Source organism: Punica granatum, chromosome 3, assembly GCF_007655135.1.
Source record: "Punica granatum isolate Tunisia-2019 chromosome 3, ASM765513v2, whole genome shotgun sequence".
Classification (NCBI taxonomy): Eukaryota; Viridiplantae; Streptophyta; class Magnoliopsida; order Myrtales; family Lythraceae; genus Punica; species Punica granatum.
Genome location: NC_045129.1, coordinates 21,182,527 through 21,326,705, shown reverse-complemented (window position 1 = coordinate 21,326,705; position 144,179 = coordinate 21,182,527).

Genomic DNA, 144,179 nt, shown 5'->3' with positions numbered 1-144,179 from the left:
TGCGAGCCTTACAACACGCAGAAGTGCACATAGGCGTCAGAAGCGGACAACTTCGCTCCGATCATCCAAACGGAGCAAAACCGGCTTTCGAGCCCCCGAGTCACCCGAGCAATTGCTTTCAAGAAACATGTCAATATTAGGCTCATTAAAACCGTATTCGCGAGCACATCGATAATTCGTCGTTCAAGTGAACCACGAAAATCGAACGCGCAACCAATCGAGCCTCGAGCTTCTTCCGGCTTTTCTCCTAGTTAAGTGGGACCCTTGAGCTAGCCAAGCCAAGCCGAGCCAAGCCAAGCCACAAGCCATGGCTCCTCTCTAGAAGCAAGCCAAATGAGCCTCCACCACACATTTTCAAAATATCTTCTTACACCCATCACTTCCCTTCTCCCATCCATCACCTCCCATCAACTTTTCAAGACAACTTCCCCTCCTTAATCCCTCTTAAGAAATTCGGATGCCCTAAGCACCATTTAATTACACTTAACTTCACTCAATCTTGTCATTAAGCTTGCATTATAAGTCCATTGGGTCATTAACTTAATCACAACTCAACTTCCATCATCTCTCTAGCTTTCTCACTCTAGGAAACCCTCTCCAAGCCCTCTCAACTTCAGCACATTTCAGCAATTCGTCCAGCCTCCCCTCAGCCCGAAACCAAGGCATAATTGCCGGAAAACTCAACCGTTTTCCTGCGACCGCCACCCAACCCGAACCAAACTTGACCAAACTTCATATCCCACATGTATTCGACCTCCCGAGTCCATTTCCGGTGTTAGTTTCAGCATTTGAAGCTCCCAGCATGCAGATCTAGAACATTTCAGAATCGGGCCTCTAGGTACTTTCCTGGTTTCTAGGCGAGTCCCGCCCCCCCAACTTTGCTCGAGCCTTGACCAAACTTCTTACCCCACATGTTTTCGACCTTCTAAATCCATTTCCGAACCTAGTTTTAGCATTTGAAGCCTCCAACACACCGTTTCAGCAGGTAGCAGAAACAGTGCAGAAACGGGTTTCCACGGCCACCCCGGGATCCTTGGCACGCCATTTCTTCCCACGACCATGGCGAGTCGTGCCATCACTTCATAGGGGTTCCTCACAACCCTCACTCTTCCTCGTGACAAGGTGGTCGCGTGCCGAGAGCAGTTCAACCGTGCACCACCGCCTTTTCTCTCCTTTCTCTCTTCACAGATTTTTCCAGTTTTTTACCGGTTTTCTTTGCATCTTTCAGGAAAATAGACATGTCTAATCCTCATGAAACCACTGCAGGTATGATCCTCACTCAGTTAGAAGTCCAATGCCACCGATCTCGCACCAAAAGACCACCGGGAGCCTCCCGTAGAGTCGTTTCTTCATCGGGTGCCAGTCAGGTTTTTTTTCCTCTGGTCGTCTTTTCTAACCCGAACTTTGCAGGGACGCACAGGGCAGCTCGGGTTGAATCTCGCTACGAGCCACCTATCACCATGATCTTCAGTCAGTTAGGAGTCCAATGCCACAAACCTTGCAGCAAAATACCACCGACAGCCTCCGTGACAGCCATTTCTTTCCGATCTGCCCAGTCGGGTCAGTTCCGCCCAGTTGGTTCTGTTTTCCGCTATCTAACCCGAATTTGTTTTTGATTTCCAGAAAATCTACATGTCCAATCCTCATGAAACCACCGCAGGCATGATCCTCAGGCAGTTAGGAGTCCAATGCCACCGACCTCGCATCAAAAGACCACCGGGACCCTCCTATGGACCCATTTCTTCATCGCGTGCCAGTTGGGTCTGTTTTGACCCGACTGGGTCTGTCTTTTTGTTACTGACCCTACTTCGTTTTTGATTTCCGGAAAATCTACGCGTGCTCTCCTCCCGAAACCACCGCGGACGCGATCCTTGGTCTCTTGGGAATCCAATGCAACTGGCCCCGCACGAAAATTCCATCCCGATCAACTGGTACAGCCCCGACAAGCCAGACTGCCAGTCGGGTCTGCCGCCGACCCGACTTCACTGATTCGGGTCTGTTCGTTCCAGCCGAGTCTCCCGACTCCCTTTGCTTCCGACTCTTTCCCGCATCCCGGGGCTAGGTATAATCACTCCCGACTCAGAGAAGTTAGGACTTTTACGTTTTCTTTGTGTTTGTGGGGCGATAAGGCGGTCCATGACCGATTCACATGCAAGTTTATGTTTTTATGTGTTTTTACATCGTATTATGCAAGTCTTCATCGTTTATAGTGCTAGCATGTCGGGAAATAGCTTGAATCGGAGTCGAGGAGACATCGTTGGCTCGAGCGAACCAAGGGAGCCTCTCGGCCTCGCCCCAAGGGAGGTGGCCGAGAGCCCCTCTTGGCTTCCTCGGGCCATGGATGGCCTCCTTTTCCCGACTCAAGTCATTTCCCGAGTTTTTACATTTTTTGCTTCCCATGAGTCGGTGTCGTTTTATCGATTCCTCTAAATATCGTGCTTGTGCTTGTTTGTATGTTTAATTGCGTTCCTAAGATCATGGCGGCACCGGCTATGTAAAAATGCACGTTGTCATCGTGTTTGATGTTTTATGCATGCAAGAAACGGTCAAAACCGATTCTTGGAATTGATTGTAATCACAATTTTCATTTAATCGTTGGTTTCATGTTAATTCGTATGCTAGATACGTTAATATCGAACAATCATTTCATTGATCCATAACAATTGAGGTTTGAGGTCTCAATCATTAAACCACTTCACAAACGAGAAACGGGACGTGCCACTCGATTAATTAAATCACTTGGACTAAATAATTGGGTTAATCGATCTTTAATTCGTAAACGCATCGATGGTTCACAGAACGGCGGGAATGCCCTTTTCTTTAAAAGATCACAATTTCAAAACACCGAGACACGTAACACGAATAGAATTGATGTCTAACGAGTACTCGAGTCCGGGCCCGATTTGAGGCGGCTCGAGTCAAGACGCGTGAGTCCTCGTTAGATTTCTTCGTGTGACGTGATCTCCAATTTACATACGGACATCGCAATTTTATCCAAGGGCATAATCGTCATTCCGTGATTCACCGATACCCTAGGCGTTAGGGAGTTGGAAACACCTCGATCTATGGGCGGGAAAGGGCAACCCGTTCGGGTGCGAGTTTCATTCGCACGGCCCATTCCGTTCACTTCGGTGTTTCTATCTTTCTACTGTAGATTCGGTGGTGAACATTTCATTTCATTTACGAAACACGAAAAACCGGATTAATCATGCATTTGGCTTAATTAAACATTAGATAATGGATAAGCGGAATGATAGATTCCAATCTAGAGTCAAAACACGAGTTTGACTAATTCGGTGAAACCGTAGTGTCACCTCACTGAATAAGAGTCTTAAAACAAACACACACATGTAATTGGCTTAGAACCCTATTCTAATCCACCATCTATGTCTGCCTAGGTTAGATACATTGCTTGCTAATCAACCCCGGTTAATAACTGATTAAATCACGTACATTCGGCCTAATACACAACTCGTCTGTATTCACCGATACTTATCAGTTGTTGTCTGTATTTCATCAGTTTTATCAGTTTTCTTCTGTTTTATTCTTGCTTTTGCTGATTTGTCGCGATTCGGGCCCGAGCCCATAGGTCACGTGTTACACGGGGTCCAATGCCCCAAACCACCAAACACAAGGTCCAACGCCTCCTAATTCACCGAGCATGTGCAACCCGAGCGCGGAATGGGATCTAGCCTCGATTCACCGTTACACTCCGAACACGGCCTATGTGAAAGGCAATTTGGATTGGGCGTGTGAAACGGATCTAGATATCACCCGGGAGCTCGATCGACCCAACGGTTACGGTGGGAATCAACCGATTCTCCTGCAAACCGTTGGATCGATCGGACCCGACCCCCGGCTCCTTGAGCCCGCGTTGCCTTAATTCACTTATCGGTTATTCAAAATACACGGTGAGCCGGAGCGGAATAGTGGCCCAATGCAAACCGATCGGGATCCATTTACTTATTCGGTTATACTTTGTAATTGTTCGAGAGAACATTGTGAGGATTCTATTTGTATGTTCATTCATTTCCTTGTAAGGATCCCTGATCGGTGAGCGAGAGGTCCGAATGCTGGATCGGTTAAGTTGGTCTATCGCCACCAAAGGGTGAGTAAGCTTGGATACTCGTGGTTTCGGTTCACGCAGGGAATCGACCATCACGGTTCGATGAACTGTAACGCTAAGATAGTGAACCGACTCCTCGATGCACAAGTCTACTCATCTTTCGGACTCTTGGCCCAACTTGATCAATTCATCGAATTTACGGTGTCAAAACGGGTGAGTCGAGCGCAACTCTAAACCACGCGGTAAATAAACAAAATGGCAAGCCTAGCAAGCTAGAGTACCGAAAGGGCGTGCGGGATATAGGCCCGCATGTAATAGAACCCCCGAATTCGGAATTTCCGGTTCCGTACGACCATTGCCTTAGCATTTAGGTGTACCCCGTACCCCTAGACCCGGGTAACTTGCCGGCCCTCGACCTTCGGGTCGTAAAATGGCAAGTGGCGACTCCCTCTCACGTGTGTCCGTCGCGCGTCCCCGGGAAGGTGGACACTCTCAAGCCGTGTTTGCTTAGGCGCGTGCATGCGTGCCCTGACGAGATGAAATTCGGGTGCGCACAGTCACCAAGGAGATTCCTTCAGGGGTTCACATCCGCCCGGCGCAGGAAGACGAGGAGCTTAACAACTGGACCTCAGTCCTGCGCTATTCGGCTGTGATCGCCGATGTGTAAGACTTATCTATGTATGAGATGTGTCCCGCGTGTCGGCGTAGCCATAGGCCACACGACGGAAGAGGGAACTCTGTTATGGCTTCATGATCCATACTATCAATGAATTCCCTATATGCATTTTTTGAATCCTTGTCTATTCCACTCTCTCTTCCTTGCTCTTTTGTTCATGTCATTCTAAATTTTTCTAAGACGATTCTTTCAATTCTCCAGGCTCCACTCGAATCCAAATCTTTGACGCGTTGATTCGAACCCATCCGAAGAATGTCTCGGAGAGCCCGGACCCATATACTTCGGGGAAGGGCTCGACGAAGACAGTCTAGTGCCTGAGATAGAAGAGAGTTTGCGCCGCCTCGAGGATCGCCAACTCACCTCGCTCGAGCCGACAGAAGAGATCAACGTGGGTACTCAAGAGGAGCCCGCATCCTAAAGATCGGTACAAGTCTCGACCTAACACAACGGGTCTGAATGATCAATTTCCTAACCAGGTATCAAGAAGTTTTTGGTTGGTCCTACGCCGACATGCCGGGGCTAGACCCGTCAATAGTAAAGCACTTCCTCCCGCTGGACACCGAGAAGTTCCCGCCCAAACGGCAACAATTGCGACGGCAACGGGCAAGCCTCCTTCTCCGCATCAAGGAGGAGGTTGTCAAGCAGATCAACGCAGGCTTCCTCGAGGTCTGCAATTATTCTGAATGGGTTGCAAATATCGTGCCGGTGGAGAAGAAAGATGGAAGGGTTCGAGTCTGCGTCGACTATCGAGACCTCAATAAGGCTAGCCCCAAGGACAATTTTCCCTTGCCCCACATCGACATACTAGTCGATAACACGGCGCGCTACGCCCAGTTTTCTTTCATGGACGGCTTCTCCGGATACAACCAAATTCGGATGGCCGAGGAAGACAAGATCAAGACGACGTTCACTACCATGTGGGGAACCTTTTGTTACCGCGTCATGCCTTTCGGCCTCAAGAACGCCGGAGCAACTTATCAGAGGGCCATGGTCACGTTATTCCATGACTTGATGCACAAGGAAGTCGAGGTCTACGTCGACGACATGATTGCCAAGTTCAAAGAAGGAGAGGACCACCTCGTTAATCTGAAGCGTCTCTTCGATCATTTAAAGGAGTACAAGCCTCGGCTTAATCCGGCGAAATGCACGTTCGGCGCTCGATCGGGAAAATTACTAGGATTCGTGGTCAGCGAGCGCGGCATCGAAGTAGATCCCGATAAAGTCAAGGCGATCAAGGAGCTTCCTCCGCCATCTTCGGTCCGCGAAGTACGAGGCTTCTTGGGGCGGCTGAATTACATCGCGCGATTCATTGCAAACCTGACAGACAAATGCCAACCACTCTTTCGCTTGCTCTGCAAGAATGCGGCGATTGAATGGGACGAAGAATGTCAGAAGGCCTTCGACACCATCAAGGCGTACCTGGTCCAACCGCCGGTATTGGTCCTACCTACACCGGGCCGTCCCCTCGTACTTTACCAAACTGTACGCCGCCAATCATTAGGATGCTTGCTGGGGCAGGAGGAAGAGTCCACACACACAGAGCGCGCGATCTACTATCTGAGCAAAAAGTTCACCGATGGGGAGTCCAATTATCCGGAAATCGAGAAGATGTGTTGTGCTTTGGTGTGGGTCATGCAAAGGCTCCGACAATACACGCTCTATCACACGGTCTGCTTGCTCTCAAAGGCAGACCCCCTGAAGTATTTACTCGACAGCCCCTCCTCCACGCGGAACCTCGCCAAATGGCGTTGTCAATTAACAGAATACGATACCGAGTACGTGTCCCGCACTTCGGTCAAGGGGCAAGCGATCGCGGATCCACACACCGATTAATCCCGACTTCCCGGACGAAGGGATTCTCCAAGTAGACGACGAGGGAGAGAAATCGGGGTGGAAGATGTACTTTGACGGCACCGTCAATTCTACGGGATCAGGTATTGGCGCAGTGCTGATATCCCCGGACGGACACTATTACCCGGTAGCGGCAAAGATCGATTTCCCGTGCACCAATAATGTGGCTGAGTACGAAGCATGTATTCTCGGCCTACAAGCGGCGGTTGATTTCAAGGTAAAAGAGCTCGAAGTGTTCGGTGATTCTATGCTCACTATCTTCCAGACATTGGGGCAATGGAAGACAAAGGACGCAAAGCTAGTGCCATATCACGAGTACCTCGAGAAGTTAACCGAGAATTTCGAGGACATCTCGTTCACCTACACCCCGCGCATGACAAATCAATTCGCGGACGCGCTCGCAACGCTCGCCTCCATGGTAAGCATCACGAAGGAAAACCTTATCGAGCCCCTCGAGATTGAGATAGCCGAAGGACCAGCACACTGCAACTCAGATGAGGCATCCGAGGCAAAGCCGTGGTACGAAGACATCAAGAACCTTCTACGAACTGGCCAATACCCCCCATTCGCAGACCGCCGCGATCGGAAGACTCTCAGGCGCCTCGCGATACATTACTTTTTGAGCGGCGAGATACTCTACCGCCGCTCCTTCGACTCCACACTCCTCCGGTGCATCGATGAACACAAGTCGCGACGCCTCATGGAGGAAGTGCACGGGGGAAACTGTGGACCTCATATGAACGGTCTCATGCTCGCTAAGAAGATCATGTGCCTGGGCTATTATTGGTCCACCATGGAGACTGATTGTGTGAAGCATGTCAGGCATTGTCACCGATATCAGGTTTACACCGATCAGATCAAAGCGCCGCCCAACGAACTGCGCCCCATGACGGCACCATGGCCTTTTTCAATGTGGGGGATGGATGTGATTGGCCCGATCAACCCCAAAGCGTCTAACGGACATATGTTCATTTTGGAGGCGATCAACTACTTCACCAAGTGGATCGAAGCCGTCACTCTTGCGTCAGTCACCGCGAAAGCCGTGGCCCGTTTTCTCAGACGCGACGTCATTGCTCGGTACGGGGTCCCTGCGACAATCATTACAGACAACGCCAAGAACCTGAACAACAAGGTCATCGATGAGCTCTGTGCACAATTCAAAATCCGACACCGCAACTCCACCCCGTACCGTCCCCAAATGAACGGTGCGGTGGAAGCGGCGAATAAGAACATCAAAAAGATCATCGAAAAAATGACGGTGAACTACAAGGATTGGCACGAGATGCTCCCCTATGCACTCTTGGCGTACCGTACATCCATACGGACCTCGACCGGGGCAACCCCGTACTCACTAGTCTACAGCATGGAGGCCGTCCTCCCAATCGAAGTAGAGATCCCTTCCATGAGGATTCTTGCCGAGACCGAACTTGAAGAAGCAGAATGGGCGAAGCAGCGGTACGAACAGTTGAATTTCATTGACGAGAAGAGGCTGAAAGCGCTGTGCCACAGACAGTGCTATCAACAAAGAATGGCTCGAACCTTCAACGCAAGAGTCCGCCATCGCGATTTCAATCCCGGCGACCTCGTTTTGAGGAAAGACCTTCACGTCACGCCGGACTCTCGAGGGAAGTTCTCGTACAATTACGACGGCCCCTTCGTCGTCAAAGAGGTTTTCTCCGGGGGTGCGGTCATTTTGAGCGACATGGACGGCACTGAAAACGCCCTTCCCGTCAATGTTGACGCCATTAAAAAGTATTATCCATAAGCACTCGTATATTCTTTATTCTCCGGGCTCCGTGCTTCTTCGTTGTAAGACATTTCTATTTCCGTGGACGAGCTCCAATTCCCACAACCTGTCCGATACCGAGATTTCTTGAGAGAAAAAAATAAATTTTCCCGCTAGGTCGAAAACCTCTTCGAGGCGGCCTAAGCAAAAGCTAGGGAACGAGCGACACGACTTAAAATCCCGCAAAGGGGGGTCGCGGCAAAAGGAGAGCACAAGTCACTTCCTCGCTAGGTCGAAAACCTCTTTGAGGCGGCCTAGGCAAAAGTTAGAGGACTCGAGGGGTGCGACCTCGCCCAAACATGGGGGATCGTAGCAAAAGGTGAGCATTCATGTGGGAAAAATCAAATAAAATGCCCCGCTAGGCTATTGCGCATCCCGTGGCCTAGGCAAAAGTTAGGGGACAATGTCGGCTCGACCACGAAAGAAAAGCGACACTTTCCCTGTGAAGCTACACCGAGTAGTGGTCCGGCACTCTCCGACGCAAGCAAACTCTCTTCGGCTCTCCAGGCTCGAGACTCGCTTCGAAATGGGGGTCGAATCAATGTATCCTTGACTTGGAGGATCCCATAAGATCCCTCCTTTTACCTTTACACACATATTCTACGGGCTACCCGTTCCAGGAAAAAAGCCATTCTCCGATAGGGACACGACCACCCTGCAATGGTCACCGATATCAAATCCCCGACACGTCTTTACATAGGTCCCTCTTACATATACCCCGTTTCGCCGATTAAGTGCAACTGACATCCTTTGTAGGTCTCCCTGCCTCCATGCAAGGGTGCGATTGGGAATTCCAAGGGGCATCTCCTTCTTGACGAATGCACGATTGGCTTGCGCGACAGATCGGGGTTTCGAACCAAACGAAGGGCATGACAAAGAATCCTCTTGGCTCTAGCTCGAGGGAACGACAAATAACAAGCTCGACTCGGGGCGGGACAATTTGCCTCTGCTAACACCTCCAGTACACCACCTAACGCGGATCCCCACCTCTGCTCCCCCTTTGCACATCGTCAACTTTACCGTTTTCCACGGGATTCGGCCTAGTAACTTTATTGCTTTCCACGGGCTTCGGCCTAGTAACTTTATTGCTTTCCGGACTTCGCATCCACTTTACCGCTTTCCACGGGCTTCGGCCTAGTAACTTTACTGTTTTCCACGGGCTTCGGCCTAGTAACTTTATTGCTTTCCGGACTTCGCGTCCACTTTACCGCTTCCCACGGGCTTCGGCCTAGTAACTTTACTGCTTTCCGCGGGCTTCGACCTAATAACTTTATTGCTTTCCGAACTTCGCATCCACTTTACCGCTTTCCACGGGCTTCGGCCTGGTAACTTTACTGCTTTCCACGGGCCTCGGCCTAGTAACTTTGTTGCTTTCTGGACTTCGCGTCCGTGGACTTCGCGTCCGTGGACTTCGCGTCCGTGGACTTCGCGTCCACTTTACCGTTTTCCACGAGCTTCGGCCTAGTAACTTTACTGCTTTCCACGGGTTTCGGCCTGGTAACTTTATTGCTTTCCGGACTTCGCGTCCACTTTACCGCTTTCCACGGGCTTCGGCCTAGTAACTTTACTGCTTTCCACGGGCTTCGGCCTAGTAACTTTATTGCTTTCCGGACTTCGCGTCCACTTTACCGCTTTCCACGGGCTTCGGCCTAGTAACTTTACTGCTTTCCACGGGCCTCGGCCTAGTAACTTTATTGCTTTCCGGACTTCGCGTCCACTTTACCGCTTCCCACGGGCTTCGGCCTAGTAACTTTACTGCTTTCCGCGGGCTTCGACCTAGTAACTTTATTGCTTTCCGAACTTCGCATCCACTTTACCGCTTTCCACGGGCTTCGGCCTAGTAACTTTACTGCTTTCCACGGGCCTCGGCCTAGTAACTTTGTTGTTTTCTGGACTTCGCGTCCGTCGACTTCGCGTCCACTTTACCGTTTTCCACGAGCTTCGGCCTAGTAACTTTACTGCTTTCCACAGGTTTCGGCCTGGTAACTTTATTGCTTTCCGGACTTCGCGTCCACTTTACCGCTTTCCACGGGCTTCGGCCTAGTAACTTTACTACTTTCCACGGGCTTCGGCCTAGTAACTTTATTGCTTTCCGGACTTCGCGTCCACTTTACCGCATTCCACGGGCTTCGGCCTAGTAACTTTACTGCTTTCCACGGGCTTCGGCCTAGTAACTTTATTGTTTTCCGGACTTCGCGTCCACTTTACCGCTTTCCACGGGCTTCGGCCTAGTAACTTTACTGCTTTCCACGGGCTTCGGCCTAGTAACTTTATTGCTTTCCGGACTTCGCGTCCACTTTACCGCTTTCCACAGGCTTCGGCCTAGTAATTTTACTGCTTTCCACGGGCTTCGGCCTAGTAACTTTATTGCTTTCCGGACTTCGCGTCCAATTTACCGTTTTCCACGGGCTTCGGCCTAGTAACTTTACTGCTTTCCACGGGCTTCGGCCTAGTAACTTTACTGCTTTCCACGGGCTTCGGCCTAGTAACTTTATTGCTTTCCGGACTTCGCGTCCATGGACTTCGCGTCCACTTTACCGCTTTCCACGGGCTTCGGCCTAGTAACTTTACTGCTTTCCACGGGTTTCGGCCTAGTAACTTTACTGCTTTCCACGGGCTTCGGCCTAGTAACTTTACTGCTTTTCACGGGTTTCGGCCTAGTAATTTTATTGCTTTCCGGACTTCGCGTCCATGGACTTCGCGTCCACTTTACCGTTTTCCACGGGCTTCGGCCTAGTAACTTTACTGCTTTCCACGGGCTTCGGCCTAGTAACTTTACTGCTTTCCACGGGTTTCGGCCTAGTAACTTTATTGCTTTCCGGACTTCGCGCCCATGGACTTCGCGTCGACTTTACCGTTTTCCACGGGCTTCGGCCTAGTAACTATATTGCTTTCCACGGGCTTCGGCCTAGTAATTTTACTGCTTTCCACGGGCTTCGGCCTAGTAACTTTACTGCTTTCCATGGGCCTTGGCCCTGCACATGCTGTCGTGCGGGCTTAGACCCCTCTCCTGCATTTCATAATGTTCGCTTCTTAATCAGGTGGCTACCCTACGACAGGTTCGGGCACCTTTGCACATCCCCCTGAGCATCCAACACGAGGGAACAAACTATTACAGAGAATGACGACAAAAACGGTCGCCGGGACCAAAAAGGGTGCCTCTCATGATCTTTGGCTACATCCTCTAAACGAGCATGCAACCAAAGAGGGGCAAGCTGTCAGCACCCCATTTTGGCCCACCGGCTTCCCACGCGAGGATTCCCAACCGAAGCTCGGGGCACTATTCATCACCCGGCAATCAGAGGCAAATAGGCGGGCACGAAGTCATGAACAATAAGAGAATAGCACGGTCCACTGAGAAAGGCGGAAGAGAGCAGTCAGAAGAACGGGCGAACAAGGAATCCCAGAAACGACGGAGCTGGCACCGTGGCACTATTCATCACTGAGTCACCGAAGCACCGAAAGGTGCCCAATATGGGACTCCAAAAATCCCTCTCAGTGCCAAAATGACCAATGACACGTCCGGACGCATTTTCGGGGCAAGCCACATGAGCCGGGACACCCCGATCTCTCATGGACGCCTCTTCTAACAGAGCTCCCGAGGCCCGCTCCACTGACAAGCAGACGGCCCCCCAAAACGGGCCCTCAGGCACCCAGGGACCACCAAAGTCGGGGAACAAGCTTCAGATGACCCTCCGGAACTCGACTCGGTTTCCCGAGGGACGTTTCAGTGGTCATGAACGTCTCCCGGCGAGCCTTCGGGGCACGTCCACGAAGAACAGAGATCACAACGATCCCCGAGCACAATAACGATCCCCTAGCACAACAACGATCCCCGAGCACCTCAAGACATTCAGGGAAAACTGAGAAAATCCCGGTCACAAGTCCCTAGGTCTTCCCGGGCCTACGGTCTTCGTCCGAGGGCGACGAACCAACGATCCCCCACAGGGCATAAGGGCCACCGAAATGAATGTCAAGACGCACAAAGAGCAATCGGGGACCGGGGGACGCTAAACTCCGCTCCGAACGTCCAAACAGGGCAAAACCGACTCTCGAGGCGCCGAGTCGCCCGAACGTTCGTCCACACGACGCATGGCGATATTAGGCTCATTCAAATCCTCGTCATTCAAGCATTCCAAATCTACAAATTAATCAGACATCGGAGATCGGGTGCAAGCTCAATCAAGTTCCAAGCATTTTTCGGCTTTCCTCTCAATCGAACGAGGCCCACAGCTCAGCCAAGCCGAGCCATCAAGCCACGGCTCAACCCCAAGCCGCGACTCAAACCCTTGGCTCCGACGCGACAGCCCAAGCCGCGACTCCTCCCTCCATGGCCGGCGGCTCCAAAGATTCCCCACCACACAATTCAAATTTCCCTCACTTCTTTCACTTCTTCTTACACATCCATCACACCCATCACTCTCCTTTGCCTTCCCCTACACTCAACAAGACCATTTCCTCTCCCTAACCCTCATCAAAATTTCGGCAGCCCTAGTTTAGTTTCCCTAACCGCACTTAACTTCCCCAAATCAAGCCATTAGCACATCCTATAAGTTCCCATTGATCATTAGACTTAATCACTTCTTCATTCTCACTCTCTCTCAAGCCAATCTCTCTCCAAAAACTTCTCAAGCTCCAGCCCTCTCCCCCACTTTCGTTCAGCCGTGCCAAGGCCGAAACCGGCCGAAACCGCCTGAAAATCACTCGGTATCCCGGTAACCACCCGACCCGACCTAAGTCAAAAATCACCAAACTCCCTAGTCTACATATTTTCCAACCCCTAAGTCCATTTCCGGGCTTAGATTCTCGATTTGAAGCTTCCCACACCTCGTTTCAGCAGCACGAAGAATCGGGTCCCTTGACCGATACCGAGTGCACACCGAACCTTCCACGCGTGCCATTTCGTTCCACGACTTTGCCGAGTCGTGCCATCACGTTCAAAGGGTTCCTCACAACCCTCACCCTCTCTCGTGAAGAGGTGGTCACGATCCGAGGGCCGATCAACCGTGCACAACCACCGTTTCACCCGTTTCTCCTTTACCGGGTTCACTCGACTTTTACCGAACTTTATCTCACATTTTCGGGTTTGTTCAGGCCTTGGCACGTTCGGGTCTGCCCATGGTCATCTAGATCCGTCTCTTAGGGGGTCCAACGAGCCCAACCTCGCACCGTGTCGTGACTGGAGCAAGCGTGCCGACCCATTTTCCCGAAACTGCCGCGGCTGCCTCCTCTCGGGTCTCTTCAACCCGTAACACTCAAACCGAGTCTCGCGACTCTCGAGGCCGCGTCCCCGACTCTTTTCCTCGTGCATCGAGGCTAGGTAACGCACATCTACAACTTAGAGAAGTTAGGATCTTCGATCTTCGCTTGCATGAAGTGCTCGTACGTTTCAAAGATCCGAATGCATGAAAGTTCACGTTTTTTTCTTCGGATCCATGCTCCCATGCACACCATACATCGTCACATGTACATCTCCGTTATTCTTCACGTCCATACATCGTGTTAACATGCATATATGATGCTAGAAGGATCGGATCCGAGGAGAGGAGATCGACATAGACTTGAGAAGGCCCAAGAGCCTCTCGGCCGTGCCTCATGGAGGAGAGTCGTGAGCCTCTTCGGCCTCCTAGAGTCCGTGACCCTCTCCTCTTCCTGGATTGAGCCGTCTCTAGGTGTGGAAAGTCCCTAATCTTGACTAAGAAATGATTAGACGAAAGGAAACGACTCGATTCCGAATGGGAGAGACCCTTTGGCCACGGGTTGAGCCATGGGGTCTCACGGCCTAGTCTCTAGGGAGAGACCCGTGAGCTCAAACGGCCCATCCGAGGCTAGGGTGGTCTCCCCTCTTCCGAATAGGTTCCTATGTGGTTTTTATCATTAATCGTAAGTGACATGTTAATGACGAGAAATGTTCCAAATCGGGGCCGGAGAAACCCTCCCGACCCGTGTGAGTCATGGAAGCTCACGGCCATCCTTGATGGGATGTGGCCGAGAGCTTCCTTGGACCACACGAGTTCAGGAAGTTTTCTTCCACTTCGAGATGGATCGTTTCTCGTGTTTTATCCCTCTCGTTATTATTTGAGTCGATGTCGTCTTTGTTGTTTCCGTTCAAGTATCTCGTTCGTGCGTGTTTACATGATTTTACGTGTGATTATGATCATGGTGGTATCGAGACAACTAATATATGTATTGTTATCGTGATTGATGTATTGTGTATGCAAGAAACGATTAGAACCGGTGCGGGAGATCTCTCAAAATCCGAGACGAATCAAGGGCCATTCGGCCCCTACCTTCGGGAAGTGGCCGAGAGTCCCCGGATTCCTCCCGGGTTTAAGATGACCTCCCTAATCGTTTCGGATCGCTCCTTGGAATTGGGTGTCTTAATATTCGGGTCTTATCATTGGCTATATGGCGGTTACGTGATCGACGCATTGGTTTCGGGTAATCACTCACCGAATTCGTAAAGCCCATAATGTAAGGCCACCATCACCGAATAATTTCACAAACGGAAAAATGGGACGCGTCATTTGATTAATTAAACCACTCGGACTAAATAATTGGGTAAATTGGTCATTAATTTGTAAACGCATCGATGATTCACGGAGCGGTGAGAATGCCCTTTTCCATTGAAAATTCACAATTTCAAAATACCAAGCGTGTAATACGAATAGAATTGATGTCTAGGGAGTACTCACGTGCCACGACTCGAGTCCGGGCCCAATTTGAGGCGGCCCGAGTCGGGGCACGAGAGTCCTTCTTAGACTCCTTCGCGTGACACGATCTCCAATTTATACACGAACATTGCAATTTTATTGTCCAAGGGCATAATTGTCGTTCCGTGATTCACCGATACCCTAAGCGCTAGGGAGTCGGAAACGCCTCGATCTATGGACAGAAAAGGGTTACCCGTTCGGGTATGAGTCTCATTCACACGGCCCATTCCGTCCACTTTCGGTGTTTCTATTTTCCTATCGTAGATTTGGTGGGGAGCATTTTATTTCAGTTACGAACACGAAGAACCGGATTAATCGTGCACTCGACTTAAGCAAACATTAGATAATGGATAGGTGGAATATTAGATTCCAATCTAGAGTCAAAACACGAGTTTGGTTAATTCGGTGAAACCGCAATGACACTTAACTGAATAAGAGTCATAAAGCAAACACACACACATGTAATTAGCTTAGAACCTCATCCTAGCCCGCCCTCTATGTTTGCCTAAGGTAGGCGCATTGTTTGCCAATCAACCACGGGTAATAACTGATTAAATCACGTATATTTGATTTAATATGTCACTTGTCTGTATCCACCGATAATTGTCAGTTGCTTTCTATATTGTGTCATTTTTATCAATTTTCTTCTGTTATGTCTTTGTATATGATGATTTATTGCGGTTCGGGCCCGAACTCATAGGCTACGCGTTGCACGGGGTCCAACGCCCCCCCAAACCACCGAACAGGAGGTCCAACGCCTCCTAATTCACCGAGCGCGTGCAACCCGTGTGCGGAATGGGATCTAGCCTCGATTCACCGACACACTCCGAATGCGGCCTATGTGGAAGGCGGATTTGGATTGAGCGCGTGAAACGGGTTTAGATATCACCCGGGAGCTCGATCGGTCCACCGGATACAATGAGAACCGATCTGTTCCCTGAGAACCGTTGGATCGATCGGACTCGACCCCCGGCTCCTCGAGCCCGCGTTGCTTTAATTTGTTTATCGGTTATTCAAAACACACGGTGAGCCGGAGCGGAATATTGGCCCAATGCAAACCGATCGTGAGGATCTTATTTGTATATTCATTCAGATACTTGTAAGGATCCCGATCGGCGAGTGAGAGGTCCGAGTGTCGAGTCGGTTAAGTCGGTCTATCATCACCAACGGATGAGCAAGTTCGAATAATCACGGTCTCGGTTCGCGCAGGGAATCGACCATCACGGTCCGAAGAACTGTAACGCTAAGATAGCAAAATGATTCCTTGACTCACAAGCCTACTCATCCTTCGGATTCTTGGCCCAACTCAATCGATTCATCGATTTTACGGTGTCAAAACGGGCGAGTCAAGTGCGACCCTAAATCACGCGGTAAATAAACAAAACCGTAAGGCTAGCAAGTTAGAGTACCGAAAGGGCGTGTGGGATATAGGCCCACATGTAATAGAACCCTCGAATTCGGAATTTTCGGTTCCGTATGACCATTACCTTAGCATTTAGGTGTACCCCGTACTCCTAGACCCGGGTAACTTGCCGACCCTCGACCTTTGGGTCGTAAAATGGCAAGTGGCGACTCCCTCTCACGTGCGTCCGTCGCGCGTCCCCGGGAAGGTGGACACTCCCAAGCCGCGTTTGCTTAGGCGAGCGCATGCGTGCCCCGACGAGATTAAATTCGGGTGCGCACAGGCACTAAGAGGGATTTTTAGAGTCCCATATTGGGCACCTTTCGGTGCTTCAGTGATCCGATGATGAATAGTGCCGCAGTGCCAGCTCCGCTGTTTTCGGGGTTCCTTGTTTGTCTGTTCTTCCGATGGCTCCCCTCCGCCTTTCTCGGTGGACCATGCTTTTCTTCCGCAATCCATGACTCTGTGCCCGCCTATTTGCCTCCGTTTTCCCGATGGTGAATAGTGTCCCGAGCCTTGGTCGGAAGTCCTCCGTTGGAGCCGGTGGACCAAAATGGGGTGCTGGCAGCTTGCCCCTCTTTGATTGCGTGCTCGACGAGAGGAGGTAACCAAAGATCATGAGAAGCACCCTTTTTGGTCCCGGCGACCGCTTCTGTCGTCATTCTCCGTGGTAGCTCGGCCCTCCTGTCATAAGATAGTAGCCTGATTGGGATTTGGAGGATGCAAAGTAGTGGGTGCGAGGCCGGAGCCCGTGGAAAGCAGTAAAGTGCGAGGCCGGAGCCCGTGGAAAGCAGTAAAGTGCGAGGCCGGAGCCCGTGGAAAGCAGTAAAGTGCGAGGCCGGAGCCCGTGGAAAGCAGTAAAGTGCCAGGCCGGAGCCCGTGGAAAGCAGTAAAGTGCCAGGCCGGGGCCCGTGGAAAGCAGTAAAGTGCGAGGCCGGAGCCCGTGGAAAGCAGTAAAGTGCCAGGCCGGAGCCCGTGGAAAGCAGTAAAGTGCGAGGCCGGAGCCCGTGGAAAGCAGTAAAGTACCAGGCCGAAGCCCGTGGAAAGCATTAAAGTGCGAGGCCGGAGCCCGTGGAAAGCAGTAAAGTGTCAGGCCAGAGCCCGTGAAAAGCAGTAAAGTGCGAGGCCAAAGTCCGTGGAAAGCAATAAAGTGCGAGGCCGGAGCCCGTAGAAAGCAGTAGAGTGCCAGGCCGAAGCCTGGGGAAAGCAATAAAGTGCGAGGCCGGAGCCCGCGGAAAGCAGTAAAGTGCCAGGCCGAAGCTCGCGGAAAGCAGCAAAGCGCCAGGCCGAAGCCCGCGGAAAGCAATAAAGCGCTAGGCCGAAGCCCGCGGAAAGTAGTAAAGTGCGAGGCCGGAGCCCGCGGAAAGCAGTAAAGTGCCAGGCCGCAGCCCGCGGAAAGGAGTAAAGTGCTAGGCCGAAGCCCGCGGAAAGGAGTAAAGTGCCAGGCCGAAGCCCGCGGAAAGCAGTAAAGTGCCAGGCCGAAGCCCGTGGAAAACAGTAAAGTGCCAGGTCGAAGCCCGTGGAAAGCAGTAAAGTGCGAGGCCGAAGCCCGTGGAAAGCAGTAAAGTGCTAGGCCAAAGCCCGTGGAAAGCAGTAAAGTGCCAGGCCGAAACCCGTGGAAAGCAGAGGCGGGGATCTGCGCTAGGTGGTATGTCGAAGGTGCCGGTAGAGGCAAATTGTCCCGTCCCGAGTTGAGCTTATTATTTGTTGTTTCCTCGAGCCAGAGTCAAGAGAATTCTCTATAATGCCCTCCATTCGGTTCGCAGCTCCGATCTGTCGCATGAGCTAATCGCGTGTTCGTCAAGAAGGAGATGCCCCTTGGGATTCCCAATTGCGCCTGTGCACGGAGACAGGGAAACCTACAAAAGATATCAGTTGCGCTTAATCGGCGAGACGGGGTGTATATAAGAAGAATCTATGTAAAGATGTGTCGGGGATTTGGTATTGGTGACCGTTGCAGGGTGGTCGTGTCCCTATCGGAGAATGGCTTTTTCCGGAACGGGTAGCCCGTAGAATATGTGTATAAAGGTAAAAGGAGGGATCTTATGGGATTCTCCAAGTCAAGGATACATTGATTCGACCCCATTTCGAAGCGGGTCTCGAGCTTGGAGAGTCGAAGAGAGTTTTCTTGCGTCGGAGTATGCCGAGCCACTACTTGGTGTAGCTTCACGGGGGAAGTGTCGCTTTTCTTTCGTGGTCAAGCCGACATTGTCCCCTAACTTTTGCCTAGGCCGCGAGATGCGTGATAGACTAGCGGGGTATTTTATTTGATTTTTCTCATACGGATGCTCACCTTTTGCTACGATCCCCCACGTTTGGGTGGGATCGCACCCCTCGGGTCCTCTAATTTTTGCCTAGGCCGCCTCGAAGAGGTTTTCGACCTAGCGAGGAAGTGACTTGTGCTCTCCTTTTACCGCGACTCCCCTTTGATCTGATCGGTGTAAACTTGACATCGGTGGCAATGTCTGACATGCTTCACACAATCAGTCTCCATGGTGGACCAGTAATAGCCTAGGCGCATAATCTTCTTAGCGAGCATGAGACCGTTCATATGAGGTCCACAGTTTCCCCCGTGCACTTCCTCCATGAGATGTCATGATTCGTGTTCATCGATGCACCGGAGGAGTGTGGAGTCGAAGGAGCGGCGGTAGAGTATCTCGCCGCTCAAAAAATAGTGTATCGCGTGGCGTCTGAGAGTCTTTCGATTGCGGCGATCGGCGAATGGGGGGTATTGGCCGGTTCGTAGAAGGTTCTTAATGTCTTCGTACCACGGCTTTGCCTCGGACGCTTCGATTGAATTGCAGTGTGTTGGTCCTTCGGCTATCTCAATCTCGAGGGGCTCGATAAGGTTTTCCTTCGTGATGCTCACCATGGAGGCGAGCGTTGCAAGCGCATCTGCGAATTGATTTGTCACGCGTGGGGTATAGGTGAACGAGATGTCTTCGAAGTTCTCGGTTAACTTCTCGAGATACTCGTGGTATGGCACTAACTTCGCATCTTTTGTCTTCCACTGCCCCAATGTTTGGAAGATGGTGAGCATAGAGTCACCGAACACTTCTAGCTCTTTTACCTTGAAATCGATTGCCGCTTGTAGGCCGAGGATACATGCCTCGTATTCGGCCACATTATTGGTGCACGGGAAGTCGATCTTTGCCGCTACCGGGTAATAGCGTCCGTCCGAGGATATCAGTACTACACCGATGCCTGATCCCGTGGAATTGACGGCACCGTCGAATTACATCTTCCACCCCGGTTTCTCTCCCTCGTCGTCTACTTGGAGAATCCCCTCATCCGGGAAGTCGGGATTAATCGGTGTGCGGTCTTCAATTGGGAATTCTGCCAAATGATCCGCGATCACCTGCCCCTTGACCGAAGTGCGGGACACGTGCTCGATATCATACTCTGTCAACTGACAACGCCATTTGGCGAGGTTCTGCGTGGAGGAGGGGCTGTCGAGTAAATACTTCAAGGGGTCTGCCTTTGACAGCAAGCGGATCGTGTGATAAAGCGTGTATTGTCAGAGTCTCTGCATGACCCACACCAATGCACAACACATCTTCTCGATTTCCAGATAATTGGACTCTCCATTAGTGAACTTTTTGCTCAAATAATAGATCGCGCGCTCCGTGCGTGTGGACTCCTCCTCCTGCCCCAACATGCATCCTAATGATTGTCGGCGTACAGTTAGGTAAAGTACGAGGGGACGGCCTGGTGTAGGCGGGACCAATACCGGCGGTCGGACCAGATATGACTTGATGGTGTCGAAGGCCTTCTGACATTTTTCGTCCCATTCGATCGCCGCGTTCTTGCGGAGCAAGCGAAAGAGTGGTTGACATTTGTCTGTCAGGTTTGCAATGAATCGTGCGGTGTAGTTCAATCGTCCTAGGAAGCCTAGTACTTCGCGGACCGATGACGGCGGAGGAAGCTCTTTGTTCGCCTTGACTTTATCAGGATCTACCTCGATGCCGTGCTCGCTGACCACGAATCCTAGCAGTTTTCCTGATCGAGCGCCGAACGTGCATTTTGCCGGATTAAGCCGAAGTTTGTACTCTTTTAAGCGGTCGAAGAGACGCTTCAAATTAACGAGGTGATCTTCTCCTTCTTTGGACTTGGCAATCATGTCGTCGACATAGACCTCGACTTCTTTGTGCATCATATCGTGGAACAATGTAACCATAGCCCTCTAATAAGTTGCCCCGGCGTTCTTGAGGCCGAAAGGCATGACGCGGTAACAAAAGGTTCCCCACATCGTAGTGAATGTCTTCTTGATCTTGTCTTCCTCGGCCATCCGAATTTGGTTGTACCCGGAGAAGCCATCCATGAAAGAAAACTGGGCGTGACGTGCCGTGTTATCGACTAGTATGTCGATGTGGGGCAAGGGAAAATTGTCTTTGGGGCTAGCCTTATTGAGGTCTCAGTAGTCGATGCAGACTCGAACCCTTCCGTCTTTCTTTTCCACCGGCACAATGTTCGCCACCCACTCGGAATAGTTACAGACTTCGAGAAAGCCTGCGTTGATCTGCTTGACAACCTCCTCCTTGATGCGGAGAAGGAGGCTTGCCCGTTGCCGTCGCAATTGTTGCCGTTTGGGCGGGAACTTCTCAGTGTCTAACTGGAGGAAGTGCTTTACTATTGACGGGTCTAGACCCGGCATGTCGGCATAAGACCAGGCGAAAACTTCTTGATACCTGGTCAGGAAATCGATCATTCGGGCTCGTTGCGTTGGGTCGAGGCTCGTGCCGATCTTTAGGATGCGGGGCTCCTCTTTAGTGCCCACATTAATCTCTTCCGTCGGCTCGAGCAAGGTGAGCTGGCGATCCTCGAGGCGACGCAAACTCTCTTCTATCTCGGGCACTACACTGTCTTCGTCGAGCCCTTCTCCGAAGTATATGGGTCCAGGCTCTCCGAGACATTCTTCGGGTGGGTTCGAATCAACGTGTCGAAGATTTGGATTCGAGTGGAGCCTGAAGAATTGAAAGAATCGTCTTAGAAAATTTAGAACGGTGTGAACAAAAGAGTAGGGAAGAGAGAATGGAATAGACAATGATTTAAAAAAATGCATATAGGGAATTCATTGATAGAGTGGATCGTGAAGCCATAACAGAGTTCCCTCTTCCGTCGTGTGGCCTACGGCTACGCCGACACGCGGAAAACATCTTGTACATAGATAAATCTTACACATCGACGATCACAGCTGAAAAGCGCAGGACTGAGGTCCAGTTGTTAAGCTCCTCGTTTTCCTACGCCGGGCGGATGTGAACCCCTGAAGGAATCTCCTCGGTGACGGCATACACGATTGGCGAAGCGTCTGGCGTGTTATCGGAATCCGAGGAAGGGTCGTCAAAGGTGCTCCCGATGATGAGTGGAGGCCCGGGGAAGAAGTGGGATAGCGGGGGGATTGTAATGCCCCTGTTGAGCCTACCATAGTGCATAGCGACGCGATGGAGACGGTTGCCCCGGCGGGCCTCAATAATTTTGTGGCAGGAGGGGCGAAAGCCGAGTCCCCTCCTATGCTTATACTCTTCAACTTCAATGGGGCGGCTGATTCCTTGCCCGCGCGCCCCAAGACCGGTGCCGGGGATGTAATTGTGGCGCAAAAGGACCTTCCCTATCATGCGGTCGGCGCGGGACGGTCCGACCTCTCCGTAATCCCGAATGACGGATATGGTCTCGAAGGAGTGGAAGGGCAAGTTTTCGTCGTTTCCGACGCTGATGTAGGGAACTGCCGTCTCTTTGTAGATGGCGTAATCTTCCTCCCCTTTGACCGTGATGATCCTCTCCTCGACGATGAATTTCAACTTCTGATGTAGTGAGGATGGAATGGCGCCGGTCGAGTAGATCCAAGGCCTTCCGAGTAGTAGGCTGAAGGCGTTCGGGATATCCAACACTTGGAATGTGACGCTGAAGGAGCATGGGCCGATATCTATGAGGAGGTCGATTTCTCCGTTCACCTCTCTCCGCGAGCCATCAAAAGCTCGGACCGTTGTTTTGCTGGGACGGACGCGGTTGAGATCCACGTTCATCTGTTTCAAAGTGGTCACCGGGCACACGTTGAGCGCAGAGCCGTTATCAATCATGACTCGGCCAACGATATGGTTGTTGCACTTGCAGACAATGTGCAGTGCCTGGGAATGCGCGCATCCTTCAGAGGGGAGCTCATCGTCTGAAAACGAGATGGTATTGGAGAAGATGGAATTGATGGTTTCCTCTATCCGGTCCGGGGGCGTCCCTTTGGGGACTTGCGCAGCCGTCAGGACCCGCAGGAAGGCCTCCCTATGGGGTTCCGAATTGAGGAGGAGGGCTAGCAGTGAGATTTGGGCCGGAGATTTGGCCATCTGCTCCACCACCTTGTATTCACTCACCCTGATGATCTTCATGAAGGCTTCGGCCTCCTCTTCAGTCACTTTCTTGGGCGGAGTAGGCGGGGCCCTGAGCATTGCCTCTACCTCAGTTGCGGGCGCCTTCCCTTTGTCCGTGGTTGCCGAGTTCTCATATAGCCGTCCCGAGCGGGTTACGCCCATGACGTTGAACTGTTGTTCGAGGTTCCCGACACCTTCTTCATAGGTCCAGGGGTCCCTGTCGTCGGAGTATGGCTCCCGGACGGGGATGTTTATAACGAAAGGAGCAGGGGGTGCGCCAATTCCCGCGAACCCGACCGTAGCTTCCGTGGGGACGTATTCAATCACGAAGGGGGAGGGATCACCCCGTTCGCCTTTGCCCTCCCTTGATGTGCATACGGTGATCATGTTGATGGAGGGCCCCTGAGCCGGTCCATGGTCGGGGAGAGGATTAGCCTGTTGTCAGCACCCCATTTTGGCCCACCGGCTTCCCACGCGAGGATTCCCGATTGAAGCCCGGGGCATTATTTATCACCCGGCAATCAGAGGTAAATAGGCGGGCACGAAGTCATGAACAATAAGAGAAGAGCACGGTCCACTGAGAAAGGCGGAAGAGAGCAGTCAGAAGAACGGGCGAACAAGGAATCCCAGAAACGACGGAGCTGGCACTGTGGCACTATTCATCACCGAATCACCGGAGCACCGAAAGGTACCCAATATGGGACTCCAAAAATCCCTCTTAGCGCCAAAATGACCAATGACACGTCCGGACGCATTTTCAGGGCAAGCCACACGAGCCGGGACACCCTGATCTCTCATGGACGCCTTTTCTAACAGAGCTCCCGGGGCCCGCCCCACGGACAAGCAGATGGCCCCCCAAAACGGGCCCACAGGCACCCAGGGACCACCAAAGTCGGGGAACAAGCTTCAGACAACCTTCCGGAACTCGACTCGGTTTCCCGAAGTACGTTTCGGTGGTCACGAACGTTTCCCGGCGAGCCTTCGGGGTACTTCCACAGAAACAGAGATCACAACGATCTCCGAGCACCTCACTACGATCCCCGAGCACCTTGAGACATCCAGGGAACACTGAGAAAACCCCGGTTAAAGTCCCTAGGTCTTCCCGGGCCAACGGTCCCCGACCGAGAACGACGAGCCAACGATTCCCCACGGGGCAAAAGGACCATCAAAACGAATGTTGGGATGCACAAAGAGCAATCGGGGACCAAGGGGCACTAAACTCCGTTCCGAATGTCCAAACAGGGCAAAACCGACTCTCGAGGCGCCGAGTCGCCGAACGTTCGTTCACACGACACATGGCGATATTAGGCTCATTCAAACCCTCGTCATTCGAGCATTCTAAATCTTCAAATTAATTGGACATCGGAGATCGGACGCGCGTTCAATCAAGTTTCAAGCGTTTCCCGGCTTTTCTCTCAACCGAATGGGACCCACAGCTTAGCCAAGCCAAGCCATCAAGCCGCGGCTCAACCCCAAGCCACGGCTCAACCCTCGGCTCCGAATTGACAGCCCAAGCCGCGGCTCAAACTCCCCCATGGCCGGCGGCTCCATCTCCCAAAGCTTCCCCCCACCACAAATTTGAAATATCTCTTACACACCCATCACTTCCTATCATCCATCCATCACTCCATCACTCCCCTTTGCTTCCCCCACACTCTAAGTGACCATTTCCCCTCCCTAATCACTCTTCAAATTTCGGCAGCCCATTTCCCCTCTAAACCACACTTAACTTCATTTAAACAAGCCATTAAGCCTCCCTTTATAAACCCTAAGCCTCATCAACCTAATCACTTCTTCATTCTCACTCTCTCTCAAGCCAACTTCTCTCTAAAATCCTCTCAACCTTCAGCCCTCATCCAAGTTCCGTCCAGCCCCTTACCAAGGCCGAAACCGACCAAAACCGCCGGAAAACCATCCGGTATTCCGGTAACCACCCGACCCGACTTAAGCCAAAAATCATCAAACTTCCTAGCCTACATATTTTCCACCCCCTAAGTCCATTTCCGGGCTTAGATTTCCCATTTGAAGCCTCCAACACCAAGTTCTGGTTGCACGAAGAATCGGGTCTCCTAGGCGATACCCGCGTGCACCGGACACCTCCACGCGTGCCATTTCTTCCCACGACTTCGGAGAGTCGTGCCATCACATTCAAAGGGTTCCTCACAACCCTCACCCTCTCTCGCGAAGAGGTGGTCACGATCCGAGGGCCGATCAACCATGCACAACCACCGTTTCACTCGTTTCTCCTTTACCGGGTTCATTTGACTTCTACCGAACTTTGTTTCACATTTTCGGGTTTGTTCAGGCCTTGGCACGTTCGGGTCTGTCCATGGTCATCTAGATCCGTCCCTTACGAGTCCAACGAATCCGACCTCACACCGTGCCGTGACCGGAGCAAGCGTGCCGACTCGTTTTTCCCCGACTGGCCGCGGCTGTCTTCCACCCGGGTCGCCCACCCGTGACTTCAAGCCGAGTCTAGTGACTCCCACGGCCACGTCCCCGACTCTTTTTCCTCATACACCGAGGCTAGGTAACGTCCCTTTACAACTTAAAGGAGTAAGGATCTTCGATATTCGCCCACATGAAATGTTAACATTGGTTTAAAGAAGTCGAATGTATGAAAGCTTGCGTTTTTCTTCCGGATCTATGTTTCCCATGCCCACACATGCAATGTATGTCCATTATGCCCTTATACGTGACCATGCCGTGCTTGCATGATGTTCGAGCTTGCGTGCCATGACGGGAAACGGCTCGAATCCGGACGGGAGAGGCCCCCCCTTAGCCACGGTTGAGCCTCGGGACTCACGGTCGAGTCTCTAAGGAGAGACCCGTGAGCTCCCTTGGCTTACCCGGGGCAAGGGTGACCTCTTCCTTCCCGAATCGAGTTGGTTCCTATGTATTTTATCGTTGACCGTATACGACGTGATAATATGACGGGAAAGGACTCGGATCGGGGTCGGAGAAATCCTCCCGACTCGTGTGAGCCACGGAAGCTCACGACCACCCTTGGAGGAATGTGGCCGAGAGCTTCCATGGACCATACGGGTCCGGGAGGCTTTCCCTTACCTCGTGATGGGTCGGTTCCCGTGTTTTTACTTATTTCGTTATTATTCGAGTCAAGATCGTCTCGTTATTTCCGTTTGAATACCTCGTTTATGCATATTTATGCGATCTCATGTAATTATGGTCGTGTTGGGATCAAGAAGACTAGAACATGTGTTATTATCGTGATTAACGTATTGCGTATGCAAGGAACGATCCGAAATGGGGTGGGAGATCGCTCAAAACTCGAGACGAGTCAAGGGTCACTCGGGTTCTTCCTTTGGGAAGTGGCCGAGAGCCCCCCGACTCCTCCCGAATTTAAGCCGACCTCCCTAGTCGTTTCGGATAGCTCCTTGGAATTGGATGTCTTAATGATCGGGTCTTATTGTTAGTTACGTGGTAGATACGTGATTGACGTGTTGGCTTTGAATTATTACTCACCGAACCCAATGCCCATAATGTCGGGCCACCATCATCGAATAATTTCACAAACGGGAAAATGGGACGAATCATTCGGTTAACTAAACCACTTGGACTAAACAATTGGGTTAATCGATCCTCAATTTGTAAAACGCATCGGTGGTTTACGGAACGGCAAGAATGCCCTTTTTCACCAAAATTCACAATTTCAAAATACCGAGACATGTAACACGAACAGAACTGACGTCTAGCGAGTACTCACGTGCCTTGACTCGAGTCCGGGCCCAATTTGAGGCGACCCGAGTCGGGGCACGAGAGTCCTTCTTAGACTCCTTCGTGTGACGCAAATCTCCAATTTATACACAAACATTGCAATTTCATCATCCAAGGGCATGACCGTCATTCCTTGATTCACCGATACCCTAGGCGCTAGGAAGTCGGAAACACCTCGATCTATGGACGGAAAAGGGCTACCCGTTCGGGTACGAGTCTCATTCGCACGGCCTATTCCATCCGCTTTCGGTGTTTCTATCTCCCTATCGTAGATTCGGTGGGAAGCATTTTATTTCAGTTGCAAAACACGAACAACCAGATTAATCATACATTCGGCCTAATCGACCCTAGATAATGTATAGGCAGAATAATAGATCCCAATCTAGAGTCAAAACACGAGTTTGGTTAATTCGGTGAAACTGCAGTGACATCTAACTGAATAAGAGTCTTAAAATGAACACATACATGTAATCGGCTTAGAACCCTATTATAATCCACCGTCTATGTTTGCCTAGGTTAGATACATTGTTTGCTAATCAACCCCGGTTAATAACTGATTAAGTCACGTATATTCGGCCTAATACACAATTCGTTTGTATTCACCGACACTTATCAGTAGTTGTCAGTTGCTTTCTGTATTGTGTCAGTTTTATCAGTTTTCTTCCGTTTTATTCTTGCTTTTGTTGATTTATTGCGATTCGGGCCCGAACCCATAGGTCACGTGTTGCACGGGGTCCAACGCCCCAAATCACCGAACACGAGGTCCAACGCCTCTTAACTCACTGAGAGCGTGCAACCCGAGTGCGGAATGGGATCTAGCCTCGATTCACCGTCACACTCCGAATGCGGCCTATGTGGAAGGCAGATTCGGATTGAGCGTGTGAAACGGGTTTAGATATCACCCGGGAGCTCGATCAATCCAACGGTTACAGTGGAAACGAATCGGTTTTCCTGCAAACCGTCGGTTCGATCAGACCCGACCCCCGGCTCTTTGAGCCCTCGTTGCCTTAATTTATTTGTCGGTCATTCAAAACACACGGTGAGCCGGAGCGGAATATTGGCCCAATGCAAACCGATCGGGTCCATTTACTTATTCAGTTGTATTTTGTAATTATTCGAGAGAACATTGTGAGGAGTTCGTTTGTATATTCATTCGTGCACTTGTAAGGATCCCCGATCGGCGAGCGAGAGGTCCGAGTGTCGAGTCGATTAAGTCGGTCTACCGTTATCAAAGGATGAGTAAGCTCGAACAATCGTGGTCTCGGTTCGCGGGGGGAATCGGCCATCACGGTCCGAAGAACTGTAACGCTAAGATAGCAAACCGATTCCTTGACTCACAAGTTTACTCATCTTTTGGATTCTAGGCCCAACTCAATCGATTCATCGAATTTACGGTGTCAAAATGGGCGAGTCGAGTACAACTTTAAATCACGCGATAAATAAACGAAATGGCAAGCCTAGCAAGCTAGAGTACCGAAAGGAGCGTGCGGGATATAGGCCCGCACGTAACAGAACCCCCGAATCCGGAATTTCCGGTTCCGTACGACCATTGCCTTAGCATTTAGGTGTACCCCGTACCCCTAGACCCGGGTAACTTGCCGGCCCCCGACCCTCGGGTCGTAAAATGGCAAGTGGCGACTCCATCTCACGTGCGTCCGTCGCGCGTCCCCGAGAAGGTGGACACTCCCAAGCCGCGTTTGCTTAGGCGCGCGCATGCGTGCCCCTTTACGGACCCGAATGTGGACTCTCGTCGGGGCCCGCATTGCGCGCTTTTGGATCGCGCGGCTTGGGGGTGTCCACCTTCCTGTGGGGACGCGTGACAGACACGCGTGAGAGAAGGAGTCGCCACTTATCATTTTACGACCCGTAGGTCGAGGGCGGATAAGTCACCCGGGTCTAGGGGTATGGAACACCTAGTTTGTTGTTAAGGCATTGATCTGTGCGGAACCGAAAAATCCGTGTTCGGGGGTTCATGTTATGTGCGGGCCTATATCCCGCACACCCTTTCGGTACTCTGGTTTGCTAGGCTTGCATGTTTTATGATTTACCGCATGAATTAAGCTGCACTCGGCTCGCACGTTTTGACACCGGAGATTCGGTGAACCAAACGATGTCGGTTGAGGAGCCGAGAGAGAAGTAAACCCGTATGTCGGGGAGTTGGTTCACAATCATGTGTTACAGTTCATCGAACCATGGAGGTTGAATCCCTGCGTGAACCAGAACCACGAGTTCTTGGATTTACTTGTATCTGGGCAAGCATTAGACCGATTCGATTAATTCGACTCTCGGACCGTTCGCTCACCGACTGGAATTCTTACAGAATAAAAGTACAAAATGAAATCCTTACAATGCTCTCGAAAACAATAAATACAAATTACAAAAGGGTTGAATTCCAGTCGTTTTGCGTTCGGTTATTATTCCACTCTAACTCACCGTGAGTTTAGGGAAAAGACCGAAGAACTGAAATTCAAGGGACGCTCTCACTGAATAGGGCGTTGGACCCTGTGAGGGTTGATTAGGGTGTTGGACCCTGTGCTCGATGATTAGGGCGTTGACCCCAAATATTATTCGGCCTAGGGATCAGGCTCGACCCGCATGGCAAGCAGGTGCGGAAAGATAACACGCAACATATTAATAACAGACAAAGTGTTTGTTATTGTCGTGTTTACGTGAATTAACAGATTATTAACCCAGGGGTGTTTTTGCAAGCAAATGCCATATGCTAAACAATCAAACATGTGCCAATGTTTTAGCATTCGACTTTGTTTTGAGAACTTGACAAAGAGAGTCAAATCTCAGGTGTGTGGATTGCTTTTACAGTTGTTCCGTATTGTGACACTGAATTACCACTGGATTAACCAAACTCGTGTTTTGACTCTAGATTTGGAATCTAGAATTCCTCCTGACCCTTATCTAGTGTTTGGTTAGGTCGAGTGAGAGGTCAATCAGCATTTTTGCATGTTTTCTGACAGAGATAACCGTTCTAGTTACCCGAGTCTATGTTAGGATGACAGAAACTCATCAGTTAGATAGGAAAAGGCTATGCAGATGAACCTGCACCTGAACAGGTAGCCCGTTCTTATCGCGTACTGTAGTGTTTCTGTCATGCTAACCCTAAGAGTGTCGCTGAATTGTGAAAAGACGATTTTTGCCCTTTATTTGAAAATTGTTTTCAGAAAAGGAGAAACATCGTAGTGCGGGCTACCTCGGCCTGTAACCGGTGTCAACCAAATCCCTAAATCGTCCAGGGTTGTGCAAGAACCCCGAAAAAAGCCAAGGAACCGGTCGATCTGCCCGGAAGTGATCTAGAAAGATCTTCTGTATCGTGACCTGAGCTACCTGGAATCAGGTAAAAACTCGAGTTGAGACACAGAAGCCCTTTTCAGACGTCCATGCTACATCGGATCGCGCGTTTCGGGTTTTGAAATTGATAAGTTTGAAAACGGCATCAACGTCATTTGACGACTCGTCGACGCGAGTTATCAGTTAACGGCCAATTTGTGCAAACTTTATCAGTGTGAAGTGGGTTTAATCATGTGGGCGTCCCGATTAACCCATTTGTGGAATTAATGCTTAAGGGTTATAGCCGAATGCATTAATTAGGAAAACGATTCGTGATTCGACGACCAAAATGAACCCATAACGATCAAGGATAATTCAGTTGAGTAACCGACAATATCCTTATAACCGAATGGATCCAAATGAGTCCTCGATACATGAATCCATGTACGTTTATTTTAAAAGAGTCTTTAAACGATACTTTAACATAGGAATCGTAAAGACATTGAAGTTAAAAAAATTCACACCATCCGATAAACGAATTAAACTTGAGATAAGGAAATCATTCTTGACCCAAGGAAGGCCAAGAAGCCCTCGGCTTCATCTTATAAAAGGTGGCCGAAGGTTCTCATGACTCTATCCGAGTCACAAATGATTTCCTAGTCGTGGTTTAATTATTTTTCGCATGCTCAAACATCAACCGTGATAAATAACACTCCTTTTTAACAAAAAGCCGGTGTTATCACGATTTGTTTAGCTCATTCAAACATACAAACATTCACAAACGTGTTAGTTAAGGAAAGGATAAAATAACACCGGCTTCATGCGTGCAATAACGATAAAACAAGCTCGGAAACTAACTTGGATCGGCTAAGGAGGCCGATCTTAACCCGGAAAGAGCAATTTAAGTCTCAACCCTCTCATTTAGAGACTTGGCCGAGAGTTAGTTTGCCATAGTCGGGTCGGGATAGTCTTCTTTACGACGATCCAAGCCCTTTTCCGACATGCTAACAAGTCATGAGGTAGTGCACATGCATAATATAACATAAAATTGCATAAAAATTGAATCTTGCAAGTTAAACATGAATGAAACACCATAATACTCCATAGCCATGCAAAAATTAGAAAAGCCCTAACTCCTCTAGGTCGAGAATGTTTTACCTAGCCTCGGGATATGAGGAAAGAGTCGGGGAAGTGTTTGAGAGTCGGGTGACTCGGTGGAACCCTTGAGAGAGTATTCGGGTGCAAGGGTGGGCGTGCACGAGCACGGTCAGGCACGGTGACGGGCGTCGGGCACGATGACGGTCGTCGGGCACGGTGACAGGCGCTGGCGACGGTGACGGGCGCTGGTGGCGTTGGTGAAGGGTGTTGGTGACAGGCACGGGCGTGCTCGATGACGGACGCTGGGGTGCTCGGTAACGGGCGCTGGTGGTGCTGGTGACGGGCGCTGGCGACGCTGGTGATGGGCGCTGGTGGCGCTGGTGACGCTGGTGACGAGCGCTGGTGGCGCTGGTGACGGGCACGGGCGTGCTCGATGACGGACGCTGGGGTGCTCGGTGACAGGTGCTGGTGACGGGCACGGGCGTGCTCGATGACGGACGCTGGGGTGCTCGGTGACAGGCGCTGGTGACGGGCACGGGCGTGCTCGATGACGGACGCTGGGGTGCTCGGTGACGAGCGTTGGCGACACTGGTGACGAGCGCTGGTGGCGCTGGTGACGCTGGTGACGGGTGCTGGTGACTGGCACGGGCGTGCTCGATGACGGACGCTGGGGTGCTCGGTGATAGGCGCTGGTGACGGGCACGGGCGTGCTCGATGACGGACGCTGGGGTGTTCGGTGACGAGCGCTGGGGACAAGCACGGGCGTGCTCGATGACGGACGCTGGGGTGCTCGGTGACAGGCGCTGGCGACGGGCACGGGCGTGCTCGATGACGGACGCTGGGGTGCTCGGTGACGGGCGCTGGCGACGGGCTGGTGACGGGTGCTGGTGACAGGCACGGGCGTGCTCGATGACGGACGCACGGGCGCTCGGTGACGGGCGCTGGTGGCGCTGGTGACGCTGGTGACGCGTCACTGTTCACCCGAGAGCTCCAACTTTACCCGAAATGATTAAAATGACCCAAAACGATCAGCAAATGACTTCAAACTAAAAAACTGGGTTCAGAAATGGAATCCTTGGGTCCGAAACATGTCGTCCATGAGGTTTGAGGAATTTTGGATATAAGTCGGAATAGTGCCCGCTATGGATCCCGACCTAAACTCTAAGGATATTTGGCTTGGTTTTCGGTTTTCATCAAGTTATTTGCTTGCTGCTGGTTCCTAAGAAGTTGAGAGCATTTTCTAGAGGGAGAAACTAGCAAGATCATGTGTGCTTCATGAATGATTAACTTAATGACAAGTATGCAATATATATGTGAAGCTAATGAGCAATTAAGCAAAACAAAGCACCAGTAAGGGCCTCATTAACAAAAGTCGGTTGCCCTAATGGAGATGAGGATGAATGTCCTCCATGTATCTTGATGAGGAAGAGCCAAGAAGCATTAATGGAGGTGGAGTTAATGGCTTGAGTGTTGACTAGAATGACCAAAGATATTTTGGGCTAGGTGTGGGCAAGAGAGGAAGAGAAAAAGGCCGAAAGTTTGGGGGCAAAGGGTGGTTGCCCTTGGCCAGCCCGTGGGTCCCTCGGGTCGTGAGGAGAAACCGGGAAAAGACTCAGGTCTCGATTGGTTGCGTATTCGAAGTTCGTGGTTCGAATTGAACGTCGAATTGTCGATATACGCGTGAAAACGGAGTTAATGAGCCCGAGATTGACATTTTTCATAGAGAAATGTCCCGGATGTGTGTGAGGCTCGGAAGCCGGTTTCGCTCATTGCAAGTAACCAGGGCGAAGTTGTCCGCTTCTGACAGCATATCTCGTATCTGCATCTCACGTTGGTCATTTTGACATAAGTTGTCAGACAACGTGAACAATGATCCCTTGAGCCCATAATGCTAACGTGGGGCCGGAGACGTCCTAGGAGGCCGAAACTGGATTTCTCAGGATGACTTCTGAGTTGCTTGGGTACCCCGGAGATTACTGTAATCTCTGTTTGTCAAGGTCAGACCTCCAAGGACTTGAAAAGTGTATCTGAGACCTTTAAAGCATTGCTCGGGAGGTCTAGATGAGTCGTGTGGTTTATTCCGACGATTCCACGTTGAGCCTTGAGAAGGCTAACATGATGTAACGTAAGCATTTGGCGTCAAGTTTCCTCAAAGAGGACCTCCGGATATGGATTTCCGCTGAAAATGGCCATTTCCGCTCCATGGAAGTTACTCGGGAAACTGAAAAGGGTTTTGCTGTCTGTTTTGCCCAATTGTGAATGTCTGCTAGAGTTTTCCGGGCAATGCGGTATGAACTTCGTTTGCCGTAATTCCATCAGACCATTCTCCAGCTATGCTCTTCTAAAGAGCGGTATGCTTGTTTTGCCGCTCGGAAGTCATTTGAAGTGTCTGTGTGACTTCCAAGAGACAATCTGAAGCATTGTTCATGCTCTGTGTGCTGGCGGGGCATGGCCGCGTCTGATATTTGGAATTAACTTTTCTCTAGGAAACCGGCATTTTTGGACTTCCACTGAAAAGTTGTCTGTATACAGAAAGTTGTTCTGTATAGAGCAGATGATTTGCAAAATGCCTTTGATGACACTTTTCATCTATTTGGCATTGAAGTGGATTTTTGGAGTCCAACATTGGCTATTTTCCGACGACCGAGCGAACTATCGGAAAATAGTATCTTCGGTGTGATATATTGAAAATGCCGGTTTTGGACATTGTTGAGCTCTCTGGTCGCTCTGTTGCCTTTTGGTGACACCTGGAGTCCTTCTGTCGCATCCATGGGTCATTTGCTCAATTTTGCCGACTTGAGGATGAATAGTAATTTCTTGCTCCGCCGAGCCGTTTTCTGTCTTCTGCTCAAGTTGTGGCTTGGATCATTACTGATATCGTTGTTTGGAATGGTGAGCCAAAATGGGGTGCTGACAGCTTGCCCCTCTTTGATTGCTTGCTCGGGTAGAGGATGCAGCCAAAGATATCAGAAGCACCCCAGTTTGATAGCAATGATCAAGGTGGAATTTCCTATATGGCCCTTCCTTTCTTGCTTTGGATATGTGGGATGTTGTATCTAATAAAAAGGAAATATAGTGAGATGCGCACAATAGACATGTAGAGTTCGGAACAAAGCTTAGATAGGCAATTAAAGTCGGGATTGACCCGACGAGGACTGACCCCAGTGCAGAAAGTAAAGTCGGGATTGACCCGAAGGAGATTGACCCCGGTAAAGTCGGGATTGACCTGAAGGGTTTGCAATATGCACGGGGCGCATACCGAATGAACTGCATGGTTCAAAGGCGCCTACCCGATGGACTTGCGAGGTGCACAAGCGCTTGCTCGGCGGGTTTGCAAGGTGCACTGCGTTCCTGAGAAGGTGCACGCCAATTAAAGTGCATTGCGGAAATAAATGTGCACTGCGATCCTGAGAAGGTGCACGCCAATTAAAGTGCATTGCAGAAATAAAGGCGCACTGCGATCCTGAGAAGGTGCACGCCAATTAAAGTGCATTGCGGAAATAAAGGCGCACTGCGATCCTCAGAAGGTGCACGCCAATTAAAGTGCATTGCCGAAATAAAGGCGCACTGCGATCCTGAGAAGGTGCACGCCAATGAAAGTGCATTGCCGAAATAAAGGCGCACTGCGATCCTGAGAAGGTGCACGCCAATGAAAGTGCATTGCGGAAATAAAGGCCAACTGCGATCCTGAGAAAGTGCACGCCAATGAAAGTGCATTGCGGAAATAAAGGCGCACTGCGATCCTGAAAAGGTGCACGACAATGAAAGTGCATTACGGAAATAAAGGCGCACTGCGATCCTGAGAAGGTTCACGCCAATGAAAGTGCATTGCGGAAATAAAGGCGCACTGCGATCCTGAGAAGGTGCACGCTAATGAAAGTTCATTGCGGAAATAAAGGCGCACTGCGATCCTGAGAAGGTGCACGCCAATGAAAGTGCATTGCGGAAATAAAGGCGCACTGCGATCCTGAGAAGGTGCACGCCAATGAAAGTGCATTGCAAAAATAAAGGCGCACTGCGATCCTGAGAAGGTGCACGCCAATGAAAGTGCATTGCAAAAATAAAGGCGCACTGCGATCCTGAGAAGGTGCACGCCAATGAAAGTGCATTGCAGAAATAAATGTGCGCGATCCTGAGAAAGTGCACGCCAATGAAAGTGCATTGCGGAAATAAAGGCGCACTGCGATCTTGAGAAGGTGCACGCCAATGAAAGTGCATTGCGGAAATAAAGGCGCACTGCGATCCTGAGAAGGTGCACACCAATGAAAGTGCATTGGAAAAAGGCGCACTGCGATCCTGAGAAGGTGCACGCCAATGAAAGTGCATTGCGGAAATAAAGGCGCACTGCGATCCTGAGAAGGCGCACGCCAATGAAAGTGCATTGCGGAAATAAAGGCGCACTGCGATCCTGAGAAGGTGCACGCCAATGAAAGTGCATTGCGGAAATAAAGGCGCACTGCGATCCTGAGAAGGTGCACGCCAATGAAAGTGCATTGCGGAAATAAAGGCGCACTGCGATCCTGAGAAGGTGCACGCCAATGAAAGTGCATTGCGGAAATAAAGGCGCACTGCGATCCTGAGAAGGTGCACGCCAATGAAAGTGCATTGCGGAAATAAAGGCGCACTGCGATCCTGAGAAGGTGCACGCCAATGAAAGTGCATTGCGGAAATAAAGGTGCAAAATAAATGCAAACGCTGATGAGTGGTGTGAGGTGTGGAAGGAATCATTGTGCTTCCTCCATCGCTGAGTTCGTCCATGTCGCAATCGATGCTGTGGTAGGACGCTTCGTTGCTTGCCAACTGATTTTGATGTCACTAAATGCCTAGAGTGCTATCCTGAAGGTCTCTCTTCGGATTTAGACTGTAGTTTTTGGCATAAGGCAGACATGCATTCGTCAAAGAAAAACTCTTTTCGGGGTTCACATCCTGCTTCCTGCATCTAGAATCAAAAGAGCTAATAGTGGTTGTCAATCTTACTCTATAGCCATAATGAAGATGTGTAAAGAAGTCTGAATAATAATGCTTTGGGGATTTGAACATAATGACCATTTAAAAGGGGTGGTCGTCTCCCGCTAAATTGTGACTTGACAAGAAAGGCTTTTACAGAACGGGCTTGACCCGTAGAATTTGCATTAAGGTAAGCGGAGGGATTTTGGGATCCTCCAAGTCAAGGATACGACGATTCGAGTGCATGTCGAAACGTGTCTTGCGCTGTGAGAGTCAAAGAGAGTTTGCTTGCATCGAAGACTGCCAAACTACTACTTGTTGTCGCTTCACACTGAGTGTAGCTGTTATTTCATAGTCGAGCTACCAAAGGCCCCTAACTTTTGCCTAGGTCGCAAGACGCGTGACGACCTAGCGGGGTATTCTTTTAGACTTTTTTCTTATTTAGAGCTCACCTTTTGCTATGACCGTCCTGATTGGATATGGTCATACCTCTCGGTTCCTCTAACTTTTGCCTAGGGTACCCTTTCGGGTTTTCACTCTAGCGAGGATTTTGTTTTGTACTCTCCTTTTCCCACGGCCCCCCTTGGCGGGATTTTAGACCGTGCCCCTCACTCCCTAATTTTTGCCCAGGCCGCCTCAAAGAGGTTTTCAACCTAGCGGGAGATTCATTATTTTTCTCTCATGAAAAGTTCAGAGAAAGGGAAAGAGCAGAAGAGGGGAGTGTATTAATAAGCAAAAATGAAAGTGCTGGGAAATTGTACATGCGAAGAAAGTTAAAATGTAATGTGCATCTGAGAAAAACGTCCACAGTGGAATGAGAGAAACACCATCACGGATAGTATTTCTTAAGTGTATCAGCGTTGACCGGAAGAGCGTTCTCGTTCCCGTCCATATCATTGAGAATGATTGCCCCCCCGTTAAAGACTTCTTTAACGATGAAGGGACCGCCGTATTTGTAAGCAAACTTGCCCCTGGAATCAGGGGCGATATGCAAAACTTTCCGCAGGACGAGGTTACCGGGGCTGAACTCGCGGGGGCGAACTTTCTTATTAAAAGCTCGGGCCATTCTTTGCTGATAGCACTGACCGTGGCAAAGTGCTGTTAGCCGCCTCTCATCAATGAGATTGAGCTGTTCGTAGCGTTGTTTCGCCCATTCTGCTTCCTTGAGCTTGGACTCGGCGAGAACCCTCATAGAGGGAATCTCTACTTCGATTGGAAGAACTGCTTCCATGCCGTAAACAAAAAAATACGGGGTTGCTCCAGTGGACGAGCGGATAGAAGTCCGATACGCCAAGAGTGCGAACGGGAGCATCTCGTGCCAGTCTCTGTAATTCACTGTCATCTTTTCAATGATTTTCTTTATGTTCTTGTTTGCTGCCTCTACCGCGCCGTTCATTTGTGGACGATACGGAGAGGAGTTGCGGTGTAGGATCTTGAACTGTGCACAGAGCTCGTCAATGAGCTTATTATTCAAATTCTTGGTGTTGTCTGTGACAAGTGTCGCAGGGACCCCGTAACGTGCGATAATGTCGCGTTTGAGGAAGCGTGCCACGGTTTTTGCAGTGACCGATGCAAGGGTGATAGCTTCGATCCATTTGGTGAAGTAATCGATAGCTACCAGTATGTACAAGTGCCCATTGGATGCTTTGGGGTTGATAGGACTAATCACGTCCATGCCCCACATTGAAAAGGGCCACGGAGCAGCCATTGGATGTAGCTCGTTGGGTGGTGCTCTGATCTGATTTGCGTAGACTTGACACAAATGACAATGCCTGACATGTTTGACGCAGTCTGTCTCCATGGTGGACCAGAAATACCCAAGTCGCATGAGCTTCTTTGCTAGCATGAGCCCGTTCATGTGAGGTCCGCAATTTCCCTCGTGCACTTCTTCCATGAGGCGTTGTGCCTCATTCTCATCAACACACCGAAGCAGTGTGGCATCGAATGAACGGCGGTAAAGGGTTTCACCACTTAGGAAGAAATTTGCTGCAATGCGCCGAAGAGTCCTCCGGTCATGTCGATCGGTGAATGCTGGGAATTGACCCGTTTGTAGCAAGTGTTTAATGTCTGCATACCACGGTTTGCCGTTGACGGCGTCGATTACATCGCAATGGGCAGGGCTCTGAGCAATCTCAAACTCGAGGGGCTCGATGAGATTCTCTTTTGTAATGCTAACCATGGAAGCGAGCGTTACGAGTGCATCGGCGAACTGGTTCTTCATGCGCGGTGTGTATGTAAAGGAAATGTCCTTGAAGTTTTCTGTCAAGTCTTCGAGGTACTCATGATATGGCACCAGTTTCGGATCTTTCGTCTTCTACTGTTTGAGTGTCTGAAAGATTGTGAGCATAGAATCTCCAAACACTTCAAGCTCCTTGACTTTGAGGTCGATTGCCGCCTGCAAGCCGAGGATACATGCCTCATATTCGGCTATGTTGTTGGTGCAGGGGAAATCAATCTTCGCTGCAACAGGGAAATGACGCCCTTCCGGGGATATCAGCACTGTGCCAATACCTGACCCGGTGGAATTGACTGCACCATCGAAGTACATCTTCCATCTGGTAATTTCCTCCTCACCACTCATTTGGAGGATTCTTTCGTCTGGAAAGTCAGAGTCGATTGGTGTGTCATCGACAATCGGGAACTCTGCTAGATGATCTGCTATCGCTTGGCTCTTCACTGATGTGCGCGACACATATTCGATGTCGTACTCCGTCAGTTGGCAACACCATTTTGCTATATTCCTCATGGAGGACGGAGTGCTAAGTAGATATTTCAAAGGATCTGTCTTCGACAGCAGGCGAACAGTATGGTAGAGAGTGTATTGCCGGAGCCTTTGCATGACCCACACAAGTGCGCAACACATTTTCTCTATCTCCGGGTAATTGGACTCCCCTTCAGTGAACTTTTTGCTTAAATAATAAATTGCTCGCTCTGCGTGAGAGGATTCGTCCTTTTGCCCTAACATGCATTCGATGGATTGTCGGCGCACCGTCAAGTACAAAATGAGAGGACGATCCGGTGAAGGTGGAACCAACACCGGTGGCTGAATTAGATATGCCTTGATGGTATCAAAAGCTTTCTAACACTCGTCATCCCATTCGACCGCTGCATTTTTGTGAAGCAGACGGAAGAGTGGTTGGCACTTATCTGTCAAATTTGCAATGAAACGCGCGATGTAATTCAGCCGTCCTAAGAAGCTCCTAACTTTGCGCACTGTCGATGGAGGGGGCAATTCCATGATCGCTTTAACCTTGTCGGGGTCGACCTCGATGCCTTCCTCACTAACTATAAACCCTAACAATTTCCCTTACTTGACGCCAAATGTACATTTCGCTGCATTAAGTCGGAGTTTATACTTCTTGAGACGGTCGAACAGTCGCTTGAGGTTAACCAAATGATCTTCTCCTTCTTTGGACTTCGCGATCATGTCGTCGACATAGACCTCGATCTCTTTATGCATCATGTCATGAAAGAGAGTGACCATTGCCCGTTGATAGGTTGCCCCGGCATTTTTGAGACCGAAAGGCATGACCTTGTAGCAAAATGTACCCCACATCGTGATGAATGTGGTCTTGACTTTGTCTTCTTCGGCCATCTGAATCTGATTGTATCCAGAGAAACTGTCCATGAAGGAGAATTGTGTGTGGCGTGCTGTATTATCCACCAAGACATCAATGTGAGGCAGCGGAAAGTTATCCTTTGGGCTAGCCTTATTGAGATCTCGGTAGTCGATGCAGACTCTGACTTTCCCATTCTTCTTCTCCACTGGAACAATGTTCGCTACCCATTCAGAGTAATTGCATACCTCCAAGAATCCCGCGTCTACCTGCTTGATGACTTCTTCCTTAATGCGTAAGAGAAGGTCAGCTCGTTGACGTCGCAAGTGTTGGCGCTTGGGTGGGAATTTTTCAGTGTCGAGTGGAAGGAAATGCTTTACGATTGAGGGGTCTAGGCCTGGCATATCGGCGTAGGGCCAAGCAAAGACCTCCTGATACTCTGTTAAGAAGTCGATCATTCGGGCCCTCTGTGCAGGGTCGAGTCCCGCTCCGATTCTAAGGGTGCGTGGTTCTTCTGCATTGCCTATGTTGATGTCTTCGGTTGGCTCGACGGATGTGAGTTGGTGGTTTTCGAGACGATGCAAACTCTCTTCTATCTCGGGCACGCGACCGTCCTCGTCAAGTCCTTCCCCGAAGTATATGGGTAGGGACTTTCCGAGATGTGTTTCGAGTGAATCCGAATCGTTATATCCGTGATTTGGATTCGATTGGAGCCTGGACATGAAAGTGAATTGTTTTAGAAATTAAAGATGCTAGGAGTAAGTGCAAGAGAGAGAATTTAGACACAGGAAATCAAAAAGCACGCAGGGATTCTATTAACAGGCCATAACAAAAACCCCTCTTCTATCATGTGGCTTATGGCGTTGCCGACATGTAGGTAGCATTATGTATAAAGACCGTCTTACACATCGACAACTATGGCTGAGTAGAGCGGAACTGAAGTCCAGTTGGTAAGCTCCTCATCCTCCTGTACAGGGCGGATATGAACCCTAGAAGATGTCTCCTTAGTGACGGCATATATGGCTGGCAAAGCCAAAAACGCTTCAACTGCATCCGAAGAGAAGTCATCTGTTTCAGTGATCGGGCTCTCGGAGGTGCCTCCCATGATTTGCGGTGGTGCTGCAAAAAACTGTGAGAGGGGTGGAACTGGAATGCCTCTACAAAGCTTTCCGTAATATGCAACAAGGCGGTGTAGATGTTTTCCATGACGAGCTTGCATGATCTCATGACAGGAGGGGCGAAAGCCGAGTCCCCTCCTATTGCGGTATTCCTCCATTTCAATCGGTCGAAGGATTCCCTGTGCACGTGCCCGAGTCCAGTTCCAGGGACATAATTGTTCTTCAAGAGAACCTTTCCAATCATGCGATCAGTTCGTGATGGACTGACCTCTCCGTAGTCTCGAATTACGGAGATCATGTTGAAAGAATGGAAGGGGAGATTCTGATCTTCTCCAATGCTGATATAAGGGATGGCCGTTTCCTTATAGACTGCATAATCTTCTTCGCCGTTGACAGTGATGAGTTTGCCTTCAGCAAAGAATTTCAACTTCTGGTGCAATGATGAAGGAACGGCGCCGGCGGTGTGAATCCATGGCCTTCCAAGTAGGAGACTAAAAGCATTGGGTATTTCAAGGATCTGGAAGGTAATAGAGAATGAGCAAGGACCCACATCAATTAGGAGATCAATTTCACCATTCACCACTCTCTTAGAGCCGTCAAAGGCTCGAACGGTGGTCTTGCTTGCACGAATGCGACTCATGTCCACGTTCATCTGTTTCAACGTGGAGACGGGGCAAACGTTAAGAGCAGAGCCGTTGTCGATCATGACTTGACCAACGACGTGGTTGTTGCACTTGCAAACTATATGCAATGCCCGCAAGTGTCCTTGTCCTTCCGAGGGAATTTCGTCTTCTGAAAAGGAAATCTGATTCGAGAAAATAGAGTTCACCATCTCCTCGATTCTATCCGGTGCAGTATCTTTTGGGACTTGTGCCGCAGTGAGAACTTTCAGCAAAGCGTTCCGATGAGGTTCGGGGTTCAAAAGCAATGCGAGCAGCGATATATGAGCTGGTGACTTGCTCATTTGCTCGACTACTTTGTATTCACTTGCTTTGATCACCTTCATGAAATCTTCGGCTTCTTGATCGGTGACCTTCTTTGTAGAGTATGACACGGCTTTTGGAACGGTTGAGAACTCAGTAGCGGGAGCCTTTCCTTTGTCAACAGGCTCTGGACCCTGATAAACCCGTCCTGAACGCGTGATTCCCATCGCGCTCATTTCCAGTTCTGCACTGGCAACCTCGCTCTCATATGTCCAGGGAACTCGACTATCGTGATAAGGCTCCTTTGCAGGAACTTCTATAACGAACGGGACGGGAGCGAATGCGACTTCTACTGGAGCATAGTTAATGGCAAATGGAGTTGAGGCCTTTTGCGCGTCTTCTTCCTCCTCAATAGCAGCAATGCTAATCATGTTCACAGAAGGTCCTGAACCTGATCCATGATTAGGAAGAGGATTTGCACGGACATTCGGCGGCTTCACCTCGTTAAAGGAGATTTGTCTTGCATCAATCATCTCCTGAATTTTATCCCGGAGTCTCCAATAAGTATCCAGAGTGTGACCAGGAGCACCCTGATGAAATTCACAGCGAAGATTTTGGTTATGCATGGACGGATCGAAACGAGGACCTGGTGCCTCTGTTTTGATCTTGTCGCCTGCAAGGAGCTGTCTGAATATGTGAGAGGGGGGAGCTGGTAAATTGGTGTATTGCTTGCGTGAACGCGGTTGAGCAGCATTGTCTTGTTGAGTTCTAGGAGCTGGAACACGTTGAGCTGGCTGAGGAGGTCTCGAAGCCGGGGGTCTAGCTTGTTGAACTTGAACAGGAGGGTACGGTTGCGGAGGTTGCGACTGGATGACAGTGGGCGGGGTTGAGAAATAAGCTTGCGGCGTTTGATGAGGTTGCACATACTGCACGGGATGCGCATAAGCCTGAGAAGTCGGTAATGCAAGGGTGTAGTCCACCGACATTGGCTGTGGAGCTTGATGTCCAGAATTGACGATGCCAATAGTTGCGTCTTTGCCTCTTCTGGATATTCCGGCAGTTTGTTTCTTCGGTGTCTCTCCGTCCTTCTTCCTTGACGGGCCTTCAATTCTTCCTAGCTTAACACCCATATCCAACTTCTTTCCTGCCTCAATCAGGTCTGAGAAAGAGGAAGTATGAGCCAGGAGATGTGAGTAATATGCGCCTCTGAGCGTAGAATGAAACAGTTGAACTTGCTGTCGCTCAGTGATTGGTGGAATGTGCTTTGCCGCTTTTCCTCTCCATTCCGTTGCGTATGCTTCGAAAGTTTGACTTTCTCTCATCTCTGCATGCTAAGATCAAGAAGAGTAGGAGGTGTCTCTGCACAGAATCGGTACTGGTCGAGGAATTTCTGAGAAAGATCTGTCCATGTAGGGATGTCGCCGGCTTTCAGGGTCATAAACCAATCTAGCGCCGATCCCGTAAGACTGTCTTGGAAAGTCTGGATGACAAATTCCTCGTAATCCCAATACGAAAGCATTTTGCTATGATAGTGACGGAGATGATGCCGAGGGTCTTTGGTCCCATCGTACCTCTTAAAATCTGGAATCTTGATCTTAGGGGGCAACAACATGCCCGGAAAGAGATTCCAGTCACTGTCACCGAAGTCAGGACTAGACGTGCCTGCTTGGAGGGTTCGAATGGTTTCCTCCATTCTCTTCATTCTTTTCTCCTGTTCATTTTAAGGAGGAATGTTTGTCGGTAGAACTGTAGGTGCGGCATGAGTAGGCGTGCCTAGCTCAGTGGGGGGAATATTTAGAGGCGGTGGAGTTTGGTAGGAGAAGCTCATTTGGGTTTGTGGAGCTTGGAAGGAAAAAGGTTCCGCAGTGGGAGCAGGGATTTGTGTGATCGCGACTGGAGGAACCGTCAGTGGTGGAACGGTGTAAATTGGAGATTGAGTAGGTATGGTGAGCGGCGGCAAAGTGAGCATCGCGGGATCTGTTGATAGGAATGCCGCGGGTGGAAACGGCACTGATGTAGGAGCCGGTGGTGGTGGCATAGGATCACTGACTGGGCCGACTATCGGCACATATGTCATTGCTGGAAAAGACATATCTTCGCTATCAGTCACATAAATAGGAGGGTCGATCGGGTTCCGGTGAACAGTTGTCCTGCGTTCAGGAGGCGGATCGTGGCTCGAGGAAGCTCGGTTTTGATCCCGAAGCATAGCCATGAGCTCTGTCATATTGGTATTCATGTTGGCAGCCAACTGATTAACCATCCCTTCGAGTGCAGCAAAACGCACGGGATCGACAACATTGGATGACGCATGTGCAGGAGAAGGGAAGTGCGTTGGAAGAGCGCCAGAATACGCTGTAGATGCTGGAGATGACATCACGCTTGTGTCTTCCGGAAGGGACTGTACAGGCATCGGTGGCGCGTCTTGCTCCGAGATAACGGGTTGTTGCTCTTCGGCCATTCTTCCGCGCGCCCGAGTAGGACATCGATGCGACGCCAGTTGTTAGTACCTGTGTATGTGTAAGTGTATAAGTGTAATTGTTGTGTGTTGACCATCTTCGAGATGTAAATGACAATATATGAATGCATGAGATGTATGAGTTTAAAACACTAATGCCATTACATCAGTTTGATTCACGTTTCATAATTTACAAAGGCAGTCTGTTCGAAAGGAAACATAAACATTAAACCGACAACTGTTACGACCCGTAGCTGAGTGAGCGCTACGCGGGTTCTGTACAGGCAAAAACGCTCAGCAACTGAGCTCAAGGATGGGAGATCTTGCGCGCTCTTGCCTGCGCTCGATCCAACGTAGCGCTCAAACGCGCTATCTCCCTGTCTTGGCTCACTACGCGTGCACGAGTTTGAGTTAACTCTCTCTGAAGTTCTCTGTGGTCGGTGAGTTCTGCACGAATATCCACTAGCTCACAGCGAAGACGATCTCGCTCTGCCCTAATAACCTGCAGCTCTGTGCGCACGGCTCCTTGGACTGAGCTCTCTGCATCTGGAATGTCTGCCTGCGGTGTCTACAGCATCTGTGGCATGCGTAGCCGACGAACAGGTGTGAATCCATACGGATGGAACTGCATCACATACGCTGCTGTAGCTGAGAAAGCTCGCTCCTCGTCAGTGGGATGCTCTGGGAAGTACAGTTCTTGGACGATGCGCGTGCTCCATAAGCGTCGGACCTCTCTAACCCGTAGAATCCTATCCGGGAGTGAAATTGTGGTGTTTGCCCACCTGAAACGGTGTGAAGTGCGATCTGCCTCTATAGGAATATCTTGTAGCCCACCGAGTTGTCTGATGACTCGGGATGGAAAGATAAGTGTGCTCCCTAAATGACTGATTAAGGGAAGTCCTATAACTAAAGGACATCCAATGATCATGGGACTGCCAGGATTCCAACGTGTAGTCCATAAAAACTGTGCTAGGGTGAGTTCTTCCATAAACCGCATCCAGTCGGTGTAGTTACGGTCGGAGGGTCGAAACACATGAAGTAAACGAGCGATGAGTGATCGCTCGTCGGTGATACATGAAAAAGGATGGGATAAACCGAACGGTCTGATATGTGATAGAAGCCAAATCTGAAGCAGATGTGGGGATCCTCTCATCCTGCCCCATCGATTCTCTCGTACATAGTCAAGAGACCGAATGGTCTCAGCCAAAACGGCTTCCACATAACTATGGCCTCCTACCACTTGGAGGATGACCTGAGCAAGTGCCCCGTCTGTGAGGTTCGACGAGTACGGGAATAGCATAGTCCCGAAGATGAGCAAAAGAAACCCGTGACAAGCGTCACGCTGATAAGACTCTCCCGTGGCATTCAGAGCACGGGCCTGTATGAAATCTATGAGCCATGTAGTCCTAATGCTGTGCTCCCCTCCATACTGAAGCTCGCAATGAACTTCTTCGTTGCGGAGACCTAAAAGGATGACTAGTCTGTTCTGTATCGTGGCAAACTGGTTAGGCACCACGATGTCATGAATCGGTGTAGACCGCTGAAGGAGTGTCGCATATTCTTCTACTGTGGGGGCTAACTCTGTCCCATGAAAGCTGAAAACGGCTCACTGAGTGTCCAAAAAACTAATGGCAATTCTGAGTAGGGTCCAATCAACGGGAGAATCGGCGAGTAATGGTAGGTCTCCTATGATGAGCCGGAGGAATGCACAGTCTACTGGGCGGAATGTGTTCCAAAGGCGAGTAATGTCCGCAGATGGCGTGATGATGATATCAAGCCTAGGACAGGGACGCGAGCGATCCATTCTTACCTAAATGGAGAAGATGTTGGTTTAATGTTTATAAACAAACTGATGCAATGTCCTAGTTTGTTTTGAAAACATGCATGCAGGTGCAGAAAATAAATTATAGCACGAAATCTTTACATTATACAACACTCCTTTAGTGAAAACAACAAAAGGCTCGCCTAAAAGAAAAACTACGAGCCGACTCAAAGACTCAACTTTTGGGTCGGTTGGCGGCGTGAAGGTTATTTTTGGTCCAACATGACAGTCCCTGTTTATGCATGGTTCCAATGTTCTACTGGGAAAACCACTAACTAGGGATGGGGGCTCCCGATTCAAGGGTGTCAATTCCTTGAAATCGAGCGAGGATCTTTGGGGGCCGGTTCGGTGGCTGAGCCGACTCGATCCGTTCCCTTACTCGGAACCTCTGACTAACCTAGCTTCCTAAATCGGCGCCCGTGGGATTTCAGGCGAGGTACCTAAATCCACTAGAATGATGCAATGCAAGTGCAGAAGGTAAAGGTGCGTAAAGTAGATAAGCAGAAAATTGCAGGAAGCGGTAAATGAACATGCAAGCAAGCAAACGAATCGAGCCTGAACCCACTAAGTATGTCCCCAGTGGAGTCGCCAAGCTGTACGGACCCGAATGTGGACTCTCGTCGGGGCCCGCATTGCGCGCTTTTGGATCGCGCGGCTTGGGGGGTGTCCACCTTCCCGTGGGGACGCGTGACGGACACGCGTGAGAGAAGGAGTCGCCACTTATCATTTTACGACCCGTAGGTCGAGGGCGGATAAGTCACCCGGGTTTAGGGGTATGGAACACCTAGTTTGTTGTTAAGGCATTGATCTGTGCGGAGCCGGAAAATCCGTGTTCGGGGGTTCATGTTATGTGCGGGCCTATATCCCGCACACCCTTTCGGTACTCTGGTTTGCTAGGCTTGCATGTTTTATGATTTACCGCATGAATTAAGCTGCACTCGGCTCGCACGTTTTGACACCGGAGATTCGGTGAACCAAACGATGTCGGTTGAGGAGCCCAGAGAGAAGTAAACCCGTATGTCGGGGAGTTGGTTCACAATCTTGTGTTACAGTTCATCGAACCATGGAGGTTGAATCCCTGCGTGGACCAGAACCACGAGTTCTTGGATTTACTTGTATCTGGGCAAGCATTAGACCGATTCGATTAATTCGACTCTCAGACCGTTCGCTCACCGACTAGAATTCTTACAAAATAAAAGTACAAAATGAAATCCTTACAATGCTCTCGAAAACAATAAATACAAATTACAAAAGGGTTGAATTCCAATCGTTTTGCGTTCGGTTATTATTCCACTCTAACTCACCGTGAGTTTAGGGAAAAGACCGAAGAACTGAAATTCAAGGGACGCTCTCACTGAATAGGGCGTTGGACCCTGTGAGTGTTGATTAGGGTGTTGGACCCTGTGCTCGATGATTAGGGCGTTGAACCCTAATATTATTTGGATCAGGCTCGACTCGCATGGCAAGCAGGTGCGGAAAGATAACACGCAACATGTTAATAACAGACAAAGTGTTTGTTATTGTCGTGTTTACGTGAATTAACAGATTATTAACCCAGGGGTGTTTTTGCAAGCAAATGCCATATGCTAAACAATCAAACATGTGCCAATGTTGTAGCATTCGACTTTGTTTTGAGAACTTGACAAAGAGAGTCAAATCTCAGGTGTGTGGATTGCTTTTACAGTTGTTCCGTATTGTGACACTGAATTACCACTGGATTAACCAAACTCGTGTTTTGACTCTAGATTTGGAATCTAGAATTCCTCCTGACCCTTATCTAGTGTTTGGTTAGGTCGAGTGAAAGGTCAATCAGCATTTTTGCATGTTTTCTAACAGAGATAACCGTTCTAGTTACCCGAGTCTATGTTAGGATGACAGAAACTCATCAGTTAGATAGGAAAAGGCTATGCAGATGAACCTGCACCTGAACAGGTAGCCTGTTCTTATCGCGTACTGTAGTGTTTCTGTCATGCTAACTCTAAGAGTGTCGCTGAATTGTGAAAATACGATTTTTGCCCTTTATTTGAAAATTGTTTTCAGAAAAGGGGAAACATCGTAGTGCGAGCTACCTCGGCCTGTAGCCGGTGTCAACCAAATCCCTAGATCGTCCAGGGTTGTGCAAGAACCCCGAAAAAAGCCAAGGAACCGGTCGATCTGCCCGGAATTGATCTAGAAAGATCTTCTGTATCGTGACCTGAGCTACCTGGAATCAGGCAAAAACTCGAGTTGAGACACAGAAGCCCTTTTCAGACGTCCATGCTACATCGGACCGCGCGTTTCGGGTTTTGAAATTGATAAGTTTGAAAAGGGCATCAACGTCATTTGACGACTCGTCGACGCGAGTTATCAGTTAACGGCCAATTTGTGCAAACTTTATCAGTGTGAAGTGGGTTTAATCATGTGGGCGTCCCGATTAACCCATTTGTGGAATTAATGCTTAAGGGTTATAGCCGAATGCATTAATTAGGAAAACGATTCGTGATTCGACGACCAAAATGAACCCATAACGATCAAGGATAATTCAGTTGAATAACCGACAATATCCTTATAACCGAATGGATCCAAATGAGTCCTCGATATTTGAATCCATGTACGTTTATTTTAAAAGAGTCTTTAAACGATACTTTAACATAGGAATTGTAAAGACATTGAAGTTAAAAAAATTCACACCATCCGATAAACGAATTAAACTTGAGATAAGGAAATCATTCTTGACCCAAGGAAGGCCAAGAAGCCCTCGGCTTCATCTTATAAAAGGTGGCCGAAGGTTCTCATGACTCTATCCGAGTCACAAATGATTTCCTAGTCGTGGTTTAATTATTTTTCCCATGCTCAAACATCAACCGTGATAAATAACACTCCTTTTTAACAAAAAGCCGGTGTTATCACTATTTGTTTAGCTCATTCAAACATACAAACATTCACAAACGTGTTAGTTAAGGAAAGGATAAAATAACACCGGCTTCATGCGTGCAATAACGATAAAACAATCTAGGAAACTAACTTGGATCGGCTAAGGAGGCCGATCTTAACCTGGAAAGGGCAATTTAAGTCTCAACCCTCTCATTTAGAGACTTGGCCGAGAGTTAGTTTGCCATAGTCGGGTCGGGATAGTCTTCTTTACGACGATCCAAGCCCTTTTCCGACATGCTAACAAGTCATGAGGTAGTGCACATGCATAATATAACATAAAATTGCATAAAAATTGAATCTTGCAAGTTAAACATGAATGAAACACCATAATACTCCATAGCCATGCAAAAATATGAAAAGCCCTAACTCCTCTAGGTAGAGAATGTTTTACCTAGCCTCGGGATACGAGGAAAGAGTCGGGGAAGTGTTTGAGAGTCGGTTGACTGGGTGGAACCCTTGAGAGAGTATTCGGGTGCAAGGGTGGGCATGCACGAGCACGGTCAGGCACGGTGACGGGCGTCGGGCACGATGACGGGCGTCGGGCACGATGACAGGCGCCGGCGACGGTGACGGGAGCTGGTGGCGCTGGTGACGGGTGCTGGTGACAGGCACGGGCGTGCTCGATGACGGACGCTGGGGTGCTCGGTGACGGGCGCTGGTGGTGCTGGTGACGGGCGCCGGCGACGCTGGTGATGGGCGCTGGTGGCGCTGGTGACGCTGGTGACGAGCGCTGGTGGCGCTGGTGACGCTGGTGACGAGCGCTGGTGACGAGCGCTGGTGACGGGCACGGGCGTGCTCGATGACGAACGCTGGGGTGCTCGGTGATAGGCGCTGGTGACGGGCACGGGCGTGCTCGATGACGGACGCTGGGGTGCTCGGTGACGAGCGCTGGTGACCGACACGGGCGTCCTCGATGACGGACGCTGGGGTGCTCGGTGACGAGCGCTGGCGACGCTGGTGACGGGCGCCGGTGGCGCTGGTGACACTGGTGACAGGTGCTGGTGACGGGCACGGGCGTGCTCAATGACGGACGCTGGGGTGCTCGGTGACGAGCGCTGGTGACAGGCACGGGTGTGCTCGATGACGGACGCTGGGGTGCTCGGTGACAGGCGCTGGTGACGGGCACGGGCGTGCTCGATGACAGACGCTGGGGTGCTCGGTGACGAGCGCTTGCGACGGGCTGGTGACGGGTGCTGGTGACAGGCACGGGCGTGCTCGATGACGGACGCTGGGGTGCTCGGTGACGGGCGCTGGTGGCGTTGGTGACGCTGGTGACGCGTCACTGTTCACCCGAGATCTCCAACTTTACCCGAAATGATTAAAACGACCCAAAACGATCAGCAAATGACTTCAAACTAAAAAACTGGGTTCATAAATGGAATCCTTGGGTCCGAAACATGTCGTCCATGAGGTTTGAGGAATTTTGGATATAAGTCGGAATAGTGCCCGCTATGGATCCCGACCTAAACTCTAAGGATATTTGGCTTGGTTTTCGGTTTTCATCAAGTTATTTGCTTGCTGCTGGTTCCTAAGAAGTTGAGAGCATTTTTTAGAGGGAGAAACTAGCAAGATCATGTGTGCTTCATGAATGATTAACTTAATGACAAGTATGCAATATATATGTGAAGCTAATGAGCAATTAAGCAAAACAAAGCACCATTAAGCCTCATTAACAAAAGTCGGTTGCCCTAATGGAGATGAGGATGAATGTCCTCCATGTATCTTGATGAGGAAGAGCCAAGAAGCATTAATGGAGGTGGAGTTAATGGCTTGAGTGTTGACTAGAATGACCAAAGATATTTTGGGCTAGGTGAGGGCAAGAGAGAAAGAGGAAAAGGCCGAAATTTTGGGGGCAAAGGGCGGTTGCCCTTGGCCAGCCCGTGGGTCCCACGGCTCGTGAGGAGAAACCGGGAAAAGACTCGGGTCTCGATTGGTTGCGTATTCGAAGGTTGTGGTTCGAATTGAACGTCGAATTGTCGATATACGTGTGAAAACGGTGTTAATGAGCCCGAGATTGACATTTTTCATAGAGAAATGTCCCGGATGTGTGTGAGGCTCGGAAGCCGGTTTTGCTCATTGCAAGTGACCGGGCGAAGTTGTCCGCTTCTGACAGCATATCTCGTATCTGCATCTCACGTTGGTCATTTTGACATAAGTTGTCAGACAACGTGAACAATCATCCCTTGAGCCGATAATGCTAACGTGGGGCCGGAGACGTCCTAGGAGGCCGAAACTGGATTTCTCAGGATGACTTCTGAGTTGCTTGGGTACTCCGGAGATTACTGTAATCTCTGTTTGTTAAGGTCAGACCTCCAAGGACTTGAAAAGTGTATCTGAGACCTCTAAAGCATTGCTCGGGAGGTCTAGATGAGTCATGTGGTTTATTCCGACGATTCCACGTTGAGCCTTGAGAAGGCTAACATGATGTAACGTAAGCATTTGGCGTCAAGTTTCCTCAAAGAGGACCTCCGGATATGGATTTCCACTTAAAATGGCCATTTCCGCTCCTTGGATGTTACTCGGGAAACTGAAAAGGGTTTTGCTGTCTGTTTTGCCCAATTGTGAATGTCTGCTAGAGTTTTCCGGGCAATGCGGTATGAATTTCGTTTGCCGTAATTCCATCAGACCATTCTCCGGCTATGCTCTTCTGAAGAGGGGTATGCTTGTTTTGCCGCTCGGAAGTCATTTGAAGTGTCTGTGTGACTTCCAAGAGACAATCTGAAGCATTGTTCATGCTCTGTGTGCTGGCGGGGCATGGCCGCGTCTGATATTTGGAATTAACTTTTCTCCAGGAAACCGGCATTTTTGGACTTCCACTGAAAAGTTGTCTGTATACAGAAAGTTGTTCTGTATAGAGCAGATGATTTGCAAAATGCCTTTGAGGACACTTTTCATCTATTTGGCATTGAAGTGGATTTTTGGAGTCCAACATTGGCTATTTTCCGACGACCGAGCGAACTATCGAAAAATAGTATCTTCTGTGTGATATATTGAAAATGCCGGTTTTGGACATTGTTGAGCTCTCTAGTTGCTCTGTTGCCTTTTGGTGACCCCTGGAGTCCTTCTGTCGCATCCATGGGTCATTTGCTCAATTTTGCCGACTTGAGGATGAATAGTGATTTCTTGCTCCGCCGAGCCGTTTTCTGTCTTCTGCTCAAGTTGTGGCTTGGATCATTGCTGATATCGTTGTTTGGAATGGTGAGCCAAAATGGGGTGCTGACAGCCCCGACGAGATTAAATTCGGGTGCGCACACCTGTACATTCGGAGACCTTACAGCATTGAATACGAGCTCCTTCGCATCAACCATTTCTCGGATCCTCTCCCTTAACTTCCAGCAATTGTCTAGGGTGTGCCCTGGTGCCCCTCGGTGGTACTCGCATTGCTTGCTCTGATCTTGGATGGTTGGATCGAAGCTCGGGCCAGGCGCCGTTGTGCCGATCTTGTCACGAATTTGCCGGTAAATGTGGGAAAGTGGGACCGACAGGGCCGGGTATTGTCTGCGGGGTCGCGGTTGCGCTGCACCGCCCTGTTGGCCTTGCGGGGGCAGGACTCGTTGTGTCGGCTGAGGAGTCCTAGGAGCCGGGGGTTGGTATTGAGGGGCTTGGGATGGAGTAGGGGCATAATGGTGGACGACGGGCGACGGCACCGTAGGTGGGGGTGGAGGCGGTAGTGCGAAATAGTAGATTGGTTGGGTAGGGGGTTGAGGCCAATATTGAGGTGCATGCGGGGCGTAGGAGGGAGCTACGGGAGGCGCCGCCGTGAAGTTCATCGAATACTGCTGGGAGGCCTGTTGCGCCGTGTTGACGGCGTTCACTGAAACTTCCTTCCCCCTCCTCTCGCTGGAAGATGACGATGTCGCGGGGACCTTCTTCGATGACTCCTCTCCTTTACTGACGGGGCCTTCCATCCTGCCAAGCTTAATTCCCAAATCGAGCTTTTTCCCGGCCTCAATGAGGTCGGAGAATGAAGAAGTGTGTGCCAACAGGTGTGAATAATACACCCCCCTCAGGGTAGAATGGAACAACTGGATTTGCTGAACTTCACTAATCGGAGGGATTTGTTTCGCCGCTTGGGCACGCCATTTGGTGGCGTATTCCTCGAACCTTTGGCCCTGTGCCATTTCTTTCGTGCTCAGCTCCAGAAGGGTGGGAGGCGTCTCCGCGCAATATCGGTATTGGTCGGTGAACTTCCGGGAGAGATCCTCCCACGTCGGGATGTCCTCAGCCTTCAGCGACATGAACCAATTGAGGGCCGATCCCGACAGGCTATCTTGGAAGGAGTGGATGACAAACTCCTCGTATTCCCAATATTGCAGCATCTTCCTCCGGTAGTGGCGGAGATGGTGGCGTGGATCCGTCGTGCCCTCATAAGTCTTGAATTCCGGGATCTTGAACTTCGAGGGCAGCCGCATACCCGGTAATAGGCTGCAGTCGCCGTAGCGTGCGTCGGGGCGAGCGTCACCCGCTTGTAGGGCCCGTATCACTTCTTTCATCCTCTTGAGCCTTCGCTCCTATTCGGTGTCAGCCTCGGGGAAGAAATGCGTCGGCGAGGCGAACTGGGCCGCATGAGTCGGCGTGCCCGGTTCGTGGAAGGTGGTGTTTATGGGGGGCGGTGCTTGGTAGAAGAGGCCGGCGTGAGGCTGTAGAGACGGATAGGGGAGAATCCGCGGCTTGAAGATGAGTCGGAGCGGGTGCGCTAGACGCCGGGAAAACCATCGGCGGAGGTACTGCGTAGGCCATAGCCGGGGCCGGTATGGAAACGGGCGGAGGTGCGGACAAGATGTGCTTCGAGGATAGGAAGGTTGCCGGTGGAAGAGGGACGGCCGCGAGGGCCGGCGGTGGCGGAAATGGGTTGGTGAAGGGGTGAGCTACGGACGTGTGCAGTGTTGGTGGCACGGGCGCCTGCATGTTCTCCGGGGCTTGAGTTAGTGGAGCCCACGGGGTTGGATCGGCCGTCGGCCCCAGTCCTGGTGGAGGCGTGGAGCTCGAAGAAGCTCGGTTGGATCCCTTGAGTAGGGCGAGCAGCTCTGCCATGCTGGTGGCCATTTGGTTGACTGTTCCCTCGAGTGCCGCGATGCGGGGTTGGTCGTCGGAGGTGGAGGGCGTCTGTGAGGCCCACGCAAGGGGCGCTCCTAAAGACGTCGGGGGCTGGAGATGTGTACGAGGAGCGCCTGAGTACGCCAGGAGCATGCCTGCGGGAGTCGGAAGCGGCGAAGCGTGCGTCGGAGGCGGTTGAGAAAGGGTCGGAGCTGGCGGATTGACTTCCTCGGAGATGTCGACTTGATCTTCTTCCGTCATTCTTAGACGCTGATGAGTCGGGTAACGGTGCGACACCAGTTACGATCACCTGAATTCCAAGAATGTGTAAGGGCAAACATCGATATTTTGAGACGATAAGTGCGGACTAAGTAAAATGACAAGATGTATGAGATGCATGAGCTTTCAAAACGCTAATGTCATTACATTAATTGGATTCAAGTTCCATAATTTTACAAAATAGAACATACGGAAGAAAAAAAGGAACATATACGTAAAAGCCGACATCCCTTTGCGCTCGATGGCCGCTTAAAAGCGGTGTAGGTCCAAGCGAGGGCAAAAATGGGCGCGTCCGCTAATCCTAGGAGTGGGCGAGGTTGCGCGCCCTTTTGTGCACTCGGTCCAACTCCGCGCTCAAACGGGCCATCTCCCGATCTAGATGTGCGACTCGGGCGTGTGCTCGAGTCAACTCCGTCTGGAGCTCCCTGTAATCTGCGACCTCTGCACAGGAATCGACAAGCTCGCAACGGAGCCTATCTCGTTCCTCCCTGACGGTCCGTAGCTCCGCGTGCATGGCCGCTTGGATGGAGCTTTCGGCTTCGAGAGCGAGGGTAGATGTAGCTCGAGGAGTCGGGGTGGTCCGGGACCGTTGTGGTGGTGTCGATCCCTGCGGGTAGAACCGGGCCACGTATGCTGATGTGGCGGAGAATGCTCGCTCTTCATTGGTGGGATGCTCGGGAAAGTACGGACGCTGTATGATGCTAGCGTCCCGTTGACGACGGATCTCCCGGATCTGTAGGAATCTCGCGGGAGCCGAGGATGTAGAGTCGGCCCACTGGATGCGGAAAGGTAGACGGTCCGCCTCGGCGGGAATGTCCTGTAGGCCGCCGAGCTGTCTGATTACCCGGCCGGGGAATATGAGTGTACTCCCCAAGTGGCTAAGAAGGGGAACTCCCACAATTCCGGGACATCCCGTGATCATGGGGCCACCGGGGTTCCATCAGGCGACCCATAAGAATCGCGCGGGCGTCAACTCACGCCAAAAACGCCTCCATTCCGAGAAGCTGTGCTCGGGAGACGGGATGACTAGTGCAAGGCGCTCGATCAACGAGTGCTCGTCGGAGATGTAGGAGAACGGATGTAATGAGCAAAAAGGGCGGATGTGCGCGAGAAGGCAAGTCTGCAGTAGGTGCGGAGATCCCCTCATCCTGCCGCGCCGAACCTCCCTAACATAGTCAAGAGACCGAACGGTCTCGGCTAATAAAGCCTCCACATAACTATGGCCTCCCACCGCTTGGAGGACGACTTGGGCTATAGCCCCGTCAATGAGGTTCGGCGAGTACGAGAACAGGAGAGTGCCAAAGACCAAGAGCAGGAATCCATGACAGGCATCGCGCTGATAAGAAGCCGTCGTAGGTGTCATTGCACGGAGGAGCGTCCAATCGGAGAGCCATGCGATCCTGATGCCCTGATCCCACCTCTGATGAAGCTCCTCGTGGATGTCTTGAGCAGGTATGCGGAGAAGGGTGGAGAGCTGACTCTGGACGGTTGTGAATGGGTTAGGCACGAAGATGCCGTGGGTTGTGGGCGTAGGCCTCTGGATGAGTGCCGTGTACTCTTCGATTGTAGGGGCTAACTCCGTTCCCTAGAAGTTGAACACTGCGTGCTCGGGATCCCAAAATTCGGCGGCGGTCCACAAGAAGATCCAATCCACCGGGGTCTCGGCAAACGTAACCATGTCTCCGATAATGCCCTGGATGAAAGCGTGATCCACCGGCCGGAACGTCCTCCAGATGCGCATGATGTCTTGTCTTGGCGGCGTGATTGCTTCGAGTCTGAGACCGGGAGCCGGGCGGTCCATCTTTACCTAGATGGAGGAGATGTCGGCTTAACGTCTTAAGAATCAAATCAATGCAATGTCCTAAGTTTTTTTCGAAAAATGTATGCAGTGCGGAAAGGTAAACTATAGTCGTGTTCTTTACAGTATACATTGCTCTTTCTTACAAAAACAACAAAATGCTCGTCCTAACAAAGAAAAACTACGGGCCGACTCAAGGACTCGACTTTTGGGTCGGTTGACGGCATGGAGGCAAAAATTGGTCCAGCATGATGGTCCCTGTGTATGCATGGTTATTGGTGCTACTAGGAGAACCGCTAACTAGGGATGGGGGCTCCCGACTCAAGGGTGTGAATTCCTTGAAATCGAGCGAGGATCTTTGGGGGCCGGTTCGGTGGCATAGCCGACTCGATCCGTTCCCTTAGTCGGAACCTCTGACTAATCTAGCTTCCTATATTGGTGCCCGTGGGATTTCGGGCAAGGTACCTAAGAACCCGCTAGAATGATGCGATGCAAATGCAAGAAGTAATGGTGCTTGAAAATAAATGTACGGAAAGCGGTAAATAGACACGCAAGCAAGCAACCGGAAACGAGCCCGAACCCTCTAAGTCTCCCCAGTGGAGTCGCCAAGCTATCCGCACCCGAATTTCATCTCGTCGAGGCACGCATGCGCGAAGCCTATGCAACGCAGCTTGGGAGGGTCCATCTTCCCGGGGACGCGCGACGGACGCACGTGAGAAGGAGTCGCCACTTGCCATTTTACGACTTGAAGGTCGAGGGCCGGCAAGTTACCCGGGTCTAGGGGTACGGGGTACACCTAAATGCTAAGGCAATGGTCGTACGGAACCGGAAATTCCGAATTCAGGGGTTCTATTACGTGCGGGCCTATATCCCGCACGCCCTTTCGGTACTCTAGCTTGCTAAGCTTGCCATTTTGTTTATTTACCGCATGATTTAGAGTTGTACTCGACTCGCCCGTTTTGACACCGTAAATTCGATGAATTGATCAAGTTGGGCCGAACATCCAAAAGGTTAGTATGTTGGTGCATCGAGGAATCGGTTCACTATCTTAGCGCTACAATTCACCGAACCATGATGGCCGATTCCTTGCGTGAACCGAGGCCACGAGTATCCGAGCTCACTCACCCTTTGGTAGGAATAGACCAACTTAACCGATTCGGCATTCGGACCTCTCGCTCATCGATCGGGATCCTTACAAGTATATGAATGAACATACAAATAGAATTCTCACAATGTTCTCTCGACTAATTACAAAGTACAACTGAATGAGTAAATGGATCCCGATCGGTTTGCATTGGGCCAATATTCCGCTCCAGCTCACCGTATATTTTGAATAACCGATAAACGAATTAAGGCAACGCGGGCTGAAGGAGCCGGGGGTCGGGTCCGATCGATCCAACGGTTTACGGGAGGACCGATCGGTTCTCACTGTATCCGATGGACCGATCGAGTTCCCGGGTGATATCTAGATCCGTTTCACACGCCCAATCCAAATTGCCTTCCACATAGGCCGTATTCGGAGTGTAACGGTGAATCGAGGCTAGATCCCATTCCGCACTCGGGTTGCACGCGCTCGATGAGTTAAGAGGCGTTGGACCTCGTGTTCGGTGATTTGGGGCGTTGGACCCCGTGCAACACGTAACCTATGTGCTCGGGCCCGAACCGCAATAAATCGTCATAGGCAAGGATAAAACAGAAGAAAACTGATAAAACTGACATAATACAGACAACAACTGACAACTATCGGTGAATACAGACAAATGGTGTATTAAGTCGAATGTACATGATTTAATCAATTATTAACCGGGATTGATTAGCAAACAATGTATCTAACCTAGGCAAACATAAAGGGCGGGCTAGGATATAGTTCTAAGCCAATTATATGTGTGAATTTGTTTTAGGACTCTTATTCAGTTAAGTGTCGCTACGGTTTCACCGAATTAGCCAAACTCGTGTTTTGACTCTAGATTGGAATCTATCATTCCACCTATCCATTATCTAGCGTTCGATTAGGCCAAATGTATGATTAATCCCGTTTTTCGTATTTTGTAACTGAAATAAAAATGATCCCCACCGAATCTACAATAGGAAGAAAGAAACACCGAAAACGAACGAAATGGGCCGCGCGAATGAAACTCGCACCCGAACGGGTCGTCCTTTCTCGTTCATAGTTGTAGGTGTTCCCAACTCCCTAAAGCCTAGGGTATCGGTGAATCACGGAATAACGATCATGCCCTTGGATGATAAAATTGCGAGGTTCGGAAATAAATTGGAGATCGCGTCACACGAAGGAGTCTAAGAAGGACTCGCGTGCCCCGACTCGGGCCGCCTCAAATTGGGCCCGGACTCGAGTCATAACACGCGAGTACTCGTTGGACATCAATTCTATTCGTGTTACGCGTCTCGGTATTTTGAAATTATGAATTTTTGGTGGAAAAGGGCATCCTCGCCGTTCCATAAATCATCGATGCGTTTATGAATTTACGACCAATTTATCCAATTATTTAGTCCAAGTGTTTTAATTAGCCGAATGATACGTCCCGTTTATCCCGTTCGTAAGATTTTTCGATATTTATTATTTCATGTCGCGATTACAGTTTTGACGGATGAGGTTCGGGTCTAGCATATCCAATAAGTAATAAACGCGTGGGCGACGATTTAAAGGAAATGTAATTACGAACAATTCCGAGGACCCGCTTTGGAGTAATGGAGAGGCCAACCGAGACTCCCACGAGGTCACGGATGATTCGGCCGCCTCTCAAAGGTGGGTAGCCGAATACTCCTTGACCCGGCTTGAGCCTCGGTAGGTCTTTCACGTTGCTCCTAACCGTCCCTCGCATGGAACAAATAACCCATACGTGATAATAATACACATTTTACTAAATTGACATTGACACGACCCCGATTTGTGCAAATAAACATATGAAACACTCAAAGAACATCATATTCGCTAAATCGACAATCAATATTAACTCATTTCATGATAATCTTAGGAATAATGCATGGGAGCCCCAAGGCTTCGAATAGGCCAAGGAGCCCCACGGCCCCCATCGCAAGGGCATGGCCGTGGGTTCCTTGACATAGCCGAACCCTCCAAGGGCTCTCTCTCCTAGATCTCGAGCCATTCCCTTCACTTAACCATATGACAGCCATGGCTAGGGACTTCCCGTGCATGGAGACAGTCTATTCCGGGAAGAGGAGAGGGTCATGGACCCTAGGAGGCCATATAGGCTCACGGCCCTCCTTCATGAGGTTCGGCCCAGAGGCTCTATGGCCTCCTCACGTCCATACCGATCTCCTTCTCTCGGATCCGACCCCCCCTAGCACTATGCATGCATATTAATACGACGTGATGACGTGAATAATAATAAAAATACGTGCAATAATGCATGGCATGCATGGGAACATCCGGATCTAAAGGAAAACGACGTTGTCATGCATTCGGATCTTTCAAGTCATATAAACATTTCATACAAGCAATGATCGAGGGTCTTAACTTCTCTAAGTTGTGAAGAATCGTTACCGAGCCTCGATGCACAAGGAAAAGAGTCGGGGAAGCGGCCTCGAGAGTCGCAAGACTCGGTTTGGGGTTACGGGTGTAGTGACCCGAGAAGAGGGCAGCAGCGGCAGCTCGAGGGAAAATGGGTCGGCACGCTCGCTCCGGTCACGGCATGATGCGAGGTCGGGCTCGTTGGACTCCTAAGAGACGAATCTAGATGACCGTAGGCAGACCCGAACGTGCCAAGGCCTGAACAAACCCGAAAATGTGAGAGAAAGTTCGGTAAAAATGTGAGGAACCCGGTAAGAGAGAAACGGATGAACGATGGTTGAGCACGGTTGATCGGCCCTCGGACCGTGACCACCTTTTCACGGGGGAGGGTGAGGGTTGTGAGGAACCCTTGGAACGTGATGGCACGACTCGCCGAAGTCGTGGGAAGAAATGGCACGTCGGAAGACTCGGTGTGCACGGCTAGGGGTTCTCGGGACCCGATTGCACTTTCGCTGGAACGTGATGTTGGGGACCTCCAATGGAAAATCTAAGCCCGGAAATGGACTTAGGGGGTGGAAAATATGTAGGCTAGGGAGTTTGGTGATTTTTGGCTTAAGTCGGGTCGGGTGGTCACCGGAATACCGGGTGGTTCCGGTGGTTTCAGCCGGTTTTGGCCTTGGCAAGGGCTAGACGAGTTGGGGGGGGGGCTGGAGTTTGAGAGGATTCTTGAGAGAGATTGGCTTGAGAGAGAGTGAGAATGAAGAAGTGATTAGGTTGATGAGGCTTAGGGTTTATAAAGGGAGGCTTAACGGCTTGGTTTAGTGAAGTTAAATGCGGTTTTGGGGGGATTAAAGGGCTGCCGAAATTTGGAAGGGGATTAGGGAAGGGAAATGGTCATGTTGAGTGTAGGGGAAGTTAGAGAAAAGTGATAGGAAGTGATGGGAAGTGATGTGTGTGTAAGAGGAAGTGATGGGTGTAAGAGCAAAATTTGAATTTTGTGGAGGGGAGGGCTTGGAGCCGCCGGCCAAGGGTTGAGCCGACGCTAATTGCGGCTGAGCCGCGGCTTGAGGGATTGAGCCGTGGCTTGGGGTTGAGCCGCGGCTTGGTGGCTTGGCTTGGCTGAGCTGTGGGTCCCATTCGATTGAGAGAAAAGCCGGAAAACGCTTGAAACTTGATTGAGCTCTCATCCGATCTCCGATGTCCAATTAATTTGTAGATTTGGAATGCTTGAACGATGAGGATTTGAATGAGCCTAATATCGCCATACGTCGTGTGAACGAACGTTCGGGCGACTCGGCGCCTCGAGAGTCGGTTTTGCCTGTTTGGACGTTCGGAGTGGAGTTTAGTGTCCCCCGGTCCCCGATTGCTCTTTGTGCGTCTTGACATTCGTTTCGGTTACCCTTCTGCCCCGCGGGGGATCGTTGGCTCGTCGCCCTCGACCGAGGATCGTTGGCCCGGGGAGGCCTAGGGACTTGTGCCCGGGATTTTCTCAGTGCTCCCTGAATGTCTTGAGGTGTTCGGGAATCGCTACGGTCTCTGTTTTCCGTGAATGTGCCCCGAAGATTTGTCGGGATGTGTTTGCTACCACCGAAACGTCCCTCGGGGAGCCCTATAGAGTTCCGAATGATCGTCTGAAGCTTGTCCCATGGCCTTGATGGTTCCTGGGTGCCTGTAGGCCCGTTTTAGGGGGCCATCTGCTTGTCAGTGGAGCGGGCCCCGAGAGCTCTGTCAGAAAAGGCGTCCGTGAGAGATCGGGGTGTCCCGGCTCATGTGGCATGCCCCGGAAATGCGCTCGGACGTGTTGTTGGTCACTTTAGCACTAAGAGGGATTTTTAGAGTCCCATATTGGGCACCTTTCGGTGCTTCAATGATCCGATGATGAATAGTGCCGCAGTGCCAGCTCCGCTGTTTTCGGGGTTCCTTGTTTGTCTGTTCTTCCGATGGCTCCCCTCCGCCTTTCTCGGTGGACCATGCTTTTCTTCCGCAATCCATGACTCTGTGCCTGCCTATTTGCCTCCGTTTTCCAGATGGTGAATAGTGTCCCGAGCCTTGGTCGGAAGTCCTCCGTTGGAGCCGGTGGACCAAAATGGGGTGCTGACAGGAGGCAAGCTCCACGGCTTGAGGGTGAGTCGGAGCGGGTGCGCTCGGTGCCGAAAAGACCATCGGCGGAGGGACGGTATAGATCGCGGTTGGGGCCGGTATGGAGACAAGTGGAGGTGCTAACGGGGCTTGTTCCGAAGACAAGAATGTTGCCGGTGGGAGAGGGACGGCTGTGGGGGCCGGTGGCGGCGGAAATGGATTGGTGAAAGGGGGGGCCATAGACGTATGCAGTGTTGGCGGCGCGGGGGCATCAATGTTCTTCAGAATTTGGGTTGACGGAATCCAAGGGGTTGGATCGACTGTTGGCCCTTGTCCTGGTGGAGGCGTGGAGCTCGAGGATGCGCGGTTCGGTCCTCTGAGTAGGGCGAACAGTTCTGCCATGTTGGCGGTCATGTTCGCAGCTAGTTGATTAACCGTGCCTTCGAGTGCCGTGATGCAGGCTTGGTCGTCGGAGGCGGATGACGTGAGTGAGACTCGCGGGAGGGGCGCCCCTGAAGACGTCGGGGGCGGGAGATGTGTCGGTGGGGCGCCCGAATACGCTGGGAGTATGCCTGCAGGAGTTGGAGGCGGCGGAGCGTGTGTCGGGGGCGGTTGAGAATGAGCCGGGACCGGTGGGTTGACTTCTTCGGAGATATCGACTCGGTCCTCTTCCGCCATCCTGAGACTGTCAGCACCCCATTTTGGCTCACCTTTCCAAACGATGATATCAGCAATGATCCAAGCCACAACCTGAGCAGAATACAGAAAAACGACTTAACAGAGAAGAAAATCACTATTCATCCTCAAGTCGGCAAAATCAGGCAAATGACACATGCATATGACAGAAGGACTCCAGGGGTCACCAAAGGGTAATAGAGTGACTAGAGAGCTCTGCAATATCCAAGACCGGCATTTTCAGTATATCACACGAACAGTTCTATTTTCCGATTTTTCGCTCGATCATCGGAAGACAGCCAATATTGGACCCCAAAAATCCACTCCAATGCCAAACAGATGAAAAGTGTCCCCAAAGGCATTTTGCAAATCATCTGCTCTATACAGAACAACTTTCTGTATACAGACAACTTTTCAGTGGAAGTCCAAAAATGCCGGTTTCTCGAAGAAAAGTTAATTCCAAATATCAGATGCGGCCATGCCCCTCAATCATACAGAGCACGAGCAATGCTTCATATTGTCTTTTAGAAGCCATACAGACACTCTGAATGACTTCCGAATGACAAAACGGGCATACCCTTCTTCGGAAGAGCGTAACCGGAGACTGGTCTGATGGAATTACGGCAAACGAAGTTCACACTACATTGCCCTGAAAACTCCAGCGGACATACGCAATTGGGCAAAACAGACAGCAAAACCCTTCACGGTTTCCCGAGTAACCTCCGAGGGGCACAAAAGGCCATTTTCAGTGAAAATCCATATCCGGAGGTCCTCTTTGGGGAAACTTGACGCCGGATGCTTACCTTACACAATGCTAGCCTTCTCAAGGCTCAATGTGGAATTGTCGGAATGAATCACACAACTCATCTAGACCCCTCGAGCAGTGCTTTAAGGGTCTCAGATGCACTTTTCATATCCTTAGAGGCCCGATCTCAGCAAATAGAGATCGCAGTAATCTCCGGATCGCCCAAGAAACTCAGAAAGCAATCTGAGAAATCCAGTTTCGGCCTCCTAGGACATCTCCGGCTCCATATTTGTATTTACCGGCTTAAGGGACAAGGGCCCACGTAATTTGACAATTTATGTCAAAATGACCGACGTGGGATGCAGATACAAGATATGCTGTCAGAAGTGGGTAACCTCGCTCTGAATGCATAAAAGGAGCAAAACCGGCTTCCAAGCCTCATACAGACATTTGGCAATTTCTCACGGAAAATGCCAATCTCGGACTCATTAAATCCATTTCCTCGCGTATATCGATAATTCGACGTTCAATTCAAACCACGAACTTCGAATGCGCGATCAATCGAGACCCGAGCTTTTTCCCGGTTTCTCCTCTTCGGTCGTGGGACCCACGGGCTATTCAAGATGAGTCACCCTTTACTCTAGAAGCTTCTTCTTCTTCTTCAATGTAAGAAGCCAACTTGCACTCTTGCTTGAAAATATCCAAGAGTTTGAAGACAACACTCAAGCCTCTATCAATGCTCATCAATGCTCATCAATGTCTTATCTCTTCTTCATTAATGCAATGGAAGAGGATGAGGCTTGATATTTTCTAAGCATGGGGGTTAAGAGCACTTGCTTTTGCTAATTGTGTCATTAGCTTTGCCTATAAATGGCCCAAAAGTGATTAAGATAATAACTTCTCCTCTTACACACTCTCTCCAACCTTTCTCTTTCAAGAAATCCTCTCAAACTCCATAGCCAAGAACACTCAAGAACCAGAAAACTTCAGCCCTTAGAAGGAAGAGAAAAGAAAACCTAAAAGATCAAAAGAGAGCCTTGAGTTCTTAAGTTGGAAGCCGATGTTCATCATCCCGACTTAAGCTCAAAATTTCTCAAACTTCATATCCCACTCATTTTGGACCCATGGAGTTCATTGGTGAAATTGGTTTTTCCATTTGAAGTTTTTAAATTATTGTTTCAGGTCAAATAGTGCATTTCGGGTGAAATCGCTACTCTCGGGTGAATAGTGACCCGCCAGCGCCAGCCGCGCGCACGCCCGCGCGCACGCCCGTGCCCGCCCGCGCGCACGCCCGCGCACGCCCGCATTCCTGCCCGCGCGCACGCGCACGCCCGCGCCCCGCGCACGCCCGCGCGCCCGCGCGCACACCTGCACGCCCGCGCGCCTGCCCGCACCCCGCGCACGCCGCGCGCCTCCCGTGCATTCCAGCCGCATTCCCCGTGCACCTAGCTCCCCGAACGTGCATCCTTTGCATCCGAGCATCCTTCCAAGCGTTCAACCGAGTCACCCGACTCTCGAACACTTCCCCGACTCTTTCCTCGTATCCCGAGGCTAGGTAAATCACTCTTGACTTAGAGGAGTTAGGGCTTTTTATATTTTTGCATGGCTATGGAGTACTATGGTATTTTATGCATACTTAACTTGCAAGACTTAACTTTTATGCAATTTTATGTTATATTATGCATGTGTATTACCTTATAACTTGCTAGCATGTCGGAAAAAGGTTTGGATTGTTGTTTGGAAGACCATCCCGACCTGGAAATGGCAAGTGAGCTCACGGCCAAGTCTCTAAATGGGATGTCCAGACTTGAGTTGCTCTTTTCGGGTTAAGATTGGTCTCCTTAGCCCGATCCAAGTTATTTTCCGAGTTTATTTTGTTGTTCTTGCATGCATGAAGCCGGTATTATTTTATCGATTCCTTAAATAACATGTTTGTGAATGTTTGCATGTTTAAATGAGTTAATCAAATCATGGTAATACCGGCTTTTGTCAAAACGTGTTATTCATGATGTTTGATGTTTGAGCATGCGAAAAATGATTAAACCAAGACAAGGAAATTCTTTGTGATTTGAATCGAGCCATGAGAGTATTCGGCCATCTTTGACAAGGTGAAGCCGAGGGCTTCTTGGCCCTTTTTGGATCAAGAAAGATTTCCTTATTTCGAGTTTAATTCATTTCTCGGATTGTACGAAAGTGTAATTTCGATATTTCCACGATTCCCATGTTAAAACATCGATTACATGTCTTTTCAAAACAAAACATGCATGGATTCGGGTATCGTTAACTCATTCGGGTCCATTCGGTTACGAGGGTAGTTTCGGTCATTGGACCAAATATCCTCGATCCTTACGGATTCGTGTTGGTCGCCGAATCACGAATCGTTTTCACAATTAAAGTATTCGGCAATAACCTTAAGCATTAATTCCACGAACGGGTTAATCGGGACGTTCACACGGTTAATTCATTCCATTTAAATAACTTTGCACGAATTGGACATTAATTTGTAACTCGCGTCGACGAATTACAAAACGGTGTTAATGCCCTTTTCAAAACCCTCATACTTTCAAATCCTTATTGTGTTGTTCTCCTTTTCTGAAAACAATTTTCAAATCAAGGGCAAGAGCATCATTTCGTGATTCGCCGACATCCTAGCGCAGTTTAAGATGTCAGTTGGGTATTCTGTATCAAAATACAGTTATCGGACTAATCATTTCACTCGACTTAACCAAATCCTAGAAAATGGTTAGGCGGAACTCTAGGTTCCAAATCTAGAGTCAAAATACAAGTTTGGATCAATTCAGTGGTAATTCAGTGTCACAATACAGAACAACTGTAAAAGCAATCCACATACATGAGATTTGACTCTCTTTGTCAAGTTCTCAAAACAAAGCCGAATGCTAAAACATTGGCACGTGCTTGTTTGTCTAGGGTAGGATTTGCATGCCAAAATACCCCGGATTAACAACTTGTTAAAACACGTACACTCGATAATAACAAAGACCTTGTCTGTTATTTACTTGCTGCGTGTTATCTTTCCGCACTTGTTTGCCATACGGGTCGAGCTTGATCCCTATGCCGAATAATATTAGGGTTCAACACCCTAATCATCGAGCACAGGGTTCAACGCCCTAATCAACACTCACAGGGTCCAACGCCCTATTCAGTGAGAGCGTCCATTGAATTTCAGTTCTTCGGTCTTTTTCCCTAAACTCACGGTGAGTTAGAGTGGAATAATAATCGAACGCGAGTCGACTGGAATTCGGCCATTTGTAATTTGTATTTATTGTTTTCGAGAGCATTGTAAGGATTTTATTTTGTACATTTATTCTGTAAGAATTCCAGTCGGTGAGCGAACGGTCCGAGAGTCGAATTAATCGAATCGGTCTAATGCTTGCCCAGATACAAGTAAATCCAAGAACTCGCGGTTCTGGTTCACGCAGGGATTCAACCTCCATGGTTCGATGAACTGTAACGCAAGATTGTGAACCAATTCCCCGACACACGGGTTTACTTCTCTCTCAGCTTCTCCACCGACATCGTTTAATTCATCGAAGTTACGGTGTCAAAACGTGTGAGCCGAGTGCAGCCTAATTCATGCGGTAAATAAAACAAAAATGCAAGCCTAGCAAACCAGAGTGCCGAAAGGGCGTGCGGGATATAGGCCCGCACGTAACATGAACCCCCGAACACGGATTTTCCGGTTCCGCACAGATCAATGCCTTAACGACAAACTAGGTGTTCCATACCCCTAGACTCGGGTAACTTATCCGCCCTCGACCTACGGGTCGTAAAATGATAAGTGGCGACTCCTTCTCTCACGCGTGTCCGTCACGCGTCCCCACGGGAAGGTGGACACTCCCAAGCCGCGCGATCCAGAGTGCCGAAAGGGCGTGCGGGATATAGGCCCGCACGTAACATGAACCCCCGAACACGGATTTTCCGGTTCCGCACAGATCAATGCCTTAACGACAAACTAGGTGTTCCATACCCCTAGACTCGGGTAACTTATCCGCCCTCGACCTACGGGTCGTAAAATGATAAGTGGCGACTCCTTCTCTCACGCGTGTCCGTCACGCGTCCCCACGGGAAGGTGGACACTCCCAAGCCGCGCGATCCAAAAGCGCGCAATGCGGGCCCCTACGAGAGTCCACATTCGGGTCCGTACAGCTTGGCGACTCCACTGGGGATATACTTAGTGGATTCAAGCTCGATCCGTTTGCTTGCTTGCATGTTTATTTATCGCTTTCTGTACATTTACTTTTCTTGCACATTTACTTTTCTGCACTCGCATTGCATCATTCTAGTGGATTTAGGTACCAAATGCCTGAAATCCCATGGGCTCCAATCTAGGAAGCTAGGTTAGTCAGAGGTTCCGAGTAAGGGAACGGATCGAGTTGGCTCCGCCACCGAACTGGCCCCCAAAGATCCTCGCTCGATTTCAAGGAATTGATCCCCTTGAATCGGGAGCCCCCATCCCTAGTTAGTGGTTTTCCCAGTAGAACACTGAAACCATGCATAAACAGGGACCGTCATGCTGGACCAAAACAAACCTCATGCCGTCAACCGACCCAAAGTCCGGTCTTTGAGTCGGCCCCTAGTTTTCTTTTAGGCGGGCCTTTTGTTGTTTTTCTACAATGAGCGATGTACATTGTAATAGATACAGATATACTTTACTTTTCTGCACTGCATGCATGTTTTCAAAACAACCTAGGACATTACATCAGTTTGTTTATAAACATTAAACCAACATCTCTCCATTAGGTAAGGATGGATCGCTCGCATCCCTGTCTTAGGCTCGATGTCATCATCATGCCATCTGCGGACATTACTCGCCTTTGGAATACATTCCGCCCAGTTGACCGTGCATTCCTCCGGCTCATCATAGGAGACTTGCCATTACTCGCTGATTCCCCCATTGACTAGACCCTACTCAGAACTGCTATTAGTTTTTGGGACACTCAGCGGGCCGTATTCAGTTTTCAGGGGTCAGAGCTAGCTCCCATAGTAGAGGAGTACGCGGCACTCATTCAGCGACCCATGCCGACCCTCGACATCGTGGCGCCCAACCAGTTCGCCACGATACAGAGTAGACTCGCCATCCTCTTAGATCTCCGCGACGAAGAAATTCGTCTTGAGCTTCAGCATGGAGGGGAGCATAGCGTTAGGACCGCATGGCTCATAGACTTCATACATGTTCGTTCTCTCAATGCCAGGGGAGAATCGTACCAGCGTGACACCTGTCACGGGTTCCTCTTGCTCATCTTTGGGACCATCCTATTCCCCCACTCGTCGAACCTCATAGACAGGGCACTTGCCCGAGTCATCCTCCAAGTGGTAGGAGGCCGTAGCTATGTAGAAGCCGTCTTGGCTGAGACCATTCGGTCTCTTGACTATGTACGAGAGGTTCGACGTGGTAGAATGAGAGGAGCTCCGCATCTTCTTCAGATTTGGCTCCTCGCACACATCAGGCCGTTCTGCTCATCACATCCCTTTTCCTACATCACTGACGAGCGTTCGCTCATCGCTCGCCTACTTCAAGTGTTTCAACCCTCCGATCGCGACTACACCGATTGGATCCAGTTCTTCAAGAGACTCACCCCGGCACAGTTTTTGTGGGCTGCTCGCTGGAATCCCGGTGGACCTATGACCATTGGATGCCCTTCAGTCATAGGACTTCCTCTGATCAGTCACTTAGGGAGCACACTTGTTTTCCCAGCCCGAGTCATCAGACAACTTGGCGGCTTACAGGATATTCCTAGAGAGGCAGATCGCACTCCACACCGCTTCATGTGGACGGATATTATAACTTTACTTCCAGATAGGGTTCTGCGGATTAGAGAAGTTCAACGTTTATGGAACACGCGCACCGTTCAAGAGCTCTATTTCCCGGAGCACCCTACCGACGACGAACGAGCTTTCTCAGCTACCGTAGCATATGTGGCGCAATTCCATCCATAGGGACTCACACCCGTTCGTCGACGACATTTGTCGCGGATTCCTCACGCACCGCATGCAGACATTCCAGACGCGAAGAGCTCAGTCCAAGGAGTCATGCGCACAGAATTGCAGTCCATCAGAGAAGAGCGAGATCGACTCCGTTGTGAGCTTGTGGATATTCGCGCATAACTCACTGATCACAGAGAGCTTCAGAGCGAGTTGGCTCAGATTCGCGCACGCATAGCGAACCAAGACAGGGAGATAGCGCGTTTGAGCGCCATGCTGGACCGAGCGTGGGCAAAAGCTCGCAAGGTCTTTCATTCTTAGGTTTAGTTTGTTAACGCTTTTGCCCCGCACCGGACCCACGCAGCGTTCACTCAGCTACGGGTTGTAATAGTTGGCGGTTTAATGTTTATGTTTCCTTTTCAAACAGACTGTCTTTATAAATTATAGAATATGAATCAAACTGATGTAATGGCATTAGTATTTTCAAACTTATGCACCTCATGCATTCATATACTGTCATCTATATTTTGAAGATAGTCAAAGCACTATAAGTACACTCATACACTTACGCATACAGGTACTAACAACTGGCGTCCCATCGATATCCGACTCGTGCACGAGTAAGGATGGCAGAAGACCAACAACCCGCCATTCTTGAACAGGATACTCCGCCAACGCCGATACATTCTCAAACACCACTGACGCAAGTTACATCACCTGTAATGCTCACGGACATATCTACTGCGCATTCAGGCGTCCCTATCGGACATCCTCCACCAACAGTACAGACGGCGTCCAACCTTGTGGAGTCCGCACGTTTTACTGCGTTAGAAGGAATGGTGAACCACTTGGCGGCCAACATGGCCACCAACATGACTGAGCTCATGGCCATGCTCAGGAATCAGAATCAGGCCTCATCGAGCTTTACTCCGCCTCTGGAGCATAGACCAATTGTCGATCCAAATCCAATGGTCACTCCAACCTTTGCTTCGGAGGCTGAAGACGCATCTTTCTCGGCAATGGCGTTTGCACCAACAGTCCATCCGATCAATGATCCTTTACCGCCACCACCTGCTCCAACAGCAGTTCCGTTGCCACCAGCAGCTTTCTTATCCACGGACTCTACTATGCATGCGCTGCCACCGCTAACCGTGTCAATGCATCCTCCAATCTATACTGTGCACCACCAACAGTTCCTCCGGTCACGATCGCACAGGCTCCTGTTTCCACTGCAGACCAATTTCCTTTCCAAACTCCACAACCCCAAATAAGCTTTTCTTACCCTGCTCCACCGCCCCTAAACATTCCTCCCACTGAACCGGGCACGCCTACTCAGGCTGCCCCTCCAGCTCTACCGACAAACGTTCCTCTCGAAGCGGAGAATGAACAGGAGAGGAGAATAAAGAGAATGGAGGAAACCATTCGAGCCCTCCAAGTAGGCAACCCCCGTTTCGATTTCAGTGACAGTGACTGGAATCTCTTTCCAGGCATGCGGCTGCCCCCTAAGATCAAAATTCCAGAGTTCAAAAGATATGATGGAACCAGAGACCCTCGGCATCATCTCCGTCATTATCAGAGCAAAATGCTCTCATACTGGGATTATGAGGAATTCGTCATTCAGACTTTCCAAGATAGTCTTATGGGATCGGCGCTAGATTGGTTTATGACCCTGAAAGCCGGCGATGTCCCTACATGGACAGATCTTTCTCAGAAGTTCCTCGACCAGTATCGATTTTGTGCGGAAACACCTCCTACCCTTCTCGATCTCAGCATGACAGAGATGAAGGAGGGTCAAGCTTTCGAAGCATACGCAACGGAATGGAGAGGAAGAGCAGCAAAGCACATTCCTCCAATCACTGAGCGACAACAAGTTCAGCTGTTCCACTCCACACTCAAAGGCGCGTATTACTCACATCTCCTGGCTCATACTTCCTCCTTCTCGGACTTGATCGAGGCAGGAAATAAGCTTGACATGGGTGTTAAGTTAGGAAGAATCGAAGGCCCATCAAAGAAGAAGGATGAAGAGACGTCAAAGAAGCAGACTGCTGGAACCTCCAGGAGAAGCAAAGACATGACTATTGGCGCCGTCAACTCCGGATATCAGGCTTCACAGCCGATTTCGGGGGACTATACTCCTGCATTACAGACTCCCCAGGCATATGCACATCCCGTGCATTATGTGCAGCCCTACCAAACATCGCAGGCTTATTTCCCAACCCCGCCAACTGTTATCCAGTCGCAACTTCCGCAACAGCATATTCCTGCTCAGGCTCAACAAGGTAGACCCCCGGCTTCGAGATCTCCTCAGTCGGTTCAACGTGCTCCAGCCCCCAGAACTTATCAGGACAAAGTGCACAACCGCGTCCACGCAAGCAGTACACCACTTTACCAGCCCCTCTCTCTCACATATTCAGGCAGCTTCTTGCAGGCAACAAGATCAGAACAGAAGCGCCTGGTCCCAACTTTGACCCCGCAGTGCAGAATCAGAACTTACACTGTGAATTCCATCGGGGTGCTCCTGGTCATACCCTCGACAATTGCTGGACACTCCGGAATAAAATTCAGGAGTTGATCGACACAAGGCAAATCTCCTTTAATGAAGTGAAGCCACCGAATGTCCGCGCAAACCCTCTCCCCGATCATGGATCAGGTTCAGGACCTTCTATCAACATGATCAGCATCGCTTCTATCAAAGAGGAAGAAGACGCGCAGAAGACCTCAATTCCCTTTATTGTCAATTATGCTCCGACAAATGATGCATTTACATCTGACGTCCCATTCGTTATCGAGGTTCTTGCGAAGGAGCCATACCAAGACCGTCGAGTTCCCTGGGATTATGGGAATGAGGTTGCCAACATGGAGCATGAGATGAGTGCGATGGGCATCACGCGCTCAGGACGAGTTTATCAGGGTCCAGAGTCTACAGACAAAGGGAAAGCCCCTGTTATTACATCCTCAGCCGTTCCAGAAGCCGTGCCAGTCTTTACAAAGAAGGTCACCGATCAAGAAGCGGAAGCTTTCATGAAAGTGATCAAGGCAAGTGAGTACAAAGTGGTGGAGCAAATGGGCAAGTCACCCGCCCATATCTCGCTCCTCGCGTTGCTTTTGAGCTCCGAGCCGCATCGGAATGCTTTGTTGAAAGTCCTCACCGCGGCACAAGTCCCAAAAGACACGGCACCGGATAATATCGAGCAGACTGTTAGTTCAATCTTCTCGAATCAGATATCCTTTGCAGATGATGAGCTTCCATCCGAAGGTCAGGAACACTTACGGGCATTGCACATAGTCTGTAAGTGCAACAATCACATTGTTGGTCGAGTCATGATCGACAACGGCTCTGCTCTCAACGTTTGCCCCGTCTCCACACTGAAACAGATGAACGTGGACATGAGCCGCATCCGTGCAAGCAAGACCACTGTTCGAGCCTTTGATGGCTCTAGGAGAGAAGTGAATGGAGAAATCGATCTCCTGATCGATGTGGGTCCTTGCTCATTCTCTGTCACCTTTCAGATCCTCGAGATACCCAATGCTTTCAGTCTCTTGCTCGGGAGACCATGGATTCACGCCGCCGGCGCTGTTCCTTCGTCGCTGCACCAGAAACTGAAGTTCTTCGTCGAAGGTAAGCTTATCACTGTCAACGGTGAGGAAGACTACGCAGTCTACAAGGAGACAGCCGTTCCTTACATCAGCATTGGAGAAGATCAGAATCTTCCCTTTCACTCTTTCGACACGATTTCCGTAATCCGAGACTACGGAAAAGTCGGTCCATCACGAACCGATCGTATGATTGGAAAGGTTCTGTTGAAGAACGATTACGTCCCCGGAACTGGACTTGGGGCACGTGCACAGGGAATCCTTCGACCGATTGAAATGGAGGAATACCGCAATAGGAGGGGACTTGGCTTTCGCCCCTCCTGTCATGAGATCGTGCAGTCTCGCCGTGGAAAGCATCTACACCGCCTTGCTGTACATTACGAAAAGCTCTTCAGGGGCATTCTGGTTCCACCACTCTCACAGTTTTTTGCAGCACCACCGCAGATCATGGGAGGCACCTCCGATAGCCCAATCACTGAAACAGATGACTTCTCTTCGGATGCAGTTGAAGCATTTTTGGCTTTGCCAGCCATATATGCCGTCACTGAGGAGACATCTTCCAGGGTTCATATCCGCCCTGTACGGGAGGATGAGGAGCTTACCAACTGGACTTCAGTTCCGCTCTACTCGGCCGTAGTTGCCGATGTGTAAGACGGTCTTTATATATAATGCTACCTGTGTGTCGGCAACGCCATAAGCCACACAACAGAAGAGGGGTTTTTGTTATGGCTTGTTAATAAAATCCCTACATGCTTTTTGAATTTTTGTGTCTAGATTCTCTCTCTCATGCTTACTTCTAGCATCTTTAATTTCTAAAACAATTCGCTTTCGTGTCCAGGCTCCAATCGAATCCAAATCACCGATGCAACGATTCGAATTCGTCCGAAACACACCTCAGAAAGTCCCTACCCATATACTTCGGGGAAGGACTTGACGAGGACGGTCGCGTGCCCGAGATAGAAGAGAGTTTGCATCGTCTTGAAAACCATCAACTCACTTCGATCGAGCCAACCGAAGAGATCAACATAGGCACCACAGAAGAGCAACGCACCCTAAGGATCGGGACGGATCTCGACCCCGCACAGAGAGCCCGGATGATCGATTTCTTGTCAGAGTATCAAGAGGTCTTCGCTTGGTCTTATACCGATATGCCAGGTTTGACCCCTCGATCGTAAAGCATTTCCTCCCACTCGACACTGAAAGATTTCCGCCCAAACGTCAACACTTACGGCGTCAACGAGCTGATCTTCTTCTCCGCATTAAAGAGGAGGTCGTCAAACAGGTGGATGCGGGATTCTTAGAGGTATGCAATTACTCTGAATGGGTAGCTAACGTGGTGCCAGTGGAAAAGAAGAATGGGAAGGTCAGAGTCTGCATCGACTATCGAGACCTTAACAAGGCCAGTCCTAAGGATAACTTCCCGCTGCCCCATATCGACGTCTTGGTGGACAATACAGCACGCCACACACAATTCTCCTTCATGGATGGTTTCTCTGGATACAATCAGATTCAGATGGCCGAGGAGGATAAGATCAAAACGACGTTCATCACGATGTGGGGTACGTTTTGTTACAAGGTCATGCCTTTTGGTCTCAAAAACGCTGGGGCAACCTATCAGCGGGCAATGGTCACTCTATTTCATGACATGATGCATAAAGAGATAGAGGTTTACGTCGACGACATGATTGCAAAGTCCAAAGCAGGTGAAGATCATCTTGTCAACCTCAGGCGGCTATTTGATCGTCTCAGGAAGTACAAACTCCGACTCAACCCAACGAAATGCACTTTCGGCGTCAAGTCAGGAAAATTGCTAGGGTTTGTAGTCAGCGAAAAGGGCATCGAGGTTGATCCCGACAAAGTCAAGGCGATCATGGAATTGCCCCCTCCATCGACAGTGCGCGAAGTAAGGAGTTTCCTAGGACGGCTGAATTACATCGCACGTTTCATTGCAAATTTAACAGACAAGTGCCAACCACTCTTCCGTTTGCTTCGCAAAAATGCAGCGGTTGAATGGGATGACGAGTGTCAGAAAGCTTTTGATACAGTCAAGGCATACCTAGTTCAGCCACCGGTGTTGGTTCCACCTTCACCGGATCGTCCTCTCATTCTGTACCTGACAGTACGCCGACAATCCATCGGATGCATGTTAGGGCAAAAGGACGATTCCTCTCATGCAGAGCGAGCAATTTATTATTTAAGCAAAAAGTTCACTGAAGGGGAGTCCAACTACCCTGAGATAGAGAAGATGTGTTGCGCACTCGTTTGGGTCATGCAAAGGCTCCGGCAATACACTCTCTACCATACTGTTCGCCTGCTGTCAAAGACAGATCCTTTGAAGTATCTACTCAGCAGTCCGTCCTCCATGAGGAACATAGCAAAATGGCGTTGCCAACTGACGGAGTATGACATCGAATACGTATCACGCACGTCAGTGAAGGGCCAAGCAATTGCAGATCATCTAGCGGAGTTTCCGATCGAGGACGACACACCGATCAACCCTAACTTTCCAGATGAAAGGATCCTCCAAGTGAGTGATGAGGAAGAGACTCTAGGATGGAAGATGTACTTTGACGGTGCAGTCAATTCCACTGGGTCTGGTATCGGCGCGGTGTTGATATCCCCTGAGGGGCGTCATTTCCCTGTTGCAGCGAAGATTGATTTCCCTTGCACCAACAACATAGCCGAATATGAAGCTTGTATCCTCGGTTTGCAGGCCGCAATCTACCTCAAAGTCAAGGAGTTAAAAGTGTTTGGCGATTCTATGCTCACAATCTTCCAGACGCTTAAACAATGGAAGACGAAAGATCCAAAGTTGGTGCCATATCATGAGTACCTCGAAGAGTTGACAGAGAACTTCAAAGATATCTCATTTACGTACACCCCACGCATGAAGAACCAGTTCGCAGATGCACTTGCAACGCTCGCATCCATGGTGAGCATTACGAAGGAGAATCTCATAGAACCTCTCGAGTTTGAGATTGCTCAGGGCCCTGCCCATTGCGATGTAATTGATGCTGTTGACGGCAAACCGTGGTACGCAGACATCAAGCACTTGCTGCAAACAGGTCAATTCCCAGCGTTCACCGATCGTCATGACCGGAGGACTCTACGCCGCATTGCGGCACACTTTTTCCTGAGTGGCGAGACTCTCTACCGCCGTTCATTCGATGCTACACTACTTCGGTGTGTCGACGAGAATGAGGCACAACGCCTCATGGAAGAAGTACACGAAGGAAATTGCGGACCTCATATGAATGGACTCATGCTAGCAAAGAAGCTCATGCGACTCGGGTACTTCTGGTCTACCATGGAGACCGACTGCGTCAAGCATGTCAGACACTGTCACTTGTGTCAAGTCTACGCGAATCAGATCAGAGCACCACCCAACGAGCTCCATCCAATGGCTGCTCCGTGGCCATTTTCAATGTGGGGCATGGACGTGATTGGTCCAGTCAACCCTAAAGCATCCAATGGACATTTGTTCATACTGGTAGCTATCGATTACTTCACCAAGTGGATCGAAGCTATCACCCTTGCGTCAGTCACTGCAAAGGCCGTGGCTCGCTTCCTCAAACGCGACATCATTGCGCGATACGGGGTCCCTGCGACTCTCATCACCGACAATGCCAAGAACCTGAATAATAAGCTCATTGACGAGCTCTGTGCACAGTTCAGGATCCAACATCGTAATTCCTCTCCATATCGTCCACAAATGAATGGTGCGGTAGAGGCAGCGAATAAGAATATAAAGAAAATCATTGAAAAAATGACGGTGAATTACAAGGACTGGCATGAGATGCTCCCGTTTGCACTCTTGGCATATCGGACTTCTATCCGCTCATCCACCGGGGCAACCCCGTATTCTTTGGTCTACGGCATGGAAGCGGTTCTTCCAATCGAAGTGGAGATTCCCTCCATGAGGGTTCTTGCCGAGTCCAAACTCGAGGAAGCAGAATGGGCGAAGCAACGCTATGAACAGCTTAATCTCATCGATGAGAAGCGGCTAACTGCACTTTGCCACGGTCAGTGCTATCGGCAAAGAATGGCTCGAACATTCAACAAAAAAGTTCGTCCTCGCAAGTTCAGCCCCAGCGACCTCGTCTTGCGAAAGGTTTTACACATCGCCCCAGATTCCAGGGGCAAGTTCGCTTACAAGTACGACGGTCCATTCATCGTTAAAGAAGTCTTTGACGGAGGGGCAATCATTCTCAACGATATGGACGGAAACGAGAACGCTCTTCCGGTCAATGCTGATGCTCTTAAGAAATACTATCCGTGATGGTGTTTCTCTTATCCCACTGCGGATGTTTTCTCAAATGCACATTACATTTTATCTTTCTTTGCATGTACAGTTCCCAACACTTTTAATTTCGTTAACTCATGTACTCCCATCTTCTGCTCTTTTCCTTTTCTCTGAATTTTTCCTGAGAGAAAAAGAATGGATTTCCCGCTAGGTTGAAAACCTCTTTGAGGCGGCCTAGGCAAAAATTAGGGAATGAGAGGCACGGTTTAAAATCCCGCAAAGGGGAACCGTGGCAAAAGGAGAGCATGAATCAAAATCCTCGCTAGGCTGAAAACCCGAAAAGGGCGGTCTAGGCAAAAGTTAGAGGAATCGAGAGGTGCGATCAGACCCAATACGGATGATCGTAGCAAAAGGTTAGAAATGAGAGAAATGTCAAACAAAACACCCCGTTAGGTCGTCACGCGTCTTGCGACCTAGGCAAAAATTAGGGGATCTTCGGCAGCTCGACCACGAAATGACAGCTACATTCAGCATGCAGCGGCAACAAATAGTGGTTTGACAGTCTTCGATGCAAGCAAACTCTCTTTTACTCTCAGAGCATGAGACACGTTTCGACATACAGTCGAATCTTTGTATCCTTGATTTGGAGGATCCCAAAGAATCCCCCTATACCCTTATGCAAATTCTACAGGTCATGCCTGTTCTGTAAAAAGCCTTTCTTGTCAAATCACAAACCTAGCGGGATACGACCATCCCTTTAAATGGTCATCAAGTTCAAATCCCCAAAATATTATTATTCAGACTTCTTTCTACATCTTCATTATGGCTGTAGAGTAGAACTGACAACTACTGTTAGCTCCCATGGTTCTATATGCAGGAACGAAGATGTGAACCTCGGAAGAAGTCTTTCTTTGATGAATGCATGTCTGCCTTATGCTAAGGACCACAACTAAAATCCAAGGAGAAGTCTTCAGGATAATACTCCATGCATTCAATCGCATCACAATCAGTTGGCAAACAATGAAATATTCTGCCACTACATCGATTGCAACACGGACAAGCTCAGTGACGGAGGAAGCACAATGATTCCTTCCACACCTCACGCAACTCCCCAACGTTTGCATTTACTTTTTGCAATGCATCCCATGCAATTTACTTTTCTGCATTTCGGGTACGTCCCGACTACTTTCCTGCATTTCGGGTACGTCCCGACTACTTTTCCGCATTTCGGGTACGTCCCGACTACTTTTCCGCATTTCGGGTACGTCCCGACTACTTTTCTGCACCATGCAAACCGCCGGGCAAAACACCCCGCACCTTGCAAACCCGCCGGGCAACACGCCCCGCACCCCGCAAGTCCATTGGGTAGGCGCCTTTGAACCATGTTGTTCATTCGGTATGCGCCTCGTGCATATTGCAAACCCTTCGGGTACGTCCCGACTACTTTCCTGCATTTCGGGTATGTCCCGACTACTTTTCCGCATTTCGGGTACGTCCCTATGCGCACCTGAATTTCATCTCGTCGGGGCACGCATGCGCGCGCCTAAGCAAACGCGGCTTGGGAGTGTCCACCTTCCCGGGGACGCGCGACGGACGCACGTGAGAAGGAGTCGCCACTTGCCATTTTACGACCCGAGGGTCGAGGGCCGGCAAGTTACCCGGGTCTAGGGGTACGGGGTACACCTAAATGCTAAGGCAATGGTCGTACGGAACCGAAAATTCCGAATTCGGGGGTTCTATTACGTGTGGGCCTATATCCCGCACGCCCTCTCGGTACTCTAGTTTGCTAGGCTTGCCATTTTGTTTATTTATCGCGTGATTTAGAGTTGCGCTCGACCCGCCCGTTTTGACACCGTAAATTCGATGAATTGATCAAGTTGGACCAAGAGTCCGAAAGATGAGTAGGCTTGTGCATCGAGGAGTCGGTTCACTATCTTAGCGTTACAGTTCATCGAACCGTGATGGTTGATTCCCTGCGTGAACCGAAACCATGAGTATCCAAGCTTACTCACCCTTTGGTGGCGATAGACCAACTTAACCGATCCAGCACTCAGACCTCTCGCTCACCGATCGGGGATCCTTACAAGGAGATGAATGAACATACAAATAGAATCCTCACAATGTTCTCTCGAACAATTACAAAGTATAACCGAATAAGTAAATGGATCCCGATCGGTTTGCATTGGGCCACTATTCCGCTCCTGCTCACCATGTATTTTGAATAACCGATAAATAAATTAAGGCAACGCGGGCTCAAAGAGCCGGGAGTCGGGTCCGATCGAACCGTCGGTTTGCAGAAAAACGACTTGTTTCCACTGTAACCGTTGGATCGATCGAGCTCCCGGGTGATATCTAAACACGTTTCACGCGCTCAATCCAAATCCGCCTTCCACATAGGCCGTATTCGGAGTGTGACGGTGAATCGAGGCTAGATCCCATTCCGCACTCGGGTTGCACGCGCTCGGTGAGTTAAGAGGCGTTGGACCTCGTGTTCGGTGATTTGGGGCGTTGGACCCCATGCAACACGTGACTTATGGGTTCGGGCCCGAACCGCAATAAATCATCAAAAGCAAGAATAAAACGGAAGAAAACTGATGTAACTGACACGATACAGAAAGCAACTGACAATTGTCGGTGAATACAGACAAGTGGTGTATTAAGTCGAATGTACGTGATTTAATCAGTTATTACCCGTGGTTGATTGGCAAACAATGCATCTAACCTAGGCAAACATAGAGGGCGGGCTAGGATAAGGCTCTAAGCCGATTACATGTGTGTGTTTGTTTTATGACTCTTATTCAGTTAAGTGTCACTGCGGTTTCACTGAATTAGCCAAACTCGTGTTTTGACTCTAGATTGGAATCTAATATTCCACTATCCATTATCTAATGTTTATTTAAGTCAAGTACATGATTAATCCGGTTCTTCGTCTTTTTCAACTGAAATAAAAAGGTTCACCACCGAATCTACGTTAGGAAGATAGAAACACCGAAAGTGAACGGAATGGGCCGTACGAATGAAACTCGCACCCGAACGGGCCGTCCCTTTCCGTCCATAGATCGAGGTGTTTCCGACTCCCTAAAGCCTAGGATATCGATGAATCACGGAATGACGACTATGCCCTTGAGTGGTAAAACATGTGATGTTCATATATAAATTAAAGATCGTGTGACACGAAGAGGTCTAAAGAGGACTCGCGCATCTCGACTCGAGCCGCCTCAAATTGGGCCCGGACTCGAGTCATAGTACGCGAGTACTTGCTAGACACAATTCTATTCGTGTTACACGTCTCGATGTTTTGAAATTATGAGCTTTTAAGGAAAAGGGCATTTCCGCCGTTTCATGAACCATCGATACGTTTACGAATTAATATTCAATTTGTCCAATTATTTAATCCAAGTGATTTAATTAACCGAATGATACGTCTCGTTTCTCCCATTTGTGAAATTATTCGGTGGTAGTGATCTTATATCGAGGAATTGTGGACTTGACGGATAATCTTCCAAAACTAACTCTCCTAGGAGACGGCTAGCACATGATCGACGATAGAAACACAAAATATGGGTACACTCAATTCCAAGGGACGATTCCGAAACAACGAAAGAGACCGTCCTAAGCCCGGGATGGGTCAAAGAGCACTCGGCCCCTCCTCCAAAGGTTGAGCCGAGAGCTCTCCATGACCCGACTTGGGTTATGGAGGGCCTCCTAGATCGATTCAGATCGTATCTTGAATGCATAATACGTCAAGCACGATAGTAGCGCACGTTTTAACCAAATCGATGCCGCCATGATCATAATTACGCAAACGGGCATACAAACATGCACAAACAAAATATTTAAAGAAATCAATAAAACGGCATCGACTCATACAACGACGAAATGGAAAATACGGGAACCGACTTATTTCGAGGCGAAAGAGGATTCCTTGGACCCGTGTGGTCCAAAGAAACTCTCGGCCACCTCCCATGAGGAATGGCCGTGACTTTCCGTGGCTCACGCGGGTCAAGGCGACCTCTTCAACCCCGATTTAAGTTCTTTCCCGTCATGATGCATGTGTTCATACGACGTATAGCATGATAAACGACGTACATTTACATGGGAGTAGGTAAGAACGTAAACTTGCATGCATTTCAACTTGTTAAACGCCTTAACACCTCATATCAAAAGAATATCGGAGATCCTAACTTCTCTAAGTCGTAGAGGAGTGTTACCTAGCCTCGGAACACGAGGAAAGAGTCGGAGAAGTGGCAAAGGGAGTCGGGAGACTCGGCTGGAACGAACAGACCCGAATCGGAGCAGTCGGGTCGACTGGCAGACCCGACTGGCAGTCTGGCTTGTCGGGGCCGTATTTGTTAATCGGGATGGAATTTTCGCGCGGGGCCAGTTGCGTTGGATTCCCAAAAGACAAAGGATCGCGCCTGTGGTGGTTTCGGGAGGAGAGCATGCGTAGATTTTCTGGAAATCAAAAACAAAGTCGGGTCAGTAAAAAAGGACAGACCCAGTCGGGTCAAAACAGACCCGACTGGCACCCAATGAAGAAACGGCTCCACAGGAGGCTCCCGGTGGTCTTTTGATGCAAGGTCGGTGGCATTGGACTCCTAACTGGCGGAGGATCACGGTGATAGGTGGTTCGTAGCGAGATTCAACCCGATATGACCTGTACGTTCCTGCAAAGTTCGGGTTAGAAAAGACGACCTGAGGAGCAGACCCGACTGGCACCCGATGAAGAAACGACTCTACGGGAGGCTCCCGGTGGTCTGTTGGTGCAAGGTCGGTGGCATTGGACTCCTAACTGACTGAGGATCATGCCTACAGTGGTTTCATGAAGATTAGACATGTCGATTTTCCTGAGAGATGCAAAGAAAACCGGTAAAAACTGGAAAAAATCTGTGAAGGGAGAAAGGAGAGAAATGGCGGTGGTGTGCGGTTGAGCGGCTCTCGGCACGCGACCACCTTGTCACGGGGGAGAGTGAGGGTCATGAAGAACCCCTAGGAAATGATGGCACGACTCGCCATAGTCGTGAGGTAGTGGAAATGTCGGGGAAGCCCGGGAAGCCGTGAAACACCTACGGAACCCGTTTCTGGACAGAGCTGGTTCGGGCTGCTGGGAGCTTCAAATCGCAAAACTAACACCGGAAATGGACTCGGGAGGTCGAAAACATGTGGGATATGAAGTTTGGTTGAGTTTGGTTCGGGTTGAGTGGCGGTCGCCGGAAAACGGTTGAGTTTTCCGGCAATTTTGCCTTGGTTTCGGGCTGAGGGAAAGCTGGACGAATTGTTGGAGTTTGAGAGGAATTTGAGAGAGTTTTTGAGTGAGAAAGCTAGAGAGAGAGTGCAAGAGGAGTTGTGATTAAATTAATGACCAAATGGACTTATAAATGCAAGCTTAATGACAAGATTGAGTGAAGTTAAATGCAATTAAATGGTGCTTAGGGCATCCGAATTTCTTAAGAGGGATTAGGGAGGGGAAGTTGTCTTGAAAAGGTTGATGGGAAGTGATGGATGGAAGAGTGGAGTTGATGGGTGTAAGAGTGGAGTTGATGGGTGTAAGAGATATTTGAAATGTGTGGTGGAGAGAGCTTCTTGAAGGATTGAGCCACCGAATTTGGGTTTTAGCCGCGGCTTGGAGTTTGAGCCGTGGCTTGGGGTTGAGCCAAGGCTTGGAGGTTTGGCTTGGCTGAGCTGTGGACCCCATTCGACTAAGAGAAAAGCCGGGAAAAGTTCGAGACTTGATTGAACGCGCGTCCGATCTCCGATGTCCAATTAATTTATGGATTTGGAATGCTTGAATGACGAGGATTTGAATGAGCCTAATATCGCCATGCGTCGTGTGGACGAATGTTCGAGCGACTCGGCGCCTCGAGAGTCGGTTTTGCCCTGTTTGGACGTTCGGAGCGGAGTTTAGCGTCCCCCGGTCCCCGATTGCTCTTTGTGCATCCTAACATTCGTTTCGGCGATCCTATTGCCCCGTGAGTGATTGTTGGCTCGTCGTCCTCGGTCGGGGACCGTTGGCCCGGGAAGACCTAGGGACTTTGGCCGGGGTTTTCTCAGTGTGCCCTGAAGGCCTTGAGGTGCTTGGAGATTATTGTGAGGTACTCAGAGACCCTCGTGGTCTCTGCTTTTCGTGGAAATACCCGAAGGCTCGCTGGGAGGCGTTCGTGACCACTGAAACGTAGTTCGGGAGACCGAGCCGAGCTCCGGAAGGTTGTCTGAAGCTTGTTCCCCGGCCCTGGTGGTCCCCGGGTGCCTGTAGGCTCGTTTTGAGGGGCCGCTTGCTAGTCAGTGGGGCGAACCCCGGGAGCTATGTCAGAAAAGGCGTCCGTGGGGGATCGGGGTGTCCCAGCTCAAGCAGGATGTCCCGGAAATGCGTCCGGACGCGTCATTGGTCGTTTTGGCACTGAGGGGGATTTTTGGAGCCCCATATTGGGCACCTTTCGGTGCTTCGGTGACTCAGTGATGAATAGTGCCACAGTGCCAGCTCCGCCGTCTTCGGGATTCCTCGTTCGTCTGTTCTTCTGACTGCTCTCTTCCGTCTCTCTCAGTGGATTGTGCTCTTCTCTTACTGTCCATGGCCTCGTGCCTGCCCATTTGCTTCTGATTGCCGGGTGATGAATAGTGCCCCGGGCCTCGGTTGGGGATCCTCACATGGGGAGCCGGTGGGCCAAAATGGGGTGCTGACAGTCCCGACTACTTTTTTGCATTTCGGGTACGTCCCGACTACTTTCCTGCATTTCGGGTACGTCCCGACTACTTTCCTGCACTTCGGGTACGTCCCGACTACTTATCTGTTTAGGGGTCTATCCCCTCAGGTTCATCCTGACTTTTACATTTCTGCATCAGGTATAACATCCCCACATATCCAAAGTAAGAGGGAGAAGACTGTTATCGGAAATTCCATGTCAATCATTGCTATCAAATTGGGGCGCTTCTGAAGTCTTTGGCTGCATCCTCTAGTCGAGCATGCAGTCAAAGAGGGGCAAGCTGTCAGCACCCCATTTTGGCTCACCTTTCCAAACGATGATATCAGCAATGATCCAAGCCACAACCTGAGCAGAATACAGAAAAACGACTTAACAGAGTAGAAAATCACTATTCATCCTCAAGTCGGCAAAATCGGGCAAATCGGCCCAATCTCAGCAAACAGAGATCGCATTAATCTCCGGATCGCCCAAGAAACTCAGAAAGCAATCTGAGAAATCCAGTTTCGGCCTCCTAGGACATCTCCGGCTCCATATTTGTATTTACCGGCTTAAGGGACAAGGGCCCGCGTAATTTGACAATTTATGTCAAAATGACCGACGTGGGATGCAGATACAAGATATGCTGTCAGAAGTGGGTAACCTCGCTCTGAATGCATAAAAGGAGCAAAACCGGCTTCCAAGCCTCATACAGACATTTGGCAATTTCTCACGGAAAATGCCAATCTCGGACTCATTAAATCCATTTCCTCGCGTATATCGATAATTCAACGTTCAATTCAAACCACGAACTTCGAATGCGCGATCAATCGAGACCCGAGCTTTTTCCCGGTTTCTCCTCTTCGGTCGTGGGACCCACGGGCTATTCAAGATGAGTCACCCTTTACTCTAGAAACTTCTTCTTCTTCTTCAATGCAAGAAGCCAACTTGCACTCTTGCTTGAAAATATCCAAGAGTTTGAAGACAACACTCAAGCCTCCATCAATGCTCATCAATGCTCATCAATGTCTTATCTCTTCTTCATTAATGCAATGGAAGAGGATGAGGCTTGATATTTTCTAAGCATGGGGGTTAAGAGCACTTGCTTTTGCTAATTGTGTCATTAGCTTTGCCTATAAATGGCCCAAAAGTGATTAAGATAATGACTTCTCCTCTTACACACTCTCTCCAACCTTTCTCTTTCAAGAAATCCTCTCAAACTCCATAGCCAAGAACACTCAAGAACCAGAAAACTTCAGCCCTTAGAAGGAAGAGAAAAGAAAACCTAAAAGATCAAAAGAGAGCCTTGAGTTCTTAAGTCGGAAGCCGATGTTCATCATCCCGACTTAATCTCAAAATTTCTCAAACTTCATATCCCACTCATTTTGGACCCATGGAGTTCATTGGTGAAATTGGTTTTTCCATTTGAAGTCTTTAAATTATTGTTTCAGGTCAAATAGTGCATTTCGGGTGAAATCGCTACTCTCGGGTGAATAGTGACCCGCCAGCGCCGGCCGAGCGCACGCCCGCGCGCACGCCGCGCCCGCCCGCGCGCTTGCCCGCGCGCACGCGCACGCCCACGCCCCGCGCGCACGCCTGCACGCCTGCGCGCCTGCCCGCACCCCGCGCACGCCGCGCGCCTCCTGTGCATTCCAGCCGCATTCCCCGTGCACCTAGCTCCCCGAACGTGCATCCTTTGCACCCGAGCATCCTTCCAAGCGTTCAACCGAGTCACCCGACTCTCGAACACTTCCCCGACTCTTTCCTCGTATCCCGAGGCTAGGTAAATCACTCTTGACTTAGAGGAGTTAGGGCTTTTTATATTTTTGCATGGCTATGGAGTACTATGGTATTTTATGCATACTTAACTTGCAAGACTTAACTTTTATGCAATTTTATGTTATATTATGCATGTGTATTACCTTATAACTTGCTAGCATGTCGGAAAAAGGTTTGGATTGTTGTTTGGAAGACCATCCCGACCCGGAAATGGCAAGTGAGCTCACGGCCAAGTCTCTAAATGGGATGGCCGAGACTTGAGTTGCTCTTTTCGGGTTAAGATTGGTCTCCTTAGCCCGATCCAAATTATTTTCCGAGTTTATTTTGTTGTTCTTGCATGCATGAAGCCGGTATTATTTTATCGATTCCTTAAATAACATGTTTGTGAATGTTTGCATGTTTAAATGAGTTAATCAAATCATGGTAATACCGGCTTTTGTCAAAACGTGTTATTCATAATGTTTGATGTTTGAGCATGCGAAAAATGATTAAACCAAGACAAGGAAATTCTTTGTGATTTGAATCGAGCCATGAGAGTATTCGGCCATCTTTGACAAGGTGAAGCCGAGGGCTTCTTGGCCCTTTTTGGATCAAGAATGATTTCCTTATTTCGAGTTTAATTCATTTCTCGGATTGTACGAAAGTGTAATTTCGATATTTCCACGATTCCCCTGTTAAAACATCGATTACATGTCTTTTCAAAACAAAACATGCATGGATTCGGGTATCGTTGACTCATTCGGGTCCATTCGGTTACGAGGGTAGTTTCGGTCATTGGACCAAATATCCTCGATCCTTACGGATTCGTGTTGGTCGCCGAATCACGAATCGTTTTCACAATTAAAGTATTCGGCAATAACCTTAAGCATTAATTCCACGAACGGGTTAATCGGACGTTCACACGGTTAATTCATTCCATTTAAATAACTTTGCACGAATTGGACATTAATTTGTAACTCGCGTCGACGAATTACAAAACGGTGTTAATGCCCTTTTCAAAACCCTCATACTTTCAAATCCTTATTGTGTTGTTCTCCTTTTCTGAAAACAATTTTCAAATCAAGGGCAAGAACATCATTTCGTGATTCGCCGACATCCTAGCGTAGTTTAAGATGTCAGTTGGGTATTCTGTATCAAAATACAGTTATCAGACTAATCATTTCACTCGACTTAACCAAATACTAGAAAATGGTTAGGCGGAACTCTAGGTTCCAAATCTAGAGTCAAAATACAAGTTTGGATCAATTCAGTCGTAATTCAGTGTCACAATACAGAACAACTGTAAAAGCAATCCACATACATGAGATTTGACTCTCTTTGTCAAGTTCTCAAAATAAAGCCGAATGCTAAAACATTGGCACGTGCTTGTTTGTCTAGGGTAGGATTTGCATGCCAAAATACCCCGGATTAACAACTTGTTAAAACACGTACACTCGATAATAACAAAGACCTTGTCTGTTATTTACTTGCTGCGTGTTATCTTTCCGCACTTGTTTGCCATACGGGTCGAGCTTGATCCCTAGGCCGAATAATATTAGGGTTCAACACCCTAATCATCGAGCACAGGGTTCAACGCCCTAATCAACACTCACAGGGTCCAACGCCCTATTCAGTGAGAGCGTCCATTGAATTTCAGTTCTTCGGTCTTTTTCCCTAAACTCACGGTGAGTTAGAGTGGAATAATAACCGAACGCGAGTCGACTGGAATTCGGCCATTTGTAATTTGTATTTATTGTTTTCGAGAGCATTGTAAAGATTTTATTTTGTACATTTATTCTGTAAGAATTCCAGTCGGTGAGCGAACGGTCCGAGAGTCGAATTAATCGAATCGGTCTAATGCTTGCCCAGATACAAGTAAATCCAAGAACTCACGGTTCTGGTTCACGCAGGGATTCAACCTCCATGGTTCGATGAACTGCAACGCAAGATTGTGAACCAATTCCCCGACACACGGGTTTACTTCTCTCTCAGCTTCTCCACCGACATCGTTTAATTCATCGAAGTTACGGTGTCAAAACGTGTGAGCCGAGTGCAGCCTAATTCATGCGGTAAATAAAACAAAAATGCAAGCCTAGCAAACCAGAGTACCGAAAGGGCGTGCGGGATATAGGCCCGCACGTAACATGAACCCCCGAACACGGATTTTCCGGTTCCGCACAGATCAATGCCTTAACGACAAACTAGGTGTTCCATACCCCTAGACTCGGGTAACTTATCCGCCCTCGACTTACGGGTCGTAAAATGATAAGTGGCGACTCCTTCTCTCAAGCGTGTCCGTCACGCGTCCCCACGGGAAGGTGGACACTCCCAAGCCGCGCGATCCAAAAGCGCGCAATGCGGGCCCCGACGAGAGTCCACATTCAGGTCAGTACAGAGACGCTAACGAGTCGGGTAACGGTGCGACGCCAGTTGCGATCACCTAAATTCCATGAGTGTGTAAGGGCAATGTCGACATTTTGAACGACAAGTACGGAATAAATAAAAGAACAGGATATCATGAAATGCATGGGTTTTCAAAACGCTAATGTCATTACATTGATTTGATTCGAGTTCCAAAGTTTTACAAAATACAACGCACGAAAGAAAAGGAACATAAACGTAAAGCCGACATTCCTTTGCGCTCGGTGGCCGTTTGAGAGCGGCGTAGGTCCGAGCGAGGGCAAAAACGGGCGCGTCCACTAATCCTAGGGGTGGGCGATCTCGCGCGCCCTTGCACGCACTCGGTCCAACTTCGCGCTCAGACGGGCCATCTCCCTGTCTAGAAGTGCGACTCGAGCGCGTGCTCGAGCCAACTCCGTCTGGAGCTCCCTGTAGTCCGCGACCTCTGCGCGAGAGTCAACAAGCTCGCAAAGGAGCCTATCTCGTTCCTCCCTGATGGCCCGTAGCTTTGCGGGCATAGCCGCTTGGGTGGAGCTTTCGGCTTCGGGAGCGGGGGTAGGTGTAGCTCGGGGAGCCGGGATGGTCTGGGACTGTTGCAGCGATGTCGATCCCTGTGAATAGAACCGGGCCACGTATGCTGGTGTGGCAGAGAGTGCTCGCTCTTCGTCGGTGGGGTGCTCGGGGAAGTACAGACGCTGTATGGTGCTAGCGCCCCGTTGACAGTGGATCTCCCAAATCTGCAGGAATCTTGCTGGGGCCGTGGATGTAGAGTCGGCCCATTGGATGCGGTAGGGTAGGCGGTCCGCCTCTATGGGAACGTCTTGTAAGCCGCCGAGTTGTCTGATTACCCGGCCGGGGAATATGAGCGTGCTCCCCAATTGGCTGAGAAGAGGGACTCCCATGATTCCGGGACATCCTGTGATCATGGGGCCGTCGGGATTCCATCGAGTGACCCATAAGAACCGTGCGGGCGTCAATTCCCGCCAAAAGTGCCTCCATTCCGAGAAGCTGTGCTCGGGAGGTGGGATGACCGGTACCAGGCGCTCGATCAGCGAACGCTCGTCAGTGATGTAGGAGAAAGGATGTGATGAGCAAAAGGGGCGGACGTGCGCGAGAAGCCAAATCTGTAGTAGGTGCAGGGATACTCTCATCTTGCTGCGCCGAACCTCTCTAACATAGTCTAGAGACCGGACGGTCTCGGCCAATAAAGCCTCCAGATAACTATGGCCTCCCACCGCTTGGAGAACGACTTGGGCTATAGCCCCGTCAATGAGGTTCGGCGAGTACAGGAACAAGAGAGTGCCGAAGACCAAGAGCAGGAATCCGTGACACGCGTCGCGCTGATAGGATGTCATCGAAGGTGTCAATGCGTGGAGGAGCGTCCAATCGGAGAGCCATGCGATCCTGATGCCGTGGTCCCATCCTTGATGAAGCTCTTGGTGGATTTCTTCGGTGGGCATGCCGAGGAGATTGGAGAGCTGACTCCGAATGGTTGAGAACGGGTTGGGCACGAAGATGCCTTGGGTCGTGGGCGTAGGCCTTTGGATGAGCGTCGTGTACTCTTCGATTGTGGGCGCCAACTCCGTCCCCTGAAAGTTGAATACTGCATGTTCGGGGTCCCAAAATTCGATGGCGGTCCTCAAGAAGATCCAATCCACCGGGGTTTCGGTGAACATAACCATATCTCCGATGATGCCCTTAATGAAGGCGCTATCCACCGGTCGGAGAGTCCTCCAAATGCGCATGATATCTTGTCTTGGCGGTGTGATTGCTTCGAGCCTGAGACCGGGAGCCGGGCAGTCCATCCTTACCTAAATGGAGGAGATGTCGGCTTAACGCTTTTAAGGATCAAACCAATGTAATGTCCTAAGTCATTTTTGAAAATGATGCATGCAGTGCGGAAAGATAAACTATAATCACGTTCTTTACAGTATACATCACTTTTCTCTCGGAAAAACAACAAAAGGCCCGTCCTAAAGGAAAACTACGGGCCGACTCAATGACTCGACTTTGGGGTTGGTTGACGGCATGGAGACAAATATTGGTCCAGCATGACGGTCCCTGTGTATGCATGTTTCTCGGCGCTACTGGGAAAACCACTAACTAGGGATGGGGGCTCCCGATACAAGGGTGTGAATTCCTTGAAATCGAGCGAGAATCTTTGGGGGCCGGTTCGGTGGCATAGCCGACTCGATCCGTTCCCTTACTCGAAACCTCTAACTAACCTAGCTTCCTATCTTGGTGCCCGTGGGATTTCGAACAAGGTGCCTAAGAACCCGCTAGAATGATGCGATGCAAATGCAAGAAATAAATGTGCTTAAGAATAAATGTACGGAAAGCGATAAATAAACATGCAAGCAAGCAAACGGAATCGAGCCCGAACCCTCTAGATGTCCCTAGTGGAATCGCCAAGCTGTGCGCATCCGAATTTCATCTCGTTGGGGCATGCATGCGCGAAGCCTATGCAACGCGGCTCGGGAGTGTCCACCTTCCCGGGGATGCGCGACGGACACGCGTGAGAAGGAGTCGCCACTTACTGTTTACGACCCGTAGGTCGAGGGCCGTTTAGTTGCCCGGGGTCTAGGGGTACAGGGTACACCTAAATGCTAAGGCAATGGTCGTACGGAACCGGAAATTCCGAATTCGGTGGTTCTATTACGTGCGGGCCTATATCCCGCACGCCCTTTCGGTGCTCTAGCTTGCTAGGCTTGCCCCTTTTTTTTGTTTATTTACCGCGTGATTTAGAGTTGCACTCGACTCGCCCGTTTTGACACCGTAAAATCGATAAATCGATTGAGTTGGGCCAAGAACCCGAAAGGTGAGTAGGCTCGTGTGTTGAGGGATCGGTTCACTATCTTATCGTTACAGTTCATCGGACCAAGGCGGTCGATTCCCTGCGTGAACCGAGACCACGATTGTTCAAGCTTACTCATTCTTCGGTGATGATAGACCAACTTAACCAATTCGACACTCGGACCTCTCGCTCGCCGATCGGGGATCCTTACAAATGAATGAATAGATGTGCAAATAAGGTCCTCACAATGTACACTCGAATAATTACAGAATACAACTGAATAAGGTAAATGGATCCCGATCGGTTTGCATTGGGCCAATATTCCGCTCCAGCTCACCGTGTGTTTTGAATGACCGATAAATAAATTAAGGCAACGCGGGTTCAAAGAGCCGGGGGTCGGGTCCAATCGAACCGACGGTTTGCAGGAGAACCGATTAGTTCCCATTGTAGCCGTTGGGCCGATCGAGCTCCCGGGTGATATCTAAACACGTTTCACGCACCCAATCCAAATTTCCTTCCACATAGGCCATATTTGGAGTGTGATGGTGACTCGAGGCTAGATCCTATTCCGCACTTGGGTTGCACGTGCTCAGTGAGTTAGGAGGCGTCGGACCTCGTGTTCAGTGATTTGGGGCGTTGGACCCCGTGCAATACGTAACCTATGGACTCGGGCCCGAACCGCGGCAAACTAGTAAAAGCAAATGGAAAACAGAAGAAAACTGATAAAGCTGATAAAACTGATGAAAAACAGACAATAACTGACAAATATCGATGAATACAGACAAGTGGTATATTAAGTCGAGTGTACGTGATTTAATCAGTTATTAACCGGGGTTGATTAACAAACAATGTGTCTAACCTAGGCAAACATAGATGGTGGACTAGAATAGAGTTCTAAGCCAATTACGTGTGTGTATTTATTTTAAGACTCTTATTCAGTGAGGTGTCACTACGGTTTCACCGAATTAGCCAAACTCATATTTTGACTCTAGATTGGAATCTAGCATCCCGCCTATCCATTATCTAATATTTGATTAAGTCGAATACATGATTAATCCGGTTCTTCATGTTTCGTAACTGAAATAAAATGTTCACCACCGAATCTACGATAGGAAGATGGAAACACCGAAAGTGAACGGAATGGGCCGTGCAAATGAAACTCGCACCCGAACGGGTTGCCCTTTCCCGCCCATAGATCGAGGTGTTTCCAACTCCCTAACGCCTAGGGTATCGGTGAATCACGGAATGACGGTTATGGCCTTGGATAATAAAATTGTGATGTTCGTATGTAAATTGAAGATCGCGTCACACGAAGGGGTCTAAAAAGGACTCGCGCGTCTCGACTCGAGCCGCCTCAAATTGGGCCCGGACCCAAGTCATAGCACGCGAGTACTCGCTAGACACCGATCCTATTCGTGTACGTGTCTCGGTGTTTTGAAATTGTGATCTTTTAAGGAAAAGAGCATTCCCGCCGTTCTGTAAACCATCGATGCGTTTACGAAATAATAATCAATTTGTCCAATTATTTAGTCCAAGTGATTCAATTAATCGAATAGCACGTCTCGTTTCCCCGTTTGTGAGATTCTTCGGTGATTATCATTCCACATTGCGGTTATGGTTTTGATGGGCGATAGGTGGATTTAACGGGTGGTTATCTGGAACTGACATGCCTAACAAATAATAAACGTGTAGACAACGATTAAAAGGAAGCGTAATTACGAACAATTCTAAGGATCGACTTCGGAACGATGAAGAGGCCAACCGTAACTCCGAAAGAGGTCATGGAGGAGTCGGCCACCCCCCAAGGGTGGTTGGCCGAATGCTCCTTGACCCGATTTGGGTTTCGGTTGGTCTCTCACGTCATTCCTAATCGTCCCTTGCATACATCATATAATATGCACGTGATAATAGCACACATTTCATTAAATCGACGTCAACATGACCCCGATTTGCACAAATAAACATGTGAAGCACTCAAAAACATTATATTCACGAAATCAACAAGCGATATTAGCTCGTTCCATGATAAACTTGGAAATAATTCGTGGGAATCACGCGGCATCAAGGAGAGGAGAGCCCGAAGACTTCGGGTATGCCAAGGAGCCTCATGGCCCCTATTGCAAGGAGATGGCCGTGGGTTCCTTGACATGGCCAAACCCTCCAAGGGCTCTCCCTCCTAGATTCCGAGTTGTTCCCTTCGTTTAATCACGTTTTAGCCACGGTTAGAGACCTCCCGAACGTAGAGGTGGCCTAATCCAGAAGGATGAGGCGATCATGGACCCAAGAGAGCTGAGGAGGCTCACGGCCCTCCATCTAGGAGGCTCGGCTGAGAGGCTCCATGGCTCTCTCGAGTCTATATCCGTCTCATTCCCCTAGATTCGGACCACATTACGTATGCATGCATATTTATGCAACCATATAGACATAGAGAAAAAAATGGAAGTATGTACGATGTATGAGAGTGCATGGGAGGTCCGGATCTAAAGAAAAAATGACGTCTTTCATGCATTCCGGTTCTCTAAATCACATTATCAATTCACACCAACAAATATCGAGGATCCTAGCTTCTCTAAGTCGTAAAGAGATGTTACCTAGCCTCGATGCACGAGGAAAAGAGTCGGGGAAGCGGCCTTGAGAGTCGAGAGACTCGGCTTGAGTGCTACGGGTTGAGGGACCCAAGAGGTGGCAGCCGCGGCAGTTCGGGGAAAATGGGTCGGCACGCTAGCTCCGGTCACGGCACGGTGCAAGATCGGACTCGTTGGACTCCTAAGGGGCGGATCTAGACGTTCATGGGTAATCCCGAACGTGCCAAGCCCTAGACAAGCCCGAAACAGTGAGAGAAAGTTCGGTAAAAAACGTAAAGGACCCGATAAAGAGGAAACGGGCGAAACGGTGGTTGTGCAAGGTGGATCGGCCCTCGGACCATGACCACCTCTTCACGGGGAGGGTGAGGGCTGTGAGGAACCCTTTGAACGTGATGGCACGACTCAGCGAAGTCGTGGGAGGAAATGGCACGCGTTGAGACACGGTTGCGCCCGGCTAGCGTCCTTGGGACCCGAATCTTTGTACGGCCAAAACGCGATGATGGAGGCTTCAAATGGAAAAACTAAGCCCGGAAATGGACTTAGGGGGTGGGAAATATGTAGGCTAGGGAGTTTGGTGATTTTTGGTTTAAGTCGGGTCGGGTGGTTACCGGAATACCGGACAGTTTTTCGGTGACTTTGGCCGGTTTCGGCCTTGGCAAGGGCTGGACGGAAATGAGGGAGAGGGCTGGAGCTTGAAAGGTTTTTGGAGAGAGGATGGCTTGAGAGAGAGTGAAGTTGAAGAAGTGATTAGAGCTAATGGTGCAAGGACTTATAAAGGCTAGGCTAATGGCTTGATTAAGTGAGGTTAAGTGTGGTTTAGGGAGGGGAAATGGGCTGCCGAAAATATCAAGGAGATTAGGGTGGGGTTTGTGAGTGGAAGGTTGATGGGAGTTGATGGGAATTGATGGAAAGATGGGGGTTGATGTGAAGAAGTGTAAGGGATATTTGAATTTTGTGGTGGAGGGAAGGGGAGAAGGATTGAGCCGCCGGCCATGAGGGGTTGAGTTGTGGCTTGGGGGTCAAGTCGAAGCCATGGGTTTGAGCCGCAGCTTGGGGTTGAGCCGCGGCTTGGTGGCTTGGCTTGGCTGAGCTGTGGGTCCCATTTGACTAAGAGAAAAGCCGGGAAAAGCTCGAGACTTGATTGAACGCGCGTCCGATCTCCGATGCCCGATTAATTAATAAATTTGGAATGCTTGAATGAAGAGAATTTGAATGAGCCTAATATCGCCATATGTCGTGTGAACGAATGTTCGGGTGACTCGGCGCCTCGAGAACCGGTTTTGTCCCGTTTGGGCATTTAGCGAGGAATTAACCGTCCCCGTTCTCCGATTGCTCCTTTGTGCATTGTAGTGCTTGTCTCGGTGAGCTTTTTGTCTTGTGTGGGATCGTTGGCTCGCTGTCCCTGATCGAAGACCGTTAACCGGGGGAGATCTAGGGACCCTGGACCGGGGCTTTCTCAGTGTTTTTCGACTGTCTCGAGGCATTCGAGGATCGTTGTGATCTCTATTTGTCATGAACATGCCCCGAAGACTCGCTGGGAGGCGTTTGTGACCACTGAAACATCCCTCGGGAGACCAAGTCGAGTTCCGAAAGGTTATCTGAAGCTTGTTCTATGATCCTGGTGGCCCCTAGGTGCGTGCAGGCCCGTTTCTGGGTGCCGTTTACTTGTCAGTGGGTTGGGCCTCTCGGAACCCCGTCAAAAGAGACGTCTGTGAGAGTTTGGGGGAGGCCCCGGCTGTCAGCACCCCATTTTGGTCCACCGGCTTCCTACACGAGAATCCCCGACCGAAGCCCGGGTTACTATTCATCACCCGACAATCGGAGGCGAACATGCTAGCATGGAGACATAAATGACAAAAGAAAGCAGGGTCCACTAGGTGAGAACGAGAGGACGATTGGAAGAGTAAGTAGACGACAAGTCCCGAAGCAGCGGAACCGACACTGTGGCACTATTCATCATCAAATCACTGAAACACCGAAAGGTGCCCAATATGGGACTCTAAAAATCCCTCTCAGTGCCGAAATGACCAACGACACGTCCGGGCGCGTTTCGGGGACATCCCTCGTAAGCCGGGACACCCCCAATCTCTCACGGACGCCCTTTCGGACAGGGCTCCCGGGGCCCAATCCACTGACAAGTAAACGACACCCCAAAACTGGCCTACAGGCACCCAGGGACCACTGGGGTCATGGAACAAGCTTCAGACGACCTTTCGGGACTCTACAGGATTTCCCGAGGGATGTTTCAGTGGTAGCAAACGCCTTCCGGCGAGCCTCCGGGGCATGTTCACAACGAACAGAGATAACAGCGGTCCTCGAACACCTCAAGACATTCGGGGAACATTGAGAAAGCCCCGGTCACAAGTCCCCGAGTCTTCCCAGGACAACGGTCTTCGGTCGAGGACAACGAGCCAATGATCCCACACGAGGCAAAAGGGTCACCGAAACAAACATTAAGATGCACAAAGGGCAATCGGAGACCGGGGACACTCAACTCTACTCCAAATGTCCGAACAGGGCAAAACCGACGCTCGAGGCGCCAAGTCGCCCGAACATTTGTTCACGCGACGTATGGCGATATTAGGCTCATTCAAATCCTCTTCGTTCCAGCATTCCAAATCTATAAATTAATCGGACATCGGAGATCAGACGCGCGTTCAATCAAGTCTCAAGCTTTTTTCGGCTTTTCTCTTAATCAAATGGGACCCACAGCTCAGCTAAGCCAAGCCACCAAGCCACAGCTCAACCCCAAGCCACGGCTCAATCCCTCAAGCCGCGGCTCAGCCGCAATTAGCCTCGGCTCAACCCTTGGCCGACGGCTCAACCCCTCTCCTCTTCCCTCCACCACACAATTCAAATTGCTCTTACACACACTCCCATCAACTTTCCCTAACTTCCCCTACACTCAACATGACCATTTCCCCATCCTAATCTCCCTCCAAAATTCGGCAGCCACCCTAAGCCCCCTCTAACCGCACTTAGCTTCTCCTAATCGAGCCATTAGCCTAGCCTATAAAGCCCCATTCATCATTAAGCTTAATCACTTCTCCATTCTCCTTATCTCTCAAGCCAATCTCTCTCCAAAATCCTCTCAAACTCCAGCCCACTCCCACACATTCGTCCAGCCCGTGCCAAGGCCAACACCGGCCAAAATCATCGGAAAACCACCCGGTATTCCGTTAACCACCCGACCCGACTTAAACCAAAAATCACCAAACTCCCTAGCCTATATATTTTCCACCCCCTAAGTCCATTTCCGGGCTTAGATTTTCCATTTGAAGCCTCCAACATCACGTTTTGGTCACACAAAGAATCGAGTCCCTAGACGCTAGCCAGGTGCAACCGTGCCCTAACGACGTGCCATTTCGCTCCACGACTTTGCCGAGTCGTGCCATCACATTCCAAGGGTTCCTCACAACCCTCACCCTCCGTCGTGAAGAGGTGGTCACGATCCGAGGGCCGATCCACCGTGCACAACCACCGTTTCATAGTTTTTCTCTTACTGGGTTCTTTGTGTTCATATCGAACTTCCTCTCACTGTTTCGGGTTCATCCAGGGTTTGGCACGTTCGGGACTACCCACGGACGTCTAGATCCGTCTCTTAGGAGTCCAACGAGCCTGATCTCGCACCGTGCCGTGGCCGGAGCAAGTGTACCGACCCATTTTCTCCGGAGTTGCCGCGGCTGCCCCTCTCTCGGATCATTCACCCGTAACCTTCAAACCGAGTCTTGGGACTCCCACGGCCGCTTCCCCGACTCTTTCCCTCGTGCATCGAGGCTAGGTAACATCCCTCTACGACTTAGAGAAGTTAAGATCCCCAATGTTCATTGTTATGAAGTGTTAAATGTGATTTATGACCGGAATGCATGAAAGACGCCACCTTTTCTTTAGATCCGAACCTCCCATGCAAACCATGCATCGTTACACATTCTTTTTCTCTTGTTACGTCCACTTGCCGTGTAGTCATGCATGCATAACACGGAATGGCTCGGATCCAGAGGGATGAGACCGACATGGACTCGAGAGAGCCATGAGGCCTCTCGGCCGAACCAACTAGGGGGGGCCGTGAGCCCTTTTGGCTCCCTAGAGTCCATGGCCGCCTCATCCTCTCGGATTAGGCCACTTCTATGGTCGTGATACCTCTAACCGTGACCAAGATGTGATGGCACGATGAGAAATATTCGGGATCTAGGGGGGAGAGGTCCTCACGGCTTGGCGGTGCCAAGGGAAGCTCACGGCCTCTTCCCGTGCAAGGAAGCCGAGAGGTCCCTTGGTCCTTCCGAAGTCACGGACTTCTCTTTCCGTGATGCCGAGGGTTCCTTGGGATATATTTCCGAATTTGACGTTGAATAAACCAATGTTGCATTACAAATTTCACTAAACATGATGTTCGTATTCGTCTCGTATGTTTGTTCGCGCGCCCGAAGTCATGATGGCGTCGTTTTATTGAATGTTCGTATTAACGATTTCTATGGTATATGAGGCATGCAAGAAACGATTGAAGTCGGCGCAAGAGACCGCCCAAGATCCGGGGACGAGCCAAGGAAACGTTCGGTTATTTCCTTCGGGATGTGATCGAGCGTCCCGTGGCTTTCCTCGAGTCTAGGTCGGACTCTTCCTCCGTTTGGAAGTCGTTTCTTGGAGTTGTTTGTAACCGTACTTCCCATTTAATTGTCGACCATGTATCAATTATTTATTAGATGTGTTAGTTTTGGGTAATCACCCATCGAACCAGTGGTTGCGATGTAAATTGACAGTCGTCGAATAATTCCACTAACAGGTTAAACGGGACGTATCATTCGGCTAATTAAAACACTTGGACTAAACAATTGGGCAAATTGATTATTAATTCATAAACGCATTGATGGTTCACGGAATGGCGGGAATGCCCTTTTCCTTAAAAAGAATTCACGATTTCAAAGCACCGAGGCGTGCAACACGACTAGAATCGACGTCTAATGAGTACTCGCGAGCTACGACACGAGTCCGGGCCCGATTTGAGGCGGCTCGAGTCGAGACGCGCGAGTCCTCTTTAGACTCCTTCGTGTCACACGGTCCTCAATTTGTATATGAACATCACACATCTTACTATCCAAGGGCATAATCGTCATTCCGTGACCCACCGATACCCTAGGCTTTAGAGAGTTGGAAACACCTAGAACTATGAACGAGAAAGGGCAACCCGTTCGGGTAAGAGTTTCATTCGCGCGGCCCATTTCGTTCACTTTCGGTGTTTCTTTCTTCCTATCGTAGATTCGGTGGGGAGCATTTTATTTCAGTTGCAAAACACGAAAAACCGGATTAATCATACATTTGGCTTAAATCAAACCCTAGATAATGGATAGGCGGAATGATAGATTTCAATCTAGAGTCAAAACTCGAGTTTGGCTAATTCGGTGAAACCGCAGTGTCACCTCACTGAATAAGAGTCTTAAAACAAATACACACATGTAATTGGCTTAGAACCCTATTCTAGTCCACCACCTATGTTTGCTTAGGTTAGACACATTGCTTGTTAATCAACCCCGATTTGTACGGACCCGAATGTGGACTCTCGTTGGGGCCCGCATTGCGCGCTTTTGGATCGCGCGGCTTGGGGGGTGTCCACCTTCCCGTGGGGACGCGTGACGGACACGCGTGAGAGAAGGAGTCGCCACTTATCATTTTACGACCCGTAGGTCGAGGGCGGATAAGTCACCCGGGTCTAGGGGTATGGAACACCTAGTTTATTGTTAAGGCATTGATCTGTGCGAAACCGGAAAATCCGTGTTCGGGGGTTCATGTTATGTGCGGGCCTATATCCCGCACACCCTTTCGGTACTCTGGTTTGCTAGGCTTGCATGTTTTATGATTTACCGCATGAATTAAGCTGCACTCGGCTCGCACGTTTTGACACCGGAGATTCGGTGAACCAAACGATGTCGGTTGAGGAGCCCAGAGAGAAGTAAACCCGTATGTCGGGGAGTTGGTTCACAATCTTGTGTTACAGTTCATCGAACCATGGAGGTTGAATCCCTGCGTGAACCAGAACCACGAGTTCTTGGATTTACTTGTATCTGGGCAAGCATTAGACCGATTCGATTAATTCGACTCTCGGACCGTTCGCTCACCGACTGGAATTCTTACAGAATAAAAGTACAAAATGAAATCCTTACAATGCTCTCGAAAACAATAAATACAAATTACATAAGGGTTGAATTCCAGTCGTTTTGCGTTCGGTTATTATTCCACTCTAACTCACCGTGCGTTTAGGAAAAAGACCGAAGAACTGAAATTCAAGGGACGCTCTCACTGAATAGGGCGTTGGACCTTGTGAGTGTTGATTAGGGTGTTGGACCCTGTGCTCGATGATTAGGGCGTTGAACCCTAATATTATTCGGCCTAGGGATCAGGCTCGACCCGCATGGCAAGCAGGTGCGGAAAGATAACACGCAACATGTTAATAACAGACAAAGTGTTTGTTATTGTCGTGTTTACGTGAATTAACAGATTATTAACCCAGGGGTGTTTTTGCAAGCAAATGCCATATGCTAAACAATCAAACATGTGCCAATGTTTTAGCATTCGGCTTTGTTTTGAGAACTTGACAAAGAGAGTCAAATCTCAGGTGTGTGGATTGCTTTTACAGTTGTTCCGTATTGTGACACTGAATTACCACTGGATTAACCAAACTCGTGTTTTGACTCTAGATTTGGAATCTAGAATTCCTCCTGACCCTTATCTAGTGTTTGGTTAGGTCGAGTGAAAGGTCAATCAGCATTTTTGCATGTTTTCTGACAGAGATAACCGTTCTAGTTACCCGAGTCTATGTTAGGATGACAGAAACTCATCAGTTAGATAGGAAAAGGCTATGCAGATGAACCTGCACCTGAATAGGTAGCCCGTTCTTATCGCGTACTGTAGTGTTTCTGTCATGCTAACCCTGAGAGTGTCGCTGAATTGTGAAAAGACGATTTTTGCCCTTTATTTGAAAATTGTTTTCAGAAAAGGGAAAACATCATAGTGCGGGCTACCTCGGCCTGTAGCCGGTGTCAACCAAATCCCTAGATCGTCCAGGGTTGTGCAAGAACCCCGGAAAAAGCCAAGGAACAGGTCGATCTGCCCGGAAGTGATCTAGAAAGATCTTTTGTATCATGACCTGAGCTACCTGGAATCAGGTAAAAACTCGAGTTGAGACACAGAAGCCCTTTTCAGACGTCCATGCTACATCGGACCGCGCGTTTCGGGTTTTGAAATTGATAAGTTTGAAAAGGGCATCAACGTCATTTGACGACTCGTCGACGCGAGTTATCAGTTAACGGCCAATTTGTGCAAACTTTATCAGTGTGAAGTGGGTTTAATCATGTGGGCGTCCCGATTAACCCATTTGTGGAATTAATGCTTAAGGGTTATAGCCGAATGCATTAATTAGGAAAACGATTCGTGATTCGACGACCAAAATGAACCCATAACGATCAAGGATAATTCAGTTGAATAACCGACAATATCCTTATAACCGAATGGATCCAAATGAGTCCTCGATACATGAATCCATGTACGTTTATTTTAAAAGAGTCTTTAAACGATACTTTAACATAGGAATCGTAAAGACATTGAAGTTAAAAAAATTCACGCCATCCGATAAACGAATTAAACTTGAGATAAGGAAATCATTCTTGACCCAAGGAAGGCCAAGAAGCCCTCGGCTTCATCTTATAAAAGGTGGCCGAAGGTTCTCATGACTCTATCCGAGTCAGAAATGATTTCCTAGTCGTGGTTTAATTATTTTTCGCATGCTCAAACATCAACCGTGATAAATAACACTCCTTTTTAACAAAAAGCCGGTGTTATCACGATTTGTTTAGCTCATTCAAACATACAAACATTCACAAACGTGTTAGTTAAGGAAAGGATAAAATAACACCGGCTTCATGCGTGCAATAACGATAAAACAAGCTCGGAAACTAACTTGGATCGGCTAAGGAGACCGATCTTAACCCGGAAAGAGCAATTTAAGTCTCAACCCTCTCATTTAGAGACTTGGCCGAGAGTTAGTTTGCCATAGTCGAGTCGGGATTGTCAGCACCCCATTTTGGCTCACCTTTCCAAACGATGATATCAGCAATGATCCAAGCCACAACCTAAGCAGAATACAGAAAAACGACTTAACAGAGCAGAAAATCACTATTCATCCTCAAGTCGGCAAAATCAGGCAAATGACACATGCATATGACAGAAGGACTCCAGGGGTCACCAAAGGGTAATAGAGTGACTAGAGAGCTCAGCAATATCCAAGACCGGCATTTTCAGTATATCACACGAACAGTTCTATTTTCCGATTTTTCGCTCGATCATCGGAAGACAGCCAATATTGGACCCCAAAAATCCACTCCAATGCCAAACAGATGAAAAGTGTCCCCAAAGGCATTTTGCAAATCATCTGCTCTATACAAAACAACTTTCTGTATACAGACAACTTTTCAGTGGAAGTTCAAAAATGCCGATTTCTCGAAGAAAAGTTAATTCCAAATATCAGATGCGGCCATGCCCCTCAATCATACAGAGCACGAGCAATGCTTCATATTGTCTTTTAGAAGCCATACAGACACTCTGAATGACTTCCGAATGACAAAACGGGCATACCCTTCTTCGGAAGAGCGTAACCGGAGACTGGTCTGATGGAATTACGGCAAACGAAGTTCACACTACATTGCCCTGAAAACTCCAGCGGACATACGCAATTGGGCAAAACAGACAGCAAAACCCTTCACGGTTTCCCGAGTAACCTCCGAGGGGCACAAAAGGCCATTTTCAGTGAAAATCCATATCCGGAGGTCCTCTTTGGGGAAACTTGACGCCGGATGCTTACCTTACACAATGCTAGCCTTCTCAAGGCTCAATGTGGAATTGTCGGAATGAATCACACAACTCATCTATACCCCTCGAGCAGTGCTTTAAGGGTCTCAGATGCACTTTTCATATCCTTAGAGGCCCGATCTCAGCAAACAGAGATCGCAGTAATCTCTGGATCGCCCAAGAAACTCAGAAAGCAATCTGAGAAATCCAGTTTCGGCCTCCTAGGACATCTCCGGCTCCATATTTGTATTTACCGGCTTAAGGGACAAGGGCCCACGTAATTTGACAATTTATGTCAAAATGACCGACGTGAGATGCAGATACAAGATATGCTGTCAAAAGTGGGTAACCTTGCTCTGAATGCATAAAAGGAGCAAAACCGGCTTCCAAGCCTCATAAAGACATTTGGCAATTTCTCACGGAAAATGCCAATCTCGGACTCATTAAATCCATTGCCTCGCGTATATCGATAATTCGACGTTCAATTCAAACCACGAACTTCGAATGCGCGATCAATCGAGACCGGAGCTTTTTCCCGATTTCTCCTCTTCGGTCGTGGGACCCACGGGCTACTCAAGATGAGTCACCCTTTACTCTAGAAGCTTCTTCTTCTTCTTCTTCAATGCAAGAAGCCAACTTGCACTCTTGCTTGAAAATATCCAAGAGTTTGAAGACAACACTCAAGCTTCCATCAATGCTCATCAATGTCTTATCTCTTCTTCATTAATGCAATGGAAGAGGATGAGGCTTGATATTTTCTAAGCATGGGGGTTAAGAGCACTTGTTTTTGCTAATTGTGTCATTAGCTTTGCTTATAAATGGCCCAAAAGTGATTAAGATAATGACTTCTCCTCTTACACACTCTCTCCAACCTTTCTCTTTCAAGAAATCCTCTCAAACTCCATAGCCAAGAACACTCAAGAACCAGAAAACTTCAGCACTTAGAAGGAAGAGAAAAGAAAACCGAAAAGATCAAAAGAGAGTCTTGAGTTCTTAAGTCGGAAGCCGATGTTCATCATCCCGACTTAAGCTCAAAATTTCTCAAACTTCATATCCCACTCATTTTGGACCCATGGAGTTCATTGGTGAAATTGGTTTTTTCATTTGAAGTCTTTAAATTATTGTTTCAGGTCAAATAGTGCATTTCGGGGTGAAATCGCTACTCTCGGGTGAATAGTGACCCGCCAGCGCCAGCCGCGCGCACGCCCGCGCGCACGCCCGCGCGCCCCACGTGCACGCCTGCACGCCCGCGCGCCTGCCCGCGCCCCGCGCACGCCGCGCGCCTCCCGTGCATTCCAGCCGCATTCCCCGTGCACCTAGCTCCCGGAACGTGCATCTTTTGCACCCTAGCATTCTTTCAAGCGTTCAACCGAGTCACCCAACTCTCGAACACTTCCCCGACTCTTTCCTCGTATCCCGAGGCTAGGTAAATCACTCTTGACTTAGAGGAGTTAGGGCTTTTTACATTATTTGCATGGCTATGGAGTAATATGGTGCACAAAGCATGTTCATTTGCAAGACTTCATGTTTATGCACTTTTTACATTATATCATGCATGTTTATCCTCGATTAACATGTTAGCATGTCGGGAAACATTTGGATCAACCCTCGAAAGACCTTCCCGACCCGAAATAAGCAAAAGAGCTCTCGGGTTTGCCTCAAGAAGAGGTAACCGAGACTTGGCTTGCTTTCCTCGGGTTAAGAACGGCCTTCTTAGCCCGATCCAAGTTCGATTCCCGAGTCTTCTCGTGTTTTCTTACATGCATGAAGTCGGTATTGTTTTATCGATTCCTTAAATAACTTGTTTGTGCATGTTTGCATGTTCGAATGCGTTATTCAAATCATGGCAATACCGATTTTCGTTTAATCGTGTCATTTATCATGTTTGTCGTTTGAGCATGCGAGAAATGATTCGAAACGAGACGGGTAAACCTCGTGGAACCCCATTCGGGCCATGGGACTTCTCGGCTATCTTCAAAGAGAAGTGGCCGAGAGCCTCTTAGACTCGTACGGGTCGCATGAGGCTTCCTCTTCCCGTTTTGAGTCTGTTCTCGGCTTTCGTGTAATTTGCAATTTACATTATCGTCGCAATATCGCATGAAAATGTCTTTTCAAAACAAAGCATGCATGGATTCGGGTATCGATGACTCATTCGGGTCCATTCAGTTACGAGGGTAGTTTCGGTCATTGGACCAAATTATCCTTAATCCTTATGGAATCGTCTTGGTCGTCGAGTCGCGAATCGTTTTCACAATTAATGCATTCGGCACAACCCTTAAGCATTAATTCCACAAACGGGTTAATCGGGACGCTCACATGATTAAACCCATTTCACACTGATAAAGTTTACACGAATTGGCCATTAACTGATAACTCGCGTCGACGAGTTGTCAAATGACGTTGGTGCCCTTTTCAAACTTATCAATTTCAAAACCCGAAACGCGCGGTCCGATGTAGCATGGACGTCTGAAAAGGGCTTTTGTGTCTCAACTTGAGTTTTTACCTGATTCTAGGTAGCTCAGGTCAGGATACAGAAGATCTTTCTAGATCACTTCCGGGCAGATCGACCAATTCTTTGGCTTTTTCGGGGTTCTTGCACAACCCTGGACGATCCAGGGATTTAGTTGACACCGGCTACAAGCCGAGGTGGCCCGCACTGCGATGTTTCCCCTTTTCTGAAAACAATTTTCAAATAAAGGGCAAAATAGTCTTTTCACAATTCAGTTACACCCTTAGGGTTAGCATGACAGAAACACTACAGTACGGGATAAGAATGGGCTACCTGTTCAGGTGCAGGTTCATCTGCATAGCCTTTTCTTATCTAACTGATGAGTTTCTGTTATCCTAACATAGACTCGGGTAACTAGAACGGTTATCTCTGTCAGAAAACATGCGAAATGCTGATTAACCTTTCACTCGACCTAACCAAACACTAGATAATGGTTAGGAGGAATTCTAGATTCCAAATGTAGAGTCAAAACACGAGTTTGGCTAATTCAATGGAAATTCAGTGTCACAATACAGAACAACTGTAAAAGCAATCCACACACATGAGATTTGACTCTCTTTGTCAAGTTCTCAAAACAAACCCGAATGCTAAAACATTGGCACGTGCTTGTTTGTATAGGGTAGGATTTGCATGCCAAAATACCCCGGATTAACAACTTGTTAAAACACGTACACTCGATAATAACAAACACCTTGTCTGTTATTTACCTGCTGCGTGTTATCTTTCCGCACCTGTTTGCCATGCGGGTCGAGCCTGATCCCTAGGCCGAATAATATTAGGGTTCAACGCCCTAATCATCGAGCACAGGGTTCAACGCCCTAATTAACACTCACAGGGTCCAACGCCCTATTCAGTGAGAGCGTCCATTGAATTTCAGTTCTTCGGTCTTTTCCCTAAACTCACGGTGAGTTAGAGTGGAATAATAACCGAACGCGAAACGACTGGAATTCGACCCCTTTGTAATTTGTATTTATTGTTTTCGAGAGCATTGTAAGGATTTTATTTTGTACATTTACTCTTTAAGAATTCCAGTCGGTGAGCGAACGGTCCGAGAGTCGAATTAATCGAATCGGTCTAATACTTGCCCAGATACAAGTAAATCCAAGAACTCGCGGTTCTGGTTCACGCACGCAGGGATTCAACCTCCATGGTTCGATGATCTGTAACGTAAGATTGTGAACCAATTCCCCGACACACGGGTTTACTTCTCTCTCGGCTTCTCCACCGACATCGTTTAATTCATCGAAGTTACGGTGTCAAAACGTGTGAGTCGAGTGCACCCTAATTCACGCGATAAATAAAACAAAAATGCAAGCCTAGCAAACCAGAGTACCGAAAGGGCGTGCGGGATATAGGCCCGCACGTAACATGAACCCCCGAACACGGATTTTCCTGTTCCGTACAGACCAATGCCTTAACGACAAACTAGGTGTTCCATACCCCTAGACCCCGGGTAACTTATCCGCCATCGACTTTCGGGTCGTAAAATGATAAGTGGCGACTCCTTCTCTCACGCGTGTCCGTCACGCGTCCCCACGGGAAGGTGGACACTCCCAAGCCGCGCAATCCAAAAGCGCGCAATGCGGGCCCCGACGAGAGTCCACATTCGGGTCCGTACAGCTTGGCGACTCCACTGGGGACATACTTAGTGGGTTCAGGCTCGATCCGTTTGCTTGCTTGCATGTTTATTTATCGCTTTCCGTACATTTACTTTTCTTGCACATCTACTTTTCTGCACTCGCATTGCATCATTCTAGTGGATTTAGGTACCACGCTTGAAATCCCACGAGCGGCAATCTAGGAAGCTAGGTTAGACAGGGGTTCGAAGTAGGGGTACGGCGCGCGGTTTGACTGTCGCTTAGGCCTTGAAAAGAATCCCGCCCGATTTCAAGGAATTGATACCCTTGAGTCGGGGGCCTCCATCCCTAGGTAGCACGGTCCCTGTAGCACTGAACCATGCATCGTGCTATGCTTCCATGCAAGCCTTCTACCCGACTTCGGCAACAGTCTATCGAGTCGGCCTACGAGCCACTTGAGTCTTTTCCATTTCAAGAGCGGTGTACATGTACCTTGTAATTTTATTAAGCCATGGGCATTTATTTTTCGCACTCATGCATCATACAGTTTTCAAAATTAGGGTGTCATTCGCATTGATGAGTCCTAAGCTGATCTTCTTTACATCTTGGTAAGGGATGTCGCATTCGGCTTCCTTTCTGCACCTCGACAGAATCACGCCACCGCTTGAGCAGATCAGTCACATATGGACCAGCTTGCGTCAAATTGACCGAAACTATATCACTTCCTTCGTCGGAGATGTGCCCATGCTCTCCACACGCCGAGTAGATTGGAATTTCCTAGGAGCAGCTGTGACGTTCTGGGATCCAACCCATGCGGTCTTCAACATTCAGGGTACAGAGCTTACGCCTATCATTGAGGAGTATCGGACCCTCATTGGCAGGACTGCTATTTCCCACGGCATTGTGGAGCCTAACCTCCGTACTACTCGATTGGTCTTAGTCTCGCGCCTACTCAGGGTGCACAGATATCAACTGCATGCCGAACTTGCATACTGCGGAGGCATTGAGATAGTAACCACGAAACTTCTCTGCTTTATCGAATCACAAGCACGCGAGGTTCGAGGGGACATTTTTCAAGCAAACTTATGTCATGCAGTTTTGCTCCTTATTTTTGGAACCCTTTTATTCCCTAGCGCAGTCGATCGCATCGACGCAGCTTTGGCTAGCGTCATCCTCCAAGTGGTCGGAGGCCGCGGGTACGAGGTAGCCCTAGTGGCTGAGACCATTCGGTCGCTCGACCGCGTTACGCGAACAGCTGATCGAAGGTTGAGGGGGTCCCCAATCCTTTTGCAAATTTGGCTATAGAGCCACGCAAGCCCCTTTGGCCTCGTGCCCCCAGTCCTGTTTTTCAACCACTCGGAGTCGATCATTTCTCGATTACTACCTTTAGTGCACGTGGAAGAACGCAAGGTTGCCGAGTGGATCAAAATTTTTCGTGAAATATCACCCAAGGGCTTTAAGTGGCGTGCCGCGTGGATGCCACCCGGACCCATGGCCCTTAGATCCCATGATTTTAACGGAATCCCACTTTTGAGCCATGCGGGGTCCACCACTTACTTCCCGTCGCGAGTAATGAGGCAGTTCGGTAGCCTACAGACAGTCCCCGAGGACATGGCACGGACTAGGTTTGAACACACTTGGCGGGAGGATCAGACGTCCGTAGATTGCCAAAGTGATATCCAACAGGTCCTATCCGCATGGCGCACTGCGGTCACAGAGCTACCTTACTTTCCCGAACACCCTACTCAGGATGAACGGGATTTTCAGGCTACGGAAGAGTACATCCTCCGTTTCTACCGACGGAGTTCGTTTGTACACGAAGATTTCACCGGCTCTCCACAACTTGAGGATAGCACACCATATGGGGCACCCTCAACTTCAAGCATCGCCGTCCAAGCGGAACTCACTAGCCTCAGGTCTGAGAGGGACCGCCTTCGTTGGGAGGTCGCCGAGAAAGATGAGCAACTCATCGATCAGCGCCAGCTTCAAAGGGAGCTCGCCCAAGCACGCGCCGAGTTACAGAGACGCGATCAGGAGTTGGCACGTGCGAACGCTACCTTGGAGAGATCCAAGAAGAGGACCCATGGAGGTCAACACCCATCTTAGGATAGATATCTCCACTAGGCTTTCGCCTGGAATTGGTGTTTTCCGTGGCAATGTTCACTTGTGCCCCGAGTGAGATGGAAGATCGACTTAAGGATTTATTTTCCAAACTGCATTGTATTTTAAACTCTTTGAATCGATGCGAACGACAACATTAGCTTTCAAAACTCATGCATTGCATACATTTGATATATTTATTGTCTTGCGGCTACAACGCATTTCCACACGATAGACAAGTTGTGCCAACCTTTGCGGGTAGACCACCCGCGGTCTTCACTTCTCCATAGCGAGATGTACTATGACCAGAAGCTGTCCAGCCTGGCCACCCACCCCGCACGACAGGCGAGTCGTGCCAACCTTTGCGGGTAGACCACCCGCGGTCTTCACTTCTCCATAGTGAGATGTGCTATGACCAGAAGCCGTCCATCCCGGCCACCCACCCCACATGACCGGCGAGTTGTGCCAACCTTCGCGGGCAGGCCACCTGCGGCCTTCACTCTTCCTCCATGGCAAGGCGAGCTATGGACCGAGGGCTGACCCACCTTCTAAGGCGAAACTAACCAACAACAACTTCTTACTAACAGAGAGCATCATCGCATGATTGGACGCACATCTTTCCACATGACCCCACGCATCTACCAACGATTAAGCGTGCCTCATACATGTCCAAGCATGTTCACACTAACTCATGCACGCACGCTCAAAGAATCAATGCATGTCTCTCGGTGTGCTCGCACGACACCTACCAGGCCAGTTCGCTTCCTTACACTCTTGCATTGAAATCCTGAACAGTTCATGCTCCTTCATTGTTTTCTTTTCCTATTGCAGGAAATTCTCAACAAGAAGACAGCCTGAATACTGAGCGACCACAATTGAGACAACAAACGTCTCTCATCCGGCTCCTTGGGATTTCAACACTAAGTCCCCATCCTTGCTCCACAGAGCAATACCGCAAGCAAATCAGAGTCACCGCCTTGCAGCGCCCTGCGCTATTCCCTAGCATTGACCTTTGCTTTCACATTTCTTGCACTTTCCTATCGACCCCGCATTTACTGCATCGGGCTTTGGCCCCGCATCGGACTTTGGCCCCGCATCGAGCTTTGGCCCCACTTTTGGGCTTCGGCCACTATCGGGCTTCGGCCCCACTTTTGGGCTCCGGCCCGGCAGTTACTGCCTTTAGGTTTTGACGCCTCGCATTTACTGCTTTCAGGCTCATCTGAAATCCAAAAATCGACTTGGATTCAAATTCATCCAAGCGATACTCCGAGGAGCAAGTCTAATCCTTCCACTACAAAGACCGAAAGTGACAGCTCCACAAACAGAGCATGACCCAACCCTCAGTCGTAGGAGATACCAGCACGATCATGCCTCCGATCAAAAAAATGGATCTCATCCACCTCCGTTGGGGTCACTGATTGAATACTGGGGCAACACGCGCAGTTTTCTTTAAACTCTCTGTTGCTTTCATTCAAATGCATTCCTACAAATGGGCTCTCGACATGAACACATCCTTCAATGGAGCATTAGGACAGTCTTGAAGACGCCCTATTAGTTCTGTTGGACCTGTTCGACTCACCTGTCCTCATGGGACCCGGCTCCTCGAGCCTTCCCTAAGACGGCTGCTCATGCCTACTCGCAATTAGGGAAAACATGCTTATGTGACCTCAGTCATGGTCTAATCACTCCAGAGTGGTGATGACTACATTCCCGGAAACAAATGTCATCCACACGCGACACCCCATGGGTCGCGTGCGGGACAAAAGGGATTTTCCCATGGGTCCACCCCATATTTCTTACCACATATCCCCCCCACATAGTCGCCTAACACACCATCTTCTTTGTCATCTTTTACAGGGACACGCCGGTCACAGGCGAAGAGTGATGCACAAGCTCACGCCTTCTGAGAACTCCTCTCGAGCCTCCTCCCTTATACTTTGACAGGGAAGGGGCTCGGCACGGAGGTACCCCCTACAAAGCTAAAGACAAAAACAACTGAGTGAGTCATATGCCATCAACACAACCATTTCAATTGACATTGACGACATGAGACGGTCAGGGGCGACAGTTGCACAAACCGCCCACCACAAGTCACATCGACGATAAAGACCGGGGCATTCGCGTTCAACACTTGCACCGAGAACACCTCGGACATCATCCACCCACGATAAGCATTTCCAAGCGACGTACACTGGGGCATCCCCGGTTGAAGTTCGCACTAGCACAACTTTTCCAAGCGACGTACACTGGGGCATCCCCGGTTGAAGTTCGCGCCAACACAATCTCGGCAAGCGATGTACACTGGGGCCTCCCTGGTGGAAGTTCGCCCCGAGGTCGCCATAGTAGGTCACTCCAGCAAGTGACGTTGGAACGCTCCTGGTCATTTGCGTCAAGACCAAGCCTCCTCCACAACAAGCACCAAGACAACCCCGGCCACTGATTCCCTATGGCAATTTTGCATTTTCCTTCTAGACTATAGGGGAATTCACCTGAAGATTGCAAGGGCAAATGACGCGAAGTTCAACTTTCGAGTGCACGGGAGTCAAACTTCCAAGAAAGCCGGTCCTCACAAAATAGGGCTAGCAACACACAACAAGTCTCCACGAGGCAAAGCACACCAAAGTGGCCTCGGCGATACAAAGTCGAGGAGTTTCAAACAAAGACACGGGGCACAAAACAAACCCCAGCTACAAAGAAAAAAAAAACAGAGCGAAAAGAAGTGGGAAAAACCCGCCAATGAACAGAGAGAGAAAAGACGCGGGAAAAACCCGCCAAAGAACAAAACAAGGCAACGCCGACGTTCACCAAAAGCACCGGCCCCGCCAATTTAAAAGCAGTCAATAAACCCCGAAAAAAAAGTAAAAAAATAAAAAATAAAAGGGGGAAGCAGCAGACACAACTCCTCGACTGAGACAGAACACAATGCACTCGGAGGTTGAATCCTTCGAACCCTTCGCCCTTACAAACTCGAGAGATAAAAGAATCGAGCCCGCTAGGTCGAAAACCCCTTTTGGGGCGGCCTAGGCAAAAGCTAGGGCAAAAGAGAGGCACGACCGGAAACCCTCTAGGGCGGTCGTGGCAAAAGGAGAGCTCATCCCCTTTAGGTTGAGAGGTACGGCCCCGAGGTGGGTGACCGTAGCAAAAGGAGAGTTAAACGAGAGATGGATAAAAATGACTCCCTGGTTCCTCACACATCGTGCGAACTAGGGATCCTCAACGGAAGTGGCCAGATTATCTACTCCAACATGATCCTCGATCAGCCCTCTAATACAGCTCAACCGTTCAGCGCGGATTCCTCCTCAAGCACAGTGGGCAAACCGAGCGTGCCATCCAAGCAGTTTGGGATAGTCTACACAACAAAAGAACAGAGGAAACGGGGTACATCTCGCTGCAGGCGTGAACTCGTGTATCCTTTTAGCTTGGGGCAGCGCGTTCCCCCAAGCTTTCTCTTTTCTCTTTGTCTTTGCATAACCCCAAAATGGGTCACAGCCACCCTTCAACAGGCTACTACAAAGCCTTCCTTTCCGAGGTCTAGTCATAGCATTCTGGAAATGGTCAGACCGAGTCTGATCAAATCTAAACAGAAATCTCCAAACGAGTTGCAAATGCAGCCGCCCTACGGTACCCTATTGAGAAGGGTTCAAAGCCGACGGGTGCGTCGAACAACCGATAGAGCTGTTAGGGCATTGTCGAGGATGTCTCGATATGCCCAATACATAGCTAATGGGAGCCCATGGAGGCCACGCATCTAGGCCTCCGAGAATGAGACCCATCTGCATTATTAAAGCAAAATTCTTCACGAGTCACTTAGGTGACCCAAAACTGAAGATCTGCGTGTTGCAACAACATTTTCATGCTTACCTGTATCTATCACTTGTTAGTATTTCTCACATGATTTACTAGTAATGTCAGGATCACAGGTACTGCAAACAGCATGAACTACGACAGACTCTGATTTCCGGTTCCATGGGATACGTAGGCGCTCTGTCTTAGAGCTCGAGTCTCGCAATACAAGACGCCGACTTTCGGCGAACTTCTTGCAGGTCAAAGCATGACCGCCCAAGCAGCAGAGCTGGCCTCTGGCAAAGCATAATCATTCCTCAACAGCAAAGCCGGTTTCCGGCAGCCCAATAGGTAACCGCCTAGCGGCGAGCCCGACTTTCGGCAGATCAAACGCATCACTGCCACAGAGGTAAGGCTTCAGTGAAATGACTTCGTCCCAGCATCAACGCCTGCCTCCGACAAATCAAAGCTCCTTGGAAGATGTCTCCCCAAGATCGATTCATCTCTACTTCATGTGACGGGTGACAATCTCAACCCAAAAGAAGAATCTTCAAAGCAGCACTCCAGGCACTCAGTTGCATCGCAATCAGTTGGCAAGTAACGAAGCATTCTGCCACCACATCGATTGCAGCACGGACAAGCTCAGTGATAGAGGAATCACAATGATTCCTTCCACACCTCACGCAACACCCCAACGTTTGCATTTACTTTTTGCAATGCATCCCATGCAATTTACTTTTCTGCATTTCGGGTACGTCCCGACTACTTTCATGCATTTCGGGTACGTCCCGACTACTTTTCAGCATTTCGGGTACATTCCGACTACTTTTCCGCATTTCGGGTACGTCCCGACTACTTTCCCGCATTTCGGGTACGCCCCGACTACTTTCCCGCATTTCGGGTACGTCCCGACTACTTTCCAGCATTTCCGGTACGTCCCGACTACTTTCCCGCATTTCCGGTACGTCCCGACTACTTTTCCGCATTTCCGGTACGTCCCGACTACTTTTCTCCACTTCGGGTACGTCCCGACTATTTTCCGCACTTCGGGTACGTCCCGACTACTTTTCCTGCATTTCGGGTATGTCCCGACTATTTTCCGCACTTCGGGTACGTCCCGACTATTTTCCCGCACTTCGGGTACGTCCCGACTACTTTCCCGCATTTCGGGTACGTCCCGACTACTTTTCCGCATTTCGGGTACGTCCCGACTATTTTCCGCACTTCGGGTACGTCCCGACTACTTTTCCTGCATTTCGGGTACGTCCCGACAACGTTTCTGCATTTCGGGTACGTCCCGACTATTTTCCGCACTTCGGGTACGTCCCGACTACTTTTCCGCACTTCGGTACGTCCCGACTACTTTTCTGCACCATGCAAACCGCCGGGCAAAACACCCCGCACCTTGCAAACCCGCCGGGCAACACGCCCCGCACCCCGCAAGTCCATTGGGTAGGCGCCTTTGAACCATGTTGTTCATTCGGTATGCGCCCCGTGCATATTGCAAACCCTTCGGGTACGTCCCGACTACTTTCCCGCATTTCGGGCACGTCCCGACTACCTTTCCGCATTTCGGGCACGTCCCGACTACCTTTCCGCATTTCGGGCACGTCCCGACTACTTTTCCTGCAAACCCTTCGGGTACGTCCCGACTACTTTTTCTGCATTTCGGGTACGTCCGGACTACTTTTCCACATTTCGGGTACGTCCCGACTACTTTTCCGCATTTCGGGTACGTCCCGACTACTTTTCCGCATTTCGGGTACGTCCCGACTACTTTTCCCGCATTTCGGGTACGTCCCGACTACTTTCCTGCACTTCGGGTACGTCCCGACTACTTATCTGTTTAGGGGTCCATCCCCTCAGGTTCATCCTGACTTTTACATTTCTGCATCAGGTATAACATCCCCACATATCCAAAGTAAGAGGGAGAAGACTGTTATCGGAAATTCCATGTCAATCATTGCTATCAAATTGGGGCGCTTCTGAAGTCTTTGGCTGCATCCTCTACTCGAGCATGCAGTCAAAGAGGGGCAAGCTGTCAGCACTCCATTTTGGCTCACCTTTCCAAACGATGATATCAGCAATGATCCAAGCCACAACCTGAGCAGAATACAGAAAAACAACTTAACAGAGCAGAAAATCACTATTCATCCTCAAGTCGGCAAAATCGGGCAAATGACACATGCATATGACAGAAGGACTCCAGGGGTCACCAAAGGGTAATAGAGTGACTAGAGAGCTCAGCAATATCCAAAACCGGCATTTTCAGTATATCACACGGACAGTTCTATTTTCCGATAGTTCGCTCGATCATCGGAAGACAGCCAATATTGGACCCTAAAAATCCACTCCAATGCCAAACAGATGAAAAGTGTCCCCAAAGGCATTTTCCAAATCATCTGCTCTATACAGAACAACTTTCTGTATACAGACAACTTTTCAGTGGAAGTCCAAAAATGCCGGTTTCTCGAAGAAAAGTTAATTCCAAATATCAGATGCGGCCATGCCCCTCAATCATACAGAGCACGAGCAATGCTTCATATTGTCTTTTAGAAGCCATACAGACACTCTGAATGACTTCCGAATGACAAAACGGGCATACCCTTCTTCGGAAGAGCGTAACCGGAGACTGGTCTGATGGAATTACGGCAAACGAAGTTCGCACTACATTGCCCTGAAAACTCCAGCGGACATACGCAATTGGGCAAAACAGACAGCAAAACCCTTCACGGTTTCCCGAGTAACCTCCGAGGGGCACAAAAGGCCATTTTCAGTGAAAATCCATATCCGGAGGTCCTCTTTGGGGAAACTTGACGCCGGATGCTTACCTTACACAATGCTAGCCTTCTCAAGGCTCAATGTGGAATTGTCGGAATGAATCACACAACTCATCTAGACCCCTCGAGCAGTGCTTTAAGGGTCTCAGATGCACTTTTCATATCCTTAGAGGCCCAATCTCAGCAAACAGAGATCGTAGTAATCTCCGGATCGCCCAAGAAACTCAGAAAGCAATCTGAGAAATCCAGTTTCGGCCTCCTAGGACATCTCCGGCTCCATATTTGTATTTACCGGCTTAAGGGACAAGGGCCCACGTAATTTGACAATTTATGTCAAAATGACCGACGTGGGATGCAGATACAAGATATGCTGTCAGAAGTGGGTGACCTCGCTCTGAATGCATAAAAGGAGCAAAGCCGGCTTCCAAGCCTCATACAGACATTTGGCAATTTCTCACGAAAAATGCCAATCTCGGACTCATTAAATCCATTTCCTCGCGTATATCGATAATTCGACGTTCAATTCAAACCACGAACTTCGAATGCGCAACCAATCGAGACCCGAGCTTTTTCCCGGTTTCTCCTCTTCGGTCGTGGGACCCACGGGCTACTCAAGATGAGTCACCCTTTACTCTAGAAGCTTCTTCTTCTTCTTCAATGCAAGAAGCCAACTTGCACTCTTGCTTGAAAATATCCAAGAGTTTGAAGACAACACTCAAGCCTCCATCAATGCTCATCAATGCTCATCAATGTCTTATCTCTTCTTCATTAATGCAATGGAAGAGGTTGAGGCTTGATATTTTCTAAGCATGGGGGTTAAGAGCACTTGCTTTTGCTAATTGTGTCATTAGCTTTGCCTATAAATGGCCCAAAAGTGATTAAGATAATGACTTCTCCTCTTACACACTCTCTCCAACCTTTCTCTTTCAAGAAATCCTCTCAAACTCCATAGCCAAGAACACTCAAGAACCAGAAAACTTCAGCACTTAGAAGGAAGAGAAAAGAAAACCGAAAAGATCAAAAGAGAGCCTTGAGTTCTTAAGTCGGAAGCCGATGTTCATCATCCCGACTTAAGCTCAAAATTTCTCAAACTTCATATCCCACTCATTTTGGACCCATGGAGTTCATTGGTGAAATTGGTTTTTCCATTTGAAGTCTTTAAATTATTGTTTCAGGTCAAATAGTGCATTTCGGGTGAAATCGCTACTCTCGGGTGAATAATGACCCGCCAGCGCCAACCGCGCGCACGCCCGCGCCCCGCGCACGCCCGCGCGCCCTGCGCGCACGCCTGCATGCCCGCGCGCCTGCCCGCGCCCCGCGCACGCCGCACGCCTCCCGTGCATTCCAGCCGCATTCCCCGTGCACCTAGCTCCCGGAACGTGCATCTTTTGCACCCGAGCATTCTTTCAAGCGTTCAACCGAGTCACCCAACTCTCGAACACTTCCCCGACTCTTTCCTTGTATCCCGAGGCTAGGTAAATCACTCTTGACTTAGAGGAGTTAGGGCTTTTTACATTATTTGCATGGCTATGGAGTAATATGGTGCACAAAGCATGTTCACTTGCAAGACTTCATGTTTATGCACTTTTTACATTATATCATGCATGTTTATCCTCGATTAACATGTTAGCATGTCGGGAAACATTTGGATCGACCCTCGAAAGACCTTCCCGACCCGAAATAACCAAAAGAGCTCTCGGGTTTGCCTCAAGAAGAGGTAACCGAGACTTGGCTTGCTTTCCTCGGGTTAAGAACGGCCTTCTTAGCCCGATCCAAGTTCGATTCCCGAGTGTTCTCGTGTTTTCTTACATGCATGAAGTCGGTATTGTTTTATCGATTCCTTAAATAACTTGTTTGTGCATGTTTGCATGTTCGAATGCTTTATTCAAATCATGGCAATACCGATTTTCGTTTAATCGTGTCATTTATCATGTTTGTCGTTTGAGCATGCGAGAAATGATTCGAAACGAGACGGGTAAACCTCGTGGAACCCCATTCGGGCCATGGGACTTCTCGGCTATCTCCAAAGAGAAGTGGCCGAGAGCCTCTTAGACTCGTACGGGTTGCATGAGGCTTCCTCTTCCCGTTTTGAGTCTGTTCTCGGCTTTCGTGTAATTTGCAATTTACATTATCGTCGCAATATCGCATGAAAATGTCTTTTTCATAACAAAGCATGCATGGATTCGGGTATCGATGACTCATTCGGGTCCATTCAGTTACGAGGGTAGTTTCGGTCATTGGACCAAATTATCCTTAATCCTTATGGAATCGTCTTGGTCGTCGAGTCGCGAATCGTTTTTACAATTAATGCATTCGACACAACCCTTAAACATTAATTCCACAAACGGGTTAATCGGGACGCTCACATGATTAAACCCATTTCACACTGATAAAGTTTACACGAATTGGCCATTAACTGATAACTCGCGTCGACGAGTTGTCAAATGACGTTGGTGCCCTTTTCAAACTTATCAATTTCAAAACCCGAAACGCACAGTCCGATGTAGCATGGACGTCTGAAAAGGGCTTCTGTGTCTCAACTTGAGTTTTTACCTGATTCCAGGTAGCTCAGGTCTGGATACAGAAGATCTTTCTAGATCACTTCCGGGCAGATCGACCGGTTCTTTGGCTTTTTCGGGGTTCTTGCACAACCCTGGACAATCCAGGGATTTGGTTGACACCGGCTACAGGCCAAGGTGGCCCGCACTGCGATGTTTCCCCTTTTCTGAAAACAATTTTCAAATAAAGGGCAAAATAGTCTTTTCACAATTCAGTTACACCCTTAGGGTTAGCATGACAGAAACACTACAGTACGGGATAAGAATGGGCTACCTGTTCAGGTGCAGGTTCATCTGCATAGCCTTTTCTTATCTAACTGATGAGTTTCTGTTATCCTAACATAGACTCGGGTAACTAGAACGGTTATCTCTGTCAGAAAACATGCGAAATGCTGATTAACCTTTCACTCGACCTAACCAAACACTAGATAATGGTTAGGAGGAATTCTAGATTCCAAATCTAGAGTCAAAACAGGAGTTTGGCTAATTCAATGGAAATTCAGTGTCACAATACAGAACAACTGTAAAAGCAATCCACACACATGAGATTTGACTCTCTTTGTCAAGTTCTCAAAACAAACCCGAATGCTAAAACATTGGCACGTGCTTGTTTGTATAGGGTAGGATTTGCATGCCAAAATACCCCGGATTAACAACTTGTTAAAACACGTACACTCGATAATAACAAACACCTTGTCTGTTATTTACCTGCTGCGTGTTATCTTTCCGCACCTGTTTGCCATGCAGGTCGAGCCTGATCCCTAGGCCGAATAATATTAGGGTTCAACGCCCTAATCATCGAGCACAGGGTTCAATGCCCTAATTAACACTCACAGGGTCCAACGCCCTATTCAGTGAGAGCGTCCATTGAATTTCAGTTCTTCGGTTTTTTCCCTAAACTCACGGTGAGTTAGAGTGGAATAATAACCGAACGCGAAACGACTGGAATTCGACCCCTTTGTAATTTGTATTTATTGTTTTCGAGAGCATTGTAAGGATTTTATTTTGTACATTTATTCTGTAAGAATTCCAGTCGGTGAGCGAACGGTCCGAGAGTCGAATTAATCGAATCGGTCTAATGCTTGCCCAGATACAAGTAAATCCAAGAACTCGCGGTTCTGGTTCACGCAGGGATTCAACCTCCATGGTTCGATGATCTGTAACGTAAGATTGTGAACCAATTCCCCGACACACGGGTTTACTTCTCTCTCGGCTTCTCCACCGACATCGTTTAATTCATCGAAGTTACGGTGTCAAAACGTGTGAGTCGAGTGCACCCTAATTCATGCGATAAATAAAACAAAAATGCAAGCCTAGCAAACCAGAGTACCGAAAGGGCGTGCGGGATATAGGCCCGCACGTAACATGAACCCCCGAACACGGATTTTCCGGTTCCGTACAGACCAATGCCTTAACGACAAACTAGGTGTTCCATACCCCTAGATCCCGAGTAACTTATCCGCCCTCGACCTTCGGGTGGTAAAATGATAAGTGGCGACTCCTTCTCTCACGCGTGTCCGTCACGCGTCCCCACGGGAAGGTGGACACTCCCAAGCCGCGCAATCCAAAAGCGCGCATGCGGGCCCCGACGAGAGTCCACATTCGGGTCCGTACAGGGATAGTCTTCTTTACGATGATCCAAGCCCTTTTCTGACATGCTAACAAGTCATGAGGTACTGCACATGCATAATATAACATAAAATTGCATAAAATCTGAATCTTGCAAGTTAAACATGAATGAAACACCATAATACTCCATAGCCATGCAAAAATATGAAAAGCCCTAACTCCTCTAGGTCGAGAATGTTTTACCTAGCCTCGGGATACGAGGAAAGAGTCGGGGAAGTGTTTGAGAGTCGGGTGACTCGGTGGAACCCTTAAGAGAGTATTTGAGTGCAAGGGTGGGCGTGCACGAGCACGGTCAGGCACGGTGACGGGCGTCGGGCACGATGACGGGGGTCGGGCACGGTGACAGGCGCTGGCGACGGTGACGGGCGCTGGTGGCGCTGATGACGGGTGCTGGTGACAGGCACGGGCGTGCTCGATGACGGACGCTGGGGTGCTTGGTGACGGGCGCTGGTGGTGCTGGTGACGGGCGCTGGTGGCGTTGGTGACGCTGGTGACGAGCGCTGGTGGCGCTGGTGACGAGCGCTGGTGACGGGCACGGGCGTGCTCGATGACGGACGCTGGGGTGCTCGGTGATAGGCGCTGGTGACGGGCACGGGCGTGCTCGATGACGGACGCTGGGGTGCTCGGTGACAGACGCTGGGGTGCTCGGTGACGAGCGCTGGTGACAAGCACGGGCGTGCTCGATGACGGACGCTGGGGTGCTCGGTGACGGGCGCTGGCGACGGGCTGGTGACGGGTGCTGGTGACAGGCACGGGCGTGCTCGATGACAGACGCTGGGGTGCTCGGTGATAGGCGCTGCTGACGGGCACGGGCGTGCTCGATGACGGACGCTGGGGTGCTCGGTGACGAGCGCTGGTGACCGGCACGGGCGTGCTCGATGACGGATGCTGGGGTGCTCGGTGACAGGCGCTGGTGACAGGCACGGGCGTGCTCGATGACGGACGCTGGGGTGCTCGGTGAGAGGCGCTGGTGACGGGCACGGGCGTGCTCGATGACGGACGCTGGGGTGCTCGGTGAGAGGCGCTGGTGACGGGCACGGGCGTGCTCGATGACGGACGCTGGGGTGCTCGGTGAGAGGCGCTGGTGACGGGCACGGGCGTGCTCGATGACGGACGCTGGGGTGCTCGGTGACAGGCGCTAGTGACGGGCACGGGCGTGCTCGATGACGGACGCTGGGGTGCTCGGTGACAGGCGCTGGTGACGGGCACGGGCGTGCTCGATGACGGACGCAGGGGTGCTCGGTGACAGGCGCTGGTGACGGGCACGGGCGTGCTCGATGACGGACGCTGGGGAGCTCGGTGACAGGCGCTGGTGACGGGCACGGGCGTGCTCGATGACGGACGCTGGGGTGCTCGGTGACAGGCGCTGGGGACGGGCACGGGCGTGCTCGATGACGGACGCTGGGGTGCTCGGTGACGAGCGCTGGGGACAAGCACGGGCGTGCTCGATGACGGACGCTGGGGTGCTCGGTGACAGGCGCTGGCTACGGGCACGGGCGTGCTCGATGACGGACGCTGGGGTGCTCGGTGACGGGCGCTGGCGACGGGCTGGTGACGGGTGCTGGTGACAGGCACGGGCGTGCTCGATGACGAACGCTGGGGTGCTCGGTGACGGGCGTTGGTGGCGCTGGTAACGCTGGTGACAGGCACGGGCGTGCTCGATGACGAACGCTGGGGTGCTCGGTGACGGGCGTTGGTGGCGCTGGTAACGCTGGTGACGCGTCACTGTTCACCCGAAAGCTCCAACTTTACCCGAAATGATTAAAACGACCCAAAACGATCAGCAAATGACTTCAAACTAAAAAACTGGGTTCAGAAATGGAATCCTTGGGTCCGAAACATGTCGTCCATGAGGTTTGAGGAATTTTGAATATAAGTCGGAATAGTGTCTGCTATGGATCCCGACCTAAACTCTAAGGATATTTGGCTTGGTTTTCGGTTTTCATCAAGTTATTTGCTTGCTGCTGGTTCCTAAGAAGTTGAGAGCATTTTCTAGAGGGAGAAGCTAGCAAGATCATGTGTGCTTCATGAATGATTAACTTAATGACAAGTATGCAATATATATGTGAAGCTAATGAGCAATTAAGCAAAACAAAGCACCATTAAGGGCCTCATTAACAAAAGTCAGTTGCCCTAATGGAGATGAGGATGAATGTCCTCCATGTATCTTGATGAAGAAGAGCCAAGAAGCATTAATGGAGGTGGAGTTAATGGCTTGAGTGTTGACTAGAAAGACCAAAGATATTTTGGGCTAGGTGAGGGCAAGAGAGGAAGAGGAAAAGGCCGAAAGTTTGGGGGCAAAGGGCGGTTGCCCTTGGGCAGCCCGTGGGTCCCACGGCTCGTGAGGAGAAACCGGGAAAAGACTCGGGTCTCGATTGGTTGCATATTCGAAGTTCGTGGTTCGAATTGAACGTCGAATTGTCGATATACGCGTGAAAACGGAGTTAATGAGCGCGAGATTGACATTTTTCATAGAGAAATGTCCGGGATGTGTGTGAGGCTCGGAAGCCGGTTTTGCTCATTGCAAGTGACCAGGGCGAAGTTGTCCGCTTCTGACAGTATATCTCGTATCTGCATCTCACGTTGGTCATTTTGACATAAGTTGTCAGACAACGTGAACAATCATCCCTTGAGCCGATAATGCTGACGTGGGGTCGGAGACGTCCTAGGAGGCCGAAACTGGATTTCTCAGGATGACTTCTGAGTTGCTTGGGTGCTCCGGAGATTACTGTAATCTCTGTTTGTCAAGGTCAGACCTCCAAGGACTTGAAAAGTGTATTTGAGACCTCTAAAGCATTGCTCGGGAGGTCTAGATGAGTCGTGTGGTTTATTTCGACAATTCCACGTTGAGCCTTCAGAAGGCTAACATGATGTAGGGTAGACAATCGACATCAAGTTTCCGTGAAAAGAACCCCCGGATATGCATTTCCACTGAAAAAGGCCATTTCCGCTCCTCGGAGGTTACTCGGGAAATTGATAAGCGTTTTGCTGTCTGTTTTGCCCAATTGCGAATATCCGCTAGAGTTTTTAGGGCAATGCGGTATGAACTTCATTTGCCGTAATTCCATCATACCAGTCTCCGGCTATGCTCTTCTGAGGAAGGGTATGCTTGTTTTGCCGCTCGGAAGTCATTTGAAGCGTCTGTGTGACTTCCGAGAGTCATCTGAAGCATTGTTCATGCTCTGTGTGCTGATGGGGATGGTCGCGTCTGATATTTGGAATTAACTTTTCTCCAGGAAATCGGCATTTTTGGACTTCCACTGAAAAGTTGTCTGTATACAGAAAGTTGTTCTGTATAGAGCAGATGATTTGCAAAATGCCTTTGGGGACACTTTTTATCTGTTTGGCATTGGAGTGGATTTTTGGAATCCAATATTGGCTATCTTCCGACGATTGAGCGAACTATCGGAAGATAGTACCGTCCGTGTGATATACTGAAAATGCCGGTTTTGGACATTGTTGAGCTCTCTGGTCGCTCTGTTGCCTTTTGGTGACCCCTAGAGTCCTTCTGTCACGTCCATGGGTCATTTGTTCAATTTTGCCAACTTGAGGATAAATAGTGATTTGTTACTCTGCCGAACCGTTTTCTGTCTTCTGCTCAAGTTGTGGCTTGGATCATTGCTGATATCGTTGTTTGGAATGGTGAGCCAAAATGGGGTGCTGACAGCTTGCCCCTCTTTGATTGCTTGCTCGGGTAGAGGATGCAGCCAAAGATTTCAGAAGCACCCCAGTTTGATAGCAATGATCAAGGTGGAATTTCCTATATGGCCCTTTCTTTCTTGCTTTGGATATGTGGGATGTTGTACCTAATAAAAAGGAAATCTAGTGAGATGCGCACAATAGACATGTAGAGTTCGGAACAAAGCTGAGATAGGCAATTAAAGTCGGGATTGACCCGACGGGGACTGACCCCAGTGTAGAAAGTAAAGTCGGGATTGACCCGAAGGGGATTGACCCCGGTAAAGTCGGGATTGACCCGAAGGGTTTGCAATATGCACGGGGCGCATACCGAATGAACTGCATGGTTCAAAGGCGCCTACCCGGTGGACTTGCGAGGTGCACGAGCGCTTGCTCGGCGGGTTTGCAAGGTGCACTGCGATCCTGAGAAGGTGCACGCCAATTAAAGTGCATTGCGGAAATAAATGTGCACTGCGATCCTGAGAAGGTGCACGCCAATTAAAGTGCATTGCGGAAATAAAGGTGCACTGCGATCCTGAGAAGGTGCACGCCAATTAAAGTGCATTGCGGAAATAAAAAGGCACTGCGATCTTGAGAAGGTGCACGCCAATGAAAGTGCATTGCGGAAATAAAGGCGCACTGCGATCCTGAGAAGGTGCACGCCAATGAAAGTGCATTGCGGAAATAAAGGCGCACTGCGATCCTGAGAAGGTGCACGCCAATGAAAGTGCATTGCGGAAATAAAGGCGCACTGCGATCCTGAGAAGGTGCACGCCAATGAAAGTGCATTGCAGAAATAAAGGCGTATTGCGATCCTGAGAAAGTGCACGCCAATGAAAGTGCATTGCAGAAATAAAGGTGCAAAGTAAATGCAAACGCTGATGAGTGGTGTGAGGTGTGGAAGGAATCATTGTGCTTCCTCCATCGCTGAGTTTGTCCATGTCGCAATCGATGCTGTGGTAGGACGCTTCGTTGCTTGCCAACTGATTTTGATGTCACTGAATGCCTAGAGTGCTATCCTGAAGGTCTCTCTTCGGATTTAGACTGTAGTTTTTGGCATAAGGCAGACATGCATTCGTCAAAGAAAAACTCTTTTCGGGGTTCACATCCTGCTTCCTGCATCTAGAATCAAAAGAGCTAATAGTGTTTGTCAATCTTACTCTATAGCCATAATGAAGATGTGTAAAGAAGTCTGAATAATAATGTTTTGGGGATTTGGACATAATGACCATTAAAAGGGGTGGTCGTCTCCCGCTAAATTGTGACTTGACAAGAAAGGCTTTTACAGAACGGGCTTGACCCGTAGAATTTGCATTAAGGTAAGCGGAGGGATTTTGGGATCCTCCAAGTCAAGGATACGACGATTCGAGTGCATGTCGAAACGTGTCTTGCGCTGTGAGAGTCAAAGAGAGTTTGCTTGCATCGAAGACTGCCAAACTACTACTTGTTGTCGCTTCACACTGAGTGTAGCTGTCATTTCATAGTCGAGCTGCCAAAGGCCCCTAACTTTTGCCTAGGTCGCAAGACGCGTGACGACCTAGCGGGGTATTCTTTTAGACTTTTCTCTCATTTAGAGCTCACCTTTTGCTATGACCGTCCTGATTGGATCTGGTCATTCCTCTCGGTTCCTCTAACTTTTGCCTAGGGTACCCTTTCGGGTTTTCACTCTAGCGAGGATTTTGTTTTGTACTCTCCTTTTTTCCACGGCCCCCCTTGGCGAGATTTTAGACCGTGCCCCTCACTCCCTAATTTTTGCCCAGGCCGCCTCAAAGAGGTTCTCAACCTAGCGGGAGATTCATTATTTTTCTCTCAGGAAAAGTTCAGAGAAAGGGAAAGAGCAGAAGAGGGGAGTGTATTAATAAGCAGAAATGAAAGTGCTTGGAAATTGTACATGCGAAGAAAGTTAAAATGTAATGTGCATCTGAGAAAAACGTCCACAATAGAATGAGAGAAACACCATCATGGATAGTATTTCTTAAGTGTATCAGCGTTGACCGGAAGAGCGTTCTCGTTCCCGTCCATATCATTGAGAATGATTGCCCCCCCTTTAAAGACTTCTTTAACGATGAAGGGACCGTCGTATTTGTAAGCAAACTTGCCCTTGGAATTAGGGGTGATATGCAAAACTTTCCGCAGGACGAGGTTACCGGGGCTGAACTCGCGGGGGCGAACTTTCTTATTAAAAGCTCGGGCCATTCTTTGCTGATAGCACTGACCGTGGCAAAGTGCTGTTAGCCGCCTCTCATCAATGAGATTGAGCTGTTCGTAGCGTTGTTTTGCCCATTCTGCTTCCTTGAGCTTGGACTCGGCGAGGACCCTCATAGAGGGAATCTCTACTTCGATTGGAAGAACTGCTTCCATGTCGTAAACCAAAGAATACGGGGTTGCTCCAGTGGACGAGTGGATAGAAGTCCGATACGCCAAGAGTGCGAACGGGAGCATCTCGTGCCAGTCTCTGTAATTCACTGTCATCTTTTCAATGATTTTCTTTATGTTCTTGTTTGCTGCCTCTACCGTGCCGTTCATTTGTGGATGATACAGAGAGGAGTTGCGGTGTAGGATCTTGAACTGTGCACAGAGCTCGTCAATGAGCTTATTATTCAAATTCTTGGCGTTGTCTGTGACAAGTGTCGCAGGGATCCCGTAACGTGCGATAATGTCGCGTTTGAGGAAGCGTGCCACGGTTTTTGCAGTGACCGATGCAAGGGTGATAGCTTCGATCCATTTGGTGAAGTAATCAATAACTACCAGTATGTACAAGTGCCCATTGGATGCTTTGGGGTTGATAGGACCAATCACGTCCATGCCCCACATTGAAAAGGGCCACGGAGCAGCCATTGGATGCAGCTCGTTGGGTGGTGCTCTGATCTGATTTGCATAGACTTGACACAAATGACAATGCCTGACATGTTTGACGCAGTCAGTCTCCATGGTGGACCAGAAATACCCAAGTCGCATGAGCTTCTTTGCTAGCATGAGCCCGTTCATGTGAGGTCCGCAATTTCCCTCGTGCACTTCTTCCATGAGGCATTGTGCCTCATTCTCATCAACACACCAAAGCAGTGTGGCATCGAATGAACGGCGGTAAAGGGTTTCACCACTCAGGAAGAAATTTGCTGCAATGCACCGAAGAGTCCTCCGGTCATGTCCATCGGTGAATGCTGGGAATTGACCCGTTTGTAGCAAGTGTTTAATGTCTGCATACCACGGTTTGCCGTTGACAGCGTCGATTACATCGCAATGGGCAGGGCTCTGAGCAATCTCAAACTCGAGGGGCTCGATGAGATTCTCTTTTGTAATGCTAACCATAGAAGCGAGCGTTGCGAGTGCATCGGCGAACTGGTTCTTCATGCGCGGTGTGTATGTAAAGGAAATGTCCTTGAAGTTTTCTGTCAAGTCTTCGAGGTACTCATGATATGGCACCAGTTTCGGATCTTTCGTCTTCCACTGTTTGAGTGTCTGAAAGATTGTGAGCATAGAATCTCCAAACACTTCAAGCTCCTTGACTTTGAGGTCGATTGCCACCTGCAAGCCGAGGATACATGCCTCATATTCGGCTATGTTGTTGGTGCAAGGGAAATCAATCTTCGCTGCAACAGGGAAATGACGCCCTTCCGGGGATATCAGCACTGTGCCAATACCTGACCCGGTGGAATTGACTGCACCATCGAAGTACATCTTCCATCTGGTAATTTCCTCCTCACTACTCATTTGGAGGATTCTTTCGTCTGGAAAGTCAGAGGCGATCGGTGTGTCATCGACAATCGGGAACTCTGCTAGATGATCTGCTATCGCTTGGCCCTTCACTGATGTGCGCAACACATATTCGATGTCGTACTCCGTCAGTTGGCAACGCCATTTTGCTATATTCCTCATGGAGGACGGAGTGCTAAGTAGATATTTCAAAGGATCTGTCTTCGACAGCAGGCGAACAGTATGGTAGAGAGTGTATTGCCGGAGCCTTTGTATGACCCACACAAGTGCGCAACACATTTTCTCTATCTCCGGGTAATTGGACTCCCCTTCAGTGAACTTTTTCCTTAAATAATAAATTGCTCGCTCTGCGTGAGAAGATTCGTCCTTTTGCCCTAACATGCATCCGATGGATTGTCGGCGCACCGTCAAGTACAAAATGAGAGGACGATCCGGTGAAGGTGGAACCAACACCGGTGGCTGAATTAGATATGCCTTGATGGTATCAAAAGCTTTTTGACACTCGTCATCCCATTCGACCGCTGCATTTTTGCGAAGCAGACGGAAGAGTGGTTGGCACTTATCTGTCAAATTTGCAATGAAACGCGCGATGTAATTCAGCCGTCCTAAGAAGCTCCTTACTTCGCGCACTGTCGATGGAGGGGGCAATTCCATGATCGCTTTAACCTTGTCGGGGTCGACCTCGATGCCTTCCTCACTAACTATAAACCCTAACAATTTCCCTGACTTGACACCAAATGTACATTTCGCTAGGTTAAGTCGGAGTTTATACTTCTTGAGACGATCGAACAGTCGCTTGAGGTTAACCAAATGATCTTCTCCTTCTTTGGACTTCGCGATCATGTCGTCGACATAGACCTCGATCTCTTTATGCATCATGTCATGAAAGAGAGTGACCATTGCCCGTTGATAGGTTGCCCCGGCATTTTTGAGATCGAAAGGCATGACCTTGTAGCAAAATGTACCCCTCATCGTGATGAATGTGGTCTTGACTTTGTCTTCTTCGGCCATCTGAATCTGATTGTATCCAGAGAAACCGTCCATGAAGGAGAATTGTGTGTGGCGTGCTGTATTGTCCACCAAGACATCAATGTGAGGCAGCGGAAAGTTATCCTTTGGGCTAGCCCTATTGAGATCTCGGTAGTCGATGCAGACTCTGACTTTCCCATTCTTCTTCTCCACTGGAACAATGTTCGCTACCCATTCAGAGTAATTGCATACCTCCAAGAATCCCGCGTCTACCAGCTTGATGACTTCTTCCTTAATGCGTAAGAGAAGGTCAGCTCGTTGACGTCGCAAGTGTTGGCGCTTGGGTGGGAATCTTTCAGTGTCGAGTGGAAGGAAATGCTTTACGATTGAGGGGTCTAGGCCTGGCATATCGGCGTAGGACCAAGCAAAGACCTCCTGATACTCTGTCAAGAAGTCGATCATTCGGGCCCTCTATGCAGGGTCGAGTCCTGTTCCGATTCTAAGGGTGCGTGGTTCTTCTGCATTGCCTATGTTGATGTCTTCGGTTGGCTCGACGGAAGTGAGTTGGTGGTTTCCGAGACGATGCAAACTCTCTTCTATCTCGGGCACGCGACCGTCCTCGTCAAGTCCTTCCCCGAAGTATATGGGTAGGGACTTTCCGAGATGTGTTTCGAGTGAATCCGAATCGTTATATCCGTGATTTGGATTCGATTGGAGCCTGGACATGAAAGTGAATTGTTTTAGAAATTAAAGATGCTAGGAGTAAGTGCAAGAGAGAGAATTTAGACACAGGAAATCAAAAAGCACGTAGGGATTCTATTAACAGGCCATAACAAAAACCCCTCTTCTGTCATGTGGCTTATGGCGTTGCCGACATGCAGGTAGCATTATGTATAAAGACCGTCTTACACATCGGCAACTATGGCCGAGTAGAGCGGAACTGAAGTCCAGTTGGTAAGCTCCTCATCCTCCCGTACAGGGCGGATATGAACCCTAGAAGATGTCTCCTCAGTGACGGCATATATGGCTGGCAAAGCCAAAAACGCTTCAACTGCATCCGAAGAGAAGTCACCTGTTTCAGTGATCGGGCTCTCGGAGGTGCCTCCCATGATTTGCGGTGGTGCTGCAAAAAACTGTGAAAGCGGTGGAACCGGAATGCCCCTACAGAGCTTTCCGTAATTTGCAGCAAGGCGGTGTAGATGTTTTCCAAGACGAGCTTGCATGATCTCATGACAGGAGCGGCGAAAGCCGAGTCCCCTCCTATTGCGGTATTCCTCCATTTCAATCGGTCGAAGGATTCCCTGTGCACGTGCCCCGAGTCCAGTTCCAGGGACATAATTGTTCTTCAAGAGAACCTTTCCAATCATGCGATCAGTTCGTGATGGACTGACCTCTCCGTAGTCTCGAATTACGGAGATCATGTCGAAAGAATGGAAGGGGAGATTCTGATCTTCTCCAATGCTGATATAAGGGATGGCCGTTTCCTTATAGATTGCATAATCTTCCTCGCCGTTGACAGTGATGAGTTTGCCTTCAGCAAAGAATTTCAACTTCTGGTGCAATGATGAAGGAACGGCGCCGGCGGCGTGAATCCATGGCCTTCCAAGTAGGAGACTAAAAGCATTGGGTATTTCAAGGATCTGGAAGGTAATAGAGAATGAGCAAGGACCCACATCAATTAGGAGATCAATTTCACCGTTCACCACTCTCTTAGAGCCGTCAAAGGCTTGAACGGTGGTCTTGCTTGCACGAATGCGACTCATGTCCACGTTCATCTGTTTCAACGTGGAGACGGGGCAAACGTTAAGAGCAGAGCCGTTGTCGATCATGACTCGACCAACGACGTGGTTGTTGCACTTGCAAACTATATGCAATGCCCGCAAGTGTCCTTGTCCTTCCGAGGGAATTTCGTCTTCCGAAAAGGAAATCTGATTCGAGAAAATAGAGTTCACCGTCTCCTCGATTCTATCCGGTGCAGTATCTTTTGGGACTTGTGCCGCAGTGAGAACTTTCAGCAAAGCGTTCCGATGAGGTTCGGAGTTCAAAAGCAATGCGAGCAGCGATATATGAGCTGGTGACTTGCTCATTTGCTCGACCACTTTGTATTCACTTGCTTTGATCACCTTCATGAAATCTTCGGCTTCTTGATCGGAGACTTTCTTTGTAGAGTGTGACACGGCTTTTGGAACGGTTGAGAACTCAGTAGCGGGAGCCTTTCCTTTGTCAACAGGCTCTGGACCCTGATAAACCCGTCCTAAACGCGTGATTCCCATCACGCTCATTTCCAGTTCTGCACTGGCAACCTCGCTCTCATATGTCCAGGGAACTCGACTATCGTGATAAGGCTCCTTTGTAGGAACTTCTATAACGAACGGGACGGGAGCGAATGCGACTTCTACTGGAGCATAGTTAATGGCAAATGGAGTTGAGGCCTTTTGCGCGTCTTCTTCCTCCTCAATAGCAGCAATGCTAATCATGTTCACAGAAGGTCCTGAACCTGATCCATGATCAGGAAGAGGATTTGCACGGACATTCGGCGGCTTCACCTCGTTAAAGGAGATTTGTCTTGCATCAATCATCTCCTGGATTTTATCCCGGAGTCTCCAACAAGTATCCAAAGTGTGACCAGGAGCACCCTGATGAAATTTACAGCGAAGATTTTGGTTATGCATGGACGGATCGAAACGGGGACCTGGTGCTTCTGTTTTGATCTTGTCGCCTGCAAGGAGCTGTCTGAATATGTGAGAGGGGGGAGCTGGTAAATTGGTGTATTGCTTGCGTGAACGCGGTTGAGCAGTACTGTCTTGTTGAGTTCTAGGAGTTGGAACACGTTGAGCCGGCTGAGGAGGTCTCGAAGCCGGGGGTCTAGCTTGTTGAACTTGAACAGGAGGGTACGGTTGCGGAGGTTGCGACTGGATGACAGTGGGCGGGGTTGAGAAATAAGCTTGCGGCGTTTGATGAGGTTGCACATACTGCACGGGATGCGCATATGCCTGAGAAGTCGGTAATGCAAGGGTGTAGTCCACCGACATTGGCTGTGGAGCTTGATGTCTAGAATTGACGATGCCAATAGTTGCGTCTTTGCCTCTTCTGGATATTCCGGCAGTTTGTTTCTTCGGTGTCTCTCCGTCCTTCTTCCTTGACGGGCCTTCAATTCTTCCTAGCTTAACACCCATATCCAACTTCTTTCCTGCCTCAATCAGGTCTGAGAAAGAGGAAGTATGAGCCAGGAGGTGTGAGTAATATGCGCCTCTGAGCGTAGAATGAAACAGTTGAACTTGCTGTTGCTCAGTGATTGGTGGAATGTGCTTTGCCGCTTTTCCTCTCCATTCCGTTGCGTATGCTTCGAAAGTTTGACTTTCTCTCATCTCTGTCATGCTAAGATCAAGAAGAGTAGGAGGTGTCTCTGCACAGAATCGGTACTGGTCGAGGAATTTCTGAGAAAGATCTGTCCATGTAGGGATGTCGCCGGCTTTCAGGGTCATAAACCAATCTAGCACCGATCCCGTAAGACTGTCTTGGAAAGTCTGGATGACAAATTCCTTGTAATCCCAATACGAAAGCATTTTGCTATGATAGTGACGGAGATGATGCCGAGGGTCTTTGGTCCCATCGTACCTCTTAAAATCTGGAATCTTGATCTTAGGGGGCAACAACATGCCCGGAAAGAGATTCCAGTCACTGTCACCGAAGTCAGGACGGGACGTGCCTGCTTGGAGGGTTCGAATGGTTTCCTCCATTCTCTTCATTCTTTTCTCCTGTTCATTTTCAGGAGGAATGTTCGTCGGTAGAACTGCAGGTGCGGCATGAGTAGGCGTGCCTGGCTCAATGGGGGGAATATTTAGAGGCGATGGAGTTTGGTAGGAGAAGCTCATTTGGGTTTGTGGAGCTTGGAAGGAAAAAGGTTCCGCAGTGGGAGCAGGGATTTGTGTGATCGCGACTGGAGGAGCCGTCAGTGGTGGAACGGTGTAAATTGGAGATTGAGTAGGTATGGTGAGCGGCGGCAAAGTGAGCATCGCGGGATCTGTTGATAGGAATGCCGCGGGTGGAAACGGCACTGATGTAGGAGCCGGTGGTGGTGGCATAGGATCACTGACTGGGCTGACTGTCGGCACATATGTCATTGCTGGAAAAGACATATCTTCGCTATCAGTCACATAAATAGGAGGGTCGATCGAGTTCCGGTGAACAGTTGTCCTGCGTTCAGGAGGCGGATCGTGGCTCGAGGAAGCTCGGTTTTGATCCCGAAGCATAGCCATGAGCTCTGTCATATTGGTATTCATGTTGGCAGCCAACTGATTAACCATCCCTTCGAGTGCAGCAAAACGCACAGGATCGACAACATTGGATGACGCCTGTGCAGGAGAAGGGAAGTGCGTTGGAAGAGCGCCGGAATACGCTGTAGATGCTGGAGATGACATCACGCGTGTGTCTTCCGGAAGGGACTGTACAGGCATCGGTGGCGCGTCTTGCTCCGAGATAACAGGTTGTTGCTCTTCGGCCATTCTTCCGCGCGCCCGAGTAGGATATCGATGCTACGCTAGTTGTTAGTACCTGTGTATGTGTAAGTGTATAAGTGTAATTGTTGTGTGTTGACCATCTTCGAGATGTAAATGACAATATATGAATGCATGAGATGTATGAGTTTAAAACACTAATGCCATTACATCAGTTTGATTCACGTTTCATAATTTACAAAGGCAGTCTGTTCGAAAGGAAACATAAACATTAAACCGACAACTGTTACGACCCGTAGCTGAGTGAGCGCTACGCGGGTTCTGTACAGGCAAAAACGCTCAGCAACTGAGCTCAAGGATGGGAGATCCTGCGCGCTCTTGCCTGCGCCCGATCCAACGTAGCGCTCAAACGCGCTATCTCCCTGTCTTGGCTCACTACGCGTGCACGAGTTTGAGTTAACTCGCTCTGAAGTTCTCTGTGGTCGGTGAGTTCTGCACGAATATCCACTAGCTCACAGCGAAGACGATCTCGCTCTGCCCTAATAACCTGCAGCTCTGTGCGCACGGCTCCTTGGACTGAGCTCTCTGCATCTGGAATGTCTGCCTGCGGTGTCTGCAGCATCTGTGGCATGCGTAGCCGACGAACAGGTGCGAATCCATACGGATGGAACTGCATCACATACGCTGCTATAGCTGAGAAAGCTCGCTCCTCGTCAGTGGGATGCTTTGGGAAGTACAGTTCCTGGACGATGCGCGTGCTCCATAAGCGTCGGACCTCTCTAATCCGTAGAATCCTATCCGGGAGTGAAATTGTGGTGTTTGCCCACCTGAAACGGTGTGAAGTGCGATCTGCCTCTATAGGAATATCTTGTAGCCCACCGAGTTGTCTGATGACTCGGGCTGGAAAGATAAGTGTGCTCCCTAAATGACTGATTAAGGGAAGTCCTATAACTGAAGGACATCCAATGATCATGGGACCGCCAGGATTCCAACATGTAGTCCATAAAAACTGTGCTGGGGTGAGTTCTTCCATAAACCGCATCCAGTCGGTGTAGTTACGGTCGGAGGGTCGAAACACATGAAGTAAACGAGCGATGAGTGATCGCTCGTCGGTGATACATGAAAAAGGATGGGATAAGCCGAACGGTCTGATATGTGCTAGAAGCCAAATCTGAAGTAGATGTGGGGATCCTCTCATCCTGCCCCGTCGATTCTCTCGTACATAGTCAAGAGACCGAATGGTCTCAGCCAAAACGGCTTCCACATAACTATGGCCTCCTACCACTTGGAGGATGACCTGAGCAAGTGCCCCGTCTGTGAGGTTCGACGAGTACGGGAATAGCATAGTCCCGAAGATGAGCAAAAGAAACCCGTGACAAGCGTCACGCTGATAAGACTCTCCTGTGGCATTCAGAGCACGGGCCTCTATGAAATCTATGAGCCATGCAGTCCTAATGCTGTGCTCCCCTCCATACTGAAGCTCGCAATGAACTTCTTCGTTGCGGAGACCTAAAAGGATGGCTAGTTTGTTCTGTATCGTGGCAAACTGGTTAGGCACCACGATGTCATGAATCGGTGTAGACCGCTGAAGGAGTGTCGCATATTCTTCTACTGGTGGGGCTAACTCTGTCCCATGAAAGCTGAAAACGGCTCGCTGAGTGTCCCAAAAACTAATGGCAGTTCTGAGTAGGGTCCAATCAACAAGAGAATCGGCGAGTAATGGTAGGTCTCCTATGATGAGCCGGAGGAATGCACGGTCCACTAGGCGGAATGTGTTCCAAAGGCGAGTAATGTCCGCAGATGGCGTGATGATGATATCAAGCCTAGGACAGGGACGCGAGCGATCCATTCTTACCTAAATGGAGAAGATGTTGGTTTAATGTTTATAAGCAAACTGATGCAATGTCCTAGTTTGTTTTGAAAACATGCATGCAGGTGCAGAAAATAAATTATAGCACGAGTTCTTTACATTATACAACACTCCTTTAGTGAAAACAACAAAAGGCTCGCCTAAAAGAAAAACTACGAGCCGACTCAAAGACTCAACTTTTGGGTCGGTTGGCGGCGTGAAGGTTATTTTTGGTCCAGCATGACAGTCCCTGTTTATGCATGGTTCCAATGTTCTACTGGGAAAACCACTAACTAGGGATGGGGGCTCCCGATTCAAGGGTGTCAATTCCTTGAAATCGAGCGAGGATCTTTGGGGGCCGGTTCGGTGGTGGAGCCGACTTGATCCGTTCCCTTACTCGGAACCTCTGACTAACCTAGCTTCCTAAATCGGCGCCCGTGGGATTTCAGGCGAGGTACCTAAATACACTAGAATGATGCAATGCAAGTGCAGAAGGTAAAGGTGCATAAAGTAGATAAGCAGAAAATTGCAGGAAGCGGTAAATGAACATGCAAGCAAGCAAACGAATCGAGCCTGAACCCACTAAGTATGTCCCCAGCGGAGTCGCCAAGCTGTACGGACCCGAATGTGGACTCTCGTCGGGGCCCGCATTGCGCGCTTTTGGATTGCGTGGCTTGGGAGGTGTCCACCTTCCCGTGGGGACGCGTGACGAACACGCGTGACAGAAGGAGTCGCCACTTATCATTTTACGACCCATAGGTCGAGGGCGGATAAGTCACCCGGGTCTAGGGGTATGGAACACCTAGTTTGTTGTTAAGGCATTGATCTGTGCGGAACCGGAAAATCCGTTTTCGGGGGTTCATGTTATGTGCGGGCCTATATCCCGCACACCCTTTCGGTACTCTGGTTTGCTAGGCTTGCATGTTTTATGATTTACCGCATGAATTAAGTTGCACTCGGCTCGCACGTTTTGACACCGGAGATTCGGTGAACCAAACGATGTCGGTTCAGGAGCCGAGAGAGAAGTAAACCCGTATGTCGGGGAGTTGGTTCACAATCTTGTGTTACAGTTCATCGAACCATGGAGGTTGAATCCCTGCGTGAACCAGAACCACGAGTTCTTGGATTTACTTGTATCTGGGCAAGCATTAGACCGATTCGATTAATTCGACTCTCGGACCGTTCGCTCACTGACTGGAATTCTTACAGAATAAAAGTACAAAATGAAATCCTTACAATGCTCTCGAAAACAATAAATACAAATTACAAAAGGGTTGAATTCCAGTCGTTTTGCGTTCGGTTATTATTCCACTCTAACTCACCGTGAGTTTAGGGAAAAGACCGAAAAACTGAAATTCAAGGGACGCTTTCACTGAATAGGGCGTTGGACCCTGTGAGTGTTGATTAGGGTGTTGGACCCTGTGCTCGATGATTAGGGCATTGAACCCTAATATTATTCGGCCTAGCGATCAGGCTCGACCCGCATGGCAAGCAGGTGCGGAAAGATAACACGCAACATGTTAATAACAGACAAAGTGTTTGTTATTGTCGTGTTTACGTGAATTAACAGATTATTAACCCAGGGGTGTTTTTGCAAGCAAATGCCATATGCTAAACAATCAAACATGTGCCAATGTTTTAGCATTCGGCTTTTATTTGAGAACTTGACAAAGAGAGTCAAATCTCAGGTGTGTGGATTGCTTTTACAGTTGTTCCGTATTGTGACACTGAATTACCACTGGATTAACCAAACTCGTGTTTTGACTCTAGATTTGGAATCTAGAATTCCTCCTGACCCTTATCTAGTGTTTGGTTAGGTCGAGTGAAAGGTCAATCAGCATTTTTGCATGTTTTCTGACAGAGATAACCGTTCTAGTTACCCGAATCTATGTTAGGATGACAGAAACTCATCAGTTAGATAGGAAAAGGCTATGCAGATGAACCTGCACCTGAACAGGTAGCCCGTTCTTATCGCGTACTGTAGTGTTTCTGTCATGCTAACCCTAAGAGTGTCGCTGAATTGTGAAAAGACGATTTTTGCCCTTTATTTGAAAATTGTTTTCAGAAAAGGGGAAACATCGTAGTGCGGGCTACCTCGGCCTGCAGCCGGTGTCAACCAAATCCCTAGATCGTTTAGGGTTGTGCAAGAACCCCGAAAAAAGCCAAGGAACCGGTCGATCTGCCCGGAAGTGATCTAGAAAGATCTTCTGTATCGTGACCTGAGCTACCTGGAATCAAGTAAAAACTCGAGTTGAGACACAGAAGCCCTTTTCAGACGTCCATGCTACATCGGACCGCGCGTTTCGGGTTATGAAATTGATAAGTTTGAAAAGGGCATCAACATCATTTGACGACTCGTCGACGCGAGTTATCAGTTAACGGCCAATTTGTGCAAACTTTATCAGTGTGAAGTGGGTTTAATCATGTGGGCCTCCCGATTAACCCATTTGTGGAATTAATGCTTAAGGGTTATAGCCGAATGCATTAATTAGGAAAACGATTCGTGATTCGACGACCAAAATGAACCCATAACGATCAAGGATAATTCAGTTGAATAACCGACAATATCCTTATAACCGAATGGATCCAAATGAGTCCTCGATACATGAATCCATGTACGTTTATTTTAAAAGAGTCTTTAAACGATACTTTAACATAGGAATCGTAAAGATATTGAAGTTAAAAAAATTCACCCCATCCGATAAACGAATTAAACTTGAGATAAGGAAATCATTCTTGACCCAAGGAAGGCCAAGAAGCCCTCGGCTTCATCTTATAAAAGGTGGCCGAAGGTTCTCATGACTCTATCCGAGTCAGAAATGATTTCCTAGTCGTGGTTTAATTATTTTTCGCATGCTCAAACATCAACCGTGATAAATAATGTACGGACCCGAATGTGGACTCTCGTCGGGGCCCGCATTGCGCGCTTTTGAATCGCGTGGCTCTCGGAACGTCCACCTTCCCGTGGGGACACGTGACGGACACGCGTGAGAGAAGGAGTCGCCACTTATCATTTTACGACCCGACGGTCGAGGGCGGATAAGTTACCCGAGTCTAGGGGTATGGAACACCTAGTTTGTTGTTAAGGCATTGGTCTGTGCGGAACCGAAAAGTCCGTGTTCGGGGGTTCATGTTACGTGCGGGCCTATATCCTGCACGCCCTTTCTGTACTCTGGTTTGCTAGGCTTGCATGTTTTATGATTTACCGCGTGAATTAAGCTGCACTCGTCTCGCACGTTTTGACACCGGAGATTCGATGAACCAAACGATGTCGGTTGAGAAGCCGGGAGAGAAGTAAATCTATATGTCAGGGAATTAGTTCACAATCTTGCGTTACAGTTCATCGAACCATGGAAGTTGAATCCCTGCGTGAACCAGAACCGCGAGATCTTGGATTTACTTGTGTCTGGGCAAGCATTAGACCGATTCGATTAATTCGACTCTCGGACCGTTCGCTCACCGACTGGAATTCTTACAGTATAAATGCATCAAATAGAATCCTTACAATGCTCTCAAAACAATAAATACAAATTACAAAAGGGTCGAATTCCAATCGTTTTGCGTTCGGTTATTATTCCACTCTAACTTACCGTGAGTTTAGGGAAAAGACCGAAGAACTAAAATTCAATGGACGCTCTCGCTGAATAGGGCGTTGGACCCTGTGAGTGTTGATTAGGGTGTTGAACCCTGTGCTCGATGATTAGGGCGTTGAACCCTAATATTATTCGGCCTAGGGATTAGGCTCGACCCACATGGCAAACAGGTGCGGAAATATAACACGCAGCAGGTAAATAACAGACAAAGTGTTTGTTATTGTCGTGTTTACGTGTTTTAACAAGTTGTTAATCCGGGGTATTTTGGCATGCAAATCCTACCCTAGACAAACAAGCACGTGCCAATGTTTTAGCATTCGGCTTTATTTTGAGAACTTGACAAAGATAGTCAAATCTCATTTGTGTGGATTGCTTTTACAGTTGTTCTGTATTGTGACACTGAATTTTCACTGAATTAGCCAAACTCGTGTTTGGACTCTAGATTTGGAATCTAGAATTCCTCCTAACCATTGTCTAGTGTTTGGTTAGGTCGAGTAAAAGATTAATCAGCATTTCGCATGTTTTCTGACAGAGATAACCGTTCTGGTTACCCGAGTCTACGTTAGGATAACAGAAACTCATCAGTTAGATAAGAAAAGGCTATGCAGATGAACCTGCACCTGAACAGGTAGCCCATTCTTATCCCGTACTGTAGTGTTTCTGTCATGCTAACCCTAAGGGTGTCGCTGAATTGTGAAAAGACGATTTTTGCCCTTTATTTGAAAATTGTTTTCAGAAAAGGGGAAACATCGCAGTGCGGGCCACCTCGGCCTGTAGCCGGTGTCAACCAAATCCCTGGATCGTCCAGGGTTGTGCAAGAACCCCGAAAAAGCCAAAGAACCGGTCGATCTGCCCGGAAGTGATCTAGAAAGATCTTCTGTATCCTGACCTGAGCTACCTGGAATCAGGTAAAAACTCAAGTTGAGACACAGAAGCCCTTTTCAGACGTCCATGCTACATCGGACTGCGCGTTTCGGGTTTTGAAATTGATAAGTTTGAAAAGGGCACCAACGTCATTTGACAACTCGTCGACGCGAGTTATCAGTTAATGGCCAATTCGTGTAAACTTTATCAGTGTGAAGTGGGTTTAATCATGTGAGCGTCCCGATTAGCCCGTTCGAGAAATTAATGCTTAAGGGTTGTGCCGAATGCATTAATTGTGAAAACGATTCGCGACTCGACGACCAAGACGATTCCATAAGGATCGAGGATAATTTGGTCTAATGACCGAAACTACCCTCGCAACCGAATGGACCCGAATGAGTTATCGATACCCGAATCCATGCATGCTTTGTTTTGAAAAGACATTTTCATGCGATATTGTTACGATAATGTAAATTGCAAATTACACGTAAACGGGAAGAGGAAGCCTCATGCAACCCGTACGAGTCTAAGAGACTCTCGGTTACTTCTCCTTGGAGATAGCCGAGAGGTCCCATGGCCCGAATGGGGTTCCACGAGGTTTCCCCGTCTTGTTTCGAATCATTTCTCACATGCTTAAACGACAAACATTATAAATGACACGATTAAACGAAAGTCGGTATTGCCATGATTTGAATAACGCATTCGAACATGGAAACATGTACAAACAAGTTATTTAAGGAATCGATAAAACAATACCGACTTCATGCACGTGAGAAAATACGATGAAACTCGGAAATCGAACTTGGATCGGGTCAAGAAGATCGTTCCTTGCCCGAAAGGAGCAAGAGAGCATTCGGTCACCTCCCTCAGAGGGAAACTCGTGAGCTCTTTGCCTTTCCCGGGTCGGGATGTTCTTCTCGACTACGATCCAAGTGTTTCCCGACATGCTAGCATATAAATCGAGGATAAATATGCATGGTATAACATGGAAAGTGCATAAAGATTAAAACTTGGAAATAAAACATACATAAAACCCCTTATAACTCCATAAACATAATGAGAATGTAAAAGTCCTAGCTCCTCTAAGTCGGGAATGGCCATACCTAGTCCCGAGATGCGGGATGGGACCTTCAAGAGTCGGGTTGGACCGTTGATGGGTCGGGTTTGGGCTGTTTTCCGTTGAACAGACCCGAATGGCATCAAACAGACCCGGCTGAAATACTGGACAGACCCAACTGGCACAAGTCGGGTCGGACGTCGCCACGGAGGCTCCCGATGGAATTTTGAGGCAAGGTCAGTGGCTCCTGACTCCTAACTGACCCCCGGAGGTGACTGTGGTGGTCGTTTGGTCCCAGAGTTATCGGGTCGACCCGTACAGCCCTGCAAAGATCACGGAAAACAGAGCACGTCTGGAAATTAGGACCCGTCTGGCACCAGTCGGGTCGGACGTCGCCACGGATGCTCCCGATGGAATTTTGAGGCAAGGTCAGCGGCTCCTGACTCCTAACTGAACCCCGGAGGTGACTGTCGTGGTCGTTTGGTCCCAGTGTTATCGGGTCGACCCGTACAGCCCTGCAAAGATCACGGAAAACAGAGCACGTCTGGAAATTCGGACCCGTCTGGCACCAGTCGGGTCGGACGTTGCTACGGAGGCTCCCGATAGAATTTTTGAGCAAGGCCAACGGCTCCCGACTGCTAACTCACCTCTGGAGGTGGCCGTGGTGGTCGTTTTCCGAAGAGAGTCTCGGATCGACCCGATCTACAAGAAAACCGTACAAACAGTCAGAAATTCCGACCCGACTGGGCAGTCGGGCTGTTTCTTCTGCCTGGGGTTAAACCGACGGGTTTTTCTTGGATTTCTTGACTCCTTGACACCCTAGGGTTGTGTGGGGAGGTGTTTGATGGGTTTTGGTAGCTCAAACCGACTTGGAAAGGCTTGAAACCCGGTTTGTCATTTTTGACCCGAGAAGGACCAAATCTGTCCAGATTTTGTTCAAGGCTGGTTCTATGGCTTAGAGGCTTCAAACTTAAAATCTAAGCTCAGAAATGGATAGAGGGGGTCGAAAACATGTGGGATATGAAGTTTGGTAAAGTTTGGATTTAAGCCGGGATGGATTCCGACTTAAGACTTTGCCCGGTTTTGCTTAGTTTCTGCTTGCTGGAAATGGCTGAAGCTTGCTGCGGTTTGCTATGGAGTTTGAGAGCTTTTGAAGAGTGAGAAATGCTAGAGAGAGAGTGCTTGAAGGTGTATGATTAAGTTGATGACTTAGAAAGTATATATAGGCTATGCTTAAGTGCAATTAAGTGTGAAAAAGCTTAATTAAGGGCATGCTTATGGGGATCCGAATTTGCTAAGCAAGATAAGGATGAATCTCCTCCATGCATTCTTCATGAAGATGAGCCAAGAAGCATTAATGACATGGAAGTGAAGTTGGAGTGTAATCTTGGAAGACTTGAAGATATTTTGGTGCAAGAGTGCAAGAGAAGACAAGAGGCAATGGAGAGGGCGGCAATGGCAAGGGATGGTTGCCCTTGGGCAACCCGTGGGTCCTACGGCCGAAGATGAGAAACCGGGAGAAAGCTCGGGTCTCGATTGGTCGTGTATTCGAAGTTCGTGGTTCAAATTGAACGCTGAATTGTCGACATGCGCGAGAAAACGGGTTTAATGAGCCCGAGATTGGCATTTTTCATGGAGAAATGCCCCGGAAGCGTACGAGGCTCGGAAGCCGATTTTGCTCATTGCAGGTGACCAGAGCGAAGTTGTCCGCTTCTGACAGCATATCTTGTGTCTGCATCTCACGTTGGTCATTTTGACATAAATTGTCAGACAACGTGAACAATTATCCCTTAAGCCGGTAATGCTAACGTGGGGCCGGAGACGTCCTAGGAGGCCGAAACTGGATTTCTCAGGATGATTTCTGAGTTGCTTGGGCACTCCGGAGATTACTGTAATCTCTGTTTGTCGAGATCAAACCTCCAAGGACTTGAAAAGTGTATCTGAGACCTCTAAAGCACTGCTCGGGAGGTCTAGATGAGTCGTGTGATTTATTCCGACGATTCCACATTGAGCCTTGAGAAGGCTAGCATTGTGTAACGTAAGCATTCGGCGTCAAGTTTCCCCAAAGAGGACCTCCGGATATGGATTTCCACTGAAAATGGTCATTTCCGCTCCTCGGAGGTTACTCGGGAAACCGAGAAGGGTTTTGCCGTCTGTTTTGCCCAATTGTGAATGTCTGCTAGAGTTTTCTGGGCAATGCGGTATGAACTTCATTTGCCGTAATTCCATCGGACCATTCTCCGGCTATGCTCTTCTGAAGAGAGGTATGCTTGTTTTGCCGTTCGGAAGTCATTTGAAGTATCTGTGTGACTTCCAAGAGACAATCTGAAGCATTGTTCATGCTCTGTGTGCTGGTGGGGCATGGCCGCGTCTGATATTTGGCATTAACTTTTCTCCAAGAAACCGGCATTTTTGGACTTCCACTGAAAAGTTGTCTGTATACAGAAAATTGTTCTGTATAGAGCAGATGATTTGCAAAATGCCTTTGAAGACATTTTCCATCTTTTTGGCACTGATGTGGATTTTTGGAGTCCAATATTTACTATCTTCCGACGACCGAGCAAACTATCGGAAAATAGTACCGTCCATGTGATATACTGAAAATGCCGGTTTTGGACATTGTTGAATTCTCTGGTCGCTCTGTTGCCCTTTTGGTGACCCGTAGAGTCCTTCTGTCATGTCCATGGGCCATTTGCTCAATTTTGCCAACTTGAGGATGAATAGTGATTTCTCGCTCTGCCGAGCCGTTTTCTGTGTTCTGCTCAAGTCGTGGCTTGGATCATTGCTAATATCGTTGTTTGGAATGGTGAGCCAAAATGGGGTGCTGAAAGCTTGCCCCTCTTTGACTGCTTGCTCGAGTAGAGGATGCAATCAAAGATTTCAAAAGCACCCCAGTTTGATAGCAATGATCAAGGTGGAATTTCCTATATGGCCCTCTCCTTTTTGCTTTGGATTTGTAGGATGTTGTACCTAATAAAAGGGAATATGGTGAGATGCGCACAATAGACATGTAGAGTTCGGAACAAAGCTGAAACAGGCAATTAAAGTCGGGACTGACCCGACGGGGATTGACCCCAATGCAAGAAAAGTAGTCGGGACTGACCCGAAGGGGACTGAACCCGATGCAAGAAAAGTAGTCGGGACTGACCCGAAGGGGTTTGCAATATGCACGGGGCGCATACCGAATGAACTGCATAGTTCAAAGGCGCCTACCCGGTGGACTTGCGAGGTGCACGAGCGCTTGCTCGGCGGGTTTGCAATATGCACGGGGCGCATACCGAATGAACTGCATGGTTCAAAGGCGCCTACCCGGTGGACTTGCGATGTGCACTGCGATCCTGAGAGGGTGCACGCTAATTAAAGTGCATTGCGGAAATAAATGTGCACTGCAATCCTGAGAGGGTGCACGCTAATTAAAGTGCATTGCGGAAATAAATGTGCACTGCAATCCTGAGAGGGTGCACGCTAATTAAAGTGCATTGCGGAAATAAATGTGCACTGCAATCCTGAGAGGGTGCACGCTAATTAAAGTGCATTGCGGAAATAAATGTGCACTGCAATCCTGAGACGGTGCACGCTAATTAAAGTGCATTGCGGAAATAAATGTGCACTGCAATCCTGAGAGGGTGCACGCAAATTAAAGTGCATTGCGGAAAAAAAGGTGCGCGAAGTAAACGCAAACACTGAGGAGTAGTGTGAGGTGTGGAAGGAATCATTGTGTTTCTTCCATTGTTGATTTCGTCCATGTCGCAATTGATGCTGTGGTAGGACGTTTTATTGCTCGCCAACTGATTTGGATGTCACTGAATGCTTGGAGTGTTATCCTGAAGGTTCTCCTCTTGGGTTGAGATTGTCACCCGTCACATGAAGTAGAGATGAATCGATCTTGGGGAGATATCTTCCAAGGGGCGTTGATTTGTCGGAGGCAAGCGTTGATGCTGGGATGAAGTCATTTCACTGAAGCCTTACCTCTGTGGCAGTGATGTGTTTGATCTGCCGAAAGCTGGGCTCGCCGCTAGGCGGTTACCTATTGGGCTGCCGGAAACCGACTTTGCTGCTGAGGAATGATTTTGCTTTGTCGGAGGCTAGCTCTGCTGCTTGGGCGGTCATGCTTTGACCTGCAAGAAGTTCGCCGAAAGTCGGCGTCTTGTATTGCGAGACTCGAGCTCTAAGACAGAGCGCCTACGTATCCCGTGGATCTAGGAATCAGAGTCTGTCGTAGTTCATGCTGTTTGCAGTACCTATGATCCTGACATTACTAGTAAATCCGGTTAGAAATACTAACAAGTAATGGACACAGGTAAGCATGAAAATGTTGTTGCGACACGCAGATCTTCAGTTTTGGGTCACCTAAACAACCCATGAAGATTTTTGCTTTGACAGTATAAGTAGGTCCCGTTCTCAGAGGCCTAGATGTGAGGCCTCCAGGGGCTCCCGTTAGCTATGTATTGGGCATATCGAGACTTCCCCGACGATGCCCTAGCAATTCTATCGTTTGTTCGACGCGCCCGTCGGCTTTGAACCCCTCTCAATAGGGTACAGTAGGGCGGCTGCATTTGCAACCCGCTTGGGGATTTCTGTTCAGATTTGGTCAGACTCGGTCTGACCATTTTCAATGCATTATGACTAAACCCCGGAGAGGAATGTCTGGGATTTTGGCTCAGTGGTAGCCTGTTAAAGGGCGGTTGTGACCCGTTTGGAGTTAAGCAAAGACAAAGAGGAAAGAGAAAGCTTGGGAAGCATGTTGCCCCAGGCTAAAAGGATACACGGGTTCACGCCTGCAGCGAGTTGTACCCCCATATTCCTTCGTCCTACTGTTGTGTAGGTTGTACCGAACTGCTTGGATGGCATGCTCGGTTTGCCCACTATGCTTGAGGAGGAATCCTTCGCGCTGGATGGTTGAGCTGTGTTGGAGGGCTGATCGAGGATCATGTTGAAAAAGATAACCTGGCCACTTTCCTTGGGGATCCCTTGTCCACATGATGTGTGAGAGACTAGGGGGCAATTTTATTTATCTCTCGTTTTGCTCTCCTTTTGCTACGGTCACCCACCTCGGGGCCGTACCTCTCAACCTAAAGGGGAAGAGCTCTCCTTTTGCCACGACCGCCACAAAGGGTTTTCGGTCGTGCCTCTCTTTTACCCTAGCTTTTGCCTAGGTCGCCCCAAAAAGGGGTTTTCGACCTAGCGGGCTCGATTCTTTTATCTCTCGAGTTTGCAAGGGCGAAGGGTTCGAAGGATTCAACCTCCAAATGCATTGTTTTCTGTCTCCGTCGAGGAGTTGTGTCTGCTGCTCCCCTCTTGTCGGGGTTTGTTGATTTCTCAGGATTGGCGGCGTCGGAGTTTTAAATCTCGGCGGTGCCTTGTTTTGTTCATTGGCAGGTTTTTCCTGCATCTTTTCTCTCTCTCTTCATTGGCGGGTTTTTCCCG